The sequence below is a fragment of the Falco rusticolus genome, chromosome 19 (assembly GCF_015220075.1).
Source record: "Falco rusticolus isolate bFalRus1 chromosome 19, bFalRus1.pri, whole genome shotgun sequence".
Lineage (NCBI taxonomy): Eukaryota > Metazoa > Chordata > Aves > Falconiformes > Falconidae > Falco > Falco rusticolus.
The window spans coordinates 2,692,715-2,824,649 of record NC_051205.1 but is presented as its reverse complement, the minus strand read 5'-3'; the positions used below and the strand labels follow the sequence as shown (position 1 = coordinate 2,824,649).

The 131,935-nt window shown below is 55.1% G+C and overlaps 8 protein-coding genes and 1 non-coding gene across 44 annotated transcripts; 5 read left to right on the top strand and 4 right to left on the bottom strand.

Annotated features, from left to right (window-relative positions):
- Window positions 1–334: 334 nt before the first annotated feature.
- UBAP2L (ubiquitin associated protein 2 like) lies at window positions 335–30,858 on the bottom strand. 13 transcript variants are annotated; one of them, XM_037370874.1, is made up of 29 exons: window positions 30,773–30,858; window positions 26,788–26,917; window positions 26,129–26,206; window positions 25,620–25,754; window positions 22,957–23,125; window positions 22,547–22,642; window positions 21,758–21,803; window positions 21,379–21,491; window positions 19,662–19,736; window positions 16,073–16,125; window positions 14,481–14,566; window positions 13,848–14,019; window positions 12,767–12,968; window positions 11,268–11,545; window positions 10,836–11,008; window positions 9,930–10,119; window positions 9,272–9,326; window positions 8,650–8,824; window positions 8,340–8,412; window positions 7,446–7,641; window positions 7,251–7,339; window positions 6,534–6,587; window positions 5,834–5,915; window positions 3,981–4,198; window positions 3,788–3,893; window positions 2,533–2,600; window positions 2,024–2,221; window positions 1,515–1,565; window positions 335–975 (listed from the first exon to the last, which is right to left on the bottom strand). In XM_037370874.1, the coding sequence occupies exons 2-29, from the start codon at window positions 26,875–26,877 to the stop codon at window positions 880–882; spliced, it is 3,417 nt and encodes a 1,138-aa protein (XP_037226771.1). In that variant the 5' UTR covers window positions 26,878–26,917; window positions 30,773–30,858; the 3' UTR covers window positions 335–879. The 13 variants fall into 13 exon arrangements, with proteins under 13 accessions (XP_037226771.1, XP_037226770.1, XP_037226773.1 ...); XM_037370873.1 differs by having other exon boundaries at window positions 30,738–30,786; XM_037370876.1 differs by having other exon boundaries at window positions 1,515–1,550; window positions 30,738–30,786.
- LOC119140250 lies at window positions 6,010–6,145 on the bottom strand. Its single transcript, XR_005101571.1, has one exon. It is a non-coding gene; the product is annotated as a small nucleolar RNA SNORA58 (small nucleolar RNA).
- A 104-nt stretch (window positions 30,859–30,962) lies between the features above and the next one.
- On the top strand, window positions 30,963–34,265 carry C19H1orf43 (chromosome 19 C1orf43 homolog). Its single transcript, XM_037371091.1, has 7 exons — window positions 30,963–31,095; window positions 32,165–32,266; window positions 32,531–32,639; window positions 32,854–32,907; window positions 33,207–33,373; window positions 33,478–33,536; window positions 33,951–34,265. Exons 1-7 carry the CDS (start codon window positions 31,027–31,029, stop codon window positions 34,147–34,149), a joined length of 759 nt encoding a protein of 252 aa, XP_037226988.1. The 5' UTR covers window positions 30,963–31,026; the 3' UTR covers window positions 34,150–34,265.
- A 5,302-nt stretch (window positions 34,266–39,567) lies between these two features.
- TPM3 (tropomyosin 3) lies at window positions 39,568–62,662 on the top strand. Of its 23 annotated transcripts, none has more exons than XM_037371049.1 (11): window positions 39,907–40,082; window positions 41,064–41,189; window positions 49,664–49,797; window positions 50,616–50,733; window positions 50,980–51,050; window positions 52,389–52,464; window positions 52,945–53,007; window positions 53,173–53,242; window positions 55,066–55,144; window positions 57,076–57,139; window positions 60,715–60,792. In XM_037371049.1, the coding sequence occupies exons 1-11, from the start codon at window positions 39,969–39,971 to the stop codon at window positions 60,790–60,792; spliced, it is 993 nt and encodes a 330-aa protein (XP_037226946.1). In that variant the 5' UTR covers window positions 39,907–39,968. The 23 variants fall into 23 exon arrangements, 22 of the variants coding, with proteins under 22 accessions (XP_037226932.1, XP_037226936.1, XP_037226935.1 ...); XR_005101529.1 differs by lacking the exon at window positions 57,076–57,139 and adding an exon at window positions 61,441–62,662 and having other exon boundaries at window positions 39,968–40,082; window positions 60,715–60,834; XM_037371035.1 differs by lacking the exon at window positions 60,715–60,792 and having other exon boundaries at window positions 39,568–40,082; window positions 57,076–59,845.
- Window positions 62,663–71,949: 9,287 nt separating this feature from the next.
- Window positions 71,950–76,286, bottom strand: SSR2 (signal sequence receptor subunit 2). Its single transcript, XM_037371106.1, has 6 exons — window positions 76,172–76,286; window positions 74,415–74,569; window positions 73,748–73,846; window positions 73,250–73,358; window positions 73,002–73,079; window positions 71,950–72,710 (listed from the first exon to the last, which is right to left on the bottom strand). The coding sequence occupies exons 1-6, from the start codon at window positions 76,259–76,261 to the stop codon at window positions 72,600–72,602; spliced, it is 642 nt and encodes a 213-aa protein (XP_037227003.1). The 5' UTR covers window positions 76,262–76,286; the 3' UTR covers window positions 71,950–72,599.
- Window positions 76,287–78,421: 2,135 nt separating this feature from the next.
- On the top strand, window positions 78,422–86,848 carry CCT3 (chaperonin containing TCP1 subunit 3). Its single transcript, XM_037370955.1, has 14 exons — window positions 78,422–78,552; window positions 79,983–80,044; window positions 80,492–80,542; window positions 80,632–80,694; window positions 81,300–81,396; window positions 81,819–81,936; window positions 82,133–82,319; window positions 82,778–82,927; window positions 83,201–83,333; window positions 83,836–83,917; window positions 84,043–84,223; window positions 84,502–84,747; window positions 85,327–85,458; window positions 86,496–86,848. Exons 1-14 carry the CDS (start codon window positions 78,522–78,524, stop codon window positions 86,598–86,600), a joined length of 1,638 nt encoding a protein of 545 aa, XP_037226852.1. The 5' UTR covers window positions 78,422–78,521; the 3' UTR covers window positions 86,601–86,848.
- Window positions 86,849–86,921: 73 nt separating this feature from the next.
- LOC119140032 (glycosylated lysosomal membrane protein) lies at window positions 86,922–90,350 on the top strand. The gene is made up of 6 exons (XM_037371018.1): window positions 86,922–87,109; window positions 87,693–87,950; window positions 88,217–88,399; window positions 88,562–88,780; window positions 88,944–89,221; window positions 89,397–90,350. The coding sequence occupies exons 1-6, from the start codon at window positions 87,041–87,043 to the stop codon at window positions 89,563–89,565; spliced, it is 1,176 nt and encodes a 391-aa protein (XP_037226915.1). The 5' UTR covers window positions 86,922–87,040; the 3' UTR covers window positions 89,566–90,350.
- Window positions 90,351–91,145: 795 nt separating this feature from the next.
- TMEM79 (transmembrane protein 79) lies at window positions 91,146–95,416 on the bottom strand. The gene is made up of 4 exons (XM_037371024.1): window positions 94,530–95,416; window positions 92,193–93,014; window positions 91,756–91,969; window positions 91,146–91,481 (listed from the first exon to the last, which is right to left on the bottom strand). The coding sequence occupies exons 2-4, from the start codon at window positions 92,923–92,925 to the stop codon at window positions 91,277–91,279; spliced, it is 1,152 nt and encodes a 383-aa protein (XP_037226921.1). The 5' UTR covers window positions 92,926–93,014; window positions 94,530–95,416; the 3' UTR covers window positions 91,146–91,276.
- Window positions 95,417–95,746: 330 nt separating this feature from the next.
- Window positions 95,747–127,621, top strand: SMG5 (SMG5 nonsense mediated mRNA decay factor). Of its 2 annotated transcripts, XM_037370906.1 has the most exons (22): window positions 95,751–95,938; window positions 102,789–102,887; window positions 103,545–103,668; window positions 104,312–104,468; window positions 107,495–107,584; window positions 108,909–108,998; window positions 109,883–109,961; window positions 110,562–110,687; window positions 111,141–111,209; window positions 113,395–113,603; window positions 113,748–113,885; window positions 114,973–115,674; window positions 119,619–119,788; window positions 120,073–120,148; window positions 120,835–121,010; window positions 122,048–122,206; window positions 122,426–122,485; window positions 123,333–123,492; window positions 123,878–123,968; window positions 124,614–124,688; window positions 125,006–125,144; window positions 125,550–127,621. In XM_037370906.1, exons 1-22 carry the CDS (start codon window positions 95,862–95,864, stop codon window positions 125,631–125,633), a joined length of 3,150 nt encoding a protein of 1,049 aa, XP_037226803.1. In that variant the 5' UTR covers window positions 95,751–95,861; the 3' UTR covers window positions 125,634–127,621. The 2 variants fall into 2 exon arrangements, with proteins under 2 accessions (XP_037226804.1, XP_037226803.1); XM_037370907.1 differs by lacking the exons at window positions 123,878–123,968; window positions 124,614–124,688; window positions 125,006–125,144; window positions 125,550–127,621 and having other exon boundaries at window positions 95,747–95,938; window positions 122,409–122,485; window positions 123,333–123,436.
- The last annotated feature ends 4,314 nt before the right edge of the window (window positions 127,622–131,935 follow it).

Below are 131,935 nucleotides of genomic sequence, written 5' to 3'. Positions count from 1 at the left end.
TCACCCACACGGGGGCTTCAGTTGAAGTGACCAGTTTGAACTGAAAAATACAAGATCTGGACTGCATAGAAAAAAAAATAGACCAAAAAAAAAAAACCCAAACCCCAACCCCCAAAAACCAAAAGCAGAAGATACTTACAGCGTGCAAGGAGGGCGGGGGGGGGGGACGGGACGGGGGATGGGGGGGGCAGGACCTGCGCTAGGGGCCCATGGGGAGAGAGGGGGCACAGATGGAGAACGTAAAATAAGGGGGGGGGGCCCCCTCCGGGGCACCTCTGGGCCCATGGCAGAGAGCAGCGGAGGGTGGGCAAGGAAATGAGAGAACTACAGGACGGCGTGGGGTTTTTGTTTTTATATACAAGACACATTTATCCATTAAATTTAGAACACGGTACAAAAAAACACTTCAACTAATTCATCTTACAATGCTGTTCATATCAATTACTGTTCTTAATCCTAATAATAAGGGGGTTTGCTGTAGGCGACTCGCAGCTTCCACTCCTTTGGATCCAAGAGGTTGTGGGGCAGCAGGAGATGGGGGGAGAGGAAGGGGAAGAAAAAAAAAAAAAAAAAAAAAAGGAGTAAAAACCAAAAAAGGCCCCTACGGCAAACGGTTGAGAATCTGAATGCAGAGAGAGGAGAGAAAAAAAAAAAAGAAAAAAAGAAAAAATACAAATTCTATATTACATACAACAGGAAAGGTGGCTGAAGACAGACAATGCAGAGCCGCCTGCCGGCCCGCCCTGCCCTCCCGGGGGGCTGCGGGGCCCAGGCGCGACCCCCCGGCAGGGCGCTCTCCTCCCCGGGCTCCTTCGGCGTCAGGTTCGGTGGGATTCTCTTCTGGAAGCAAGTGGTGGTGGGCGAGGGCTGCCCCCGGCCTCAGTTGGCGCCCCAGCTGTAGCTGTTGTAGGCAGACTTGTTGGCCTGGGATTTCTGGGGGATGGAGCTGCCTTGGCTGCGCTGCCCGGAGCCGCTCTGCGGGGAGGGGGCGAGAAGGAGAAGCGGCCGGTTACCGAGGGGGGGAACCGGTGGTGCCGCCGCCGCCTGCGGGGTCCCAACCCCGTGGCTCGACCGCAGGCACCGCCGTCCCCACGGGATGGCTCCGGCTCCTCGGCTGCTCGCTGACCCGCCTCAGCGCCACCGGCACCGGGGCGCACGCTGCCTCCTGCGACCCTCGTGCCACACCGGCTGCCCCCCAGCAGCCCCAGCACCCTCCCTCCGCTCTGCGCCTTCCTCCAGACCAGCACCGTGCCCGGAGCGCAGGCAGCGAGGGCCCTGGCAGCTCTGCGGGGAGGGGGGAAAGGGGGGTGGGGGTGGGGGGGAAGGGTCCGAGCAGGGGGGTGTGTGTCTGCGCGCGCGGGTGTGTGTGTGTGCACATACTGACTGAGGGCCTCTCTCCTCGCCTCGCGGGGCCACGGGGGGGGAGAAGGAAGGGGCTACGTGAGCCTGGGGGGCCTTAGGGGCGGGGGGAGACCCCAGGGCAAGTGCAATGCATTATCAGAGAGGTTCATTACCTGGTCTTCCTGCTGGCGTTGGCAGCACAGTATCATCTGCAAATATGGAAGCTGTTGCAGTACCAGGATATGTAAAATAAAGGGACAAACTATGACAATAGAAATCCACGGTTAGACCTGCAAGCTACGGCGGGGTCATGGCTGTGGTGAGGAACCCCTTCGCTGCTGGCCTGCGGAGCCCCCGCTCCGAGGACGGGGGAGCTGAGGGCGTACCAGGCGTGTCTGCGGGAAGGGGCACGACCCCACCGTACCTGGTACGGGCCGGCACCAAGGGGGCTGTGCCGAGACCCCCCCAGCGGAGCGCACCCCGGGGCCTTCCTCACCTCATCCTCTTATCAGCCCTGTGTGTATGTGCAGGTGTGAGCGTGTGCGTGTCACCGCGTGTCCGCATGTGTCCGCCGCAGGGCGTGAAGGAGGGAGGGAGAGGGGGGCCGGGGTGGGGGGTGGGGGGGAGCAAGAGCCCTAGGAGATACCCCAGCAAGGGCCGGGGAGCCGGGGGGGTCGCTTACCTGCCCGTCCTGCTGCAGGTGGTGGTGGAGGATCTGCGAGTGGGGCTGCTGATGCGGGGTCAGGATGTGCATGAAAGGGGTGGGGGGGTACGCCGCCGCCGTCGCAGGGTTGATGGGGCCGCCACTGCCCAACGCTGAAGGCAGGTTGAAGGAGGCTGCCGGGGTTCCAGTGTGAAATCCCTGCTTCTCGAAGGATTGCTGGGGAGGAGACGCCAACGGCGGAGTAAGGGGCTGGGGGCCGGGTGGTGCTCCCCTGCCCCTGCCCAGCTCTACAGGTCACAGGCCCCAGCGTCAGCGCATGGCGGAGATTCTGCCTGTTCTCGGCGCCTGTGGCTCGCTCTGGGCTTGCAGTTGCTCTAAGCTGGGAAGGGTTAATAAATCCCTTCCCTTCTCCCTGGCTGGCTGCTCCCAGGGGGAGAGGCCTGGCTGCCGGGGAGGCTCTCTCAGAGCTGCCTTTCCGCTCCCCAGTGTGAAGCGGCGCCTTCCTGGAGCGCGCCCCAGGCACTAACCTGAGTTTTGGAGTAGACAGAGCCCGAGATGTCCGGCACTCCTGTATTACTGGATGTCACGGATACACCTGGGGAGAAGGAAAGGCAAGCGAGCATTAGGGCAGCGGCCCTGGGTTCAGCAAGAGCCAGCGTCAGGGGGTGCAGAGCTCTAGTGGGCGGCAGCCACGTGAGGTTCGGAGACGGACATCGCCCTGGGAAGCGGCGTCTTGGCAAGGCCAAGCTGCAAAGCAGCCGTACGAGCTGAAGTCGTTCCACTCTGACCACAAGCAGTTCATCTGAACGCCTCCAGAAACATATTTCGGGGCCTGCTGCCACCCAGAGAAACGCATTCTTGAAGAGCCCAGAAAATAGGAACCCTGAGAAGTAGCTGGAGGGATGCAGCAGGAAAACTTCCAGCACAACATGGTAGCAAGAACGACTTGCGAGCTCCTCCGATATAAACTGGGCAACTGCACATCAAGGTGACTCTGGCACGGTTGGTGCGACGACTGGCAATGCTGGCACACAACCTGCGTTTGGTGCTGGCTGTTTCTGAAAGGTGGTGGCACAGAGAAAAACCTCAGCAATCGTGTAAGGCCCAGAAAAAGTGCTGAAATGCAAGAGGCTTGAAGGACTCGGTACCAGGTGAGCCGGTACAGAGCTGCAATATCTTCGCCAAGAGAAAAAAAACCCAGCGTGTCAAAGGGCTGTGACATAGCGAAGAAAGGCACAACAGGATTTTTTAAAGGCTGGAAGAGGACCCAGATGCAGGCCCCAGACATTAACCAGTGAAACCCAGTACTGAGACAAGCTGCAGGTTCACAATCTTCTTGCATCTTTGAATCAAAGAGGACCCTTCTCCAGAATGCCCGTGCCCGCCAAACACAGGGGGTCAAGCAAGTTCCCAGGCTCAAATCTGGAATAATTATGGTTCTACTGATCACATACAGGCAGTAAACCACCGAACCAAACCCCAAACAATTCAGCAGCGTGAGCTCTCTGACATGAATCCGAGGCCCCAGCCACCTGACTGCTGGCCACAGAGGGGGTGAAGTGCTCCGTACTCCTTAAACCCGCTCCAGACCTGGATGCAGAACAAGCCAGGGCCTTTCCAAGGAGAATCAAATGACCTGCGAGTTGCACCGTGGCCGTTTTCCTCCCTTACTGCTGGAAACAGTAAGACAGCAGCCCCCTTGCACTGCTCAGTGAGATTGTGAACAAACCCCGCCACTGTCGGCGTCACCTGCTGAGAAGGACGCTCCGTCGGGTCCCTTACCAGTGCTGTATCCGTGAGAGCCGTAGCCACTGGGCTGCTGAAAAGGGGTGGCTGATGCGTTGACGCTGACATTCACACCATGCTGCTTGGAAGAGGTAGGAGCAACCTACAGAAAGAAGAGCAGCAGAGTGAGGAGAGGTTTGGCACATTCCCCTCCTGCCCAAATCCCAGGCCCTGCCTCTGGGAGACTCACAGGGAACACGGCGGGCCCATACTGGAAGGTGCTGGGGAGCCCTGGTACCCCTGTGTAGTAGGGCAGACTGGTGTAACTGTAGCCAGGAGGCAGCGCCGGGTTCAGGAACGTCTGCTGCGTGGTGTGGTGAGTCTGGGTCTGGCTCTGCTGAGGCTGGGCCAAAGTTGTTGCAGGAGCGGGGGAAGAGGCATCGCCTCGGCCGAATTTTGTTAAGTCACCTGGAACAGAGAGATGAAAGGAGATGATGGAGGAACAGCCCTGTCAGATCCCAGCCCATTCCAGCTCAGCCCAAAGGTGACCCAGCCTTCTGATCAATGGTGCCTTGAATCACCCCCCCTCCTACAGCTATTAAGGACCAGCCCCAAAGCTCTCAGATCCTGGCACGCTGATAAGGCTAAGCTGTTAATTGCTCTCCTTGTCCCTGAGAGGACTTCAGCAGGGCAGAGAAACCCACAGCAGCCTAAGCTACAGCGCTGCACCGCCTGCCAGTCAGCCTGCCACCTCCCTGAGCCTCCTCCTGCATCAGCAGCAGGTCTGAACTCAACCCCACTCCCTCCAGAGCCAGACCCGAGGCCAGGGCAGTGACCGGGGGGTCCTGTCCCAAGCCCCCTCCCTCCAGAGCCAGACCCGAGGCCAGGGCAGCGGCCGGGGGGTCCTGTTCCAACCCCCCTCCCTCCAGAGCCAGACCAGAGGCCAGGGCAGTGGCCAGGGGGGTCCTGTCCCAACCCCCCTCCCTCCAGAGCCAGACCCGAGGCCAGGGCAGTGGCCAGGGGGGTCCTGTCCCATGGGCAAACAGCTCCTCATTGAAGAGGAGAGTCAAGTATCTTCCAGGTGAGGATGTGTGAATGGCCCCTTTTTACAGCAGGGCTCATGCCTCCCTCTCTCTTGCTGGTGGCGCTAAATCAAAAACTGCCGCAGAGGCTCAGCAGCCCGCAAAACTGGGAAATAATATCACAAAACTGGGAAATATCGCTTCCTCCCTTCCCAGTCTGGGCACTGCACCAGGGCCTGGCTGCAGGGCTCAGGGAAGCTCCCTTTGCTGCTCTTCACGAGCACCTGCTCGGCTCTTCCATGTAAACACTCCCCCTATTCAGAGCTCTCACAGTAAGCCAGTGAAATTCTCAGTGCTGCCCCAGCTCACAAGCGAGTCCAGGATAGCCACAGACGTTAATTACCACCAGTGCCAACTTGGCAAATTATGCAGGCAGCAGTGCCTGCGCTCTGAGCTGGGATTTCAGCCTCAGCACGCCGGGCAAAAGCACTTGTGCACAAACAGGCTCCTGCTGAAGCAGGGGGGAAGCGGTGCTGGAAAAAAGAGTGATCTGCAAAGTGTGACAATTCCTAAAACATGTGAAAGTTCTGCACAACTGCTGCCCGCTGTGAATCCGCAGCGTGAATAAAGGCACCTACCAACTTCAGTGCGAGATCAGCCGCCCAGCGGGCATCACATTCGAATCTGACAGGTCCTAAATGCCCAGTTTGCTTTCTCCATGAGACAAACCCCCTCATTTCCCCAGATTGTGTTTATTTGTATTTTTACCTTAAGTGCTTGAGCAGCACTGCTTAACCCCTGCCTCACCACGACCTGAAAAGCAGTTCCCCAGTTTTACACCTCACAGATTCTTTCAGCCTGTCCTTGCTCCCTTTCCTTGTCCACCTCCTCTGGGTAACACGCCTCGACACAACCAGATGATCAACAGGAAGAATTTAGCTGCTGAGAAGCATGCTCCACACCAGGTGCAGGCACAACTCCAGCGGACGACGGCACAAGCAACTAGTTATACTAGTTACACCTTACTAGTTGTAAGCAGCAGCGCAAACACACGACGGGATACACGATGTTTTTTCCCTACCAGAGTACGGATTGCTGCTCAGGCTGCCATCTCTTCCAGTCAGTGGGGTGGTGGGCGTAGGGAATGGGATGCTGTAGTAATCCTGAGGGATAAACCCAAAAAAGTTTTATGAGCTCTGTCCAAAGATGTAAAGCAGTATCTTTCGGAAAAGAGAAATTTTGGACTGCAGCCGCTAGATATGTTGGGAGTATTGCAGTTCCATCAGCCACACGGAGGCTGATCGCAGTGTACAGCAACCCCAGGTTTTTGTAGCATGCACCATCCCCCTTGTCTGGCTATTAGAAGAACCAGATAAGGTCTACTGGTATGCAGTCCTTACGCTGCCTGGGCTTCCCCCTCCGCTCTACCACAGAATGTCCTGTTGCTAAATAAACCCCATTGTCATAAAAGTAAGTAGTCGCTGCCTCTTGCAAGGATGAGAGGCAAATATCTACAACGGCTCATCACACCAGTGCCCGGCGAAAGAGCTCTGCCTGCCGCAGCTCTCACGTTTCCCCAGCCCCACCATCGATACCGCTGTCTGAATAATTAACTCTTAACTCCAAGGAGCAGCTGATGAACTCCTGGCTGCTGCCACAGAGAGGCACATCCCCTTCGCATCCTGTTTTCCCAGCTCTTCTGGACCACTTCCCAGCCTGCCCCCTCCGTCTGCCCAAAGCCCACAGCATCAGCGAGGAGCTCGTCAGTTTTCAGTACTCACCAACGGGAATCTCGTCTGGAGCATTTGCAAGTCATCATATCCATACACCTGTGGCTAGAAAAAGAGCAGGAGATGATGTGAGGGACACAGACCAGATAAAGACACTTATAAACGTTTAGATAAGTGTGAGACAAAGGCAGAAACAATCAGTGGCTAAACAATTACCTAAGAGCAAGCAGCCATCACTCACTACCCCAAGACTGACACTGCCAAGAGTGGTTTTATGAGCTGCTCAAATGAAGCAAGCACCGATGCCTAGCACCTGCTCTGGACCACAAAGGCACTCAGTAGTTTTCCTCTAGAAATTATTCCAACACCAAACATTCGTCCTCACCTTCAGAAGAGGGCCGCGACACACCGCTAGACTCTGTGGCCATCGCCACCCTTGTTCTGACTACTCGGCCTTTGCCATACCGCGCTGCCGATACAGCTCTACGCTTTCATGAGCCCCAGAGGCTGGGGGGTGGGGGTGCCTGCAGAGAACAGGCAGAGTCTGCTCTGGGGTGCCCAGAATTACAGACATTTACTCCCACGGGCACATGGATTTTGTCTGCTGCTGTTTTATGGAAAACAGCAGGTCCAAACTCCTCCCATCCAAGGCAGTCCCACTGGGCTTATGTTGCAGGTTTTGGTTTCTCTGCTACGTGACATCCCTCCCTGCCAGCTAGGAGGGATCCCGTGGCATGATAACTGCAAAGAGCTGGTCAGCCCACTCACCGGATACGCATGTAGCAACCCTGGAGCCATGATGTACGGATTAGGCAACAACGGTGGGACTCCAGGAGGGAGATTGGGAGGGGCTTTTCCTGAAAAAAGGCAGAGAAAGGAAAAGTTCCACAGTGAAGCAAACAGCAGCACACTGCCTCTTAGCCCCTACACCCTCCTCCTATTTAGCAGGACCAGGGAAAATACCTGATGTTGTCGCAACGGAGCTGCGAGTCGAGGCCGTCACCGTGGAATTACTGCTGAGGCTGAGGCCCAGGCTGCTGACACTGCTGAGACTGGATGAAACGCTGACAACTGGCGGGGCGGCTGACACTGTGCTGGAGGAGGTGGAGAAAGTGCTAGCAGAAGAATGGAGGCTGGCTTCACTCTCCACGCTTGTGTGCTAGGGAAGGAGGAAAGGAAGAGAGTTAGGGGAGCAGGCAAACGTAACCCAGCGCAGAAAAACTGCGGGACGCTGTCTAGGCAAAATCTTGTGTGGCTCTGCCTCCACCCGGATGCTCCTGAGAGCCTGCAATGAACTCGGCTGCTGCAGGCTACAAAGAAACCTGCTTTGCATCTGGCTGAGGTCCAGAGTCCTGAGAGCAGCCAATTCCTAATGCTTCCAAGCCTCTTGCGCGGCTGTGTCCCAACATGTCTGTCTGCTGGGGGAAGCGGGGCTGAATGCCGCATTTGCGGCGGGGAGATTTATTCTGCTGCAGAAGCCAATACCCCGTGACTCCGTGCTGCAGGAGCTCCGGCAGTACACATGTTTGAAAAGTGACACTCCATCAGCTACCAGTTTGCTCCCACATCTGGTTGCAACTCAGCAAGAGCTGCTACAGGTTCGAAAGAAGCCGCTGCTAGGTCCGAAACAGGCAGGGCATCAAAAGCCTCGAGCCAGAGCTGCACGGATGGTATTCCAACATAACCCCCTGTCCTCTCTCTCCACACAACATCCGAACTCCAGCAGGACAACCTGGCAGCTCCTGTCACAGCTGCAGACCCCGCTGACCACGCACCCCAGGTCAGGCACACTGGCAGAGCTCTCCAAGCCGAGCAGGAATTGGGGCACACAGCGCGACGACGCGCACCCAGACTCACCAGAAGAGTTGAAGTTGATGTTCGCCCAGAGGATGTGGATGAGGACAGACTGTTCTGCTGGGTGGGTAACGTACTGCGGAAGGAGGAATAAAAGGTGGTTAGAGAGTCACCCCTGGTAGCATCAGGCTACCAGGAATTTCTATTATTTCTACCAGGAATTGGTACCAGGCTACCAATTCCATTCCAGATCCCATTCCCCGTCTACTCAGGTGGGATGAGTCTTCCTCACCGCCTGTGACAGGCTTTGGTGGTTACTGTAGATCCCTCCTAGCTCTGCTGCTCTAGAAACCCACCCCCCACGCTTGCTCACCTGCTGAGCTGGGCGGTGGTTGTACTGGGGAGTTCCTCGCTGTGGCTCAGGCTGCTCAGAGCTGTCGAGTGTTGGCTGGCTGTCGTCAGCAAGGACGATGCAGACACCCCGTCGTTGAGAGGCGCGATACTGGGAGCAGAGGGGGAATCTGATTTCACTGCGGGGCCTGTAGCACCTGCAAACAAAAGCTTTGGGTGAGGGGCGGCTACCACCAGCTCCTGGAGGGCAACTCAGTGGCGAGGATCAGCAAAGGCTCAGCTAGAGGAGCAGGGAGATCTGAGGCTTCCCTCACCGCTACCAACCAGTTACATGCTTGTGACACAGCGCGATTGTGTTCTGTGCCTCACTTTACCCCACCACCACCACCGGCTCTGTAAAGAGCTTTAAGACCTACAGATGAGGTGCCTTTTACAAACAAGTCACAGTAAATTAATGTCATCAGGGAGTGACTCATCAAAGATCCATCAGCAGAAAGCTGAACATTTCGAGGCAAGCAAATAATCTGAATGGCAGCAATTAGTCCAGCAGGGAAAGCACAGATAAAGCTTTTCATCCAAAGGGAAGAATATGAACAGTTACAAGAGACTCGGGACACCCACCGCACTGACAGACTCTTTCTTACCTTCAACAGCCTGCGCGGTTTGTAATGGCGTGGGTTGTACAGAACTGAAACCATTCTGAGGAAGAAATAAAAAAAGAATACTGGGCATTGCAGCTGCTCGTTTCCAGAGGCGGATCTAGCATCAGCCTCCTCCCACACTCCCTCCCGAGTTGTGAAAAAGGCCCCGTGTCACCAGACGGCACCGGGGTCAGTCTTGAGCTCAACTAGCCCAGTGCCAGCGTGACCCTCGAGCGCTTATTTGAGCAAGCGGTCCAAGAGGTTTCTCTGCTGCTGGTGGTTAGGCCGGCTCAGCATCCTCAACCCAAGCTCGTTAGCCAAAACTGATGTTACTGAACTTGTGTGCAGCAGGCCAGAACCAAATCCTTAAGACAAAACTAAATCCTTAGCCTGATCACCACCCTGCAGCAGGGTAATTATGCGTGACACAACACATGGCCCGCCGTCAACTTAACCGCTGTTAACCCCACTGGCCCGGCCCCAGGTAAGTAACGTAACTAAGGGCTCTGGTAGCAGCCGCCAGAAAGCTCTCACGAAAGCCCACGAGCCACGTGGGTGAGGCTGGAGGATCACAGAAACACTTGATCAACCACTCTGCTCCCCCCAGGACAGCGCTGCTAGGCTTACTCAGCACAAAGAGCCAACCAAGCCGTTTTCCTACCTTCGCCTGGGTCAGATCTTTCTGGGGCGAGGACGAGATTGAGTTTGGGTATCGCCTCGTCTGGGTGGATCTCTGTTCGTACAGTGGTCCCTGAGCGCTGTTCTGGGAGGTAAACGTTGCTGTCTGTATTGTGCCGCTCTGGTAACCAGACTCCTGGCTTTGATTGGACGAAATTGTGGATGAGGATTCACTACAAAGTGAAGAAATGGAGGGGAAAAGCCTTTACATTTTCCTCCGAAACAGTCCTGCTGTGAGCTGCTGACCCAGACTGTAGGCTCTACACTTCCAGAGTCCCAAGCATCAGCATCAAAGCACCACCCAAAGCAAACCAAGCAGAGAAACGTACGCAGACAAGGGCTAACCCAAGCGCAGGAGGATGCTGGCACCAAGCTGCAGCCTTCCCTCACACACTGCGGTGCTCTAGGTGACACCTCACAAACTGCCACCCACCACCCAGGTCCCAGCACTCAAGGGACCAGCCAGATGCTAAGGGTCAGCCCAAAAGATGACAGAGGCGCTTCGCTTTGGCGAGGCATCATCGCCACAGAAGTGCCTGCTCCGCTGCATCCCTGTTCGCCAAGTGAAAAGCAGAACAGAGCACATGGAATCCCATCACCAGGGACAAGGAGGAGTTGCGCTGGCAACTCCCCTCCTGTGTTTCCAGCAACACAGTTTCACGGCAGCAGGAAACATCTGTTTTCTGTGTAAGTGCCACAGGCCAGTCAGGCACGGAGCTGCCTGAACCAGTCTGCAAAACTTACGCTTTGCTGTCGCATACGTTGTCCCCCCTTTGTGACCACGGCAGAGTCAGAAAGGGTCTACTAGTATGCAGCCTAACTTCAGTCCCCGGGACCAGCTGCCTCCCAAAGCTCGTTAGCCACCCCCTTCCCAGCACCGCGTCCTCACCTAGCCGTGCTGGTGTACAGGCTGCTTTGAGGTTGGCTAACGGCAGCGCTCGTTGTGGGCGTCGATTCGTACTCAGCGAGAACAGGCTCCGAACCAAACTGTAACGCCCCGAACTGCAGGTTTAGCCCTGAGATATCCGCCGAGCCAGGCATCTCCACCGCGAGCGCAGGGATCTGCCAAGGAGGAACAACAGAAAGGGTCAGGCGCTCCCTCCATCGGGCAGAAAACTACTTCAGTATCCGCGTTGCCCAGCACGCGATGGGATTTCCAGGCTCGCATCCTCTGAATGACACTGTCCCACCCAGGCAGGCGTGTTTTCTCCGCCACCCTCAAGCCCACCCAACGCTAACTGCAGGAAGGCCAAGCCCAGCCCTTCCCTCCCCAGCCCAAATGGATTTTTCTACAGCTCTGCCACACCGACTCCTTCCGCACCTTTGATGTTAACGATGCTTTTTTCTTTTGCTGCTTCAGCTTCTGCTGTGCTGGCTGGGGACTGGAGGACTGGTTGTCCGAGGACCCTGGGGACATCTGGGGAACAGGATTGGTTTTGCTGGGCAGCGGCGAGGAAGGGGGTGCCGGCATGGTTGTGGAGGCGGTCACCACAGGCTGCTTCTCCTGCATGAACACTTCTATCATGGTCGAAGTTGACGTGAAGGCTTGACGCTTGGTGAAGGGACTATGCACCGAAGAGTCTGTTGGATTCTTGAGATCTACCGGGGGAGAAAGAGTTGAGTTAGTTTTTTAAGGAAACAAATCCTGCTAAGTCAAGTTCTGACACTTGGCAGCATCGAGAAAAAGAAAATCATTTCACACTATGACTCCTCCTGGAGCCTGTTAAAATCAGGGCGCAGAGAACATCAGCACCTCCATTCCCAGCTCCGCGTTCTCACCACTGTTACTGCCGAGCCCTTTAAGCCCTTCTCCCCTCAGCTCCTTCCAACGCCTCTAAGGGACTGAGTGAGTCTGCACAGCACCAGTCCTCCATCCTCCAAGAAAAGCTGGACTTCAGAGTCCCTTGTGTGGGGGCACTGCACGGCAGAGACACTGCTTCCCTCTTGCTCGCTGCCAACACTGCTGCACTTCACTGCCTGCTCTTCCCCCTGCAGGCACTGGGTATCCTCCAAGCAACACTGCCCACCCTCAGGTCTTTGCACAACTGCACCACCCTCCTCCTTCACCTAAGCCTTAACTGCAGCTTATTAAAAACCAGCTCCTGTTCTGACTCTCCTCTGTGGCTCCTTGTCTGAGAAGATCAGGAGCTGCCAAGGCTGACTGTCACTAGGACAGGGCTGGATTTTGTTTCAGCTTAGATTTGAACCAGAGCCATCCCCCTATAGCAAGAAATAAAATAAACAAGCCAGAAGAAAAGGCACCAGTACTCGACCGCAGCAGGGCTCAGCATCTCATCTGAAAAGCAGGAGCCTCTCAGTCACTGTTGACTCCCTCATGCCAGCCCAGAGGCAGAGTTACTCCTTGGCATTTAACAGTCACCAGAACTGCATTCTTTTAAAAGATAACACCAAGTCAGCAGCGAGATGAGACTGACAAGCGTTAGTATTTGGGAACTATTCTCCAGAGGTGCCCACTTTCAGACCCGTTACACGGGTTTACACCAGAAGTAGCCCTGCACGCTGTGAGGGCCCTCAGGAATGCCAGATCCCTGGCCCTGAAGCTGGCTGGAACCACCAAGGGGCAGATTCAACTGCTCTAAGTATAAAAGGAACAGGGAAAGACTCACACACACTGTTGCATTTTACTCTCACAAACTTGCACCCACGATTCTTTTGATTTCTCTGACACGGCTGTGAACTTGTTGTGGACTTGTGACCTGGCCCTCCACCGAATCCCCCACACCGCTGCTCGCAGTGTGTTTCTGCAGCTCTGGGAGAACGCGCTCGTCCGCTTTGGGGACCTGTGCTGCTTTTCCTTACCATACTGCACAAGAGACGAGGTCTGCGTAGTGGATCCCATGTCCCAAGACGAAGCGGTGGTGCTCCCACCAGGCTGGGTGTGCTGAGCAGCCAGCTGAGCCAGAGCCTGGGCTGTCTTGAACTGCTCCAGGAACTGGGAACCTGTGGTACTGCTGCCTTTGGCCTCCCCGACGTCTCCAAACCCTTTCCCCAGCATGCTCACCTGCAATTTCAGCAATGAAATAACAAAGTCAATATCTCCCTTGGCTTGGAACTTGGCTCAGAGGACACACACATCTCTTCACATAAGCCTGAACGCGCTGTACCCTGCTGCTGCTCACTGGGTGCCTCAGCTTAACACTCTCGAGCTCCAGATGCACACAGGCACCGCTGGCAAGGAGAGCTTGCACTTGTCTCACAACATTTATCACCTGCAAGTGCAGGCACACTTATCTATTGCCCAACCTGAGGCATTTCACAGTGTCAAGGAGGCTTACAAAGAAAGTTAATAGGATCTTTAAGAATGTACTAAATTATTCACATCGTTGCGCTGAAATAAACAAAACCACCACCAGGAGAACTTGGCTTTACAGTTAAGGTGGGCTCAAAAATCCTTCCTGAACTACATCACCATGAAGCCGCACAATCTTTATTTCTTTTGCTGAAGTTACACAAAGCAGCACCTGCCCAGCTCGGCGTACAGCCCTGGTTCAGATTCAGCGCTTCCTTCCTTCACCTGTCAGGAGACGCCAGCATTTCATCCCACACCAAACTCCCAACCAGTTCCACTTCTTAAACTGGTCAGTTTGCAAGCCCTGGACCGCAAGAGTTTTTCCTTTCCTCTGAGCAGGAAAGCAGCATGTGTTGCAAATCTGACAAGGGCAACAGGGGAGGAATTATCCCAATAATTTTTAATGAAGCAACAGACTTCAGGCCTCTGTATTTAGAGCAGACTGGCCAATGGCTGAGCAGAGGACTCCGCCACCCACAAAAAGTGAGCAGGGAACTGTGTTCCCCATGTCGCCCAAACACAGACAGAAGACGCCAGGGAAGCCAACGCCTGCCAAACCCCGCGTGCTGGCAGAGCCGAGTGCTCCCTTACCATGCTGTGGTGAGAGAAGGAGTTACCAGAGGCAGGTTGGGATATAGCACTCTGCTTGGAATTGCTGAACACCAGTGGCTGGGCCAGGGAAGGAGCCTGGGACGACTCCAGGTTTGTTGACTCATTCTCCATAGAAGAGGGAGTCTTTCCTAGCAGGACTGCAAGATCAATTCTGGGTAAAGAAAGAAAACACACTGAGGTTAACACGAGCTCTGCCACCCCCCTCACTTCTGCTACAGCAGTATTCTGCTGCCAGCCTCACAATTTATACCTTTTACTTTACAAATTGAATGAATCTACAGGACATTGACACAACTGCCAGTAGCCACCTCAAAAGGAGAGGGAACAAGCAAGATTTTGCATGGCCTCCTATTTTAAAACACATCTCCCATTAATTTAACCCAGCAAAATGCCCCCAAAATCTGAAAGAACCTGCAGCAGAGCCTAGGAAAACTCTAACCCGGGATTAGGACCTAGAAACTCCAAACTAAACTTTGCCATTTAAATCCATCTGATCTTATTCAGAGCTGCTGCATTTTAGCTAGCTAGCAAGGTTTAGGCTGAGATGGCAAATGGCTCTGGGGCTCGTGTGCCACTTTTCCCCACGTAAACAGCATTGCCATGGGCTGTCACCTCTGTCCAGCTGTGATTGTCACATTCTCGGCAGGCAGAGGCACTGAAGACACATTGGAGGCGGTGAAGATCTTTGTCTCAGACAGCTGAAAGATACAAAAATGGAAAAAAGAATCCAAAAGTGAGAATGGCGTCTCGAGTCTCCGTGTAAAGCATGCAGAAGCTTGCACAGCCACAGAAAGATTCAAGGACTTCAAGCATTTAGATCTAAACTTCTCTAACACTGGCTCTCATCAGAATCAGCTTCTGTTTAATTTGTTTCTTCTCGGGCAAGTGCACAAATCACCTGCTGATGGAAAAAAAAAACCAAACAACAAATCCTTCTACAAATCTCCTGTAGTCCACAAATCCACTAGGGCTGCTGGGGTCCGAGACAAACGCTCTGAACTGATGTTACGCAGCACCGATCTGCAAAACCCACTGCACAGGTAGGTGCAACCATTGCTAGAGAAGTCAAATAAAAAAACCAAAAAACTTCAGACCCACAGTTAAGTTTCCAACAATCCTGGCCTCACCTGGATGATCTGACTGGAGACCAACAGACCTACTTCAACTACAGAAGGGAAAATAACATCGCTCAAAAATGAATGAAGGGGAGATTTAATGACCACCTGTGGTTTAGCCCAGAACGTATCTGAATATGAACACACTGAGCAGCCGCCGGCAACTAAGCTGCAAGAGTTTAAAAACAAAATCAGGAGCCCTGGGGAGCGTATCACACCGACTGAAGGCAGGAAAGGCTGTCAAAGGCTCTCTTCAAGCAGAGCCCTGACCGAACAGACAGAGAAGCTGCTTGTGGCCCCAAACACAGCAGGAGCGCTTCCTTCAGACAGTGCTTGGGAAGCAAGAGCTCTCCCTTCGTGCCCCATCTGTAGGCTTAGCAAAAATGAGCATGCAAGACTAATGGCACTGAAGAAGCCCAACCCTGCGAGCACCTGCAAGAACAGAAGTTCACCCTTGATTCAGAGAGTGACTGAAGCCCATTTCAGAAGAAACTGATACTGAGGCATTAAAAGCAGGTGAGAAGAGCGTCCATTCTCCCCTGGAGGAAACGCTGGGTAGAGAACAAGAGGAGGAAGACATGCCATCGAGCAAGTCCGAAGGTAAAGCCAAGAGCTTCTGTTCAATCCAGATCACAAGGCCCAGCAGATGTGTGTGTGAACAGGGATGCGACACACGCACAAAACTGCTGCCACCTCCTCCACGGCGTGTGGCGTGTCCCAGAGGCAAACCTCCCCCAACTGCCACTCCACTGCGGGAGCAGAGCAAGAACCGTGTGTGGAGTCAGGAAAAAGTCTTTCAGTTTATGGTAGAATTCCGTAAGGCAGCTGTAGGAAATGAGAGGACCAGACTCGATGCCCTGGGAGATCCCTTCCTGTCCTGGGCTCCTATTGCAAGCTCTACTACACACGTAATTTAGGAGCAGTGGTTTTTACTTATTCATCATAGCTCCTGGAATTGGGAGCCTGGCTTGGGCTATACCCATAGTCTGGGAAGGATGGATGGGCTTTGTGCGCCTCTCGTAGCCACGTGGGTACAAACCGGACAGCACCAGCAGACGCAGGGAGGAGAGGGGTTTGGAGAGTACCTACATCTTCATTCCAGTCCTCCGTGCCCCATTCTTCCGTCGCTGCCCTCCACGCACCTACAAGGATAACAACAGGTAGAAAAGTTACGTGTGCATCAAAGCTCTGCCTCCAAGAGCCAGGGAAGCACTGGGGAGCTTTGCAAGCAGCCGAGAGGGTTTTTATTTGCCAACCAGACAAGTTAAAGCAGTTGACCCCAACCCACAACTCCTGGGGCAAGGTACCGTGATGGGATCGCCTCCGCCTTGCTCGGGCAGGCTAGGCTGAAAGAGAGGGAACGCTGGGCTGGCAGCTAGGGCAACGCACACACCCCGACACCAAACAGGGAAGCTGAGCTTGGCGAGGAAGCCCTGGCATCAGGCCCGACAGCCTCCTTGTGCCGTTTTCCTGATTTTCACCTCGTATTGCAGTAGCTGCACGTTTCCCGCAGTGACGAGCAGTTTGTGTTACCCCAGCAGCTCAGACAGAGCACCTCCTCCGCGGGCCTCCTGCCAGCTCGCGCGCAGGACCTCACCACCCGGTTAAACCTTACGTTTCTGTAAAACCCGGGACAACGGAACCATTCACGTGGTTTGTCTCCCCCCCACCCCCAAAATGCTGAAACCTCACGGCACCAGGACCTCCTGTGCACAGGCAAATGAGAATCAAAGGAAAACTTAAGGGACTAAGCAATTCCTGCATTTTCCGTGACCAATTTCAGAGAGGTGCTTGAAGCGAGTAGCATAAAACATGAGGGAGAAAAGCACAAGATTTCAGCTGCGGTCCAGCACAGTTTGTGAGAGCAAAGTTTACCACAAAAAAAAAAAAAAAAGTAAGAGATAAGTTTTCCCTGGCCACATCTTCAACTTGTTCCGTCCCTCACATCCATCACATTTTAACCTTGGTACTTTGAATATTACATGGCAACTTCCAAATCCATTAGACAACTTAAAATTTGGTGTGGGAGGATAGCAGGAGCATTTTACAATCCCAAAACCTCCGAGTGTAAAACCAGCCCCATTTTGCACAACTTGTTTTCAGCCCGTGCAAACCCCATCGACAAACCCGACACGGCCAACAGGGTTAATCCCGGAGACATTTATAAGGACGGAACAAGTTGGCATCAGTCCTTTTATAAGCTGAAAGCCTTTTACAGCACAAAAACAGAGCACGTGGGCAACAAGAACATTGCGAATTCTTCTGCAGGACACAATCAGGCTCACTGAGATTTCGGTGGGAAGAACACAACAGACCTTCCCATATATACTTTAAATTATGAAGCGAAAACATCCAAACAACTGCTTGGCTAGAAGTGGGGTATTTAGTGCATGAAATCAGTGTATGATCAGTGAATTATGCTTTTTGCATTGTTGTTTTGCTGGCTGTTTCGTTTTTCTTGACAATTTGAGCCAATTCAAGAAGCCTTCCTGGATTTTTTTTTTTTTTGGTTTGGTTTACTATTCCAATTATTAATACAGCACAGAATCCTTGAGTGCCAGGAGTCTCAAGGCACATTAACCCTTTCTCCCCAGCTAGAAGCATCTGGAGGAGTTCAACACATCCAATGCAAAACACATCTGGGGTTTGAAAACCCAGATTCCACCATTCCTTAGATTCTTTTTTGTGCCCTCACAGCGGTATCAGCAGCAGGAAGACTCCTTTCCAGATTTTTACGGCCCAGAAAGATCCTACCAGCTCGACCCTTAGCCAGGAGGTGAAGTGGGAACTGGAGGTACCTGGGTCAGCTGCAGTTGGCAGGGGAGAGCAGGAAGCCAGATTTGCCCCAAGAAGAGTTTGTGCATGTAGGAACATGGCACAGGGCTCTCTTAGTCTCGCTCACTTCGGAGAAGTGAGAAGAAAAGCAAACCAGCACAGAAAGCAGAAGGAAAATCCTGCAGATGAAGAGCAGCCATTGATGGAGCTTTCCCGGCAAGCCTGCTGCTTCTCAAGGACCGGACACCCATTCACAGCACGGCTTGTGCTCCTTGCACATGAAGAGACAGATGGAAAACTGAAGCCCTGCAATGTACAACTGGGCGTTCAGCAGAAATGCTCCGGAAAGCTTCCCAACCAGCACAGCTCAGTCAGTTTCTTGAAAGAAACAGAGCGTCTTGCTCTCCATCAAGCTCTTACAAAAGGGAAAGCTGGAACGGAAGCAATGCCCTGACACTTTAACACCATTTCGGAAGTGTTGTCTTCTGATCGGCAATCCCTCCGCTGCTTTAAGAAAGCCCTTCAAAGAGCTGCTGGTCTTTAAGCTTCTCTAACCAGGAAAAGGGGAAAAAATAAAATTTGAAGTCAACAGGCATTTGCAAATATGAATGTGCTGAAGTAAAAAAAAAAAAATCCCATTGTGTCTCCAAGGGCTCTCCCACCCCCAAAAATACACTATTTCTTCATTTTAAATTGGGAGACGAGCAATGAGCTTGCTCCTCCCGCAGCCCACCAGGTGGTCCTGCCACTATCTCAATGAGTGGACACATGCTCATCCCCCAGTCTGCAAGGGTGACAGAGCCAACCCCCCCCCCCGCACCTCAAAGGAATGTAAATCCAAACACGAGCAAAGTGTGGCAAAACCACAATGGCAGCGCTGCAGCAGATGGCTTTGTGCTGCCTGTAGGAGTTAAAAATTAACCCAGAGGTGGGAACCAGGAGACGCTGCAAAGCAAGAGCAGCGCTCCAAGCACGCCAGCCTCTGGGCCCCTGCAAAAGAGGCTCTAGAGTGCCAACACTCCCCCTCCTGTCCTGACTTTCCAGAGAAAAGTGGCAAATTCTTCCAGAAGGGCCCTTAACTTTGACTTCCAGACCTCAGGTTAGATGGAAGAGACATTAAATGTGATTTTGGCCTCGTTTACAGACACCGATGGGATTCGGTAGGCATAAAAAGCAAACTGGATAATCTCATGGGTGCCTTCTGGCTTCATGAGGCATCAGAGTGTAAAAACAAAAAAAATAAAGTGGCCAGGCACAGCTTTGCCATCAGGCATCCCGGTCATCTCCAAATCCATCGTCATCTTCAACTGCAGGGCAGGTCTGCTCAGGCCAAGAGGAGCAGCTAGGCAGCAAGAGCACCCCAAAGCAGCCGCCGAGCGCCTCGCTCACCCAGAGGCGGCCATCAGCAGGGGCAAAGCACTGAGATAGTTCACCCAGACCAACTCCCCTTGCAGCAGCGTTTTGACCCTAAGCAGAAACGCGGCGGGGAGGCCAGCGAAGCGGCGGCCGCAGAAGCAAAGCACCACGTCAAGGAAATGGCAGGGGGACAACGGCAAGACACAGCTTTCTGGGTGCGAGACAAGCAGAACGCGACTCAGCTGCCTCACACCTCCTCCTCCCCTTGGGTGGGATACTCTGTCATCAGTGCTGTGGACACAGAGCTGCTCCGGGTATGGAGAAGCAGCGGCTGAAGTTTAAATTTATATAATCCGCAAGAATTTGGCTTAACCTCTCCCCATCCACAAAGTGTCAGCATTAGTAAAAGCACAGTCAGAACAAACGTCAAATATTCATTACAATGAACAAATTAAAGAGAAAAGAAGAATGACATATCCACAGATATTTCAGGTTGGTTTTTTTAAAAAAAGCTATAAAGTAAAGGTATCCGGGGCAGTTAGTGCACCTGGATGAATCGTACCAGGAGCAGTGTCAAATTTTCGGGGATAATTTGACCCCTCACCCCCAATGAAATCAAGTCCTGAAACAAAAAAAAAAGAAAAGAAAGACAACCAGTGAAATTTTTGACTTAAAGAACCGAAGGTGAGTTTCATTGCCCCCATGAACACCAGTCACATTGTACCTGTGGATATTGGTAATTTAAAGAGATGCCTGCGGCTACTAAAACGGGAACAAAACGACCACGCACGACAGGTGAACAGCATAGTTGTACAATAAACTTCACAGCTGCGTTGTTGCACTAGAGCAAATCTGCGTTTTTCCATCAGAAAAATCTTCAATTTCCCCCCCAACCACGCTCTGACCCACTTTGTTCCACAATTCCACAACACAGGAGAGGAAAAAAAAAACAACCCACAGCAGCCTGTTCAGATAGACAGTTAAACTTCCAGCACACAGAGCTCATCCACTCCCATCCCTTTTTCCTCCAGAGACAAATGTACCCATTGCCCTTAACACATGCCTACACTACTCCCTCCGGTATTTAAAACTCCCGTTTCTCAGTCAGCAAGAAGATGATCACTCAATCTGCTAGTGTTTTATAAAACCATGCTTTTTTTTTTTTTTTGGCCTTTCAAAATAGCTCTCCATTTTCTGGAAAAAAAACAAAACCAAACCACCACCAAAAAACCAACCCCAAACAAACAAAAACCACCAAAACACAAACCAACAAAAAAACCCAAACCCTACACTAACAACGTGTAGTAAAAGGCATCACAGTTTACAGTGCTTTGATTCTCTTTTTCCAAAGCTATCAGTTTTCCAGCAACTACAAGAAACATGGAAGTAGCCTCAAGTGTCATTAATAGGGTTGTGAACACTTCTTATAACCAAGACATGGTATTTACTTGAATGTTCAAAAATCATGGAAAAATAGTTTGGCTTCACAGTGGTGCAAGATGGCTCCATTAAAAAAAAAAAACCACACAAAAACCTAAAAAACCCAAACAACCACTCTTTAAAAACCCACACAAATAGACTACTTACGATTAAGGACTGTCCCTTGCAACTCTGGCCAGTTAATACTGCAAAATCTGAGCTCACTTGTGTCTTACAATAGTGTGCATACTTGAAACAAAAAAAAAAAAAAAAAAAAAAGGACCATTTTTCCACTGCAAGAGAATGTGCAAGGGCAGATCGGCGTTCACAAACCACCCAGTGAAGAAAAGTTTGCTTCCAACAGGGAAGTTACAGCAGTTTGAGTATGATGACCATGAAAGAGAATGCTCCCCGTACCGAAATCAAGAGCAAGATATCTGAACTCTGAGTAATATCCTCTGAAGGATGCACCAAATATCAGGAGAACTCCTATGTGTTTGTCACACTAAGGTTGATAAAAAAAAAAAAAAAAAAAGATTTTTCCAAAGAGGCAGCATGGTTTCTATTGGAAAACAAATGGAGGCAAGTGTTCCTGTGCCTCTGTTGGGCAACGGCACGCACAAGCTCACACCAGAACAATCACCCAGCTCCCAGTTTCCAACGTGGTTACCCCAACAGATGCAAAGGCACCTCTGGGTGTAAACTGAAACCCACCTCCGAACCAACAACCTGTTCCTCCATCCCTAAAGAGCAAAACCTCCCGAGTGTAACTGGATGGACACTAAATCCACTTACCCTCTAAAAAAAAATACACCACAGCGATCGCGTGCTCCGAGCCCACTTACTTGTGCCATCATCCGGCTCAAAGCTGCCAGTGTTGTTCCATGTGTTGTTGTTGCTATTCCCATAGTTCTCATCCGCGCCGGCCGGCTCAGCGTAGTCAGCGGGGTTGAAAGTTCTGTAAGAAATACGAGGATGGAAATTTTTACTCCCTCTCCTTAAGCATTTGAAAAGCAACTGATTTTATTCAGACCATGACGCATCTCAAAGAGTCTCCAAAGCCATTGCTCTCAGCAGAGGGAAGCTTTAGCTACACCGGCAATTCCAAATTTCAGTTAGTATGATGCAGTTTTGGCTTTACTAACAAAAAAACACACGGAAAATTGGAACACAAACGACTGACGCAAACGCTACTATGCTGCAGTTTGTACCAGTGACACTTACCCCATGCCCTGGGCAGAAAATCTTCCCCCTCGCCTTCCAGAGCCACCTGTAAAATATCCACACATGCACTGCTGAGCACCTCTCTTGGCTCTGCACCACCACGAAAAGAAACATTTGAACAACATATGGAGTCCTGATGGCCAGAATATGAAAGTGGTAAGGATCTTCCCGAGCTGATAGGATTTCCAGCAGTGTCTTTACATGTATGGGAATGACCTCAGCTGGCTGGCAGTGTAATTAGCAATTATAAAAAATTCCAGGCTCAGACAAGGCTTCCCGCTGGCACAAACTACAAGTACCGGACCCCAGGTTCTGATTTCTGCAGCGTGTGTCCTCAGCAACAATTCCTGAGCAGCATGGATTTTGCGGAAGAATGAATTTCTGCTGCTAAAATAGTTAAAACCCATGGCAAACATTTACAGAGCAACAGGACTCAGATACACGTGCAAGAACGAGGAGGATCCAGACGCTGTGGCTAACAAGCAATTGGCCCACCTGCCAAATTGTTGCATTAGTTTTTTTAACTTCCCACCGCTATACAATAAAGTTTTTTGTTTTGTTTTCAACTGCACAGATGGGACAGAAGAACTAGATGCGGTTTCTAGCGTGCTTAAGATGGGGAGGCCATGTGTAAGTACTAAGCGCAAGCCTAAGGACAGAAAAACCAAGTGCTTATTTTCAGTTTGGCAATTCTTCCCGTAAGCAGCTTTCAAACCTCACGTAGGAGATAAGATACGCTAACGTAATTCTTCGCCTCCCACCCCCTCTGCCCTCCCACCCTGTGTGTACCTCGGCCTCGGCCACGTCCCCGCCTCCCTCTTTCTGTGCCTCTTCCAGAGGATCCTCCGCTCTTACCACCGTCTAGTCCATTCTCCTGGCCCCGAACTGAAAGACAGAAGGAGGCAAAGACAATTTCAAGATCCATCCTGCTTTAGGGAGGATAGACCAGACCTCAAACACCAAAGCACAGCGGCTATGCGGGAGACCACGCTGCCAAACGCTCCCGTAACTCCTTTTATTTAAGCTGATGGTATCGAGGGTGATCACCCAAGGAATCATTTCAGACAGGGGAGCCTCAAACAGATGGCCACACACAGAGGGATGGCTCTCCTCAAAGATGCATCCTGCCCAAGAAGCTTTACTGACAGCTTTTACGCGGCACCAAGTGTTATGGGTGTTATTAAAGGGCAGGTCCATACACTCTCTTCCACGGCTGGCACCTCGCCCCCGCCTCGGTGGCCCGCCACGTCGTCTGCTGAAATCCCGATCCCTCTCCCGGTTTTCTTTGCTTTCTTCACTGGGTTCTGTCTGTCCACTCTCCTTCTGTCCTGAGACACCCTTCTTCTTCCCGACCATTTCCCAGGAATGCTGAAGGTTTGCAGAGGGGAAAGAAGTTAATCATAGTTTGATCGATGCGCGACGCAAATACACATATATTTAAACATGCTACAGAGAATACAACAAAGGTCACCAGAAAAATGGTTTCCAGCCCATTATTTATTTTTTTGAAGTCTATCAGCCTACACACAGTACAGCTTCTTCCTTCAAGGAAAGCTTTCTTACAGCTGACTGGCACGCAGTTTGAGATAACAGAAGATGAGTTACTCTATTTCTGCAAAGATCTACTAAACCTCTTAAACAGAGTGGGCATAATACTCAGGTTCAAAGCATGGACAAATTTACCCTGTTTAGGGGAAAAAACCAAACCCTGCGATTTCATACAGGTCACTGTTATGCAGAGCTCTCTGAATCACCCAGGTAAACGTTCCAAAGGGCTCTGCAGTCAATATTTTAGGGCAAGTTAAGTCTCTCAGATGCAGAGTGATTTAACGAAACTCCTCACCACGCAACAGCTCACAGGGAGAGGAGCAGCACAGAATTAATTCAACAAGCAAGTTCAAGTCATCCCAAGTTCATCTGTAAGAAGTTAAGCACTCCAGCTTACTGCCATGGGGCCACACTGGTTTATTTTATGACAGACTGCAGTGGTTTCACACTCAAACTGATGCTACACACTGTTAGAACAATTAAAAATAGTCACAAGTCATTGACAAACACCTGAAAACATAACCGGCAGACAAGCAGACAGCTGGTTTTGGATGGCAACATGCAGGGACAGTGACAAAAAAAAAAAAACACCAAACAAACCACAGAGGCACAAACTGCCTTTAAACCCAAGGCTTCTGAAGTCTCTCTCCATAGGTATCTGGCTCAGAAGGAAATTCAGGAAAATATTTACTTGGAATACTGTAATTTTAAGCCAAATCTAACCTAATGCTAAGATCACACAAACTCCTTTACTGTTTGAAATACAGTATGTTCTGAGTAACGAGCTCAGCAGGTGAGCTGTCTTCATCAGCACGGGAGTATGTGAGCAATTAGCAAGTCTGTTCCTTATCAGAAAATCCCCTTTACGGGATTGCTGCACAAGCTGAATCCAGGCCAGCAGCAGCTCCAAGACCTTTGACCAATTCCAGCACAGCCACTGCCCACGCTCCGTGCTGCGGGTACCGGCCCACAGGCCCCCCAAGGCTGGAGAAGCGGCGGGCACCGAGGGCTTTGCTCTGCCAACTCCAGTTCTGCCTCTTCTGCAGTCACCGTGCCTCGCCCTGCATCTCTCACACTGCTGGGCATTTCAGCTGCTTGAATAAAGGAGGTACTGGTACATTAACACTGCCACACGCTATTCTGGATGTTATTTTCACGAGCACCGTGTTATCTAGGAAATGCAGGTGCTGTGATAGCGGGAGTTTGTTGTTTAACTGGAAGCCACCGGTTGCAGGGGAGGTGGAAGAAAATAAAGAGCTGTGGCAAAGCTTTGCCTCAGCAAGGCACATTGATATCATCCTTTTAGAAAGGATTTTTCAACAGCTATTTTGTTTAGTTGTCAATGGAAAGGGCTCTCTGAAGGCAAGGAAAAATGCTTGCGTGCACTGTGTTGAACTCGGTTGGTGCCCAAGCTAGCAAGGCACCTGACGCTGGGGAGCAGTTACACAGAATATAGTCCAAGATGTCCAGCTCCTCCATCTACACTCAAGGACTAATAGCAATAATAATAAAAGAACTCATGCATAGTAATCTGAAGTGATATTTAGAGTCTCAACTCCATGAAGAGCTGAGTCAGCTTCAGCCAAAGCAGGGCGCTGGGAGGATACGTTTGATCAGCAGCAGTTTGGAGGGCTCTGATATTTGTAGGCTTTTTACTGGGCTGTAAGAGATCTTGCACCTCTGCTGTCTTTGTCACAAAACGAACGACATCCCACACACCAGTCAGAAGGTTCCTCCTGAGCAAGCACCCGCTTGTTCTCAGAGCTGACTTTGGCTTGCCTCAGAAGGCACCCGCATGAGTGACAGCAGTTGAGCCTAACTCCACAACAAACAGCAAAAAGATTTTCCAAAAGGTGGCACGGGCAGCGGCACACAAGGCAGTCGGCGCATCGCTGGGAAGCGAACATTTAGCGCCAGAGATGCAGAACTGCTTTTCTCTAACAAGCAAGGAACCACCGCTGACACATACCTGCCTTTCAACACAGGTCACCCAGCCCTTGTGGGAAAACACAAGTTACTTCACACTCACAGCAGCGTGAAAGCTTACACAGGTGCCACTGTACTGTCGTCAAAGTGCTTGGATTCAAAAGGAATAGGAAGGAAAGGATTTATTGCGTTTTCCCCTCTATCCCTTTGGGCCTGCTGGCCACACTCGCGTTCTGTGCAAGCCTACAGAGAGCAGCGTTAAGAAGCCAGGACACAATCACACTTTACATGCTACTTGTGGAACGACTCAGTCGTTTTGGTTCTCGTTATCTAGACATTACTGTACGTCTCGTCTCCAAATACGCAGTTACACTGAACTAAGCCTCACCAGATTTACAGGACCCAATCCTACCGTGTCCGGATTGCCCTCCAGCAGCACGTTGATGGCTCTGTTAACATCCCCATTGCAGTCGTGCAGAGCAATCACACACTCATCCTGGTTCTTGCCTGTGATGTCGATCAGCTGCAAAGAAGACCACACCATGGTCAGCATGTCCCAAACCAAGAACGCACCAAAATCCCAACGGATCTCTTAGGAAGCAAGCAAGTTGAATCCCAAACCAGAAATCCTACAGAGAGATGTCAGGGTTTGGGAGTCTCCTTCTCGGCTTAATTACGCCCCCTTCAACAAGTAACTGAGAGTGGGTCACTGTTGTTTCACCCCAAGCCAACCTACAACCTCCTTTTCTCAGGATAACACCCGTTCCCTGCGTTCCCGGGACCAAGGGAATTCAGGGAGCAGCCAGCCGCATCCCTCCCACACCTCCCAGCACTCACAGTACTCTCAACATCGACCGTGGCTTCCCGTCAGGGTTCACCTTCACTTTCAACACTCACTTGTTTCACCTTCTCCTCAAAGTCAGCGTCGTTATGGTCCGAAATCATCTGTGCAAGTCGAATCTGTTCCGCAGTGGCCTAAAGAAACGGAACGTAGAGAGAGCACGTTTAGAGCAGTGCGTTTCCGACAAACCATTCTCCAAAGGCCACGCCGCTTCCCTCAGATCTCTGGAGAGATCTTCCTTTCTGGAAGGGAATCAGTATGATGAAAAGGAGGCGCAAATGAGGGTCAGAAAGAGGAAAGCTTCAGAGAGAAAGTCCGAGAGGAGTGAGTGCGGGGGGAGTATGCAAGAAAGGGAGGTACTGCTGGATGGCCCCATGGCGCCAGGTGAGCAGCAATCACCGAAACCGTCCATTCTGAGCCGACCTCAGCACCACCAGAACGCCAAGACCCACTGCAGGCTGCTCCTCAGCCACTCGCGTTCACGAGAGCAAACGGGGAACGGGCAGATGGAGGCAAACCCAAACCTCAAGCCCAGCCCCCACTCGGAGACACCAGTAGAGAAGCCCCACCATTAGCGGCCGCCCAATTAACCTGGCTCTGCGAGGAGCAGCACCCAGAAGTTCGTTAGGCCAAGCCCAAGTGCTAGCAGCGGGCCAGGCAGGAGTGCCAGCTCTCCGCCTCCCAGCTAACTGGTTTCCACGGACGCTGCCCTTACCTGCGGCCGCTGCTTGTGCTGTGTCTGGCTCTGTGTCTGTGTCTGCTCCCAGTTCCCCCGGGCTCGGTTAGTGCCCACCGATGTCATCATTTACAGTATATACAAATAACAGTATTTACAAGGTAGAACTCTGCGGTGGGTCAGGGGAGAAGAGAGAACAGACCGTTAGAAACCAAAACCAAAAGGCAGGACCAAGACTGAACCAGCATGTGGGTGAGGCAGACGGTAAAGCCGTCGTGGGCCCCCACCCTCCCCGCTGCTTCCCCAAAAAGCACGGCAGGCCAGCCTGCCACTTCCACGTGCCCCCAAGACTAAAAGGCCACTTGTACTTCCCAAGAGTTTCTCCACCGCTACGACGGTGGAGCATCCTAAATGAAACATCACCTGCGTCCAGGTGGGAGTAATCGGGACCCAGGAGCAGCAGCACTCGGGCTGAAGGGTTTAATGACTTGCTGCTGGCACGGATTTGCCGTGACCAGAGCTGTAAAGGGCTACAGCGATCACCCAGATATCAAGGAAGGCTTGGGAAAAAAGCTCTAAAGGAACTTCACTTGGAGAGCAGAACACCTCAGAGCCTCAGACACATCTACTACTTTCCCTTCTCCTTTCCTGCCTTCAAAGCAGGGCAGGGGAAGCAAAAACACTCTAGTAGTAAGTGGTGCAACAGATTTGTGGGATATTATTTCAAAAAAACACCGCCCTTGTAGAACTGCCCGGTTTTGCTTGCTTCAGTTATTCCTCAGAACTGGAAATATTAAGTTTTCTTCTACCGAGTATTAAAAAAACTACCAAAAAACCCGAACTAGATGTCAACAAGAAATAACAGCCAGTAACGTTGTTAGGTAACCGCTCGAGGCAAAACAATCCTAGTAAGAGTTCAGGCCACGGAACATCCAAAGCAAGCGGAGTTTTAACACCTCACACTGAGCTTCGGGGGAAGAGCCCAGCCCGGATGGTTAGAACGGGATCAGCACTAAGTAGTTTTACCCTGCCAATCATCTCCCAGGCACAAGGGATGCCAGACGCATCCCACAGCACTTGGCAGGACTTGCTACTTTCAAACAGCCGAAATATCAGTAATTGTGAACTTCACATTTTTGGATTTCATTAACAAGACTGCAACGCCTTCCTCCAAAGCAGCAGGGGCTGCTCCAGGTGCCAGTGCCGCAGGTAGATGCTTGGGACAGGGGAAGGAGCCACAGACAAAGCGTGAAGAGCGGGGAGGAAACCCGAGCAAGAAAATGCGACCTGCAGGATTTGATCTGAAACGCTGCTTGCGAACACCGACCATGGCAGCACAGAGCAAGACCTGGTGCACAAAGCGGGGAGAGCTGAGCAGCGGGGTTAGCAAACAGCCTGGCGAGAACCGGGGAGTCTCTTGTCAAGGTCTGCGAGCGGAGTACTCAAGTGGGCCGCGACATCTCTCCCCAAGAGCACGGAGACCCTAATGGCACCTCTATGCCGTCGCGAGCCACCGCTCCTGCTCCCATCAGCATCCAGCCTTCCTTCGCAGGCAAGTTTTCAAGCACAATTCCTCCACAAAACCTCCAAAGTTGGCGTTTTGGGGCCACCCATGCCTCGCAGCGACTTAAACCCACAGTTTTCCAGCTACACAGCACCACGGCTTCTTATCAGAGAAGAACCCAAGCTACCTGCCTGGTCACCAGGACCCCCCAAGGTGCAGGTGACACCGAGCAGATTTAAGGAAAAGCACCAAGCCCAGGCTTCACCCAAGGCAGAGCAGACAAAGCCTCCCGGGTTAAGCAGCCATCCCTCCCACGCTCCACGCAGGCTTCTTGCCCACGGTATTTATTTTCGCTCTCCACTGCTACGTCTCTCCCAGTTCTAAGTGTTTCACGCACAAACAAGTTGTCATATTAAACCAATTTGGCAGCAGAACTGCAGGCCCAGAGGGAAGCAATCCTGCGCGTTTGCAGTAACTTAATCTGCAATTTCAATAGGATACAGTTCCAGCAGTCTGCGGCCCCGAACCTTTGTGCAGTGGCTGGGCATTGTTCAACAGCTGCCACGCTCTGCTCTGCCCAGCTGCATTTCTGCCACAATTCAATCGTGACAGTTTTTTCTTTAACATGTAAAATAAAAACAAAACAAAACACACACACACACACAAGAAAAACATCCGTTATCAAAATATCAGCTGGGCCCCAGACCCTGCAGAGACTGTCGGGTAAGCGGGCATCCCCACGCAACGCCCCATGCGCTGCGTTAAGGGAAGAGGACTTGGCTGCTGCTAATTTACTCCTCAATCATAACTTTACTACAGCTCACAGGCGATGCTTCACCGCAAATCTTGGTCATCCAGACACTCGAACTGGCCCCGCAGAGAAGTAACCAGACTACAAGTTTACCAGTTCAAAGCAGTCTTCATCAAAAGTGTTTTACCTCTTTTTTTCTGGTCTTTTTTAAAGAGCAAACCCATACATATATTCACCAAGCCAGATGTCATAAAAAAGGGCGACTCCAACCAAAGCAAACCGTGGCTGAGCCACACCAGAGAAGCAGCGTTAAACCAGGCCAGCGCTTCTGTTTCAAGACAACGGGAAAGCGATGCGTCCGTACAGGATTTAGGGAAAACAAGAAGCTTCAGAGCTACAGGTTACAACATCTTTTCTTCAAAGAAAGCTGCAAGTAACCGCGACGCACTTTGCCGTTACCCCTTTTCAGACTACACCGCTACTCGCCTTCAACGTCTAGAGAGGAGAGCGTCTCAGCTACACGAAGTGCGGAGTCTCGGGAAAAAGAGGTGATACAAAAATGTAACAAACTGTTTATTTTATTAGAAATATCAGGTGAGTTACAGTTTTGGAACAAGGATCTGTCGGTCACATCCACTATCCCCGGCTGCATTAGACCTGTTGGGTGGTGCTGGGCAAGCCCCTGCACATCCCAGCCTCAGTTTCCCTTCTCTGTTAATACAGAAAAATTTGTCTTTTCATGCCCCTCTGACAAATTTCAATTAACACGTGCAAAAGGCTCCGAAGGACCACGGAGGGCAAAGCCTTGGGAAAGATTTTCCTGCAACAGATTTTCCTGCAACACTGGGCAGAAGAAGCGCAGAAGGAGCCCAGTTAATCCGGGTTATGATTTTTCCTGTGGAGCAAACGCACCGCAGCTGCAAGCCCCGCAGCTCCCGTGCGTGCAGAGCACCAGATTTTTGGGGGGCTGCCCCCAGATACGCCCCCAGAGCCCTCAGCTGGGCACCGACCTGCAGCGCTTTAGGGCAAGGCTCAGGCGGGCGATGCCGCCCCCCGCCCGGGGGGCGCGCCCCGAGGCAGCAAAGAGGATCCCGCGGGGGGCTCGGGCTTTGCGGGCCGGCATCGCCCCGGGAGCACCGCACCGGCATCGCCCAGGGGGGCCGCCCCGCACCGAGAGGCCGCCACCGGCAGGGCCCCCCCCAGGGGAAGCAGCCGGCGGCCTGGCGGCGGGCGCGGAGCCCCGGCTCCCATTGTTACTGCCGGCGGCGGGGGCCGGGCGGGCCCCGGGAGCGCGGCAGGGCCGGAGCCGCCCGGGCCCGCCGCACACAATGGAGGCGGGCGGCCAGGGGGAAGCGGAACGGGCCCGCGGGAGCCCCCGCGGCGGCGCGGCGCCAGGCCGGGCCCGCACCCGGGAGGCGGGCGAACGCGGGCCGCTTCCGCCCTCATGGCCGCGGCCGCCATTCCCCCCCTCCGCCCGCCTCCAGCCCGCCCGCCCGCCCTCACCTGCGGCGGCCGCGCGTTACGCCAGCCCCCGGCTGCGGCCGGCCCACTAGGCCGCGCGGGGCCCGGCGGCAGCGGCGGGGCGCGGCGGCCGCCTCCGGAGCGGCGGGGCCGGGCGGCCAGGCGGCGGCGGGACCGGGCGGGCCGAGGGGGGCGTACGGCGGTGGCGGGGGGGGAGGACGGGGACGGGGACAAGGAGGGGGGGCGGGATTTAAAGGGGCCGCGCGCAGTTACCGGAGCCGCCGCCGCCTCCGCGCAGCCAACTTTACCTGGGTCTCACCACACTGACAACTACCAGCGGCGCCCGCCCCCATCACGTGATGAGGGCGCGGGGGCGGGGCCAGCCCGGCTTCACCCACGTGATGCGGGGGAGGGGCGCCGGCGGAAGGGGGCGCCCTGCTGGCGTGTGACGCCGCGCGCCCCGCGTCACGTGAGGAGGAGGGGCGGTGCTCGCTGTCACGTGGGGAGGGCGCGGAGTGGCTTCGGCGGCCGCCATGTTGTGCGGCCCCGGGCCGGGCCGGGGATGGCGGGGGCCGGCAGTAACTGGCTCTCCGGGGTTAACGTGGTGCTGGTGATGGCCTACGGTAGCCTGGTGAGCCGGAAGGGCCTGGGGGTGGCCGGGGCGACGTGGTGGGGGCCCCTGGAAGCGGGCTCGGGGTGTCTGCGGGGCGGCGGTGAGGCCCATCCTGGGGGGTGCTGTGGGGCTGGGCCTGGGCTTGTGCCTGGGGTGGCCGTGGGGCCCCCGTGAGGCCGATCCTGGGGCGGCTGGGGGGCCCATCTTGGGGTGTCCGTGGGGTCCCTGTGAGACCGATCCTGGGATGGCCGTGGGGCTCCCGTGGGGATGGGGTAGCTGTGGGGATGGGCCTGGGCCTGGGGTGTCCATGGGCCCCCTGTGAGGCTGATCCTGGGGCGGCTGGGGGGCCCATCCTGGGGTGTCCGTGGGGTCCCTGCGAGGCCGATCCTGGGCGGGGGGCGGGGCGTGGGGCTCTTATGGGACTGGGACGGCGGCGAGGTTAGGCCTGGACTGTCCACGGGGCTCCTGTGAGGCGATCCTGGGGTGGCTGAGGGGCTGGGGTGGCTGAGGGGCTGGGATGGCTGTGGGGCTGGGCTTGGAGTGTCCATGGAGACTTTGTGAGGCTGATCCTGGGGTGTCCATGGAGCTCCTGTGGGGCTGGGCTGGCTGTGGGGCTGGGGCTGGAGTGTCCGTGGGGCCGCTGTGAGGCTGATCCTGGGGTGGCTGTGGGACTCCCGTGGGGCTGGGCCTGGAGTGCTGTGGGGTCCCTCTGAGGCCCATCCTGGGATGTCCACGGGGCGCTGTGAAGCCAGGCCTGAGCTGCCCACACAGCTCCACTGGGACATGTCCCAGGGTATCCATGGGGAGCCCCCGCGGAGCCAGACTCGGTGTCCTTACAGGGTTGGGCCGGAGTACCCGTGGGGTCCTGGTGTCTGTGGGGCAGGGAGAGGACATGAGTAGGAGCCTCTGTGGAGGCTGGGGTGTCCGTGGGGTTCCTGATGGGCTGAAGAGGGAATCCTGTGCTTGCCGAGTTTGGGGGGTCTGGGGGGCTGGGACCAGGGTGTCCGTGGGGCTGTGAGACCCTGGCGGGGGGGGGGGGGGGGGATTCTCAGCACACCTGATCCCGTCCCCGCTGTTGGCGCTCCAGGTCTTTGTGCTGCTGTTCATCTTTGTGAAACGCCAGATCATGCGCTTCGCCATGAAGTCCCGCCGCGGCCCCCACGTGCCTGTCGGACAGCACGCGCCCAAGGTGGGTGCGTGTGGCCCCGTGAGGAGATGTGCTCTCCTTCCCCTGCCCCCATGGATCCGTCCGTGCCCCGAAGGGCAGGCAGGGGCTGCTTCAAAACTGGGTATTTCCAGGAGCTGCCACCTTGGTGTGGCGATGAGCAGCTGGAGAGAGAGCGGGTTTATTTCGGAGGGCCCCCAGGACTTGACCGTTATCATCCTTGTGATCCCACAGGCAGAGTGAGCGCTCTGTAAATGTTTTGGGTTTTTTTCCCCCCACACTATGCAGGATTTAAAGGAAGAAATCGACATTCGCCTGTCGAGGGTACAAGACATCAAGTACGAGCCCCGGCTGTTAGCTGAGGATGATAGCAGGCTTCTGCAGCTGGAGACACAAGGTACCCCCTTCTCACGGCGCGTCAGGGCCCACCAGAGACACTGTCTGGTGCTTCTCCCACTACGTCAGCTCGTTCTCCTGTCGCCAAGTTTTGGCACTGGCCTCTCTTGTTGCCTGTCCCGTTGCAACATCGCGTTTGGCGAGCCGACAGGAGACAGCGGCGCTGCGCTCTGCTCCTCCCGCAGAGCTTTCACGGTGGCTTTTCTCTTTGCCAGGCTGCTATAACTACCTGTACAGGATGAAGGCGCTGGATGCGATCAGAACATCTGGTAAGGGGAGCTCCGGGTGGGAGTGGGGGGAGAGAGAAGGGTGGGGGGAGACCGTGTGTAGAGGGAATAAGATGTGGCGCATCGGTCAGCAGCCTCATAAGGCTCGAGGTCCTGCTTTGGGGAGAGCAGTCACTCCTCCCACCCGGGGTTGGCAGCCTGAGGGTCAGCTCTACTCACAGCATTGGGAGCAGTCGGCAAATGGAGGCAGCAGACGAGGTGGGAGGTTTAATTAGCCACCAAAAAATGAGGCGTTTTTACCTGCCCTTCAGCCGGTTGCATGGTGCCTTTTTCTGTTCCAGAAATCCCGTTTCACGCAGAGGGGCGGTACCCAAAATCTTTAATAGGGAAGAACTTCTGTGCCTACTTGCTGGAACTGCGGAATTCCAGCGCCTCCTTCAAAGGCATCCGCAAAGCCTTGATCGACACCTTGCTGGATGGGTACGAGAGTGCCCGCTACGGCACTGGGGTAAGCGCCGGTGCTGCGTCGCCCAGCCCCCTGCTCTGACGGCTGGATGAGGTTGTGCTGTCACCTCGGCTGGGTTTTCCATGGTCTTTTCTGTTTGCATCCAGGTCTTTGGGAAAACGGAATATCTGAAGTACCAGGATGCTCTGAACGAGCTGGCAAACATGTAAGTGTCAGTGCCTGGGGGTGCAGGTGGGGAGCGGTGGTGGGTTCTTGGGCTCCAGTAGCGCGTCGTGGAGGTGGGAACAGAGGTGGGCTTTGGGGCAAAACCCAGCCTCAGGCGTGGGCTGTTACGCCTGGCCGTCTTTCCAGGCTTCCTTACTCCTTGCAGCCCGTCTGTTAATGCATTTTTGGGTTTGTCACTTGGTCACAGACCACATTTCTGCTTGGGCCGGCCGCTTTGAGCCAGAGACCTCGCGTGGGCTCCGGGCCTGGCACCCCCACCCTTGGTTTTCAAAACCTCAGTGAGCGCTGTTGTCCCGAGGGCAGATCTGCCTCGTGTCGGGCAGACGGATGGGGTGGTCTTGCGGCTCCTCCGGGGTGGGCGGCAGCCGTGACGAGGCCTCTCCTCTCCCTGCAGGACCAAGGCCCGGGGAGGCAGCAGCCAGCGGCAGCACCAGTCAGCAGCGAAGGACCTCACCCTTTCCTCTGAAGTCTCCAACCCCGCCACCATCCAGGTCACCTACCTGCCTTCCAACCAGAAGAGCAAACGTGCCAAACACTTCCTGGAGCTGAAGAGCTTCAAGGACAACTACAACACACTGGAGAGCACCCTGTGAGCTGCGCAGGGAGCACTGCTCCGGGGACCTGCCGCCAGCGGAGCCCCTCGCCGGGCGCAGCTGGGGTCCTGGGTGGGTTTTGGCCGCAGTTGAGCCTTTCGGGCAGCGGCGGGAGGAAGCGGCTGCGCTCCGGGGTCTCCCTCTTGCACAGCGCCGGAGGTCGTCGCTCAGCGGAGGCTGGGCTGGCTGGCGGGGCTCGGCCCTCGCCGCGAGCGCGTTTCGGAGCGGTGTGCCTGCCTAGGGACCTGCCTATGGACCTGGAGGGCATCGGCCCGCGCGGCCTCCTCGGGACACGCTTCAGGCTTCGAGTCCAGCAACGTCTTGGAGCCCTGGCCCTGTGTATAAACTGATTAGCTTTAGCTTATTTATAAAAAGACCTCGATCCCAGCCAGCGCTCTCCTCCACCTGTCCTCTTGCCCCGTGACGGCCGGTGGGAGCTGGTGCTGTCTGTCCGTCCTGTCTGTGTGGGTCTCAGGCTCTGGAGCCACTCGTCTGTTCCTTCCAAAGGGTGAATCCTCTTTTCCCTGCGGCGCCGTCGCTGCCTGCCCGTGTGCCGGGGCCGTGCACCAGGGTGCCTGGATGGAGTGTAAATAGTTTGGTGGCCAGTTCTCAGCCGCCGTGGCTGAGGTGCCTCTTTGGGCTGCGGTTTCTACTCTTCTTTTTTTCTTTTTTTTTTTCTCCTGCACCTGGGCATTTGGGGATGTCTCGAGCAGACAAATACCAGCTTCGAACGTCCTGTCTGTCCTGCCAAGGGGGTGTTTCCTCCCACTCTCACCAGCGCCTCGGGTGCCAGTGGCTGCCAAGCCCCCGGGGGCGAAAGCTCGCGGCCCCCGACTTGACATCTGTGTCCTGCCAGGCCGACCGGCGGTGCCCGCTGCTCACCGCTCACCGCAGCGTGTACCCGCGTGGGGCGAGGACCCCTGCCCCTCACCCGGGCCTCTGCACTCTTTTTAATTGCTGTTTAATAAAATGACAGTTAACCCCGAGCGGGATGCGTGCCGTTGGCCTCTGACTGTGGGGAACCCTTCCCTGCCAGATCTGGGGCTCCGTCTGTCCCCGTGCCGCTGCCGCGGTCACCGGGGTGTCATTAACGGTCACCGGGGTGTCATTAACGGTCACTGGGGTGCCTTTAACGGTCACCGGGGTGCCTTTAACGGTCACTGGGGTGCCATTAACGGTCACTGGGGTGCCTTTAATGCTCACTGGGCTGCCATTAATGGTTACTGGGGTGCCATTAACGGTCCCTGGGGTGCCATTAACGGTCCCTGGGGTGCCTTTAATGGTCACTGGGGTGCCATTAACGGTCACTGGGGTGCCTTTAATGCTCACTGGGGTGCCATTAATGCTCACTGGGGTGCCATTAACGGTCACTGGGGTGCCATTAATGGTTACTGGGGTGCCTTTAACGGTCACTGGGGTGCCTTTAATGCTCACTGGGGTGCCATTAATGCTCACTGGGGTGCCATTAACGGTCACTGGGGTGCCATTAATGGTTACTGGGGTGCCTTTAACGGTCACTGGGGTGCCTTTAATGCTCACTGGGGTGCCATTAATGGTCACTGGGGTGCCTTTAACGGTCACTGGGGTGCCATTAATGGTCACTGGGGTGCCATTAATGGTCACTGGGGTGCCTTTAACGGTCACTGGGGTGCCATTAACGGTCACTGGGGTGTCTTTAATGCTCACTGGGGTGCCATTAATGGTCACTGGGGTGCCATTAATGCTCACTGGGGTGCCTTTAACGGTCACTGGGGTGCCATTAATGGTCACTGGGGTGCCCTTAAGGGTGTGGCTGGCACGGAGGGCAGCTGTGGCCCAGTGGCACTGGCCATGGCACTGGCAAGCAGCCAGATCCCCTCGCTGCGCTGGGAGGAGGTGGGATGGGGCAGGGGGCTGTGCTGGGGACACATGGGGACAGCGGGGCACAGCGTCCCCCCTCGTGCGGGTTAAACCGTGGACCTGCCAAGCGCGTTGCTTCGGTTGCAGTCGGGGCAAAGGGAGCCCCGGGGTGCCGGACCCCCCTGCTGCTGGGGGGCAGCAGGCGAGGGGGAGCCCTGGGGCGGGGTGGGACGGGGCTCAGCCCTGCAGGCAGGCACCGGTGTTCCCCCAGCACCCATCCTGCTCACCCCCCGTCCCCACAGCTGTGGGCCAGCGGCCCGTGGGGTGCTGTGGCAGCGCGTGGAGCGGCTGGGAGCGCCCAACCGGGTGGGCTCAGCACCCACCCGGCACTGCCCAGCTCCCTGGCTGAGAATAAAACACGGGGGGTGCGTCTGCGGCGCGCGGGGACGCAGGCCAGCCCTGGGCACAGGTGGAGGGACGGCGCAGCCCAACAGGATCCCGGCGGTGGGAATCTGGCAGCGCGGCCCGTGATCCCACCCGGAGCAGATCCTGCACACGCGGTCCCAGCCGTGGCCACGCCAGGAGATGGCAGCATGGCCGGCGTGGCTCTGCCAGCGGGTGCTCCATGCCTGATCCCGCTGGCGACACGGGTGCCCACCGCGCTGCTGGCATCGGCCACGCGTGTCTGGCACGGCGGCCACGCGGCACAGCCCTGCAGCAGCGGGATGAGGAGCCCAGCCAGGCTGGGGGGGCTCTTTTCTGGCTCCATTCCCTGCCCGGGCACCCCTGAACCCCCAACTGCTGCCCAACGAGGGGGGCTCCTGTCCCCCGCGTCCTGTCCCCGCTGCCTGTGCCCGACCTTGGTGTCTCCCAGCCCCAGGGCCCATCAGTGCCGGCCCTGGCTCCGCTTATTGACAGGGCTGGGGGCGCTGGGCCGGCAGCCCCAGCCCATGGCCCTTCATTAGTGCGGCTGTCGGACCGCATCACATCAGCCTCCCCCCGCCCGTGCCCCCCGCTCCTGCCACATGTGTCCCTGCCGTCCCCACCGCCACCCTCCCTGCATGGCTCTGCTGCCCCCGTGGGCGCTGGAGCCCCTGGTCCCCCATTCCCCGGTGGCGCTCAGAGCTCTGGCTGCCCCACTGGCCCCCCAAAGTTTGGGGCCCTGCAGAGCCCCCAACACCCTTCCCAAAGTCGGGGGGTCCCGCTGTGGCGAAGCACCGGCACGGCGCAGGGAGACACGTGCCCCCGGCACCCCCAGACACCCCACGTGCCCTCGTGGCTGGCCAGGTCCCAACAGCCACCCCAGAGAGGTCAGGGTTCCTGCTTTGTCACCCAGCTGTGCCCACACGGGGGGGGGGGGCACATCCACACAGATGGGGCAGGGTGACAGGCGGTCACCTCCTTCTGCTGCCCCACGGAGGGACCACTCCTGCGGACAGGGGGTCCCCATGGCTTCCCCAAAGCAAGGGGATGGGGACACGGGGCACAGCCCCCCAGCGCCAGCCGGGGCTCGTCCTTGGGCAGGGTCACACGCAGCCCCTCGGCAGCGCGGAGCCCACTGGGACGGGGCCGGCTCCCAGTATCGACGGCCCCACTAATGATGGCGGAGTGTGACCGGGGGCAGGAGCAGGCGGCACAGGGCCATCGACCCGTATCGACCGGCAGCGCTCGGCGGCAAGGGCACGGGGGTCTGCAGAGGGGGCAGGGGGACGTCGATGGGTGGTAATTAATGGGAACGAGGCCACGTGCACGGGGCCAGGGCGCTCGCCGGCCGTGTCCCCCCGCCGGGTGCAGCTGAGCGCGGTTATAAACGGCGGCTGGGCAGCCCCCGAGCCAGACCACCGAGGAGCCCCCCGAGCCGGCCCAGGTAAGGCAGTGGCGGACGTGGGGTCCCCTCGGTGGGCAGGGATGGGTGGGCAGCGCTGCCTGCTGTGCCGTGCTGTGCCGTGCCGTGCCAACCCATGCCATGCTGTGCCATAGTGTGCCATGGCGTGGTGTGCCATGGTGTGCCGTGCTGTGCCGTGCTGTGCCATGCCACGCTGTGCCATTGTGTGCCATGGCGTGGTGTGCCATGGTGTGCCGTGCTGTGCCGTGCCGTGCCACTGTGTGCCATGGCGTGGTGTGCCATGGTGTGCCGTGCTGTGCCGTGCTGTGCCATGCCACGCTGTGCCATTGTGTGCCATGGCGTGGTGTGCCATGGTGTGCCGTGCTGTGCCATGCCATGCCGTGCCAGCCTGTGCCATGCTGCACCATGGTGTGTCATGGTGTGCCGTGCCATGCCGTGCCATGGTGTGCCGTGGTGTGCCGTGCCATGCCAGGGGACTGTGCCAGCACTGCCCTGCTCTGGCTTTGTCCCTGCTGCAGGATGCCTCAGGGCTTGGCCACAGGACCCCAGAGCATCCCAGTGCTGGGGCCGCTGCCCCGGTGGGCTCCGGACACCCCGGTCATCGCAGTGCCACCTGCGCGGTGCCTGGGGCGTCCTGCCCGGGCAGACGGTGAGGAATGCCCCCCCCCCAGCTCTCAGCCTCTCCTTCTCTCCTTCTCTTGCAGCAACTGAGCTCCAGGTCCCGGCCGCCTCCGCCTGCCCCTGCCTCTGTCTGATATGTTTGATATTAGGTTGTTTTATTAGCAAACCAACTAAATATCAAACATATTCTTACAGCGCCAGGGATGCCCAGCAAGATGCTGCCTGCGCCCTCCTGCAAGCAGGGGGGAGCGTGGAGGGGGTGTCCTGTGCCCCTCCTGCCCCCCTGCCCCGCTGCTGCAATAAAAGCCGTCTGCCCGCACTGCATGCCCGTCTCCGTGGGGCTGGGGTGAGGGGGCTGGAGGCTGCCACCCCCGGGGGCCGGCAGAGGTTTGGGATGGCGGCAGGGTCAGCGCTCACCACCTGTCCCCCTGCTCACGCCTGGGATGATCCCAGGACAAAGGCACGTGGCCTCGTGCCCACCACCGGCCCCGCCGCCCCGCTGCGGGGGGGTTATTTATGGCTCCCAGGGCACGGGGGTGGCAGCACCATTTGGGGCCCTGCGTGGGCACCATCCCTCCTGGCCCCCAACCTGGGTGGTGGGGAGGTGCCGCTGGGCTTCGGGTCCCTCTCCTGGGTCCCTGGGTGCTGACCCCCTCAGCCCCCAAAATCTGTCCTGGGATGGGAGCGGTGGGTGGCCCTGACCTGGCTCCTGGGGCCAGCAGGACCTTGGGGACCAGCGCAAGGAGGATGCTGATCCCGGAGAATTCCTCCCCCGCGACTCCGGAATTTGCTCCTCCAGCTGCCAACAGCATCTTGTGCCTTGGTGCCAAGCACCAGCGCAGCCGGAGCCGGGCAGGGGGCTCACCTGCTGCTGGGGGGCTCATCCCCAGGTGTGGGGCTCAGCTGCTTCTGCTGCTCCCCGCTGAGCCCAACAATTTGGGCTGGGGGCTGCTGCTAAGCCCCCACTCCCAAAATAGCGCTGGGCTGAGCTCGCCCTTTTCCACGCCGCCCCCAGCTGCGGGTAAATGTCAGCCCAGGGCCACCAAAACCCCGCTGAGCCCCTGGTGGGTGCAAACTTGGGGGGGGGGTTTGCTGGGGTTTGCTGTGGTGCCACATGGACCCGGATTGATGTCCCGAGCGTGTCCCGAGGGAGCGCCGGGTGGGAGCACGGTGTCCCCGTGACGCTGGCCAGGGTGTCCCGTTGCATGGGGGGGCGGGGGGCCAGGACAATGCGGGACCCCCAGCTCGCAGACCTTTTTATAACCAGCCCAGCTGTTCTCTGGGGCCCAAATAAGGCTGCGGCCCCCCGGCCCCCCCAGGGCAGACAATGGGCCCCCAGCACAGACTTTTTGGGAAGGTGGGGAGGCGGCTCGGCCCAAGAAAGGCAAAGCCCCGGCGAGCAGGGCAGGGTTGATAAACTGGGCAGCGGGGCAGCGGGCATCATTGCTGCCCTGCCTCCCCTGCCCGCCCCGCCGCCCACCGCCCCACCGCTGGTGCCCCTGTCCCAGCCAGGATGGAGGCCATCAAGAAGAAGATGCAGATGCTGAAGCTGGACAAGGAGAACGCCCTGGACCGGGCGGAGCAGGCAGAGGCAGAGCAGAAGCAGGCGGAGGAGCGGAGCAAGCAGGTAGGGTGGGCAGCAGAAGCCCCCAGCCTGGGGATGTTTGGGGTCAGGGGGGCTTCCCCCCGTGCTGGACCGCGCTGAGCCCAGACCCAGCAGACTCTGGCAAGGGGTACAAGGGTGCGAGAGCTGCCACCGTCTCACAGCTCGGGGCTGGGGCGCAACGCCACGGGGCATCCTGAGGACTGCCCAGGGCTCAGGCCCTGCCAGCTGGTGGCCTGTGGGGCAGGGACAGACACTGTGGGGCCTGGGACAGGGCAGGAGGGATGCTGTGGGGCAGAGCTGGCACCAGGACGGGGCAGGAGGGATGCTGTGGGGCAGAGCTGGCACCAGGACGGGGCAGGAGGGATGCTGTGGGGCAGAGCTGGCACCAGGATGGGGCAGGAGGGATGCTGTGGGGCAGAGCTGGCACCAGGACGGGGCAGGAGGGATGCTGTGGGGCAGAGCTGGCACCAGGATGGGGCAGGAGGGATGCTGTGGGGCTGAGCTGGCACCAGGATGGGGTGGGAGGGATGCTGTGGGGCAGAGTTGGCACCAGGATGGGGCAGGAGGGATGCTGTGGGGCAGAGCTGGCACCAGAATGGGGTGGGAGGGATGCGGATGGGGCAGAGCTGGCACCAGGACGGGGCGGGAGGGATGCTGTGGGGCAGAGCTGGCACCAGGATGGGGCAGGAGGGATGCTGTGGGGCTGAGCTGGCACCAGGATGGGGCAGGAGGGATGCTGTGGGGCAGAGCTGGCACCAGGATGGGGCAGGAGGGATGCTGTGGGGCAGAGCTGGCCACGGGACTGGACTGTAGAGATGCTGTGGGGCAGAGCTGGCACCAGGATGGGGCAGGAGGGATGCTGTGGGGCAGAGCTGGCCCCGGGACTGGACTGTAGAGATGCTGTGGGGCAGAGCCGAGCCTGGGATGGTGCAGGCAGGGGTGTCTTGCCATGTGGGGGTCCAGAGGGGTCCCCATCTGCGGTGACTGCTGCTGCCCTTCCAGCTGGAGGATGAGCTCGCTGCCATGCAGAAGAAGCTGAAGGGGACGGAGGATGAGCTGGACAAATACTCTGAGGCCCTGAAAGATGCCCAGGAGAAGCTGGAGCTGGCAGAGAAGAAGGCAGCGGACGTACGTATGGGGGGCAGGGGGGGAGCTGCGGGAGCTGCCCTCCCTTCGTCACCCTCCTGGTGGGACCGCAGCCCTTCCCTGTGGCCTTGGGGACAGAGGAGGGTCCCTGCCAGGCTCAGCAGGCTCCTGGCAAAGCTGTGGGGGGGTCTGGGAGCAGGGAGTGCCCCCAGGAATGACACAGCCCGGGGGGGGCCACCCACGGCCACGCAGGGGACAGAGGGACGCTGGCAGGGACTGGTCCCAGCTTCTTCTTGGGCAGCGATGTCCGGGGCAGCCCGGGAGCAGGGATGGAGCAGGATGGGCTCCCCAAACCGGAGCGTGGGGACCCCCAGCTGAGGGCGGAGCAGCAGCCAGCAGCCCCTTGAGTGTGGGACACGGGGGCCACGCGTGTCCCCAGGGAACTCTGAGTCATGGTTGGCGCTGGAGGAGCCAAGCTCCAGAGGAGGAGGAGGAGGAGGAGGAGGAGGCCGCGTGGGCAGAGACAACGGCACAGCCAGCTATTGTTGGTGGCCGTTTCCAGGAAAACAATGGCGCGAGCGGTGCAGGGTTTCGCCGCCCGGCCGTGATCCCGGCCGTCCCGTGGTGCGGCGGCCAGCCAGGACCTGGCGGCCAAGGGTCGAGCAGTTGGGGCCACACTGACCTTCCCACCTGTGGGAGCCGGGAGAAAGGCTCCAGCCTCCTCTCCCTCAGCTCTGACATCCAGCCCGGAGGCAGGAGCCTTCCCCTCCCGCCGCGCCGAAGCCCCCCAAGCCCCCGCATGGCACCAAGGCTCTTCATGGCTCTTCCCAGCACGGCACGGCTCTGGCCGGGGGACCAAGGTGCCAGCGGGGGCTACCAAGCCCTCGCCGAGCCCTGGGCCGTTCGGCATCGCTGTGGCGTGGCTTGTGGCTTCATCGGGGCGAGCCCCGTCCCTCCCTCGCACCCTCCTGCTCTCCCTCTGCTCCCTGCTGCCAGCCCGCCCTCTGCAGTGGGTCCCGGTGCCCCCAGCCCCCCTGTGCAGTGGGTCCCGGTGTCCCCCCACCCCCGTGGGGCAGGTCCCGGTGTCCCCAGCCTCCCTGTGCAGTGGGTCCTGGTGTCCCCAGCCCCTCGTGGGGCAGGTCCCAGTGTCCCCCCACCTATGCAGTGGGTCCTGGTGTCCCCAGCCCCGCGTGGGGCAGGTGCCAGTGTCCCCAGCCCCCCTGTGCAGTGGGTCCTGGTGTCCCCAGCCCCGCGTGGGGCAGGTCCCAGTGTCCCCAGCCCCCCTGTGCAGTGGGTCCTGGTGTCCCCAGCCCCGCGTGGGGCAGGTCCCAGTGTCCCCCCCCCGCGGTGGACCACATTCCCAATCCCCTCACAACTCATTCATCCCTTTCCGGGCACTCAGAGCCCCCTTTTTCTGGCTCTCACCCCCCACGGTGGCTCTTGGGGCTGCCCCCGTTTCACCCCGGCTCAGGGAAGCGGGGCAGGAGGGATTTTACACCCTGGAGCCTCAGATGCAGATCCCGGCTCCTTCCAGGGTCAGGCCCGTCGGTCACCCTCATCCCTGGGGACGTGCCAGGCTGGCCGAGCGTGCCAACCCTCTGCATCCCGGCAAACGCACCGCCGGGGCACGGCTCTGCCCAGTGGCTGAGGATTTTTAAGGGGGGGGGGGGCACAGGGTGGGGGGGCAGCCCAGCGCCCTTTTCCCTTTCCGAGCGAGGGCAGTGGCAGCTCTGCTGCCGTCATGTTTTTATTGAGCTCTCGGGGTGCTCGGTGACCCCCCTGGTGCAGAGGAACGCTCTGGCGTGTGGGAATGCGACTGGGAAAGGCTGTGTGGGGAGGGGGCACAGGGGGACAGTGGCATCGGGGGGGGGGGCACAGGGGGACCATGGCACAAGGGTGGGGGGCACAGGGGGGCCATGGCATCGGGGTGGGGTGGGGGGCACAGGGGGACCATGGCACAAGGGTGGGGGGGGCACAGGGGGGCCATGGCATCGGGGTGGGGTGGGGGGCACAGGGGGGCCATGGCATCAGGGTGGGGGGCACAGGGGGGCCATGGCATCGGGGTGGGGTGGGGGGCACAGGGGGGCCATGGCATCAGGGTGGGGGGGGCACAGGGGGGCCATGGCATCAGGGTGGGGTGGGGGGCACAGGGGGACCATGGCACAAGGGTGGGGGGCACAGGGGGCCATGGCATCGGGGTGGGGTGGGGGGCACAGGGGGACCATGGCATCGGGGGGGGGGGGGCACAGGGGGACCATGGCACAAGGGTGGGGGGGCACAGGGGGACCATGGCATCGGGGGGGGGGGCACAGGGGGGCCATGGCACAAAGGGGGGGGGGGCACAGGGGGGCCATTGTAGGATGGGGCACAGGGGGGCCATGGCACAAAGGGGGGGGGGGGCACAGGGGGGCCATTGTAGGATGGGGCACAGGGGGGCCATGGCACCAGGGTGGGGGGGCACAGGGGGACCATGGCATCGAGCTGGGGGGGGGGGGTCCCAGAGGAACGTTTTCTGCCCCGAGACGGAAGAATTTCAGCGCTGGCTAAAGCCGTCGCCCGGTGGGTTTTGGCAGCCCCGTCCCCAGGCAGGAGGGTGCCCGGGGGGTCTGGGGGCTCTCCGGGGCGGGGGGGGGGGTTGGCTCAGCCCCTGGGAGCACGGTGCTGGCTGTGCCCGTGTAAGGCCCGCGGAGCTGAGGGACAGGGTGGCCTTGGAGCAGCCGCAGCCCGTGGTGCTCCCGGGGGTCCCACGGGCACCGAGGGTGGGGGGCTGGGGGTCCACATGGGGCAGGGCATGGCCACTGTGTGGGGTGGGACGTGGGAGCCTGTGTGGGGCAGGCTGCCAGGACCTGTGGGGCCAGGGACAGGCTGGCCCTTGTCCCCGTACCGTGTGGGGCAGGTCCTGGTGTCCCCACACCCACGTGGGGCAGATCTCCGTGTCCCCAGGTCCCCACGGGGCTGGCCCTGGTGTCCCCACACCCACGTGGGGCAGATCTCCGTGTCCCCAGGTCCCCACGGGGCTGGCCCTGGTGTCCCCACACCCACGTGGGGCAGATCTCCGTGTCCCCAGGTCCCCACGGGGCTGGCCCTGGTGTCCCCACACCCACGTGGGGCAGATCTCCGTGTCCCCAGGTCCCCACGGGGCTGGCCCTGGTGTCCCCACACCCACGTGGGGCAGATCTCCGTGTCCCCAGGTCCCCACGGGGCTGGCCCTGGTGTCCCCACACCCACGTGGGGCAGATCTCAGTGTCCCCAGGTCCCCACGGGGCTGGCCCTGGTGTCCCCACACCCACGTGGGGCAGATCTCAGTGTCCCCAGGTCCCCACGGGGCTGGCCCTGGTGTCCCCACACCCACGTGGGGCAGATCTCCGTGTCCCCAGGTCCCACGGGGCTGGCCCTGGTGTCCCCACACCCACGTGGGGCAGATCTCCGTGTCCCCAGGTCCCCACGGGGCTGGCCCTGGTGTCCCCACACCCACGTGGGGCAGATCTCAGTGTCCCCAGGTCCCCACGGGGCTGGCCCTGGTGTCCCCACACCCACGTGGGGCAGATCTCAGTGTCCCCAGGTCCCCACGGGGCTGGCCCTGGTGTCCCCACACCCACGTGGGGCAGATCTCCGTGTCCCCAGGTCCCCACGGGGCTGGCCCTGGTGTCCCCACACCCACGTGGGGCAGATCTCCGTGTCCCCAGGTCCCCACGGGGCTGGCCCTGGTGTCCCCACACCCACGTGGGGCAGATCTCCGTGTCCCCAGGTCCCCACGGGGCTGGCCCTGGTGTCCCCACACCCACGTGGGGCAGATCTCAGTGTCCCCAGGTCCCCACGGGGCTGGCCCTGGTGTCCCCACACCCACGTGGGGCAGATCTCCGTGTCCCCAGGTCCCCACGGGGCTGGCCCTGGTGTCCCCACACCCACGTGGGGCAGATCTCCGTGTCCCCAGGTCCCCACGGGGCTGGCCCTGGTGTCCCACACCCACGTGGGGCAGATCTCCGTGTCCCCAGGTCCCCACGGGGCTGGCCCTGGTGTCCCCCACACCCACGTGGGGCAGATCTCAGTGTCCCCAGGTCCCCACGGGGCTGGCCCTGGTGTCCCCACACCCACGTGGGGCAGATCTCCGTGTCCCCAGGTCCCCACGGGGCTGGCCCTGGTGTCCCCACACCCACGTGGGGCAGATCTCAGTGTCCCCAGGTCCCCACGGGGCTGGCCCTGGTGTCCCCACACCCACGTGGGGCAGATCTCGGTGTCCCCAGCTCCTCCTTGGGGTGGGTCCTGGTGTCCCCAGGCCCCTGTGGGTCAGATCTCCATGTCCCCCCACCTGTGTGGGGCAGATCTCAGTGTCCCCAGCCCCCCTGTGCAGTGGGTCCCGGTGTCCCCAGCCCCCGTGGGGCAGGTCCCGGTGTCCCCAGCCCCCCTGTGCAGTGGGTCCTGGTGTCCCCAGCCCCCGTGGGGCAGATCTCCGTGTCCCCAGCCCCCCTGTGCAGTGGGTCCTGGTGTCCCCAGCCCCCGTGGGGCAGGTCCCGGTGTCCCCAGCCCCCCTGTGCAGTGGGTCCCGGTGTCCCCAGCCCCCGTGGGGCAGGTCCCGGTGTCCCCAGCCCCCCTGTGCAGTGGGTCCCGGTGTCCCCAGCCCCCGTGGGGCAGGTCCCGGTGTCCCCAGCCCCCCTGTGCAGTGGGTCCCGGTGTCCCCAGCCCCCGTGGGGCAGGTCCCGGTGTCCCCAGCCCCCCTGTGCAGTGGGTCCCGGTGTCCCCAGCCCCCGTGGGGCAGGTCCCGGTGTCCCCAGCCCCCCTGTGCAGTGGGTCCCGGTGTCCCCAGCCCCCCTGTGCAGTGGGTCCCGGTGTCCCCAGCCCCCGTGGGGCAGGTCCCGGTGTCCCCAGCCCCCGTGTGCGGTGGGTCCCGGTGTCCCCCCACCGGCACAGGGCAGGCCCCGGTGCCCCCACTCCCACGCGGGCCACCCCGCCGGGCGGCTGCTCCCCGTCTCCACGGTAACGCGGGCGGAGGGGGAGGAAGTGACGTCACTTCCCGGGCGGCGGGGCCGGGGCGGCGGGTTCCGGTGTTTCGGGCGGGGCGGGCGCGGCGCGGAGCGGCGGGACGGGACGGGCCGGGAGGATGGCGGGGGCCACCACCATCGAGGCGGTGAAGCGCAAGATCCAGGTGCTGCAGCAGCAGGCGGACGATGCGGAGGAGCGGGCCGACCGCCTGCAGCGGGAGGTGGAGGCCGAGCGCCGCAACCGGGAGCAGGTACCGCCGGTGCCGCGGGCCGGGGTACGGGGCGGCCCCTCTCGCCGGTCCCCAGGGAGGGGATGCCCCGCAGCCGCCCCCCGGGGGGGGAATTTGGAGCCGGGGCGGGTGGTCCCGCGGGTGCGGCGGTGCCCGGGGGTCGCTCCCCGCCGGGTCCGCCCGCCCCCCCGGTGCTGCGTGGGCATCGGCGGGGACCCGGGCTCGGTCTCCGCGGACCGGCGCCACCTCAGCCCGCAGCCGCCTGGGCCCCGGGCCGGTCCCTCCCTTCCGGGTGTCCCCGCCGCGTGTCCCTGGGGGGGTCGCTGGGGTCCCCCTGCCCCCAAGCGGGGCGCCTGGCCCGGTGCTGTGCGGGGCCGGCGGATCCTTGTGTTATCGTTACCCGAGGCAGCCCGGAGCTGCAGGCGGCTGGTGGGGGTGGGCGCTCGGTGCCCGGGGGGGTGGTCCCGGGGTGCCGGGGGGGGAGGGGAGGCCCCCGGCCATCTTGTCTGGCCCCGCGCTGCGAGCACCGAGGTGCGAGTAGCCCCGGCGTGTGCTGGTAAAATGGCAGTGACGGCCCATCCCGCCCCGGGCTCGGCATCCCGCCCGCATCCCGGCCATCCCGGTACCGGCAGCCCCGGGAGCGAGCTGGGGGCTGCGAGCGAGGGAAGGGGCAACGGCGGCAGCGTCCGACCCGGCGAGCGGGGCCGGATGGGGCGGCCCGGGGCAGGTCCCCGCGGGTGGCGGCTCGGCCGTGACTTTGCTGCTGATTCGCTTTAAAATGGGACGCTGAGGCTGCTCCAGCCCGCTGCCCGGGGGGGCCGTGCCCCGGGGGGGGTCCCGCCCGTGGCGGAGGGAGGGGAGCTGGTGCCCGTGGGGGGGTCCTGGGTCCTGTCGCCCCGGGGCGGGGGGGGGGGGGGGGGGGCTGGTGCCCCCGGGTGGGTCCTGCATGTTGGGGGGGGGGCTGGTGCCCCAGGGTGGGTCCTGCCCGTGGGGGGGGGCTGGTGCCCGTGGGGGGCTGGTGCCCGTGGGGGGGGGGCAGGCTGGTGCCCCCGGGTGGGTCCTGCCCGTGGGGGTGTCCTGCCCCCCCGTGGGGGGGTGGGTGGTGTGGTGCCCGGGGGGGGGGGGGTGTCCTGTCTGTTGGGGCTGCCGGCCCATGGGGGGGGGTCCTGCCGGCCCGTGGGGGTCCTGCCGGTGGGGGCTGGTGGCAGAAGCTGCCGGGCAGTGGGACGAGGCCACTCCCAGACCTCAGCTGGGCTCTTCGCAGCCACATAAGGAATTCTCATGGAGTAGCGGCGTTGTCATGGGAAACGTGCGTGTTTCTCCCAGCCAACCAGTGGTCCCAGTGTGGTAACCAGTGCTCCCAGTGTGGTGGTGTCTTGCGTTCACCCTGTGGCCTGGCCCTTGGGATCTGTGGGACCTGGGGAAGCCACGGTGAGCCTGGAGGGCCGAGGGGAGCTCGGTAGCTCCCCGACTCGGGGCAGCCTTCCCGAAGGATGCACGGAGTAACGGGAACACGCTGGCTGGAAGCGTCACCCCAGCGCTCTGGGGAAGCCCGACGGCTTCAGCTGCAGCCAGAGAGGAGGAGCAGAAAGGGAGGTGTGAGGACCCTTCCGCAGAGGGGGGCAGGCAGTCCCTTAAAAGCAAGGGTTGGTTGTTGTTTTTTGGGGTGGATAAGCGCTGCCTTGCAGGATGTCCGGGCGAAACGATGCGGTTCAGAGGGTCAGGAAACAGAGGCTGCCTCCATCCTGTGGGAGGAGGCTCTCCACCTTGACAGCTCATTGCCTCTGCCAGGCCAAAGACGCCTATCGAGCCGTCTCTTTCCCAGTTCTGCTTATCGTCTGGGTTCGTTCCTCTTCCAGCAGACCACATCCTCCTCGGAGGAAGGTGCTGGTGGGGCTGGCTCCGGGGCAGCCTGCTGCAGCGCCGCCACCTTCCAGCACCGAAGCGTGGGGGCTTTCCCCGGGGAAGAGCAGGGCGTGCGGGCATGGGAGCTGCTCTTCAACTTGGGTTTTCACAACCTAGTCTTGATGCTGCGAGGGGGGAAAAACTTGGACAGCCCCTCCCGGGAGCTGAACATGATTTGTGTTGGGCTCTGCTCTAACACTGGCTTCTTTCATCACCCTGCTCCTCCCTCCTTGGGCATGGTTGCAAGCGGCGTGTCCTTGCAGGCTGCTTTGTTACGAGTCGCTGGGGTATTTCGTATATGCTTGGCATGTGCCTGCGCACGGGTCCCTGCAGAAGATGACAGTGCTGCCCTGAAATGGCTGCAGCCCTGTCCATCCTTGTGCCGGTGCGGTTATCCCGTTGGAGATGAGGATTCTGGGTTCCCCTTGGGTGGCTGGCGTTGGGGGTTGGTGCACCCAAACCGCCTGGGCTTCCCCTGGGCCGGGGTTGATGCGGACTGGGCTGGGAGCAGATGCCTGGTGGTCGATAGCAGTGCTGCTCTAACAGGCCGGGCTGTGGGGGTGTACGATGGCTTCTGATCTCTGCTGCTTCGGTAAAGCCTCGGTCACTTTTGTGGTCGCGCTTCTGGCGAATGCACGGTGCCTGCGGGCTTTCGGCGATTCGGCCGGCTCCTGGCACGGACGACTGAGCTGAGGTGGCTGGTGGCGTGTGGCTGCGGCTGGGAACAGCCTCCTCAACTCTCTCAGGACTGGGTGCTGAGGCTTTTGCTCTTTCTCTGGGTTATTAGTGAATCGCAGGGAGGAAGGAAGCTCTCCGGGGCTCGAGCCGCTGGGCTTGCGGCCACTACAGCCATCGGCTGGGGCTGGCGCCGTCGAAAGCCTGGCCTGCCAGTGCCCTGACACAGTCTGGCAAACCTCTCGAGCTGTTCATCTTCCTCACGTTGCTGATGAGAGGGCTGGTTTCAAGCAATGCCCGTGTCCAGATCACAGGAGTAAAGTGACTTTGTGCTAAACGGTAGCTGTCCCAGAGCTCTGGTGTGGTGGGTAAACAGGACTGTGATTGATGGCCTGGCAGGGTTACAGCAGCTGCAGAGAAGACCCATTAGCAGCGTAAGTCATCTACTTAATGTTTATGGCTTAAACTGTCACGTCAGCTCAAGCTGACGGGCGAGAAACCTGCAGGATGACTGCTGCACGGACAAAGCTTGTGTGAAATGTTGCGAGGCGTAACGTGCATGCGAGCAAGCATATGGGAGTGCAGCCTCTGTAAGAAAGTGGATAAAGCACCGGGGCTTTGTTTTGGCTTCCCATGTGCTGCTGGTGACCTGAAGGCAGACCTCAGCTGCCCTGCGCTAACTGCTAAACCTGCCGCAGACTGAGTTGCCCTCATCTGCTCCCTCTAGGCTGAGGCAGAAGTGGCGTCTTTGAATCGCCGTATCCAGCTGGTAGAGGAGGAGTTAGACCGAGCCCAGGAGCGCCTTGCCACAGCTCTGCAGAAGCTGGAGGAGGCAGAGAAGGCCGCAGATGAAAGCGAAAGGTGAGCAAGGGCTGCTGCTCTCACTCCGTCAAACATCTCGGACATGTTCCTCACCGAGGGCTTGGTGCCGTCAACCTCTTGGGCTTCCTGGAGGGTGGGAAGTAGATACCACATCAAGGCTGGATGTGGGAGTCGGTACCAGTTGCGGAGCAACTCAAACAATGCTGTTGGCCTTAAGTGAGTATCTTGGAACCTGAGGCTAAGGAGCACGTAGGCGCTGTGCGCTGCTGTGCCTCCCCGCCTTCAAGGGAGGAGAAGTAAGTGGGTTCTGGAACACCCTTGACTCATGAAGGTGGCTGCTGGTGGGGAAGCCTCTCTTCCCGCTGCCTCTGCCAGCATCCTTCCTTCTGGCAGCTGTCCCCTGACCCGGCGGTGTGATTCATTGGGGCGCAGTCCACTTCCAGCTGGCTGGTGTGCTTCACTGGTGCACACGCCGTAGTGAGCAGCCTGACCCAGCTGATGTCCTGCCATAAAGATGGACTTGGCTCTTCCTGCGGTCCAGCCTGGAAAATGCTTGGAAAGACAGCCTGGCTTGTTCTTCTCAGCAGCAGCGCGTTTCCCTTGTTCCAGGAGCGCAATGAGCTGCTGGAGTAACGCTCCAAGGAACAGTTAATTCTGAGCAATCGAGGTCGCTGTGTTTGCATCAGCCCAGCGGTGTCTGCCTTCCTGTGCTACCCTCTGCACTTGGAGGTGTTGTGGCTCATAAGGAAGCAGCGTGGTCCTGGGGGAGCACTGGTAATGCTCTGAAACCCATTACACCACCGGTTTGTACGGGATTGTTTTATACATCTCCCCTCCCTGTGCTTTCTTTTGGGCAGAGGCATGAAAGTCATTGAAAACAGAGCTCTGAAAGATGAGGAGAAGATGGAGCTGCAGGAGATCCAGCTCAAGGAAGCCAAACACATTGCAGAGGAGGCGGATAGGAAGTATGAGGAGGTGAGACCCTTGGATGCTCTACAGCTGATCCGGGCCAGGAGAGGCGGCTCCTCTTCCTGCTGACAGGGCTTTCCTGGGCAAAGCTGGGGGGAGAGCCTGGCTCTCAGTGGGGCTACATCAGTGCTCCCCTTAGCCAAAAGGTTCTGGCAGCTCCGGTGACTCCTGCAGGCATTGCCTTTCCTGCCTTGCACGGCCTGCAAGTACAAAATCATCTTTCGTCCTCTTAACTCAGATTCTCCTTTCCAGGTTGCTCGGAAACTGGTGATCATAGAGGGAGATCTGGAGCGTACTGAAGAGAGAGCTGAGCTTGCAGAGTCGTGAGTAATCTGCTTGCACGTAACTGGCATCTACCTTTGCATGGGAACTAACACAGCATTTCTAACCTTGTTACACAAGGCCTGGAGCACAGGGTAGGTTTAGATTCTCAGATGGAAGAGTTGGAACCACTCTCTTGCTTGGCATGGGATTGGGTCCGTCGAGGATGTGGAGTTTGCAACGAGGTGATTTGCCTTGGAGTGGAGATGTTCTGCCCCTTTGCACGGAGGGACTCCCCGGTTAGCGAGGCCGGATAATCCTTTTCCACTCGGTATTCACCAGCACTGCTTTTGTACGTACGGTCACAAGGTCCTTACACGTTGCTACGGGGCACGTGAGTGCACAACGCTTGTGCTGAAGTGGCGGAGGCCTCCTGGGCTGGGAGCTGAGTGGCATGCGGGAGGTCCGAGGGCAGAACTGTGCCTCTTAAAATATTCACAGCAACCGCTACAGACTTCTGCACTGCTGAGTCACAAGCTGGACTTCATCTGCTCTGAGCAGGCACAAATTGTGGCATTTGGGCTCCTTCCACGTGTCCGGATGCTTTAGCTGATCTTTGAGGAGCTGCTCAGGGCCTTGTCTAACAAAGTTAGCGTGTATGCAGCAGTAGCACTGTGCTTCCTGCCTGGACATGCATGTCATGACCATGACTTTTTTGTGTTTTTCCCCCTACTCCCTTTTTTTGCTCTGCGGTGTTGTGTTATTGGTGCTCCTTTTGACCCTTGCCCCCACCTGGCTTGTGCCATCGTGTGACCGTCACTAACAGTCGTTGCCGGGACCTGCAGGAGCAGATCAGAGTGATGGACCAGAACTTGAAGTGTCTGTCTGTTGCCGAAGAAAAGGTACTAACCTTTCCCTTCTCAAACCATTAAACCAGAACTCTTGTGGTGGTCTTGCTACGCTTCTTCCCTCAGCTTAACTGCGTCTTTCTCTCTCCTGGAATGTTCTGTCCTCTGCCCGTCAATATTCTGGTCTGAGTGGTGGTGGCTGTCCATCTGTCCGTCAGAACAGCTTCCCTCCTTACAGCAATCTAAACATGCATTTTCTACTTGAAGACTCCAGGTCCAGCAGAAATCTGTGTCCACATCTCAGCTGCTCAGCTCAGTGCCCTGCGCATGTGCTGGCAGAACGCTTCAAATATATGAACTTGGAGGCAGGAAGGGAACTTGCTTTCTGCACAAGTGCCTCAAAGCAGGGTCCCATCCAGTCTGATCGCAGACTGACTCCTAAAGAACTTCTGGGGCTTCCCTGCACGTGAATTCACTTCTTGTCTCTCCTGTCTTTCCCTCCCGCTTCTTCTTTTCCTTTTTCTCCCCCCCTTTCTTTACGAAACCCCACAGTAAGTGTTCCGAGCTGGAGGAAGAGCTGAAGAATGTCACCAACAATCTCAAGTCTCTTGAGGCTCAGGCTGAGAAGGTAGGGCTGCTTGTCCAAGGGCCAGAAACATTTGTTTTATGAGGAGGGTGTGTGACAGCAGAGCACCCACTGGGATGGAAATGATGCAACCACAGCCTTAAGCGAGCGAGGAGAGCTGCGTTTGCTCTCCCGGGAGAGCTAACGGATTTCAGTGCAGGGCTGATGTTGGCTGTAGGAGCTGGGAGTGCGGGAAGCCTGGCTGCCCTTCCCTGCCTTGGGGCAGGCTCAGTCACCCAAGATGTTTATGCTGCTGGGGTGAGAATTTTTCTGCGCCCAAGTCTGTGTTCCGTGCGTGATGTGGGATTTGCTGCCTGACCCAGTTCTGTTGGACTAGGGTTACGGACGTGAGCGACTCCCAGCTGGAAGTTTCTGTGGGCATGTGCGCTGCAGTGAGGAGTTTGTCTCCCTCTGTAGCTGTGGGCTCTCTGGAGTGGGAGGTACTTAGGGCTGCTGGTTGCTGACTCCTCTCATTTTCCACAGTACTCTCAAAAAGAGGATAAATATGAGGAAGAGATCAAGATCCTGACTGATAAACTCAAAGAGGTGAGCGACTATGCTGGGATAGCCCAGCTGGGTGAGCTGGCCTCAGCTTGACTGGGGAGAGACCCGGAGGGTGGGAGGCTTCGTGCCTTCGGGCTGATGATGCCTCTGTAGTCCTTCGCTGTGTCCCAGAGCTGCTGTACTAACTGGCTTGCTTCTGTCTGGCAGGCGGAGACCCGTGCTGAATTCGCTGAACGGTCTGTAGCCAAGCTGGAGAAGACTATTGATGATTTGGAAGGTACATGCTGGGGCTGGGAAGCCAAAGAATATGTGGTGAGGAGTGGGGAGCTGAGGAAGATTGTCTCCCAGATAGCTGAGGAGTGGAGGCACCGCTCTGCTCCTCAGTACTTGGAGCATGACCTAATTCAGCCTCCAAGGTGAGGCTGCCTCCCGGCTCAAGAGTTGTGCCCCGTGTATCTCCTTTGAAAACGGTTCCCTGGCTGCGCTGTGGCAGGTCTCAAGCTCTCGATCCAAACACCTTGCCGTATCTGGCTGGTAGTGCCAGATAGTGCGGCTGGTGTATCTTGGTCGTGATGTCCTCAGGAATGTAACTGGCTTCCTACGCTCCAGCTTAACCCAATTTAAGGAGCGGCATAGGAGGGAAGCAGCTGAATCCAACACAGGAATTGGTTACAACAACGTATTTCCATGCAGAATGTCACGTGTGTGGCTGGTTGCTGCAGACAGCCTTGCTGCAAGTCAGCCACAGTAGTCAGTGAGTCTTGAAACAGCCCCCATGAAGACTCAGGCTCCCCAGTATCAGTCCTGGTTCAAGATTAAATCACTAGAAACCCCATCCGTGCAGTGCGGTGGTCAGCCTGTGCCAAGGATGGGTTCCTTTCTTCTTCCAGTTCCTGGTTTCACAGTCCTTCAGGAGCACTCCTGAGGCCAGCCATTGCAGAATCCTACCTTTCCCCAAGCCACAGAAGGAGAAAGTTCCAGTTGCCTCCCTTAAATCTGGGGCTGTGGCAGGAGTGGTGGTGCTGGTACACCAGAACTCTTACAGGCCTCCTGCCTTGACCACAGCATGTGCCTTTGTGGTTTCTTAGTGCCAGGTCTTGGAGATTCAAAGCCACATCCTTCTGTCTGGAGTCACTCAGGAGGTTTTTTTATCTAGAAATAGCAATGGTGTCAGCTGAGCTGTTCCAGAACCGCAGCCAAGAAGCAATCTGAGCCATCTCATGATCCAGGGCAAGCTTTTTTTTTTGTTTGGAACTGCAAAACCTTCTCCAAATCCCTGCATGCTCCCCTTGAAACATGTTGATTGAGAGTTGGCTCTGGTCTCCAGCCTTGCTGCTGAAGTGACCTAGTTTATGACAACTGACAAAGTTCTCTGGGCTCTCTGAAGCTGTTAACAGCATAACCAGCTGTACTGTAGCCTAGGCAGCCAGAGCTGGGGGGAGTTTGTGCCAGCCCTGTGCAGTGCTGAAGGAGTGCGTCAGGATGAGTGTCAGGACGTCAGGATGAGTGTCAGGACGGCCTCCTCCCCTGAAGGTGGGTGATCTGGCTGTCTGCTCCATTATCTGATGGAGAACAGGGGTGTGCCTCGTCTGTTCGGCTCACCCTGCCTAGCTGTGTGCTACGGAACGGGAATTCCCTCTGATGCCCAGGACTATTACGGGGCTGACTTCTCCCAAGCCGGTTTTTGTATTGAGACTGAAGGTGAGAACAAAGCACCTCAATTGATCTGCGCCCGCCTTGGGCGTATTAAGCTTCTCACTAGGTGGATGGAGTTGCCCTTCCCTGCTGCTCCTCCTGTCAGTGGTTCTTGCTGACCTAGCTGGGCAGCCTGTTTTCACAAGCTGATGTGGTTCTTGGCTCTTCTCCCCGTAGAGCTGCCTTGTAATCCTGGAAGGCACTTGCTGGTCAGACTGTCCTCGGGCTGTTTGAACCCTCCCGTTCGTTGTTGGGAGCTAATACGGAGTCGTGATGGCTCCACATCTAACTTCATTTTCTTCTGTTGGTGAAGCCCATACTGCTTTTCCTGCCCCAGGGTGCTGGAAGAACTCCTCTGCCTTCCCTCATTGTTTCCCTTTTGTTCTCCTCCTAAACCTCTTCTAGATGAGCTCTATGCCCAGAAACTGAAGTACAAAGCAATTAGTGAGGAACTGGACCACGCCCTGAATGACATGACTTCCATGTAAATATGAGCTGGCTGGTGTTCGCCTCTCGCTTCAGCAGGCTAGACCGCCAGAGCTTGCTTGGTTTGCTGTGATTTTCATAGTTGGAGAATCGATGGCGCTGTGTCTAGGTTACTTCTACAGATCTCTGCCTCGAGGATTGCAGAGGCTTCCCTGCAGCATGCTGTACTCTAACTCTAGGTCCTTGTGATCCGCATGTGTAACACCAAGCGCTGTGCTGGCCTGAAAGGGTTCCGACTTGAACTCTTGAGTGCAATTCCCAGTCCCACTGGGAAAGGCTTCCTAAGGTAATGTGGCTTAGTTGCCTGCTGGAGCCACTGAGCCATGGTCTTGTGATTCCTCCTGGAAGAGGCTGTGGAGAGCGCTCGAGTGGGTGCCTTAGGAATTGCCATAACAGGCTTGAGATGGGCTGGATCATGAACCACAGATCTGTGGAAGTAGCTGAACTCGTATGTTTCTGCAACTTTGCTCCTCGGCTTTCTGTTCAGGTTTGCAGTGGGTCCGGCTAACAGCTGCTCTGCACAGTCCTTAGCACTAACCAAGGAGAGGCCAGTACTTGCACCGTAGAGGAAGAGCCTTAACGCTCGTGTCCAAAAGCTCCCTAAGCCAAGTTTGCTGTGCACAAGCACTAAGCTTCTCTAAAAATCAGTGTCTCCTTCTGTCTCACACAGATAAGCCTTGCGATTCCAAACTCCACTTTGGATTTGCCTTTCTGCTTGGTGGCTTGTTCTGCATCTGCACCCTGCATTCACGCTCTCGTCATCTCGCTCTGAATTCCAGTACCTTTTTCCAGTTACTGTGCACAGGGCATCCCTGGGAACGAGTGCTGTAAAGACACTGAAGCTTGACAGCAGCAGCAGCCCCCCAGTTATGCTGCACTTGCTCCTAAACAAAGCTCCCTCTGTTTGACCCGATGTGCCAGACACTGCTGTGCTCTGAGGGGCTGCCCTTTCAATGTCTGGGTGTAGCTGGGAGTATGTTGTTCTTATCTGCATATCTTGCGTAGAGCCATAAAGCTCCTTTTGTATTTCTCTTGCTTGAGCATGATGTCACCTTTTTTAAGGAAAACAATTCTCGTATCAATTGAATGGAACGGCTGGTGCTTTTGAGAAATGGGTTTCTAGTGACCACTGGCTGCTTTAGAGTAACTGTTTCAATGTTGCCTTCAAACCAGTGTAACCCTCATCCTCCTTGGTGGAATACACAGACTTCATTAATGTGCCGGATTTTTCTCTTTGGGTGCCTTACCGGCTGCTGGATGTGAATTGCAGCTCTGCGAGTGGTGCCTCGGCATGCAGCGTGCTCCGTAGGGTTAAACGGGAGCTGGGGGCGGGGGGGGGGGGGGCGGGGGGCGGTTGTAGCAGGAAACCCTTGAGCTGTGCCTGCTGCAGCCTGGCTGAAGTCACTCCTCACACCTGCCTGCTCTGTGGTGTTCACTGGGGTGGCTTTCCAAACGCTGGTTTGCAGTGGGAAGTCGCCACGCCTGATAGTCACTAGGTCACCAGCAGGGTGTGAAAGCTAATAAATATCAAGCGAGCTCTGGCTGGTTTCCAGTTGGACGGGACTGGTTGGGTGTGAGGTGCTGCCTGTGCCTGGGGTGGGAAGTGGGGGGCGAGGGGGGATGTGTGGCCCCTTGTTTTGGGAATGAAGCATGGCTGTGGGCGTCTGAGCCAGGGAATCCGTGTTGTGCAGAGCTTCCCTCCCTGTGCGGGGGCTGAGGGTGACGGGATCCTCCTGGGAGTGCGGCATGGAGCGTTACACCGAGCACTGCTGCGGGCTGTGAGCACTCCGTGTGTCTCCCCACTGGTCAGGGTTTGTTCCTGGTTGCTCTGGTATCATAAACACTGATCAGCCTTTTGTAACTGTGTGCTGCCTTGTGCGGTGGCTTGTCAAATACTTTTTCCTTTCTGGGTTGGTTCATCTGCCACAGTGCCCGAAGAGCCCTTCACGAACAGAATTTTGATGAAATGGGACACCTCCCGTGGTTTCCTCAGGTTTGTGTCACTCCATTCTCCCCACAAATGGCACTAGCAGCAAGGATAGTCCAGACACGCTGAACTGCCCCAGCCTGTTCTCGCTGTCTTCTGTGTCAGGGCTGTCAGCTTTCTGCTGGCTCTGGGCGGGGAAGGAAGGAGCATTCCCGAAAGGAATTTCAAAGGGTAATAGCTTGGAAAGCTCTGGCAGATGGTGGTCTGACTCTCCTGGGGTATGGGGCAATGACTGTGCCCTGTAAGCACAAAGCGAGAACCCGTAACTCCTCAGTAACCAAACCTGCAGCTGGAGCAGGGGGGGTGGATCTTGCACGAGTGGGCAGGGCTTCTGGCACAAGCATCCAGGTCTGTGGATGCTGCCAGCCCAGCATTGAGTTGTCAGCTCTAACCGGGTGGGAGGTGGCACCTTCCCCTTGTGAAATGGCTTCTCTCCTCCTGGGGAGGTCCTGTCAGCTGTGGGTTTATTACTGACCTCCAGGAGCTGGTGGCTCTGCTGTTGCACAGTGATGTTGCAAGTGATGTTATCGATGGCTGGGCTGTGGCAGGCCCTTTCCCCGCTTATCCTGATGGAACTCCGTGCTGGGTGGTAGATGGAAGGGTGGGTGGGTGATGCAACTTCTGCCCTGGGAGGTTTGGAGAGGTTTCTGGTCTGACTGGATTGCTAGGCTTGTGCAGGCTGGTTACCGTGAGCCGGGCTGTTGGCTCAGGAGCACTGCAAGTGCTGATGAGTTGACCAGGAGGCATGGGTCCTGGAGCTCCCCGGGTTGCGAGGACAGCTGGTAAGGCTGCCCTGTGGGCTGGGTGGAGAAGTGAGCAGGCCAAACACTGGAGCTAGCCCTAGCATACCCGGGCAAGCATTCCATGTTGAGGAGCTGTTCCTGAGGTCTGTGAAGGGTCACGCTAATTATTACCGTCAGTCTGCTCCCTCACGTGGCTGGGTCCATCAGATCCCTGTCCACAAGCAGTAAAACGCTTGCTTGAAGGCTGTGAGCCGCTGCACCAGCCTACAGTCACTGGTACTTCTGACTGCAGTTCACTCCCATCCTGTGCTGCTCTGGAGACCCAGGACCAGCCCTGATCACCTGGTTGGGGCTGGAGACTGGCATCGAGGTGCCTAGCCCACCTGCTCAGAGCCAGCACGGAGGCCAGAGCAGCAGCAGCAGTAGCTGATGTGCAAGGTCGGCTCTGGTGTAGGTCAGGATGGGGCGTACCCGTCCCCTGTCCCACAGCCTCCCTCAGCCTTTGGTTAGATTGCAGTGGGTCAGAAATTGTTGGCTGTTGCTTGGTCCCTTGGTGACATTGAAGAAGGGACAATGAAGCAGTGTTACTACCCTTTGTCCTGCAGTGTGAGGTGCAGCTTGAGCAGGTGTCGAGGGCTGAGAGGAGCTGAGGATGGCTGGTAAAGGTGAGCTCCCCTCCTTGTGCGGCCATCACGCTGGTGGGACCGGGCTGAAGCTCTGGAGAGGGCGACGTGCTTTGGCTGCTCCATGTGAACAGCTTGACCTGGTGTCCTGAATCTTTACCTGGCCAGGTCCTGTTGAAAGGCAGAATATTCCGATGTTAAAAGCAATGAGGATGGTGTAGAGACCCTTCAGAGGGTGAGATTCCTAGGGACCTTGTAGTAGAAGGATTTGAGAAGAAGCCCAAGGCCAGCAAGAATTGCTGAGCTTTGTGCTTGCTCTTCAGGCAGAGGCAGCACACTGTGCATATTGCTACAGTTTGTGATTAGTTCTGCCAGGCTGGGAGCTGTCATATAAGCATTTTTTGCTGCCTGGAATTCCCCCAAAATGCAGGAATTGGAGTTGTCAGACCAGAAGGACCCTGCCCGTGTAGATGGGCAGAGATAGATGATGAACTGGCTCTCTGAGGTGGCTGGTTGTGGCTGACAGGTGGCCCTACAGCCCTGAGAGGTGACCCGTCCTGGGAGAAGATCAGACTGGTTCTCCCTTTCACTGGAGGTGCTGAGGAGCACGTGGTTGGTACCATCCCTGGGGACAAGCGTGGTCACTAGAGCCCTGTGAGGCTGTAAGGACAGGGACCAGATGGGAGGCGGAGGCTGGCGGATGCGGGTAGTTGCTGTGGGGCAGATGTAAAAGAGCAGCTGTGCTTCAGAACTTCTGTCCTGAACCTGAAGCAGATCCTGCCTTCAGTTCTGGTCTAGATGTGGTGGGTTGTTAGTGTGGCACAAAGGCATGTCCTTGCAGGAGTGTCCTCTGGGTCAGGTATGAGGTGCTGTCATTCCCAGTTCTGGTAACCATGGCCTACTGTTAAAAATCCCATCAATCGCACCGCTGCGTGGTGTGGCTCGTGCTGGAAGGCGCTTCTGGTTCAGCTGTGCTAGGACCACTTCTTTCTACAAAGTGCTCCACAGGCTTAAAGCACATCCCGTGTCTCTCTCCTTGCCTGGGGACAGCCCAGCCTCCAGGCTCCTCTTCTGGTGTTCTCTTCCTTTCTTTGCCTTTGCAAGTCCTTGGCAGTGCTTCCATTTCTGCCCATACTTGGTTTCCTCTGTCATCTTCCTGAGCTGAAATGCAAGTTGTAAGACAAACTTTTGTTCTCCTCACCTTCATCCGTGTAATAGCCTAGACTCGATCCTCAGAGGCACGCATTACGGAGACAGCTTATTTGATGTGCTCGTCTGGGTACTCTACTAACCTTCCCTTTCTCTCTTTTTCTCTCTTCCTCTTGTTTCCCCTAATCCTGTTGCTGCTGCAGAGCGCCTGTACAGCCAGCTTGAGAAAAACCGCCTGCTCTCTAACGAGCTGAAGTTAACGCTGCATGATCTGTGTGACTGAGAAGGGGGCCCACTAATTAACGAGCTTATTGCGACCACCAGTGCTGTGGACCACAGTGAAATCTGATCATTCTTAAGACTGGCAGACTTGCAAATTTTATGCAATTGCTGCTATTTAATGGGGCATTTGAATTTATCCTCTAATTTATTTAAGAGTTTTTTGTTGGGTTATTTTTTTTTTTATAAAGGTAACCTCTATTCTTGGTGAAGTAACCCTCAGACTTGGCTGTTTTTTGAGCAGTCTTGTTCACTTATCCAGGGGGTCCCACCTGGCTCCTCCATGGGACCAGAATGGCTGCACCCACCGAGAGAGGGGCGGGCTGAAATTAGGCTTGTGTCTGCTAAAAGATGCCTGTCAAGTGCTATGACTTAATTTACTGTTAGCTGAATGACTGTAGGATTTCCTGCTGCATGGAATGATGGCTTCTAACAATAAATGACTGACCTCGTGGTCTCTAAGACACTGCACACCTGTAGTACTTTCCTATGTAGTTGAGTCCTAACCTCTAGAAGGTTTCGGGAAAGCGCTTGTTCCTGGGATCTGACTCCAGTGCAGCTGCAGAGCCCCAGAACAGGTTGGGAAAGCACACGGACATCTGGAAAGCAAGTCCCGAAATCCACAGCATGAAGCTGTGTCTTGAGTGCCTGCAGGGAATCTTTCGAACACTGCTGTTGCTAGTGCTCTAGGAAGGCTGCTTCTCTCTCTGTGGGCAGTTTCTGACGCTGGGGAGGTTGGGGAGCGGCTTTGACAAACTACCTGTACCTAAAGGACATCTTTCTACAGCCTGTCTGGCCGGTGTCCCAGCGTGTGGATCTCTTCAGTGATAAGGGTGGGCTCACCTTTGGAGTGAAGCCTACCTAGAGCGCTAGTTGCTGATCTGAGCTCTCCTGCCTTAAGGAACATGTGAGAATCAACTGTGCAGCTGCCTGTAGTCTTGGGCAGAATTGCAGCACCCTCGCTCCTACTCGCTCCTTGTCTGCCCCTCACTTGAAAACAGCCTTTTCCCTGCTGTCCTTGAGGCATGGTTGTCTGCTCCCTGCTGCTAGGTAGTTGGTGACCGGCTTGGCGTCTCTGTCCTGTGCTGGGGGGAAGGGGGGTGGGGGTGGGGGGCACAACCAGCTGTAATCGCAGGGGGTGATTTCTCAGCGTGTTTCCCCTCCGCGTTGCTCTTGGGTGCCTTGCTGGGCCACGGGGGTCTGCTGTCTAGAAGTGTTGAAGCCCTGAGGAAAGCTAGCTGCAGTCGGAGGTGCCTGCATGCACAACACTGCCTAGAGCACTGGCTAAAAGTACATCGTGACGGTGCCGCCGGGGAGCACTGGCAATGCGAGAGGGCTACAAACGAGCCAGGTAACTTCAGAGCTTCTAGCTGCACCCAGCCAGGTACCCCCGGTCTGAGGACTCGCTGCGGCAGCGTGCTGGGAAAGGGGGGCTAGCGCGAGCTTTCTTTGGCCAAGGTTTCTCGGTTGTCTCGAAGCTGCCTTGTAACTCTTGCCTCTTGCTTCCTGCCAGATAAACTGAAATCCACCAAAGAGGAGCATCTCTGCACGCAAAGAATGCTGGACCAGACCCTGCTAGACCTGAACGAGATGTAATGGATCCCTGCCACTGCCTCTGCCACACGATGCCCGGGGGGGCGGCCCAGCCGCTGCTGACCTCTAACCCTTGGGGACCAGAGTTTACTTTCTGTTGCCAACTTGACCAAACACAAATCTCCTTTGCCTCAGGGTTAAAGGCCATCAGGTTGGGCAGAGCTTCAAACAGCATTATTAAGGGAAGCAAACAATGCAATAATGTTTGGGGAGCATGTTTGAGATGTATACATTTTGTAACTACCTTTTTTTTTTATTTTTTTTTTTTTTTGTAGCAACCATTGTAAACATTCCAAATAACTCGTGAGGCTGGTGAGCTACACTTCAAAGCTCTTGGCTTTAAAATTCGGTATTAACCTTCTGTTAATCAGCTCTGGGCCACCCTGCTTTGGCAGGAGAGGAAAAGAGGGTGTGATGGTTCTGGCTGTGGGCCACTGAATCAGAGTAGCCAGGCTAGGGACGGAAGCCCATTGGGAAAACTTCCCTTCCAGGAGCCGTTTGCCAAAAGAGCAGTTCAGTTTCTCAGCTTTAAGGTAACTCTGTGTTGTGGAGAAGCCACTTGGGTGAAAGGTGACTGTTTTCGTTCGTGGGGTTTTTTTATTGTTTTCTTTTTTTTTAAAAGCCAAGCCTGTCATCTGAACAATTAGACCTTCACAGGGCTTGTTTCCCTTCCCCCCTGCACTGTTGGCCACTTCATTTCCTTAATGGGCTTAGAGAAGCCGCAGCCCCTCTAACCCATTGCTACCCAGGGGCTGAATTTGCCTTCGAAGTGCTGAGGCACCAAGCTTTATTGCTCATCGTTGGGTTACACTTAACAGCTTAAGTACAACAGCCTTGTTTTTCTTGGAGTTTTTTCTGCCTACAGTGAGGGAGGGAACAGAGGCCTTCCCTCCTGGCCAGGAGTGCTCTTAGTGTCTTAAATAAGGTACAAGCCATCTTGCTGTGCATTGCTGATGTGTAGTTGTTGTGAAGCCTGAGTGTGGAGATGTGTCAAGCTCGCGGCGTGTAGCTTGTGGTTTGAGCATGCTGCTTGGTTGTAGCAGTTTTAGGGGCCGATCCGGAGAAAAGAACCCTATCAAGTGTTTTGATACTAAATTGAAAAATTGTCCTGTTGTCTTTTGAAATAAAAACCAATCCCTCCACGCTGCTTGTCTGGCTGCAGAGCTTTACTGTGTGCGATCTGGACCTGCAGGGGACGAGGGTGGCTCTGGAGACTGGGGCCTGGGGCTGTCCCCTCGGGGGCAGGGGGAGACTGGGGATTTGGGGGTAAGGCCAGGCTGGCCTGCCTCTTCCTGGGCCTGGGCCTGGGCCTGTCCCTCGAGGTAGGGGACCTGGGGGTAAGGCCAGGCTGGCCTGCTTCTTCCCAGTCTGTGCCCATCCCTCAGGGAGGGGACAGGGGGATAAATCCAGTCTGGCTTGCTTCTTCCCAGGCCTGTCCCTCAGGGGGGAGATCGGGGGCAGGGGGGTAGGTCCGGGCTGGCCTGCTTCTTCCCAGGCCTGTCCTTGCCCCTCAGAGGGGAGATGGGGACGGTAAGGCCAGGCTGTCTTGCTTCTTCCTAGGCCTGTGCCTGTCCCTCAGAGGGGGGATCGGAGGATGATAAGGGCAGGCCGGTCAGCTTCTACCCAGGATGAGGGCACGAAAGCGGGTCAGGGTGGCTCAGCTTCCCCCCCTGCCACCCTGCCCTTCCCCTCAGCCCCTCGGGGGAGCGGCAGGCGGCGCATGCGCGGGAGGCGGGAAGCACGCGGGAGGCGGGAAACGCGCGCGCCGGAGCTTGGCGCCGTCGTGGTTGTGGTGTGAGGGGCTGAGGGGGGCTCGGGCGGCTGCCGCCCTCCTCCTCGTCTGCCTCCTCCTCCTCCTTCTTATTCTCCTCCTGCTCTTGGTGGTGCCCCTCCTCGCCTTTACGTTAGATGTGCCCCGAGCGCTGCTGCCCTGTGTTTGGGAGGCGCGGGTTCCCTTAGAGCCGGCGGCTGGCAGGGCTGTTAGCCCTGGTGAGCGGGCAGTGGTGGGGAAGCTGTTGCTTCTCGGGGAAACGGGGGGTGTTGAGGGGAGGAAAAAAAGGCTGTGGGGAGTGGTGGAGGTGGGAACCCTCTGGGAAGAAGGCTAGAGAAAAAAGGGACTAAGGGAGGGTGTATGGAGGAGGGGTCAGTGGCTTCTTTTCCTGGGCTAGGGAAAGGTTTGGAGAGCACTAGGGTCTGTCCTGAAAAAAGAAGCAAAACCCTGAGCTCAGGATCTGCTGTGGGGTGGTGGGCATGGCCGTGCTGTGTGCTGGCGGGACGGGAAGGTGCCCACCTCGTTTAGCGGCCCTGTGGCGTGCGGGGCCTGTGCGATCTGACAGGGAGCGGGGGACGGAGGCCATGTCACCCCAGCTGTGCCTGGCTGTGGCTGCCAGCTGGTGCGGGCCCAGCCTGGGTTGTTAGTTTTTTTGGGCTCTAATTGTTGGCCGGTGTCAACATCAAAACTTGTTCCCCAAGGGGCCATCAGCCTGTGCACCTTTGGGACTCAATAGGTGACCTGTGGTGAGCGAGCTCCACCCAGCACTGAAAATGCATTGAAGTGGGTTATTACAGGACTAAATACCAAAAAGAAGGGAGTGCTTTAATGACAAACCTGCATTTATTTAAGCACTTCCTGCTTTTAAGCCCATTTAAAGATATACCTGTGAGTGGAGGGGGTTGGAAAACATCATCCAGTCTTTTTTTCAGCCCTTCCTCGTGTTACGATACAGCCTCTGCTGAGCCCGTTGATGAGAACAGTGTCCTTTGTTCCCGGACAGCTTTGGTGTCTGCTCAGTCTTTGCAAGCCAGAAAGCTAAGCTGTGTTGTGATGGCTGAGGAACGTGGTAGGTAGAAAAGTAAAAATTCATAGAGCACAGGACTGTACACATAGATGTAAATTTTTAGAAAGACGGACAATTTCTTCTGTTGAAAAACCTATGGTTTGTGGTACCATTATTCAGGCTCTGTAGGGCAGGAAGCCACCTATTTGTTCTTTATTATTTTCACTAGTACTAGTTTTTCATGAGTTTTGAAGCCACTATGAGCTTGTAGGTGCTGAATTAAGGTTTATTTGTTCTCGTAGTGACCAGCCATTTGCTCTGTCATGATGCCATTGTTGATATGATAGGCAATATTGAAATTTTCTCCCCAACTCAGGATGATTCTCCCCTGGAGCTGGGTGTGAGAGCTCTGGACATCACAGGTATTGCTTGTGAGATAAGGTTTCCTATAATTCCAAAGCTGTAACTTTTCCTTCTGAGAAAGGAATGCTTCTTGTTGTCTTCATGTTTAAAAGGAATAGAGGTTTGGTTTTACTATGTCAGCTAGCAAGAATTCATGAGTTTTAGTCTCTGTGTGAATTCGCCTTGCTGTAGAGGATTATCAGATTCCCCTAATTTGTAAAGTGACCTTTTTGCAGAATTAGAACTTGCCCTTGAACATCATGAACTTGAACTTCACAACCAAGTTATTGTGTCTAGTGGGTCTGACCTTCTTCCAGTAGCCTGGAGGTGAAGACAGCCACAGTGAGAGCAGCTGGGACAGAGCAGCCTTGGCTCTGTTCATAAGAGTATCTTTCTAAAGAGAGTTCCAGCTAAATCTTATGTCTGGATATGTGGCCATCTTTCCTGAGTGTGACCAGCCTGATTTGTAGTAAAAGAGACTGTAAAGGCAAACAGAAAATTTTGGGCTCTAATTCTGAGTTTCTCTGAATGCTTTAAATTCTCAGAGTAGTTACTTGGTCTCTCTGAGGATGTCTATATTCTCTTTTAATAAAATGAAAATCATGAAAGAATTCCTGTAGGAAAACAAAGATGTTCACATACAAGCTGCATCTGGTCTTCCTAATTGCACTTTCCATGTGTGTGGAACCTGAATTTGTAGGTAATAAGAGAATGAATTGTAAAACTCACCCCCTTTTTTTTTTTTTTAATCAGGAACATATTTCTTTAAAATATAACTGCATCCATTATGTTGGCAGTAGGCATCTAAATCTTAAGGCAAAAGCAGACTGCATCTTTTCAAGTGCACTGATTTGAAAATTGAAGTTGGCTTTTCTCAGTTTGGTGGGCTGCTCTCTAAATCAGCGTAATTAACTAAACTAAAGATTAACAACAGAGAATGGGCCTCGGAGCTTGGAAAGCCTGTGTCATGACTGCCTTCGTGCCACTTTTGTGCTGCTTGCTGAACTATTTTTGTTGGAGAGTGTTTGTTTGGATTCAAGAATTAGTTTTTACATGTTACTGGATACTTCAGAGGATGCATAATGAGAGCTTTTCTGCTTCAGTCACTAATTCCTATCCAGAAAAGCTTCACAGTGACCATAAGTGCAGGCTGCCTCACGGCTGTCCTTCTCCATTCTGTGCTGAAATCTGTTTACTGGCAGCAGGAAGATGTTTCTGTTAGAGAAACTGGCATCACTGGCACTTTGATTGCCTGCCCTGGGACAAAGCATAACACAAACTTCAGATTTCCAAGCCAGTTGAGGCATGCAGATTAATAATTTTTGATAATACATTGTGTTTCTTAATGAAAAATGAATTACTACCATTAGTTGCTGTTGGTGGTTGTCAGGAGCAAACCACAGGTTTTATTTCAGGTTTCACCGTCTACGCAGGAGACAGGTGGATACTGGAAGTGGAGTGAGAGTATGTGATCACTGAGGAAGTTTATGACGCAGCCAGTACTAAACTGTATTTATCTGATGTGAGTATGTGTTTAGTTAACAACCAGCAGCTGCCAAAGGGAGTGCCATGATTAATTGTGTTACAGATATTTAGCACTAATAAGGAAATGAGAGGGAGAAGGAGCTTAACCCTTGCTGTGTTGTTATCTCAGTCTCTCCCTCACACACATTTCTATTCACATTTCATCCATACCAATCTTCTTACGGCATTACAAACCTCTGCAGAAATGCACAATTCTGCGTTTGTGGAAAGTGCACTGGGTTTTCCTTGGGGGGGGACACAGTTTTCACTAATCTCTATCAATTTGCAGAACCTGAGAGTAACTCACCATTTCTCTAAGGAGCATTTTAAAGAGCTCCTGTCTTCTCATGAGGGGTCTTACCATATAGTTCAGGTCCTGGAAGATGGCAATGCAGGGATAAAAGCTGAACTGGTTTCTGATCTTCTACAGTTAAGAGGCAAAGGTGGTAATTTTCTTCAGAATTTTTTCTCTCTAGTCCCTCAGTTCATATAATAATACTCTTGTTCACACCTATGTGAAAGGAACTGCTCTGTGGTTCAAGCTGCGCTCTATTTCTCTTGCAAGAGCAAGTTACTTTCTACAAGGTGTTTGGAGACCAAGATAGGCCTTGGAATTAAGGATGCAGAGCAGGACACGGATACAGAGCCCTCAAGGAAGAATGTGTGAAGCACTCTGGTCCTTTCTGCTCTCCCCTTCTCTCTCTAATTAGCTTGAGATTGGCAAGTCTCTCATTGTTACTGTTCAAATCCTGAGTTTTCACTGAATTCCTTTGCAGAGGAAAAACTTCAGGTATATGAAGCTGAAGCTGCAAGCAGCGTCTCCTATTATTATACTTGTGTGAGTACTACAGTTGGTAGGTTGCAGTACTAACTGGTAATGTTCACCTTCTATTGAAAAAAAACCCGGAACTGATAATTACAGAAGAAACACCATTTACAAACCACTTGTTATTTTCTACTGTGCAAACGTTGGTAGAGTGCACGAAAGGTGTCAGGACTGTAATTGCCAGCTTTAGCAATGACTTCTCAGGAGAACCTCCACTTACCCTTCTGTAAAATGCTAATGAATTTCTAGATAACTTTTTTTGGCAGGCTGTGGCAATTGACTTTTATTTGTAAAGCTCCCTGAGATTCCTAGTTGCAGGATTAAGATGTTTTTTCATCTCCCACTGCCGATGTTTCTGTGTTATATAAACCACATCTGAAACAGCGATACGCCTCTGCGTTAACTCTGAGCTGGTAGCTTAGTCCATACATTTTCTTCTGGCAGAGGAACTGATTCCTTCACACTCACTGTATTTATTAGGTGGTATTTTGCCACTTGGAGCTCCGTGCATCCTCTGTCTAGGACTATGGATATCCCAAAAGCCAAGCCTCAATATAGAGTAGTCACAACTTGCCTAGTAGATAGTTCCTGCCTCAGTTCTTTCTTAGTTATCGTGAAGGAAATGAACGGTGAAGCCATGGCAAGGTGTATTCACAGGCAAATGGAAGAAGTGGGAAAATACTCTGAACTGTACGTACTTCAGAGCTGTTGCTGTCGGCCAGACAACTGATAGCTATGGCCTGGGACAAGGTGGGAAGAAGATTCACTTCTGCTCCTTGGAAAGTCAAGCTAAGAGTGTGCAGCTTTTAAATCTGCTTTACCTTTGAGTGTTTCTGACCCATTGTGGAATCCTTTTTCCAAAGTTCTTTAAGAAAAAATAAAAATATTCCCACTTACGATGATATTCTGAAGCCGGGATGTTTTATATGTCTTTACATTCATATAAAAAAGGATCTTATAAATATTTGCTGTCAGGGACCATTGATACCATTTCTGTATTTTGGTAAAGTATCCGTTGTTTTCTCCTAGTCCTTTCATTCAGAAGGCAGAATCACTTCCCTCGCTAGAAATCCCTGTACTCTGTAATAAATCTGTGCCAAAATCTTCTTAGACAGGCTCATGTGATTCAACACTAACAGTCCTAGTATTCTGTCTACTGATGTTTCAAAAAAGAGAAATGTGTATAACGTTTTACAGCAGAATATTTCCCCTTTTACTGGGTCTTTCCTCCGTTTAAGCTGATTCCAAAGAAAATCACTCGTATTCCTCACAGTATGATGCAGGCGAGCATTTCTTCTGAACAAATCAGAATTTTTGACAGCTTCCTTTCCCCCTCAGTATATTGCGGAAGAGGTGTGCAACAGGCAACTGGAGACATTAATTCCCTAAACCCCAGGGTTTGTTTTCCTCAGTGAACAGCTTTGTGTTTTATTTAAATATACTTCAGGTGATGTCAGAAGGTGGCCCCAGCCACAGTCCATCATCCACTTGTCTGTCACTAACTGCTCCATTCCTGAGGTTAACCAGCTTGGACAAGTAACGGTAAGGATGTTGTACAGGGTGTTATCCAGGTCGTTAGTGAAGACAGAGGAAAAACTGTTTTTTCACAATTATCTTTCCATATTATTCTTTTCCATCTCATCCTTTCCCTTCTGCTTGGACAGAATGTTAATCATTTATCTTGGTTGCCTTGACCTTGAAAAGCTGGCCTCGGAAAAAACTTCCATGAGTGGCGGATTTCATATCATGTTGTAGTGGGAGAGCTGAGGCGATGGGGTAAACGTAAAAGCACTGCTTCAGTTGAACTTGTTTCCTCCTGTAAACACGAGATGACGCCATTACAAGTTGGGTGGGAAGCTGCTCTTGCTGCACGTGGTGTTGGTTTTTCTGGCTTTCTGGCGCCCTCAGGGGGGATATTGTTAAAGGCACTATTCAATCCACGAGAGAAGTCAACAAGGCTCAAAAGAGCTTTCAAAGAAATGCCAGTGTGTTAGTTTTGTCAGCAGTTACAGTCATTGTAGAGGTGACAGATTGGAAATGGTAAGCCAGCGGGGCAATATAACCATCTACTCGGCGGCTCGGGGAAACATGGTAGCTAAACCTTCCCTGCTTGGCCAAAAACAGCTGAGCCCTTAACATGGATGTGAAGGGTTTATTTGGGAAGTAGAGCTATAGACCACTTCAGGCTGTTTAGTTTACTCAGATGTCTGAAAGCTTAGTTGTTTTGGTTTTATGGGATCAACTGGAATTAGAAGTGATTTGGTTAAAAGCAGGAAGAATTCACGTACCTGCCACAAAACTTGTAACAGCCGCTGAGGTCGGTATTGTAGCCGATACTGAAAACTTGTGTTGGCCAGAAGGAGGATTCTTACCCTCGTGGGCTTCTGCAATGAGTAACTTAATGCAGGTTTAAACCCTGAGGTGGGTGTTTACTTGAGTGATGAGATCAGTAAAAAGAACTGCTTCAGCTCTCTAATTCACTAATTCTAGCATGCTAAAGTGAGTATTACTACTAGTAGTACTTTATGTAGCTTATGAAACAGAAGCAACAGCTGTTTGGGCTGGCTGCTTTACTCCTGTTTACCTAATGTGAGGAATTCAGGTGTAACGGGCTAGAGCTCTGTGCTCCGCTGTCTGGGAAATGCCTGTGTGTGAGTTTGCAGGGAAGGGCAGCAGGGAAGTACCACCATGGTAGTGAGGAGGAGCCTAGAATTGCCAAAACACAAGTGCCTGGAGTAGCGGTACTGACCTCGGTTGTGTTTTAGCTCACAAATGCACAGCACTCTCTGAAATTCCTGCACAGAAATTTGGAGAGCTTTGGGAATTGATTCATGGTGGGAAGAAGATGGGATCATTTCACAGAAGTTAGAATTTTAATGGAGGGAGAGGAGGGTTTGGTTTGTTTTTTAAAGGACCACAGAGAATATATGACTGGTAAGAAGTTTACGATGCATGTATCATCATTCCCCTTCCACTCACAGTTTCTAAGCATTCACTTTCAATTTTTAACGGCATATAATGTGACCTCATTTGGGACCGGATGGGATCCGCCCGAGGGAGCTGGTGGAAGCACTCACTGAGCCACTTTCCATGCCTCATCAGCAGCCCTGGCTCACTGGGGAGGACCCAGCAGACCGGAGGTCAGCAAGTGGGACACCCACCTAAAGAAGGGCTGGAAGGAGGGTCTGGGGGGCTACGTGCTGTCAGCCTGACCTCTGTGCCGGGGAAGGGCATGGAGCTGATCGCCCTGGGTGCAGATCACGCGGCATGTGCAGGACAATGGGGGGATCAGACCCAGCCAGCGTGGATGGGCCTTTGATGTGGATGGTGTCTACCTAGCCTTGAGGAAAGCCTTTGACGCTCTCTCCCACAGCATTCTCCTGGAGAAACTGGCTGCTCACGGCTTTGACAGGCGCACACTTCACTGTGTAAAAACTGTGCGGGCGGACGAGCCCAAAGTGGTGGTGGATGGAGTTAGATCCCACTGGCGCCATGCACACAGGGTGTTCCCCAGGGCTCAGTGCTGGGGCCAGTCCTGTTTAATATCATTTAATTATCAATGATCTGGACAAGGGGATTGAGTGCACTGAGTTCACAGCCAACACCAAGTTGATCTGCTCTGCAGAGGGAGCTGGGCCGATGGGCCAAGGCCAAGTGCACGAGGTTCAACAAGGCTCTGTGACGGGTCCTGCCCATGGGTCACACCAGCTCCAGGCAGCGCTGCAGCCTGGTGGGAAAGGACCTGGGGGTGCTGGTTGACAGCTAGCTGGGCATGAGCCAGCCGTGTGCCCAGGAGGCCATCAACAGCATCCCGGCTTGTATCAGAAATGGTGTGGCCAGCAGGATGAGGGCAGTGATTGTCCCCCTGTAATGGTGATGCCACACCTTGAATCCTGTGGTCAGTTTTGGGCTCCTTGCCATAGGAAAGACATGGAGGTGCTGGAGCGTGTCCAGAGCAGGGCAGCAAAGCTGGCGCCAAGGGTCTAGAGAACAATCCCAGAATGGTTTGGGTTGGAAGGGACCTTAAAGATCATCTAGTTCTGACCCTGCCATGGGCAGGGACACCTTCTGCTAGAATGGATTGTTCCGAGCCCCATCCAGCCTGGCCTTGAACACTGCCAGAGATGGGGCACACACAGCCTGTGCCAGCGCCTCACCACTTCCACAGTGAAGAATTTCTTCCAATATCTAATCTCAGTCTCCCCTCTTTCAGCTTAAAACCATTATCCCTTGTCCTGTCACTACAGGCCCTACTAAAAAGACTGGCCCCATCTTTCTTATAAGCACCCTTTAGGCACTGGAAGCTGTTCTAAGGTCTCCCCAGAGCCTGCTCTTCTCCAGGCTGAGCAACCCCAGCTCTCTCAGCCTGTCCGTATTCTGAAATTCCGACTTGGAAACATTGGTCTGGTAACAAAGGCACAGCGTTCGCTCTGGCATGGCCCAGGACTTCTCAGTTGGTACCACCATGCTGTTGAGTGAGGTCCAACAGCTGGGCAGACCAAGCCATACAGTGCCACAGGAGCACGGCACAGCCACGGTCTCTGAACAGCCCCGGGCTCCCTGCCCAGAGCTCAAGGCAGAAACCAGCCACCTCTCACCACTTGTCAGCCCTTGTTATGCCACTACCTCCCCCACAGGAAAAGCACGAATTGCTGCCCAAGGCACAGTCACAGCTACATTATGTATGGCTGTGAAGAAAAATCTCGTATTGGGGCTTGGAGCTGGAGGAAAATCTCGTATTGGGGCTTGGAGCTGGAGAAAAAGCTGGTGCAAAGTACCAGGCCTTCTGGACCCTTCCTTCCCTCTTCTATTTATTTTATTTATAGTGATTTATTTTACTGACTGTATACCTATTAGCAGCCAGGTGCTTCCAGGACTTCCTGGCAAAAGAAAGGCAAACTTCTTTCATGGTGTTTCTTTTATTAAAAAAAATCCTCAGTACCTCAACACAGCTCAACCCTTAACAGAGCAACCAGAAAGAACAGAAACACAGCAACGAAGCGCTCACCGAAACACAGCGGGGCTTCCGAGAGAACAAGCATCAACAGGGACCTCCTGCACCCCACCTGAAAAAACAGCAGCTCTGAGAAGCCTCTAGCAAAAGGAGCTCTGGTTTTGTCACTAGAGCTCCTTCCCGCAGATGTTTCAGCGAGGCAGGCAGCACGTGGGAGAAGGGGGCCCTGAGATTTAATTCAGTTGTGAAGACTGCAGCGGGCAAAGAGCCACTGGGCCAAATGGAGGCTGGAAGGCAGCGCAGGCCTCAGAGACACTGCAGAGCTGTGCCCCTCGGTCACAGCACAGAGGCACCAGCACTGTCTGCAATGAAGCGAGGGGCCTCTGCTCCGAACACACAGACAAGGCAGTTTGGGATTTCCAGTTGGGTTCTTTTTCATTTGTTTCTTTCTTAAAATGTAGAAGACAACACATCGCTGCTGTTGAAGTGCTGGATTCCCTCTTGCCGACAGGGCGGTGCTTGGCAGGGTGACTGTTACTGATCCCTGCTGTTCTGGGTGGCTTCTTTCCCGAGCTCTGGGGTGCTGGTGGCTTTGCTCAGTTCTTTTTGGTCTTGGGGGTGTCATACTTCCTCTTGCTCGAGTACCACAGCAGCAGTGGGATCCCGATGGAGGGCAGGGTCATCACACCAAAAGCTGCCCAGTCCAGCTAGAAGGAGAAATGGTGACAAAGAAGTCAAAACAAATCATGTACATGTGAGTTTGCAGCCATCAGATCTTCTTCCAGCTCAAATCCCACCATGCCAGCTCCTCCACAGAGGCAGCCAGGATGAGATTTCCTTGCTTTTTCTGCCATACTCTTCTGGACAACCAATATGGATTAACTGCAATCCATGTTGGAATTTTCCAGGTGACCGTAGCACGAACCAAACGCACCACAAGCTGGCCAAAAGCCACCGCGCTGGGTTGCACTTTCCGTTCCCGATTGAAAGGTACTTACAAAGTGAGGGGAGAACCTCCTGTCAAACTCACGCTGAGCCAAGATGCCTCCCTGCCCTGGAGCACTAGTGAAACCAACCTGAAAGAGGGGGAAAAACATAGTATTTGCCACCTTTCCTTCTTGCAACAGAGCCTGTGCAGCGTAGGAGAGCAGGGACACGCACCAACCCCCAACAAGCAGCTCAAGGAGCGCAGCCAGGTGTATCTGCTCTCTGATTTGGGCAAGGATCCTACAAATAGTCAACTCACCACAACCTGTCCGCCCTCCTGCACCAGGTATGTGATGGTAGCAGAGGTGAAGTTGAAGTAACCAGCTTTGAGAGGCCGCAGAACCACAGTGTGGGACACGTTACTCGCTCTGAGAGCCGTTAAGTTAAGGAAAACCATTGCATTTCATCAAAGAAAAGCAAGGAGATGGGTAAAGAGCAGCCTCAAACCAGGTGGAAAAGTCAGTGCGGCTGACAGATGCGAGCCCCCTGTGGCTACAGACATCCAGACCCATCCAAGGCTGATCCAGCTGCTCCTCCATCCCAGGCAGAGGAATTGCGCAGGGACCTGGCCCTCTCTGCAAGGAACTTTTTTTTTTTTTTTAACACAGCACCTTCAAGAAGAGAGATTTGCATCCAGTACCCTGCCCAGGGTCTGGCACGCTGGAATTTCAGCGAAAATGGATGAAGACGGGAGAGCTACAGGATGCTTGGGGGTGAGAATGAGTGCTGAGAGAGATTTCACAACATGAAAAGATACGGAGCAATCCTGTCCCACTTGACATTGAGCATCCCAGAGACAATGCCAAAATCTTCGGGGGGGAAAGAATCATCCGACAGCTCCACATCTAAAGCAGCACTAAATGCAACAAAAAAAGGGATGAGAAAAGAATCTTAGAGTTGGCATTCTCCTCACAGGGTACTGCAGCAAAGGGGGGTGACGGCTCCATACTGACAGTTCAGCAGCTGGAAAAACTGACTTTTGAAACATGAAAAGTCACTGGTAGAAGATGGGGAGGAGAGTCAAGCTGCATTACAGGGAGACTGCAGAAAGAGGAAGGTGAAGCTGAGAGAAACTGAAAGAAAAAAAACCCCAAAAATGGGAAGCTAGAGGCGAAAGAGCTCACAAATCCAAGAGTGAGAGGCTGCGTGCATGGGGAGCAGAGCATCACAATACTTTTGTATTTGTATACTACACCACATTGGAACAACAGCTAGAGCAGCCGTGGGGTGAAAGCAGGAAACGGTGAAAGGAAGGACAACGAAAGAGGAAGAAAAAGGCAAATTGCAGGGTCAAATCTTCAAGCACTGCTGGTAAGCTCAGAGTTAGGGGGAGCAAAGCTAACAGCACATCATGGAGTACAGGAATAGTAATACACACGTAACGTTTGCCCTGGGTCAGTACTAGGATGCTGGATGAGGCTTACCTAGAGCCAACATTGTAGATGTTGTACTGCAACGTCAAGTCCTTGCCCTCCACTGCGTATCTGTTTAACAGAGATTTGGAGGCCAGGAGCCTGGCACCTTCCTCACAGCGCACCACGTAAAACAGGGCAAACACGGCGAGAATCAGGAGCTTCATCTAGGAAAAAAAAAAGAAAATGAAACGTCATTGATGATTTAATTGCAAAAAGAATGATGAAAACAAGACGATTCAGGCATTCATGTGTAGTGGGAGAACAGCTGTACACTTCACAGCAATATTGATAAAGGGTTATCACAAGCTGGCAGAGCGCTACCCTCGCTCCACGCAAGTCTGCAACTGCCCCTGAAATACCTGTGCACTTTTGTGCAAGGACGTAGGAACTGGCACAGCAGTGACCCAGACCAGCAGGCACAGAAGAAAAATGACCGTTTTCTCCCTTTTCAAAGCCTGGGCAAGTATCGCTCCCCTTTATCACATCTTAGTAATTAGCAAAGGTCTCCGATCACAAAGCCTGTTCTAACTAGCTTCCACAGCAAAAGCTCCGGCAATTCGTTTCACCAGTTTTAGCAACTAATTGCCACTGCGAAGCACGGCAGCTTCTCAGCAGTGTCTTATACAACAGAGTCAGCTCTTCTCCCCACCAAATTGTCTGTTCTTAGAAACTCCTAGCTCCTCATTTCCAACATTTCTTATCCTTTCCTATTTCCAGCCACAGAGGTACCACCAACTCCCTCCAGTGGCCTTTCGGTCAATCCCTGCCTCAGGCCACGTGTCCCACTTTCCTGAAGCATCTCTGGAGCTGCCCTGCTGAGAGGACAAGGAGCCCACACACCCCTTAGACACGCAACCCATCAGGAGACTTGTCAGTGCTTTGAAGCGCACAAACCGCTGGCGTGTCAGAGCCTCCACGCCGGAGGACCCTTCCTTCCCCTCTCCTCCCCTGCCACAGTCTCCACACTCCCGTTCCCACCCTTGGCTGCTCCTACACACCCACGGCTGCTCCTACACACCCACGCAGGGCAGGCAGCTCAGGGATACGGCTCCACGCAAACCCAAGAACATCCCCAGCCGGCAGCGCTTCTCAAACGTGAGCCCGTTCCTGCCGTGCAAGAACCCAGTTTGACACCCCGAGATGAGATCTTGGTTTACGACAGAGCTGTGCAAACCTGGGTGCAAGCGACCAAAGCCAGCCATAGTTACAAACATTATACACCAAAATTATCACACTTTCCATGCCCGGTGGGCAGGTCTGTACAGATAACTGACTACGCTTTGGCACATCCATTATACTCCTTATGCTACTGCACACGCTCTCTGAGGAAGGGTCTTTTAGTGTTTTTTATTTCCTCAGGGGGTGTGATTTTTAGTGTTATAACGAGGCCAGGGCAAGGCTGAGGGCCGCAGGAGCTGACTCCTCAGGGTTTAACACCACGATGGTCTAAGTGTGCCGGCCTACACGGCAAAACCGGGATGTTCTTTGGTTCACCTCTCCCAAGGCCGACTCCCTGGATCAGAAGCTCCTTAAATCACCGTTCCGGGCAGCTCGAGGGCCAGCCTGACCTACGCTCTGCGCACATATATCTTTAACGTATAGTTAAACGCTACCGCTGGGTTCAGCGCTCAAGAAATGGGGAGCGCAGCCATCACCAGCAGCAAGGCCCGGCTGGGCCCTCCCGTCCCCCCAAAACCCCCACCGCAGCCACCGCCAGGCCCCGACCAGCCCCCCCGCCGGAGACCGGGACCCCCCCCAGCCCTCACCGTCTCTGCCCCTCGGCGCTCAGGGCAAGGCCGAGTCAGCGTAGCAGCAGCGGAAGTGACGCGATGCAACATGGCGGCCGCCCGCGGCATGCTGGGAAATGTAGTCCTCCCCGCCCAGGAGGATGCAGCTTTCCTAAAACCCGAAACCACCAGGTTTTCGTTCAAAAATAGCACTTATCGCCCCTCCTCGCAGAGTGCCGGCCCCTGCCCTACCCAGCCTCCAGCCCCACGGGTGCCGGGGCAGCGGGGGGTGCGGCAGACCAGGCTCCCACCAGCAATTCCTGAGGGAACAGGCCTCGGTCTGGAGCTGCGACTGGGGTTTGCTGGAGGCCCCTTGCAAGTCGGTGCGTTGGGAGAGGCGACAGCAAAGCTGCCGAGCAGGGACGTACCGTAGGAAGGCAGAAGGTGGCCATACCTCCCTCTTCCCTTGGCTACTGCTCACGTTCCTCCCCATCTGGTCTCGAGGTCGGCACAATTCTCTTCTTACCGCCTTCTCCAAGGGAAAAAAAGAGGCACCCTCTCCACCTGGCCGGCCTTCAGTTTGTGACAAGCACATAGAGCAGCAGCCCAATCACCACCATGGCTCGCAAGAGCAGTTCCACGCAGAGCAGCAGGATGCCCGTGAGGAAGATGGCTAGCAGCTCTGCCCAGCTCGCCAGCACTGCCAACCGCATCGAGGCTTTGGAAAGCAACGAGGGAGAAGATGAGAGCAGGGTTAAATTCCTCAAACAGAAGGTGGGATGCCTGTCCTAGTGCACAAGCCCCAAAACTGTATCTTGATATATTAGGGATACTCTGCTTAACTAACCCCACAGCAGAGATGCTCCACCCTTCTGTTTCCAACAGATTAGGAAATGTCCGGACCTCCTTGTTGCAAAACCAGTAGCAACACAAAGCCATGAGGCCTGGTTTTCAGTGCTGGAGGAAGCTTTGAGAGGTTGCCTATACCAGTGTCTCTCAGGCAGCTGCCTGCAGACCTCTGATGGTAGAGGGGCCAAAAAAACACCCCTCTGTACATGCATCTTCCTCACACACCAAACAGCCCATGAATCCACCTCTCCAGGGCTCCAGCTGCCAGATCACCACCTCATCCTCTTTCTTTTATCAAAGTTCCCGACTTTCAATCTTTAGCAGTGGCTCCCCATACACCCGATTTCTTCTCTCCCTGCCGAGCCACACAGGGTTTATCCAAGCTGCTGACTACAGAAAGCACCACAGAGCTTAAACCAGGGCTGGCCCTGGCCCGCACCTCAGCAGGGTTTGCTGCAGCGTCATGATAGGATGAGGGCCCCATCACACAAATACTGAGAAAATACCTGTCCTTGGCCTGAGAAGTGTAGAGCTTTTTACAAAGAGGCTCGAATTTCTCAGCAAAGCCCCTTCCTCAGGCAGCTGACTAGCAGACGCTAAGGCAGCCAACCTACTTCTGTCTGCGTTTCTTCCTGGCTAACAGTGTGAGCTGGAAATGAGAGAGGGAAAACAAAGCCTTGTTATTGAGCAAACAGTTTGAGGGGGGCAAACAAATAATCAGAAACGCTGGACACTTTTCCAGGCACACAGGGTGCGGGAGGGCGGAGGGAGCTGGTGGTGTGGCCTCTGTCCCTGCCATTACCGCTGGGCAACCGGAGGGGCCTGGCAAAGCGCCCTGTGACAAAAATGGCTGCTGCCAGGCTACCTCGCAGCTGCTGTGCTGTGAGGGGGCATCTGAGCCCCCGGGAGGGCCCCCGGTTCCACCGGGCAGCCCCGCTTCAGCCGCTGTGACGGGGACGGGCCCGGGGTGGCGGGATGGGCCGAGACAGGCCCGGCTGCCTCAGGAACTACGGTTACCAGCATGCACCGCGGCGAGCCCGCGCCCGCGGCGTGAGGTGGGCGAGACCACAGCGCTGACGGCGGGGAGGACACTTTGAGGACTTCCCTCCCACACACGGTTCTCAGAGGTCTCGACCGCCTCACAGCTCTCCCGGAGATCCGGCGGGTAGCGGCTGCGGTGCCTCCGCCATGCAAGGGGGAGCGGGCAGGGGAGAGGCCCGCCTGCACCCCCTTGCTGCTCGTCCCCCCGCCCCTTTGCTCATGTGGCACTGGCCTCCCGCACATGCGTAGTCCCGCGCGGCCCCTCCCAGCACGCCGCGGCTCCATGCGCTGAGGCGCCACCTCTCAACCGAACTTGCTGTGGCTGCGGGGAGGAGGGGCACCGCCTCCTTATTGGGCGCCGGGCCAGCGGCGCGGGCCGGGATTGGTCGGCGCGGGCGGGAGGCGGGGTAGGGTGCCGCGGCACGGTGAGGCGGCAGCTCTCGGGGCGCGCTGTCTCCAGAAGGTTCCGCGCCGCGCTGCAGCCGCCGCCGCCGCCACGATGATGGGCCCGCGGCCTGTTCTCGTCCTCAGTGAGTGTCGCCGCCCGCCGGCCCGGCCTCCCGGCGGGCTCCCGAGGCTGGGGGGCGAGCAGGGGGCTCCCCCTCTCCCCTCCCCGCCGCCATGTTGGGTCCCCCTCGCGGCCGGGCCCGGCGCTCCCCTCCCGCCGGCTGCCCCCGGGCCCCGCGGGGGCTGCACAGCCGCTGCCTGGGCCCCTCCGCCCCCTGCGCTGGAGCGCTGCTCGTTAAGGCCTTCCTGGCGGATCTCTGTTTCCCCCAGCCCTGTTTCCCCCCGCAGCCGTGTTTCCCCTCGTTGGGGTCGGTTTGTGCCTGGGCTGCTCGCCTTAGCCAAGAGGCAGCGCTTGTAGCCCTTTCCTTAGGCCTCCTTACTTTGTTCTTGGTGTTGCTTTTGCCGTTGCTTTATCGTAGAATCGTTTAGGTTAGAAAAAAGTCTTTAAGGCCACCAGGTCAGCCTGCTCCCCCGGCACTGCTGAACCGTGTGCCTCATCACCACACCCATGCGCTTTTTAAGCGCCTCCAAGGGATGATGGCTCCATCACCTCCTTGGGCAGCCAGTGCCGATGCTTGACCAGCCTTTTGGTGTAGAAATTTTTCCTCTTATTCAATCTAACCCTCCCCTAGCACAACTTGGGGCTGTTTCCTCTGTCCTGTTGCTAGTTATCTGGGAGAAGAGACTGACCCCCACGTGTCTACAACCTTCCAGGCAGCTGTAGAGAGGGATAAGGTCCCTCCTGAGGCCCCCTCCTCTCCAGGCTAAACGCCCTCATCTCCCTCAGCAGCTCCTCATGAGGCTTCTGCTCCAGACCCTTCCCCAGCTTCATTGCCTTGCTCTGGATGCTTGCTTTTGTTGTGTTTTAAAAATGTATATGCACAAACATCCACTCCTAAAGTAAATCTGTGCTCATCCAGCCTAGGCCTGTAACAAAAGACAAGCGGCACCAAACCTCAAGGTGCTTTAGGGTCCTTTAGGGCAGACCCTTGTGACAACGAGTCCCCAGGTACATCTGTGAGCCTGTGGCACGGCAGTGGCAGCTCACCCTAATGTGCCAAAGGCCGAGCGACACTGATATATAAATCTTAAACCAATGTTCTGTTTACTCTGTGTGATCTGGCAGATTTCTTCGGAGTCACTGCTCTTTGATTTTTCATGGGGGAACAGGTTGTATTCCAGGGTTGCAAAATTTTGTCTCAGTTGAACTATGATGCTAATCGGGAATTCTGTTACAATAAGGAATGTCGTTTTTCACTGGCGCTTATGTCTTAGAGTGGCTGTGGTATTTATATTGTAAACTTAATTTAGAACTGGTCATATATCAAGTGCGTGTGATTGAGATGGTGTCTTTGATGCGTTGTCTGAATCACCGTTTCAGTCTTGGACTTACTTGGTAAGATCATATTAATGTACTTTTCTTTTTTTTTTTTTTTTTAATTAAAAACTTCAGGTCAGAATATGAAACGCGAGTCTGGAAGAAAAGTCCAGACTGGAAACATCACTGCTGCCAAGGTACCGTATTCTCGTGTCAGGCTGTTTTGATTCTTTTTGGTTTTTAATATATGTGTGTGTATATTTATATACTTATATATTTAAGAGGGTAAACTAGATCTGAAGCATGTTTTCTCTGTATGAATCCAGAGCAGAAGCGGCATAGAAAATGAATTTTCAGTGTTAAATAAGTGCAGTGTAACTGAACATGGAGGAGTTTAACCCACCGAACCCTCTTTCTCTGCAAAATCTGAGTGTGTCTAAATTTTGAAATCTCTTTTCAATAATAATTCGGTGTGGTGCCGCTTACGATCCCGCTGGCCTTGTTCCCACACAGTTCTTAACTTCTGCTGCATCTAAGCAGCTGCAGAGTGATCGGGTCACGTAAGCTTTGCACTGGCTGCTTGTTTCATATAGACTGTGGGGTTTTTAGACTTTTTGATGCCTCATTTCTTTTATTCCTCCTAGACTATTGCTGACATTATCCGAACATGTTTAGGACCAAGAGCTATGATGAAGGTAAGGACTGTCGCTGAAGTACCTGTGCTGTGTACTGAAACACTACACGTTACCAGTCAGTGTAAAAATTGCTTCTCTTTCGGTTTCAGATGCTTTTGGACCCCATGGGTGGGATTGTGATGACCAATGATGGCAATGCTATTCTTAGAGAAGTAAGTTTCTCCTAAAGGATTGTTTTTACTTAACATGTGAGTCAGAATCTTCGAGGATACAGTTACATAGCTGGCAGTGGAACTGTGTTATTTCATCGTCTGTCTTGAGAGCCAGGAGGTAGTAAACAGCAGTACCAAGAAGGGTGCTGACTGGGGAGGAGTTAAATATTTCCAGTGAATGCTCTTCCTCCTCAGAAAAGTCGGTTTGACCCCAGGGTGCTAAGTTTTCACAGAGATTTTACAAGAGCGATGTAAGTGCTATGGTAATTGTAGCTATAATCACTTGCATCAAAAAACTTAGGAGTAGATGTTTGCTTTTACAGCACCAAATAATTAGAACAAGAAATCACTGTCATCTTTCTGGTGCAAGTGCTGTTAAAATAACATTACAAAAATCGTAATGTCTGAAAAACTGTGAGAGACGCAGTCCTGTGAAATAAAAGGCCTTATTTTGGGTCTCAAAAAGGAAAAAAAAAATCTTTGCTATGGTTGGGCAGAATGCCTTTGATTGTTTAAAAGGTTTGGTATTTGTGCCATGGAGTGATGGCAAGATGTTTTAGCTTTAGTGTTCTGGAACACAAAACATACCCCTTGCTCCCCTGCAGATTCAAGTCCAGCATCCAGCTGCAAAATCAATGATCGAGATCAGCCGTACTCAGGATGAAGAAGTCGGAGATGGGACCACATCTGTAATTATCCTTGGTAAGGAGAGTGGATAAGACATAACTTTTTATAAAAGGCTTAAGGTTGAAGTTTGCCCTTTTTGCTCATCAGAGCCCAGTAAGTATGCCTTAACGAGACAGATGCTCGTTATTTACCAACTCTAAAATTGAGTCGCTTGTGGCAGAGGATGTTCATTAGACCCTTAGGTTACCAGCTCCATGCTTTGTGAGGTTATATTCTTTCCATGAGATAAGGACAGGTATATATAAGTACATCTATACATCTATTTATATTATATATAAGTATATATGTAAGTATAAGGAAAAGTATAGATGATGTTAGAGCTCTCTACATGGATAGCAGATACTTTTTGTCTGGTGTGCTGTTCTCCTGTCTTGACTGTTGATTGTTCTACAAACTTACCTGGGGAATTTGAGGATTTTTATTACTATTTTTTTTAGCTGGAGAGATGCTCTCTGTGGCCGAACACTTCCTTGAACAGCAGATGCATCCAACTGTGATCATTGGGGCTTACCGTAAAGCTCTGGATGACATGATCAGTATTTTAAAGAAAATTGGGTAAGTGTGGGCTGGTGGGAGTTAGAGAGAAGGGATGTGGTGTTTCCGTGCTGCTTAGAGATGGTTCTTGAGGGAATCATGCTCGTAAAATAGAATTTAATATAGTTGGAGAGGGATTCAATGGGATTATGAAGAGGTTGTAGCTTGGAGTAATACTCAGTTTACTGTGTTGTGTTTTTTTTTTCCTTGGTGTCAGCACTCCAGTGGACGTGAACAACAAAGAGATGATGCTTAAAATCATAAAGAGTGCTATAAATACCAAGGCAATAAACCGCTGGTCTGACTTGGCCTGCAGCATTGCTCTTGATGCTGTTAAGACCGTGGAGTTTGAAGAAAATGGCAGAAAGGAAATTGATATTAAAAAATATGCAAAAGTAGAAAAGGTGAGTATGTCCTGAAATGTTTCTTACCTGTGTGCCCCTTTCCCCTTCTGAGCTGGCTGTTCCAAAGATGCAGTGGGAAGAGTTTTGTCTACTGATCTGCAGGCAAAACCCTGGAATTTCCATCGGTGCTGGCAGCCTTGCTGGTTTACAGTGAAAGTGGAGTCAGTTATTTCAACTCTTCTAGAAAATTTGTCAAAAAGACCATTTAAGTTTCAGTTTCTGCCTTCCTGTTGCCAGGCAAGGGGGGTGTGAGCAGTTTCTCAAGTTCTTCCATGGATTTCACTTACCCGAAGTCAGCGTGCTCTTAAAATTAATTTGGATTGTGACCTGGATGCATCGTGGTTACTTGGGAGGGTTTTTCCTTTTTCAGTACATGGGATGGATAGTTTGAGGAGCACGGATACCCAGGTTTGCCTAGACTGACTTGCCTCATTTTCCCCCTTTCTTTTGTCTCTCAGATTCCAGGTGGTTTTAGTGAAGACTCGTGCGTTTTGCGTGGAATCATGGTGAATAAAGATGTAACTCATCCCAGAATGCGTCGTGTTATTAAGAATCCCCGCATTGTCCTTCTGGATTGTTCACTAGAGTACAAGAAAGGAGAGAGCCAGGTAAAGCAACTCTTGGTAGAGATGTCCGCAGCTTTTGATTGAAAAGTAGTAAGGAGAACAAATCCAGCTAGCTAGCTAAAAGCGTGAGTGGCAGAAGGATTTCTTCACGTTCTGCCTTTCCAGACACCTTTTGCTTGTATGGGCTAATTCCGCTGCGGGGTCAGTACCCTGGAGAAAAAGGGAGTTAAGATCACTCAAGCCAGGGGATCTGGGTCTGACTCAGGGGAGGATTGGAAGGAATACGGTGAGATATTGACACCTCTTTCTGTGCAGACTGATATTGAAATAACGCGGGAGGAAGACTTTGCCCGCATCCTGCAGATGGAGGAAGAGTACATTCAGCAGATCTGTGAGGATCTGATGAGAGTCAAGCCAGATCTGGTCATCACAGAGAAAGGAATTTCTGGTAATAACACACATGATCTTCCTTCATGTTGAATTAATCTCAGGGTTCACACTGTGTTAAATGCACTGTTCTGTAACTTTTTTAAAAAAGAAAAAAAAACACCCAAGCCACACACACACACACACCCCGAGCCTGATTTTGAGCGTGACCCTGGTTTGGTTTTGTTTTTTACCTTTCTAGCGATTGTTCTACATGGCAGGCATTGAAGTTGGTTCTCGAGGTTGCCTTGTGAATGTGGATGCTTAAAATAGTATTGTGCTTTGTGCTTTTCCAGCATTTGGAAACGCTATCAAAATATCAATATATTGATATCATAATATCAAAATACAGGGCTGAGCCTAGCAAACTGTGCAAAGCTGCGCTGTAATTTTGCCTTGCAGCTTGGTTTAAGAAGCTACATTTAGGTTTTTTCTTCCCATTAACCTTTTTTATTTTAATGATAACGTAAAGTTTGTCACAATAGCGCTGAGTCATCAATAAAATGTCACGATCCTGATTTCAGACTTGGCCCAGCACTACCTGATGAGAGCCAACATCACCGCCATCCGCAGAGTGAGAAAGACGGACAACAACAGGATCGCCAGGTAAACGCCGTCTCCTCGCTGGGGCCCGTTCTCGCCGCCTGTGGCGCGCGGTTGTTCTTACCTCACCCCTTTTCTCCCAGCTCTTTACTTGTGAGCATCTAACCTGAGCGGTGTTCGCGTGCTAGGGCCTGCGGAGCTCGCATCGTGAGCCGCACCGATGAGCTGCGGGAGGAAGATGTGGGGACAGGCGCCAGGCTTTTCGAAGTTAAAAAAATAGGAGATGAATATTTTGCCTTCGTCACCGATTGCAAAGACCCCAAGGCCTGCACTATCATTCTGCGTGGAGCCAGCAAGGAAATCCTAGCAGTAAGTTATTACACGTGCCGCTTCCCCGCCGCGTCCTGGCCACCTTCTTGGTGTCATTGCTTCCTTTCGAGCAGCTTTGGCGTGCGGATGAAGCAAACTCAAATTTCCGCCGGGTTCTGCCGCGACACAAGGATTCCCGTCTGGCGGGCTGTGCTGCCCAGTGAAGGCAAAGCTTTTCCATCCGTCCAAGGAGCCAGCCCCGCTGGCCGCCTTCCCAGCTGCTGGTGTGCCACGGTTCCCTGCCACCGATGATCCTCTGCTTTTTATACCTGTTGCAGGAGGTAGAACGAAACCTTCAGGATGCCATGCAGGTGTGTCGCAACGTCCTCATGGATCCGCAGCTGGTGCCGGGAGGGGGAGCGACTGAAATGGCCGTTTCCCACGCGCTGACGGAGAAATCCAAAGGGATGACGGGTGTGGAGCAGTGGCCTTACCGTGCCGTAGCCCAGGCTCTGGAAGTCATTCCCCGAACGCTCATCCAGAACTGTGGTGCTAGTACCATCCGTGTGCTGACCTCGCTCAGGGTAAGGCGTGGGGCTTGGGGGTCTTCTGAGGAGCTTCAGCCCCTTCCCGCTGCCTCCTGCTCCCCGGATCGGTCCTTCCCTGGCGTTGCTCTTGCGCGAGCAGCTTGTTGAGGGAGCGGCTTTAGTGGCAGTAAGCTTTTACATCAAAGGAAACTGGTGTTGAAGTAACCCGTCCGTTAAAGGGGATTGAGATTGTGGGGGTGTTTTGGCATTAGCTGAGCTGCAGACGTTTTTCCTGAAGGTTTGGGCCAAATTTGAAAGGGTGCAGGTGGGATTAAATAGCTTGTTGGAGGTACCAGCGTTAAAAAAGAAAACAACAAAACCCTGGGGGTGAACAAACCCAGAATCTTCCTTGGGAGATTAGATGGGATGGCACGAGAGAGAATATCTCTGAGTGCAAGTTCAGTATAATTGTTTCAGGTGGTGCTCAGTAACACGCTCATGGATCAGCTCCAGAATTGAAAACATTCTAATGACCTTTTACCATTTTCCTGAGCCCCTGTGGGTCACTTTTCATTTCCAGAAGGTGACTTTGCTGCCTTACGCTGTCGGTGGTGACCTGTCCCTCTCCGCTTGCAGGCGAAACACACTCAAGAAGGCAGCCAGACGTGGGGAGTGAACGGCGAGACCGGAGCTTTAGTCGATATGAAGGATTTGGGGATCTGGGAGCCTTTAGCAGTCAAACTGCAGACCTACAAGACGGCGGTAGAGGTAAGGAGGGAGGCGGGAGAAGTTCCGAGCCTCCGTGGCACGTCTTTTGGGAGAGGGGAGCGTTAATGCTGAGTGCTGGGGTGCTGAGCGTGGTGCCTGCGGGTGTTTCGGCTCGCTGACGTGGGAGGGGTGGCGATGCGATGCAGCACCTGTGGGAGCCCGTACTCGGGCGCTCAGAGTGGTTGGGTTTTGATCCTGTGGCTAAAACTTGTCGTGTTCCATATTCCCCCCCTTTTTTTTCTGCAAGTCCCACCAGGACAGGCTGGGGACGGACTTTTTATCAGGGCCTGTAGCGATAGGACAAGGGGGAATGGATTGAAACTTAAGAGGGGAGATTTAAATTGGATATGGGGAAGGGGGGGAATGATTTTACACTAAGAGAGGGGGGATTTAAATTAGATATGGGGAAGGGGGAATGGATTTAAGCTGGAAGAGGGGAGATGAAGATATTGGGAAGAAATTCTCCCCCGTGGGGGCGGCAAGGCGCTGGCACAGGCTGCCCAGAGCCCTGGACATGCGCAAGGCCAGGCTGGATGGGGCTGGGAGCGCCCCGGGCTGGTGGGATGGGTGTCCCCCTGCCCGTGGGGAGGTGTCCCTCTGCCTGTGGCAGTGGGCTGGAATTCGATGATCTTGAAGGGTCCCTTCACCCCCCAAAGCGTTGTGTGATTCGGTGAAGGACGGGCTGAGCCGGGGGTGGGCGGCTGGGTGCCAGCCATGTGCTGGAACCCTGGCGGTGGCCGGGGCAGCTGCTGCCCCTCGCATCGTCCTGGCCCGAGCCGCCCTCCCCTCAGCGAAAGCTCCCAGTTTGAGCCCTCGCTGGTGGGGCTGGGTCGAAGGCAAGGAAGCAAGGAAGAACTGGTGTCCCCCTTTTCTGTCCCTGCCCGTGGGTGACGGGCACGGTGTCCTTCCCGTAGTGCTGCGCTCGGAGGGTCGTTTTAACGCCAGGCTGGTGGTTTTGGGGTGTGAGGGAGGGGTCGGTTGGGGTTTATTTTTTCTGACCAGCTCCTGACGGGGCGGGGTATGGCACCTTTCCGCAGACGGCAGTTCTCCTCCTCCGCATCGATGACATTGTGTCGGGACACAAAAAGAAGGGGGACGATCAAAGCAAGCAGCCAGCCGCCCCCGAGTCTGCCCAGGAATAAGAGGGGGGGATCCCACCTCTGGGAAGAACCGGGCACCGGGGACTCGACGGTGGGAAGAGCTGGAGCGACCCCCCCCGGCCGGAGCTGAGCGGGGGGGAAAGTTTGTCTCAAGCCTGTGGGAGGGACGGGGAAATAAACCCGGGAGGGTGGGGAAGGGCTGGGGGGTCCCCAGGGGAGCCCAGGCCTCGCCCCGGGTCCGGGCAGGCACCGCTGACGGTTTGTCTCGTAAATAAAAACGTGTCAATGCAGCCTGTGCTGATGGGGGAGGGGGAGCGGGGGAGGAGCCGCCCCCGCTGGGGCTGCCAAGGGGCGATGGGCAGGTGAATGCGGCCCCTTAAAATCCGTCTTGAGGGGCGGGGCGGCTCCTTTAAGAAAATGGTGCGCGGCGCCTTTAAGGGGGTGTGTCACGTGCGCGGTCATGTGAGCGGGTGGGTTCCAAGATGGCGGCGGGCGCGCGGCTGCCGCTGCTGCTGCTGCTGGTTGGGGTGGGGGCCGGGGCCGGGCGGCGGGTGAGTCCGGCGGGGGAGGGGGGGGGGGCGGCGGCGGCACCGGGGCTTGGATCAGGGCCTGAGGGGTGGGGGCGGCGGCGGCACCGCGGCTCGGACCGGCGCCGGGTGGGAGGGGGCGGCGGTGATACCGGGGCTGGGGGGAGGGGGCGGCGGTGATATCGGGGCTCGGACAGGCGCCGGGGGGGGAGGGGGCGGCCGCCTCATTCTCCAGCCCCTGGTGCCTGTGGGGCCGCGCCAGGCGCCCAGGGGAAGTTCTGGGGGTCTGATCCCGCTCGGAGCGGGGGGCTGGAGCCCTGTGGCCCGGCGGTGCCGGTACCGTAGCCCAGACACACCGGGTGTGGGGAGCAGAGCGGCACCCACCGGCGCTGCACCGGGCAAATCCCACCGGGGGGCTGGAGGGGCTGCCCTGGGGGGGCACGGCGGGGGTCTTGCGCTGCCAGCCCGTGCCGAAAGCTGTTCTGAACCCATCGGCCGTGCGACGCTGGCTGAGCACCACTTGGGCCACCGCACCGACCACCTCGCCTTCGGCCTCACCCAGCGCTGGGTAGGACCGAGCCCCCTGAGCCCCCTCGTTGCTCCGCAGGTGTCGATGCAGTACAACCCCGGCTGGAACGGCTCCTCCGTCAACCTGCTCCACGTGCGGGCGGTGGGGCGGGGGGACACCCTGCACTACGTCTGGAGCAGCATCGGGGCCCCCGCCGCGCTGCTGGTGGCTACGGCGAGCGGGAGCAGCGCCCTGCGCCTCAACTGGACCCGGCTGCTCTCTCCCGATCCCACCGGCGCCGTCTGGATTGAGCCCCCCAGCAGCGTGGTCTACTCCACCGCCGTTGTCTTCACCAAGGTACCGCTGGGGAGAGCTGCCCCACGGCCGGGGGTGCGGGGGGGCTGCGCTGTCGGCCGGCAGCGTTCCCAGCTGCAGCGAAACGGCCCCTTGTGCCTCCTCCCCTGGTTGGCTCTGGCTTGGGTTGGTGCCTTGAGTTGGCCAAGGCAGCTCCTTTTTGGAGTCCCTCCTCTCCCCGGTGGCAGCCCCTGGTTCGCCGTGTGATGCGGTGGTGTCCCCAGCACCTGCCGGTGGCTCCCGGCCCCTCTCCCCTTCCTTGTCCCTAGGTGTTTGAGTACAGCCAGACCAAAATGTTGGAAGAGCTCTTCTACCCCACCTACGACCTGTCGGACTTTTCCTGGGACAGCGTCAATGGCACCCTGAACCACACGGCCCTGACGGCCGAGTTCAAGGGCGTCCCGGCCACCGACCCGGGTGGCAGCTTCTCCAACGGCAGCCTGGCCTTTCGGGTAAGTCCAGGGGGGCAAAGGTGGGGCGTACGTGCCACACTGCGACACTGTAGGGAGCACACGGTACCGTGTCGCCTCCAAAGAACCTTCTGGAGAGGGCACGCAGCTCCTTGGTGTCCCAGCCGGTGATGGCGCTGTCCCTCTGGGCTGTGTCCCCTGCAGGTGACAGCCTACGAGGTGGGTGGCCGTGACGGGCCCCTGCCCAGCCTCCTGCACACGGCGAACAGCTCCAAAGTGGAGTTTGTCCTGGCCGGGGTGGCTCCACGGGGCAACAGCTCCCGCTTCGCGCTGGAGGTGGCCATGGTGGAAGAGCCAGGGGTGGCGCAGAAGCTGCGCTCGGCGCGTTCCATCGACGATGAGTACACTCCCACCATCTTCGAGGCGAGTGTGGGGTGACGGCTGGGCTTGGGGACATCCCCTGCTGCAGGGGGAGGGGGATCTGGGGCCAGCGGGCTGGGCAACCTGCCTCCCCGCTGTGGCTTGACCTGCCGCAAAGGCTCCCCCCGTCCTGCCCTCGCTTCACCCGTTGCTCTCTCTCCACCAGATGCTCTCCCTGGTCGCCGAATCCCAAAATGACAGCTCCCCGCTCAGCTTCCTGCAGTGGAAGGCGACAGCCTACGGCTCCCAGACCCCGCGGCGTGAGGACAACATCCAGTGCCGGTCCCACAGCCTGCAGGCGGCCAACTGGAGCCTGCCCGTGTCCAGCCTTGTCCGCGCCTACTTCGGGGAGGGTGTGGGCAGCACCTACACCATCAGCGCCATCAACATTTCTTTTGGGGGAGAGGATGGGCAGGTTTACCAGGAGAAACGCTACCTGAGCTGGTGAGAAGGAGTTTTGCCTCCCCTGGCTCTGGGAAACCCTCTCCAACCCCGTGTGGGATCCTGCTGTGAAATAATCGATCTGATCCTATAGGGGGTCAAAAGCCCCGGATATCCCACCCCTGGGACGCAGCTGATCCCCGTCTCCATGGCTGATTTGTCTCATCCCCTCTGGCAGGTCGGTGCTGCTGGGCTTCGGGCAGCCCCCCAAGGACACCTTCTCCCCACTTGTCATCTCCATCATGGCCGTGGCGCTGGGCACCCCCATGGTGATGCTCCTGGTGGGCAGCTGCGTGGTTTTCTTTGCCCAGAGGAAACGCTACTCCGAGTACGAACCCATCAACTGAGCGGGACGGTCTCTGGAGAGACCTTCAGGATCCTTCTTGGCACCAGGAAACGACCGCGGCCGCTGCAGCCTCCTCTCTGCCCTCCCTGCGGTCCAGGCTCGGAGGGGACCGGGGCACCGTTTGCAGCAGCTCCCACATCACGTATCCCCCTGTCCCGTTCCCTCCTCCTGCCCAGATCCTGCACCCGCTTACACTTCTTCCTCTGCTTTTTCCTGATCCATCCAGCGAAGTGACCGGGGATGGCTGCTCAGGGTTGCTCTGAGCCGCGGAAAAATCCCCCTTCTCCCAAGGGATAAAACCACTGTCGTGTCTGCGGCCACGCAGCAGCTGGGCCTGGCTGGGCCGTGTCCCGGGCTGCCTGGGGGGCTCCAACCTGGAGGAGAGGGCTGGGGACTGGTACTGCCCCTGCCAGCACACAGAGTGCCTTCATCTTGCTGTGCAGGGGGCATCCCAGAACTGCCCGCTCGCCCCAGCTGGGGCTCACAAGACCCCTCGATCCCCACCAGGCACCGGCTGCTGGTACAAAAGGGAAACCCAGTGCCGCTTTGCCGCAGCTGCTTGAGCTGGGATAAATCCTGTCAGCCCAAAAGGTGCTGAGCTGGCCTCGCTGGTGGTTAACCGTGGCCGGCTCGGAGGTGCTATCCAGCTGCTTGAAGCCACGAGGCCAGCGTGGTCTGCGGCTGCTGGGTGCTGGCGGAAGGTCCCACATCAGTTGGGGCTGCGCCAGGATTTCACGTTCTCCATCGCTGACTTTGGCTTCAACCAAATAAAGCGGATTTCCAGAAGTTCCCTGTGGAAACGCTGCGCTCTGGGAGGGCAGTTCCTTCTCGGGACAAAATCAGCCTCGGAGAGGAGGGAGGGTCCCCGCAGCAGCGTGTGGTGCTCCGGGCTGGTTTTCCCTGAGCCGCGGGCCGTCTCCATCCCGAGAAGCGTGTTTGGAAGAGTCGGACCGTGTTCCCTTCTCTGACCCGGCTGGGCTGCAGCAGGGGAGCTGCCTCCGTGGGACGCAAGGATGGGAGGCGGGAGGAGCCAAACTCTCGGCAGATGTAGGGATGGAAAGGTGTTCCCTTTATTCGGTGGATTTTTAACGCGTTTGGGTTATGCCCAAGAACCGTGACAGGCAGACTGGCGCGGGGGTGCACTGCCAGGGGTCCCTTGGTGCCTGCAGAGCGCTGGGGTGCCGGCTGGGTGCCCCTCCTGGGGGGGACCAGCCCTCCCCAGCCCTGGTGGCAGCAAGCCCGGTGCCATCTCAGCCATCCCAGTTCCTCCTGGCAGGGCTCCCTCCCTCCGACCCGGCCAACTGGTTTGGGAAGCAGGTGCTAAACCTCTCCCAGGAGGAAGAGGAGGAGGAAGGACGAGCTGGGTGGGACTGGCCACACGCCCCGCAGGAGCAGGGTGCAGGGTGGGTGCTGTTGCGGTGCTGGGAGATGGATGGTTTGGGGAAAGGTCTGTTTTTTCCCCTTTTCGGAAACGACGTTTGGGGACTGGGCGATGGCATCCCGTGGGTGAAGCTCCAAGTCCTGGCAGCGGCGATTCCGCTGGGAATTTAACCCGCCCTCCCCACCAAACCAGCCACGGAACCACGTGGTGAAGGGTTTTATTGGGCAAAGCCGGCTCCGGCAGGAGGTTGGCACATCCCACCAACCCATCCCCATGAAAGAGGGCTCTGCTGGCTTGGCACCCCTGCACCCACATCTCCCCGGAGCCCCTCTCACCCCCAGTACCGGAGCTTGGCTCCACCGTCCTTGGAGCGGCCCTCGGGCTGCGGCATGGCCACAGCCAGGAGGTTTTCGGGCTCCAGGATGAACATGCTGTAGAGGTTCCAGAGCAGCATGGCCAGGAGGGGCAGGAAGGTCATGCTGAAGCCGAAAGCGCGGAAGGAGCGCCCGATGGCGTACGACAGCCAGTAAATCAGCCTGCAGAGAGTGGAGAGGCGCGGGCTGAGCGATCGGGGCTGGCACCCAGCTTCGCTCTGGCGGGCTGGCCCCGGCAAGGCCCTGCCAGGCAAGGCCAGCGCGGGAAGCGGGATGAGGGATGGAGCAGCCCTTCCCCTGTGCCGCTTTTCCTGGCTGTTGTTGGCCAGGGGAGGCACTGCCGGAGCGGGAGTTTGCAGCTGGGCACGGGGTTTGCCAGCACTGCCAGGCTCCGTTTGCACCCCAAGCATCCGGGTGGGGTAACGGAGCTGCTTACCGGGAGATGGCGAAAAGCCCGGTGAGCAGCGGGATGAGCTTGAGGGCCTCCTGCGGGAGGTAGGTGGCCAGCACTGCCATGTTGAAGAAGTAGAGGATGAAGAGGTGGATGGACTGGGAGACGTAGGTGCGGTGGATCTCCACCTCCCGCTGCAGCTCCCCGAAGGGCTCCAGCGCGGATGAGCAGAGGCGGGAGATGCCGCTGATGATCATCCCTGGGGGGGCAGAGAGAGGGGCTGAGCGGGCGGCCAGGGGGCGGAGGGCTGGGGGGGGACCAGAGAGATGCAACGGGGCAGGGGACCAGTGTAGGAAACCCCTCCTGCTCCATTTGGGAGCAAAGGAGCTGCAAAGAGCTCAACCCCGCTCTGCTCCCGGCTCCCCCGGGGGTAACGCTGCCCCGTTCATGGGGGGCAAAGGGCTCAGGACCCCGCAGCTCACCCAGGACGATGGGGAACGTGGCGAAGGCGGCGCAGCGCAGCGTGTAGACCAGGCGGGCGCTGACGGTGGGCATCAGTGGGGCATCGAAAGGCAGGAAGACGTAGGCTCCGTAGACAAGGCAGGGGCAGAGGAGCAGGGCCGCCGCCACTGAAGCCACGGCCTTGAAGTTGCCGGCCCTGCAGTCCCTGACGCATGGGCACGGTGGCTCCTGGGTCGGTGCCTTGGCCACCCGCCCCTCAAAGCCCAGCGGGTCCCTGTAGCGTGAGGGGCCCGTGGGGAGGAAGACCTGCTTCTGGCGGAGGATGTCGGGTCTGTCGCTGTGGGGCACGTAGCCCCCCTTGCCCTCCTGCTGGGGCCGCGGGGTGGCTTGTTTCTTCTGTTTGCTGGGGGTCCGCTCGATGCACTGGGGGTCGATGGGCACAAAGACATGGGCTGCCATCATGGGTGGCCCGGGGGCTTCCTCGGCTTCGGCCTCGGCTGGGGGGCAGGTGACAGCAGCCTCCCTGGGGGCTTCATGGCCCCCCTCAGGGCTTGAACGCCTCTTGGTCTCGGCGGGCTCTGGCTGGCAGTGGGCACCATGCTGGCACCGGTCCCATGGCAGGGTGCTGTCAGGGTCCCCCAGGTGCTCATCTGGGGCTGGTGGCACCTTGTCTGGGGGGGTGGCCAGGGCCACCTTCCCCAGCTCCAGCAAAGCCACCTCCTCAGGGGGCAGGACGGGGTCAGCAGCAGCCATGGGAGAAGCTGGTTCGGTGCAGGCAAGATGCTCTTCTGCGTTTCGGGGTGTCGAGAGGGGGCGAGGTCACTGCCCCTGCTGCTTTCACCCTGCGCCGAGAGACAGAAAAACCAGCAGAAATGAGAGGTCGGGTCACACGCACGGCCCCGGTGACAACGTGGGGTACTAACTGGCAGCTGCCACCCCGGAGCCCCCCCCCACCGCCCCCCTGCCCCCTAATAGCAGGGGGAAGCAGAGCCCAGCATCCCCGAGCCCCCACACCGGCAGTGGGCTCAGGGCATGCGGTACCGTGCGTGTGGGCACCGTCAGGCTTGGGGCACGTGGTACCACGTGTGTCGGCACCGTCAGGCTCAGGGCATGTCATACCGTGCGCATGGGCACCATCGGACTCGGGGGATGCGGTACAATGCGCATGGGCACTGTCAGGCTCAGGGCACATGGTACCACATGTGTGGGCACCATCGGGCTCAGGGCACGCAGTACTGTGCACATGGGCACCGTCAGGCTCGGGGCACATTGTACCACACGTGTGGGCACCATCGGACTCGGGGGACGCGGTACTGCACACATGGGCACTGCCAGGCTCGGGGAACGTGGTACCACGTGTGTTGGCACCATCTGGCTTAGGGCACTCAGTACCACGCGTGTGGGCACCATCGAGCTTGGGGCACACAGTACCATGTGCGTGGGCACCGTCAGGCTCAGGGAACGTGGTACCATGTGTGTCAGCACCATCCGGCTCGGGGCACGCGGTACCACGTGTGTGGGCACCGTCAGGCTCAGGGAACGTGGTACCGCGCATGTTGGCACCATCCGGCTCGGGGCACGCGGTACCGTGTGTGTGGGCACCATCGGGCTCAGGGGACATGGTACCATGTGTGTCAGCACCATCCGGCTCAGGGCACGCAGTACCACGCGCGTGGGCACCATCGGGCTCGGGGCACGCGGTACCACACATGTGGGCACCATCGCCCAGAGCTGGGCGCCTGGTGAGCCCCGGGTGCGTGGATCTGGCTGCAAAACCAGCACAGCTTGGGAATTCCTGCCCCATCTGGCCCAGCGTCCCGGGGGGTCTGGCTGGGCACCAGGGCGGGGGTTGCTGCCGGCTCCATCCGCGGTGCCAGCCCTGGTACTGGGGGGGGCCAGCCCTGCCGCATCGAGGAGCCGCGGTTAGAGCCAAGCTGAGCCGCGCCGAGCCAGATCTGCTGCCTGTTGTGGTTGGGGTGGATTCGGGGTGGGCACAGGGGGCTGCCAAGCGCTACCCGCCGTGGGGGAGCAGGAGATCCCGGCGGAGAGCTCGTGGGTTTCCCCCTTAGCAGGGGCTCCCCATCCCCAGGCGTTGCTGGCTCCGTGGGAGCCTCCTGCAAGGAGAAACGGCTCCTGCTGGGCACATGCACCCCCAGAAAGAGCCCCGGCCTGGCTGCGGGTGTGGGGAAACTGAGGCACGGTGCCGAACGGGGCCCCATCCGCGGCCCACGCGAGGGAACATGGCTAAAGCAGCATCTCGCAGGCCTCCCCCTCCCCGCTCCCAGCCCCCCCCGGCTCGTCACCCCGTGGGACACGGAGGGAAGGTGGCACCGGGCTCCCCGGGCTGCCAGACTCACCTGGAGAGAGGCGGGGGGCCATGGGGCCGGGGGGTGGCGGGAGCCGGGCTGGGGCCTTGGGACGCGGCCACTGCCGGGGCCCTGTGGACTTCAAACCTGCTCAACCGGGTGAGGTGGGGCTGGGCGGAACGGGCAGGCGCGGCCGCCTCACCCCACACAGAGCCTGCGGCACCCACACCCGCCCCCGGGGGGGTTCTGCGAGCCCACCCGGAGCTGGGGGACCTGGTGAGCCCACCCTGAGCTGGAGACGGATCCCCAGGGGGTCCCTGCGAGCCCACCCTGTGCTGGGGATGGGTCCCCAGGGGGTCCCTGTAAGCCCACCCTGAGCTGGGCGATGGGTCCCTCCATGTCCGGGGACGGGTCCCCTGGGGGTCCCTGGGAGCCCACCCTGAGCTGGGGACAGGTCCCCACGGGGTCCCTGCAAGCCCACCCTGTGTTGAGGGACATGTCCCCAGGGGGGCCACCTGAGCCCCGTGTGCTGGGGGACGTGTCCCCAGCGGGTCCCTGCGTGGCACAGCACAGCCGCCAGGCCGGGGCAGGCACGGGGCAGCCCCCCCCCCCCCCAACAGGGGGTCCCTGCCCGGGAGGCCGGCGGCAGGACCCGGGGCGGGGGGGGGCCAGGAGGAGCCCCCCGTGCCTGCCCTGGCAGACAGGGCCGGCCTGGCGCTGCTCCTGCCAGGGCCGCGGCCGCGCTGAGGAGGGGGAGCACCGAGGGGGACCCCGGGGAGCCCCCCCCGCTTCCAGCAGCACCAGCCTATGGCGCTACACGGCGGCACGAAGCGATTCCCTGGGGCAGGACCCCTCCTCACGGACCCCCATGATGGAGGGGCCGCTCTTTGAGCAGCCGGGGGTGCTCTGTGGCGGGGAAGGCCCACTAGGCCCCCAGTGGGAACCGGCAGCTGCCCTCAAGCCCGGTCCCGCCTCCCGGCGCCCATGAAAACCCCTTGACTGAAGCCGCCGCGGCCGCCATCTTTGCCAGTACTAAGTACTGGCGGCGGGGGGGGGGGGAGGGGACGGCGACCGCGTGCGCGCGTTGGGGCGCGTGCGCAATCTCGCGAGATGACGCCGCGCAGCCGCCATGTTGCCAGCACTAGGTACGGGTGAGGCGAGAAGGGCAACTCCCGCGAGGTGAGGCCGGCCCCGCCGCCGCCATGTTTGCCCGCCGCCCTCCGCTCTCGCGGCAAGTCTCGCGAGAGCTGCTCGGGGCAGGGGGCAGCCGCGCAGCCATGGCGGCCGAGCGGGGCCGGGGGCGGCGGCGGCGGCGGCGCGGCCGGTGCTGAGGGGGCGGTGGGCTGTGCCCGGCCGGGCCGGGCCTTGCCCTCTCCGGGCGCCATGAGCCAGGGCGGTGGGGCCACCGGCGAGAGCGGCGAGCCGGAGGCCAAGGTGCTGCACACCAAGCGGCTGTACCGGTGAGGAGAGGGGGGCATCGGGGGAGGGGAAGGCCGGGGCAGGGGGATGTCCCGGGGGGGGCTCGGAGGGCTGAGGGACGGAGGTGAGGGCGGGCTTGGGGGGTCTGAAGGGACTGGGGGGAAGGAAGGCGATGGGGCGGGTTCCAGTGGAGGTCGGAGCGTGAAGGGGGCTGGGGGCGATCGGGGGGGGGGCAGGGATGGGGAGGGGGACCCGGGGGACAGGGAGGGGGGAAAGGGGATGGGGAGGATCCAGAGGGGGACAAGGGCGAAGGGGATTGGGGTGGGGGGGAGGAGGGAGGCAGCGGGGAGGACCGAGGTGAAGGGGACTGAGGGGGGGTGCTCAGGGGGGGTCATGGGGGCTGGGGAAGGAGGTGGCGGAATCGGGGGAGGGCCGGGGGTGAACGGGGGAGGGGAGGGGGCGATCCAGGGGAGAGCTGGGGCAGAGGTATTCGGGAAAGGTGGGGGAAGGAGAGCGCAGGCTTTAGGGAAGATGGGGAGAAGCAGGGGAAGGGGATGGTGGAATACAGGTGAGGGAGATCGGGGGGAATCCAGGGGGAGTGGGCAGCGCTAAGGGGGGGCCATAGGGGGGCCTGTGGGAAGGGAGCAGCAGGAAGAGGGTTGTGTGGGATCCGGAGGAGACGGGCAGTACACGGGGTGAGGGGCGGCACTGGTGAAAAAGTGATATGGGCGATCCAGGGGGGATGAGTGAAGACAAAGGGCACTGGGAGAAGGAGCTGGGGGGGGGGGGGTGGGGTGTCGGCAAGGTGGGAGAACGGTGGAGAGATGGGGGGAAGAAGGCAGGTGGGAGGGTGAGAAGGGGATCAGGGGGTGTGGGGCACCCAGGGAGATGTGGGAGCTGGAGGATGGGGTTATGCAGGTTTCAGGGAGGTCGCGGCTGAGGGGGAAGGAGGTATGGGAAAAGTGGGATAAGGGCAAGATGTGGAGGGCATCCGGGGAGAGGTTGGGCTGGAGACGTGGTCCCTGGCATCGGCAGTAGACAGGGATTGCGTGGAAGGTGCTGGAGAACAGGGTGTGATGAGCAGGAGCCTGCGCCAGGACACTGTCCTGCTGTGTGGAGGGCAAGACTGCTCTAGCTGCAGATCTTCCCAATAAAACAGTTGCTGGGACTCCGCTCGCGCTGACATCTCTGCACTGTGCGTTGGAAACGGCATCAGAAGGCGAGAGTCAGGAAATGATGGTGGCCTTGGTCAGCTCGGCCCAGCAGGGTTGAGGTGCCACGCTGTCAGCACTGAGGTGCCTGGCCTCTGCTCTGCTGATGACTTGTTCTGTGAGTGTGGCCCAGAAATTGTCCCTTTCTGTCTCAGTTTCTCCATCAGTAAAGCAGATTCGTAGCGGAGGTTCAGCAGCGACAGCGTGGTTTCGGAGATGAGCAGAATGATGAGGGCAAGAGACGGGTTTGATGTCAGGGTCCGTTTTCTTTTCATCTTGGTGACATTGGGCATGTCCTTTCATTTTGTGGAAAACCTCACTGCCCTCCTCTAAAACAGGACAAGGCATGCCTCCCTCTGAGAAACCTGGCCAGATCCTTGCCCAAAAGTCCAAAGCACTAATAGCAGGTTTGAGTGGTAGTTACTAGAATTTGTTTCCTTCCATGATGCGCTTCATACGAGCACGTTCCCTGCACTTTGAAGTTATATTAGGTGCCTTTCTTTTTCTTATTGCGAAGTCAGTGGTAAAACACAATGGCTTGGATGACTGGAGGTGTGGGCTGCGTTGTCATGCTGGAAGCGCCTCTGGGGCTGTGGAGCTCTGTATCTGCTGTCACGCTGAGATACCCCGTTTGATTTTAGGGGTGGCTTCCCACATCTGCTAGCAGTTGAGCTAGCGCGGCGTAACACCTTGCCCGCTGCCACCTGAGGTGTGGTGGGCAGGATTGGAGAGCAAGTATGTGCTCCTGCTTGCAAAATGGAATGTGTTTTGTGTAAACTGCCTCCATCATGATTTAAGATGTGTTTTACTTTGTGGTCACAGTGGATCAGGAATGTGTGTGCTGCATAGCTCACCTGGCAAGCGGTACCTTGCTATGCCGCTGGAGCTCTCAAGCGAACATCTCTTGACCAAACGTGGGACTGGTCATCAAGGCAAGGAAGTGGTTGTTTTCTGTTTAGATTTGTATGGCAGAACGAGGTGTGTGGTTGCTTTAAAGCATTTTTACAACAGAAAAAAAGAAAACCATGCGCCTGTAGAGATGCCTTTTCTTTCAGCTGGAAGTAAGTATTGTGGTTTTAGAGCAGGATTTATAATATCTGCAGTGGCCACAAATTTTCATGCTACGTAGCTGAGAGCTCTCTTAGCAAGCTTTCTACCTTAACTTGTCTCTTGTCAATTCTTCTCTATTTCAGCCCGAAGTTCAGTTAGATGAAGCAGTAACTCCCTGTCCTCTTAAGAAGCACGTTGTACTTGGTGTGATGGCTGACTTGTCTCTGGAAACTTTTGGCCACTGGATTAAACAGTGCCTTTGAATCACAGATGTTTGAATGTCACAGTGCCAGCTAGAAACTGTGCTCGCGTGGGATCAGCTTTGTGTCTGCTCGGGAGAGCAGTGGGAGTTGAGCTCAGGTCTCCACGGACCTTGGCAAGTACGCTGGCCGTTGGAGTGGCCTCTTGGAGATGAGGTTGCCCATCGCTCTTTGTAGGATGGTCTTTGCTCTTTTCCATTCCAGTCTTCCTGGGTCAGTAATCCCCGAGTTTCACCTCGAAACGTGGCAGCTGGATTATCCTGGGTGGTGCTGGTTTACCATCTATGTTTTAGCGTAGGGTGACCAGATTTATTTTGCAGATTTCTTTTCGGGATTCTGGGTAACCATTAGCTCGTTGGCTTTGCGTTACTATTCTTGTCCGCCAGCCTTGTTCTGGGCAGTAGTATTTGTGTACTGACACATGCCAGGATACAAATGAATGGCTGCGGTTCCCTGAGAAATGTCTCACTCTTGAGAGGCTGTGGCCCTTAGTGATGTATTAAGTAAATAATAAAAAAAAATAGAGGACAAACAATTCTCCCTGCTGTCTTACCCCATCCCAGAATGTTAATGGCAGGGAAGGAAAGTGATAGAGGTGTCTGTGTGGCTGAAGAGGACTTTGCGTTGGACCCTTTCCACCCTGCTTGGCATGATGGGCTGTACTTGCTTCTTTTAATAGACTGGCATCTGATTTGCCTCCTCTGTGGTTCTGATGTGCTGTCTGAAAGCAACGTTTAAACCCAGCAGGTGTAAAAATGGGTATTAGGACAAAATCTGGCCTTCGAACTGCTGAGTAAAATTCAGCCCGTGGTTTGAAGCCACCCAAGGCACGAATGCTAAATAGCGTTTTAGTCAGTGCATGGTGTATAGCGCCTGTGTTGATGTTTCCTAATGCTTTTGAAGTGAGGCTGGCTCCTGTGCGTTTTGTCCTCACCGTGTCCCCTTTCCTCACCACTACGGACACAGGATCCTTGCAGGTCATCACTGGCTGTCACAGATTCTTCTTTTCCTCCTGCCTCCGCCTCTTCCAGCGTGGAGCTCGTGCGAATAAGATGACGTTTTAGCATGGGGTCTGCCTTCTGCCTTACAGCTCAGGGACCTGCATCCTAAAAGATAAACCTTGCTGCCTGCAAGTCACCAACTGTGTTTCTTTCTGAATCCATAAAAAGTAGCAGAAGCAACCGGTGTCTTCATGTGCCCATCCCTGACCATTGTAGGAAAGGAGGTTGTATGAGAGGCGTGCCCCGGGATGCCTCCCGCCCTCTGCTCGAGGGGAAGGTGAAATCCCCTCCCGATATCCCTCCTCCGATAGTCCCTGGAAGGAAATTACTTCACATTTGGCCGGCATTTGAGTCCCGGTGCATGTGAGGAGGCTTTCCTGAACTGCTCGATCACATTTCTTACCCACTGATACTGTTGGCAGCCAAAGAGCTGTCTTGTCTGCGTGCAGTTTGGGAAGGGGCTTCTGGCAGCTGCCTGTTGAGTAATTCCTCTCCTTTCACGGGTATTGTGCTGCACAGTATCAAGATGTCTGTCTGTCACTGCTGAACTCGGGAGGGTTCTTCGATGAGGTTTTGTGACCCTTTTTGTGAGAGGTTAGAAAAACAGAGGCTTGTTTGGCGGGTAAGTTACTGAGCAGTGAGAGAACCTGGACCATGTGCCCCCAAGGAATCTGGATTGAGTAAGTGGCAGAAGAAGGAGTCAGTGTTGAGTCTTTGCGGGCAGTTAACTGGCACATGAGGATTTGGATAGGTGGGTTCACACCTCCACATGTGACATCGCTCGCTAAGGGCTGACCCTGTCCTTGATGCTGGTGTCGACTGCTTGTAGTCACCGTGCAGTCATTTCCCACCTTGCGGTGTCGGTGACATGTGAGCTGGTATCAGACAGCAGCTGCCGATGCAGTGCGCGGCGAACGCGTTTGTACAGCTGTTTCGAAGACGTAGAGGCTGCCTATTCTGGGAATTAGAAGATCATAGTTTTCCTGTGCTGCACTCTGGGAATCAAATGATTCAGCAGTTCCCCTTTCTTCTGGTCACCCTTCTGCATAGGAAACAAATCGGTTCCCTGTGAGGCGCGCTGGTCGTTTCCTGCTGCAGCACTGGCTGCAGAGGGTCTTGAGGGTCATTTGAGTGACAGGACATTAATTGCAGGTTGCAGCGAGGGTATGTTTATTACCTTCTGCTTTTGTGACGATCTATTTTGGGGAACCGAAATGGGAGTGTGTGTATTTGGTGGTTGTTTTTTTTTAAAAAATTCCCCCTCCTGCCAATATGCTGTGAGCATGGATGAATGCTTCATGCTTACTGCCTTTTACCTGTAAACCAAAAAAGCATTTTACTTGCTTGCCTTCCTTGTTGTTGAGGACATTAGGGTGTTAGAGCTTGCAGAGGACTGTCAGGCTGTGTGAGAAAGATGCTAGTGAGCGGAAGTGGCTGAAGATAGCAAGGTTAGTAGCTGACTTTCATACGTGATTCTCACTCTGTTGTTGGTTTTCTTCTGATTGTTTAGGAAGAAGTTGGTTCAACTCTGGTGTTTTGGTCCCCCGAGCCATTGTGTAAGACAGTCCTGTTCCCTATGCTTCTCTTTTTCTGTGATGTTCTGTGATTTACTGAATGCAGATGAGAGTTCCAGTTATCCTGGCATGAAAGTCTTCACGTGCCCTAAAATGAGATGAGACATTTTCTCTTTGAGCTCTTGAATGTTCTGGTTGTTGGTTTGGGTTTTTTTTTGTTTTGTTTTTTTTTGTTGTTTTTTTGGGGGGATTCCTTTTAGTGTGGTGGGTTTGTGAAAGGAGATTTGCCTTGCTGGTAAGGGGCTGGTATATGAAACAGTGAGTTGCTTTACAGTAATATCTGTAGTTTTCAAGGAAGTGGTGGCGATTTCAGCCTCCCTCCTTAGCGTATGGCTTTGCATGCTCTCCCTTGCAAGTGCCCCGTATTTAATCCAGCAACCATTTGTGCATGTGCGCCAAAAAAAGGTTCAGTCGCTGCGTTGTGCTGCGAGTGTGATGAGGGAGTTTGCATTCTGCAGGCGATGGAGATTTCGGGCAGGGGGGAGCAGGCTGCTAGCAGCACCCAGCTGTTCTGCTTTGCAGAAGTTTGTTCGGATCGGGTCTGTCTCGTTCTGTATTTACGACGCGTCTCGGTTGTCTTCAGCTTCTTGTTCAAACAGCTCTCCGTGCGCAGCAGGCTCAGCAGCAGGAGCGGTAAAGGTGTTAGAACAAATGAGGAGTGACGGGTAGATGGATGTGAAGTTGAGGGGGAGAACAAGTACCTGTGGCCTTTGGTAGCTAATGGCTGGGGGTGGCTTGGAGAACGTATTTCTTAAGAGTCAACAGCTGGGAAAAGTTAATTTCAGGAGTCAGTTTATTGACCTCAAACACAGACTTGACAAAGGCAGAGATTTAGAGATGACCTCTCTGGGTAGGAAGGGTTTAACGTGGCTGGTCGATTTTTGCTTTATCAAACTGTCCGTGAGATATTGATGAGGGTGCTTGCCATCGGCGCTAACGCTTCTGTAAGTCCCTGGTTTTATTTCACTGCAACCTTCTGGAATTGTAGTCTGGTTTTTTTGCAGCTACAAACGTTCGAGTGCTTGAGATTTTACACACGGTGTGGTGTTCCTCCTCCAGGAGGAGAGTCTTGGGCAGGCAGTGATTCACTGAAGTATTTTTTTGCATGACTCAGAGGTTTGGAGGTTGCTTGGTCTGTCTTCTAGCTGGCTTTCGGAGGAAAATTCTCGTAATAGTTTTCACATTTTAGGCTGGTTCTCAATATCTGTTACCTATCACTGAGGGATCTTTAAGGGCTTTAGTCAATGAATCACCGTAACGAAGATCAGGAAGTTTTGGCAAATGAGAATGACGTGAGTTGCCTTCTTTCCTAGACAAGTTGGTAAGGAAACAGAAATCGGTGGAGGTTTGACTCTTACCCGATCAAATCAGTAATTGTTAGAAATCAATCCATTTTTTATTCATAGAGTTTAAGATGTTTAAATTAATCTGAGTGTGTGTATAGCGTGATTTAATTGCTGAGGTTTAAAGTTGCTAACGTGTCCAAAGACATTTGTGACTACTATTGTAGAAATAATTGGCATTTTTGACCAGACAGGCAGTGGTAACTGGTGATTAAACAGCTGATTTGCAGCCAAATCATTACAGCGCCTGTAACCCTGCTCTTTTTTTTCTTTCCATAAGCTTTTTAAAAGAGGGCAGAAAGGAAATCAATTAATATGGTGTGGTGATATAACGCGGCTTGCTAATAATGGAATTAACTAGGCTAGTATGGTTCTGCGTGGACACGCCAGATCTCATTAAATAATTCCAGATAGCCTGCTATTCTGAAACTTCTTTCTGTGTTACCTTGCAGGGCAGTGGTAGAGGCCGTTCACCGCTTGGATCTCATCCTTGGGAATAAGGCAGCCTATCAGGAAGTGTTCAAGCCGGAGAACATCAGCTTGAGGAACAAGTAAGTTGGGCAGAGCGCTCACGTTGGTTTTTGGTTTTGTATGTGTTTGGCTGGGGAAAATCCATGTGAAGCGACACAGGGAGGTTTTGAAGCTGCAGGTTCACTGTGCATTTGATTTGTAGCGCACCTGTAGGCTGGGGTGCCCTCCAGGTTTTTGAAGCTGAGGCTAGATTTCCGATCTGTAATTGAACAGCACCTAACCCTCCAGCCATGGACTGAAAGCTTTCCTGGGTGTCGTAATATAAATACGTTGTCTTCATGTTGGCCAATGCCTTCCTTGTAATTATCTTTAAAAAAAAAACAACAAACAAACCACCTGTGTGGTGAAGAAACTTCTTATATGTGTGAAAACTTTTATCAGGTTCAGAGGGTGCCTAGCAGGGATGATTTTTCTTACCAATTTTTTAAGCTGTCAAGACAATTCTTGACATTACTGCAATTTAGGAAGTTACTGATGGCCAGCTGAGCAAGGTAACGAGGTTAGGTGTGTGGCTTTTCCAGATGCTCTTGTGTGGGAGTGATCTAAGCTGTACCATCACCAGATGGCCTAGCTCATCCATCCTAATGAATTCAGATTTTCCTCTTCCGTGCTTCGGTAGTGGCAGCTGTGTTTAAAGCCGCTGTAGCTAAATGTGAATTTTCTGCTGGCTGTCTCAGGCTGCGGGAGCTGTGCGTGAAGCTGATGTTCTTGCATCCAGTGGATTATGGAAGAAAAGCAGAAGAGCTGCTCTGGAGAAAAGTTTACTATGAAGTTATCCAGCTCATTAAAACAAATAAAAAGGCAGGTATCTATGGCTTTGGCAGGAGAGAGTCTCTGGCTGTGCAGTGGGTAAGGCCAAGTTAAAAGCTTCATTTCCTTGGAGAAGCTGTGGTCTGAAGCTGTGGCAGGAAGCCAGGCACTCCTGAATTGTAATCGTGGAGCTGACATACGCTTTTTGTCTAGCTGTGGGCAGGTAAGCTTTAATAATTGCTGAGAGCACTGCCATTGCTGAGGATATTTCAACATAATTTGCTTCATTTTTGTCTCCCCGCTTTCAGAAGACATAGATCTTCGTAGGGAACGATGATCTTAAGAGGCTTTGTCAGCGCTGATTGTCTTTACTCCAGTTGCTCACTGGAGAACACTCATGCTTGTATTTCCGAATGCCGTGAACTCTCTCCTGGTGATTTGGTTGCCTGAATGTGTTTCAGGTTCTCTCGCTAGACACCTTGATTTTATTTATTTGTTGTTGCAGCAAGTATATAGGACCCTTAGTAAATACCATGAGGTGCAACATTGTTGAGCCAGAGGAGGTACAGAACTGTGCAAAACCGATTACAGCTGAGCTACCTGCTGTCTTGCTTCATCCTTGGTGTAACTTGGGTGGTCAGCCTAAAATGTTACCTAGGCTGCATTAACATATTCTCATTTTTCTTCCCTTCAGCACATTCACAGCCGTAGCACCCTGGAGTGTGCGTACCGGACTCACTTGGTGGCTGGCATAGGGTTTTACCAGCACCTTCTTCTCTACATTCAGTCTCACTATCAGCTGGAACTGCAGTGCTGCATTGACTGGACGCATGTGACAGACCCACTCATAGGTTAGTGCTCCGGCTCTTGGACTCGTGGGCAAGGCCTGAATCCCAGACAGGTGGCTTCCCCATCTTTGTTGCGGCATTCAAGGGATTATCTCCTTTTTTTTTTTTCCTCTCATTAGCCAGTTATCTGTTTAGAACAGACTGTCTGTCCTGCTCTCTTTTCTCCGACACTGTTTTGGTGGGGTTTTTAATGCTGAACTAGGGAAGAAAGAAGAGTTTCTAACAGGAAGAAAACGCTGTTTAGAAAATTCTTTAGCAAGTGTTTCGTGGTGGCAGATTTTTGTGGAAAATTGAAGAGCACTTCTGGCTGTACAGAACGTTTTAAAAAGCTTATTTAAAGCAGACAAACGGGCCATTGGGGGAAGAGGTTCTGGAAATCAACACATTTCTGTCAGGACATCCTATTCACTAGATAGAAGATACTGTTCCTCCTCTTGGTGCCCCTTCTGTCAGCGCTCCCTTCACGTGCTTCCTAGTTGTACTGTGTGTAGCTTTGAAACTGCTGTTGAATCTTGGACTGAGAACGTGAGGAAGCTCCCAGAACAGAGTAAGGTATGATAGGTGTCTCGGGTAACCGCCTCTGTGCATGCCCTTAGATGCAAGGTAATTTGAGGTATCTTAACTGTTAGGGGAGGAGGAAGAATAAGAGTGTTTACAGTCCTGAAACAGCTCAGGGCTGTGTATGCACTCGCATCCTCGATTTACCTTGTAATAGTTTGTTCCCATTTGCTCCTGGGCTGTGCTCCGTGGCTCCAGGGCGCGTGTTTCTGTTCGTGTGGCTCCAGCTCAGAAGTGGAGCCTCCAGATGTTTTGTGAACCGTATTAGCAAGGGTTTAATTGGTGTTCTTAAAGCTGGCAGGGGGGAGGGCGGCAGGAACTGGCACAAGAGAAGTTAGTATGTCTTTAGCAATAGAACGTTTTAGCTGCTGGTGTCCTATTCTTAGCTCTGAGAGATGATTGTATCATGATCAGCTTTGAAATGTCGGTTTAAAAGGCAGATGTCCCTGGCAACTGTTGCTTTGAGAAATGTATCTCGGTGCTGTAGAATTAATAAATTCTCGAAATGCACATTCCAGATAAGTTTGTACCCTGTGGTGCGTGTTTGCTTTTGAAAGGCTCCCCTTATTCAGGTTTCTTAATGTGTTTGGGCTCGTTTAATTAAAATGATGCAGCAGAGGGGTATGTAACCGAACAAGGGAGGTTGTAACCCTGCATCTGTGCAGAGAAGATGCATGTGTAAGAATCCCATCAGGGTGGGCACAGCCTAATGGCTGTATAAATGGGAGCAAGAGGATTCAAAGCAAAAAAAGAAAGGGATGATGGGTCCAATAGCGTATGTGGACACGGATTTGAAGGGTGTGTGTTTGTGTAATGCAGCTCGTACAGTGCCTGTAGTAAGTGGGAATCGTTCCTCACTGGTCACTTAAGCCTCCTGATTCCAGTTCCACCGTTTGAATCTAAGCCAAGAGGGAAGCAACTCGCTACGGGCTGGACTGGTCTTAAAAAAATCTTCCTTTGGGATTCCTGCTTGAGGGAATTTTCTCCTCCGGGAGGTGGAAGTCCTTGGCAACAGCAAGATTGAACCTGGACTGAATCTGTGCTCCTGGTCTGCCCGGTGGGCTCGCCGGAGAGGAAGCACAAGCGCAGTGGCCTTTGCTCCCTGATCTCTGGCTGAACCGTGATCCTGCGGGCTGGGGAGAAGGTGCTGGTGGGGAGATGGGAAGCACGGTCTCGCCAGCAGCGGACCCTCCCAGGAACTGAGTCACCTTGATGGTTTAAGTTAGTACAGATCAGCTGGCTGCAGCCTTCCCCTGTTGGTTTTGACACTTTCCACTGCCTGAAATTTTTTTTTTTTTTGTAAGTTCAGTACAGAACAGAGTATTTCAGTTGGAAGGGGCCTCTAATACGATCATCTAGTCCAGCTGCCTGACCTGTTCAGGGCTGACCAGAAGTTAAAGCATGTTATTAAGGGCATTGTCCAAATGCCTCTTAAACACTGACAGGCTGGGGGCATTGACCACCTCTCTGGGAAGCCTGTTCCAGTGCCTGACCGCCCTTTCGGTGAAGAAACGTTTCCTAATGTCCGGTCTAAATCTCCCTTGATGCAGCTTCGAACCGTTCCCATGCATCTTCCAGGGAGATCCCCACCTCCCTCTCCACTTCTCCTCTTCAGGATGCTCCTCAGCCTCCTTTTCTCCAAACTAGATGAGCCCAGAATCCTCCACCGCTCCTCACAGGACATGCCTTCCAGTCCTTTCACCAGCTGCTTTGCCCTCCTCTGGACACAAAGGCGGTTTTGTCTGGAGGCAATTCTTCCTAACCGACTGCAGCTGCCCTGTCCACAATGCAGATTTGCTGTCCTGATTTTTCCTTATTTTAATTCTCTTCCTCCCTTTTTTGGCTGGCCAATCCTAAATCTAGATCTCAGTCTTGAGGGTTTGTTTCCATCTTCGCTCTAAGGCGAGGTACGTTCGTGTTGTGGGCTACTGCCAGGTGCAAGTGCGCTCAGACTTTGTTCTGGCTTCCAGGGATTTGCGCCCTCATTAGCCATGCTAACGAAATCAGCCTCTTGACAGGCCTTATTAGCTTGTGCTCAACGTTAACGTGATCACATGGCTTGTAGACAGGAATTGGCCTTTGTCCTCTCATCTGAGTGCGAGTGGAGCCAGCTCTTCGAGTGCCACTCCGGGGCATACCTCGCAGGCAAAGTCTGTGTGGCAGTCATTGCAGTGACTTAGTGATGCAGTGACACAAACTGCCCCAGCCAGCAGGGAACTGGAGACACTGATGCTCACCCACTCCCCCTTGGTGTATTTTCTACATTGATTTGCCACATTTTGGCAAGGAGAGTGAACCAGTGCTGGTCTGTAAGGTGCCACAGGTGGCAACCAACAGTGTGACCTGACCATGCGGTCTTTGTTTTCATCTGGTGAAATGTTGGGTGTCTCGGGCAGAGGTGTGGGCTGCTCGTGTGTCTTTCCAGCAGCTTTTACTTAAATGGTGTTTGTGACTTCGTATTTCTCCTGTAGGCTGCAAGAAACCTGTGTCTGCATCGGAGAAGGAGATGGAGTGGGCGCAGATGGCGTGTCACAGATGTCTGGTTTATCTGGGGGATCTAGGTAAGAACAGCGTTGTCTTTCAGGGCAACGTTTAAATCATTAAAAAGATGGTGCCTGTACAGTGCTGAGTCCGTCATCGTTAGTCACCAGCCGTAGTTACTGGCAGACACTGGTTTCCTTCTGACACGTTTGTCACTAATTGGTTTAAGCTGAAATCCTCACGGCTAACCCAGCTGCGACAAACTGAAGCTTTGTTTTTGGGCAAGTGGATGAGGAGTTTGCTATAAGCAGCTGCATCCACAGCAATGCAGGAACGGAAGCCTTTGCTTTTATTTCTGTTGTTTGGATGGTGCGAAGGAAACTTGGTGGGCTGGCTTCTCCGTTCAGACTCGCTGTGAGGTCGGTCGCCTTACGGAGCCGCCGTCATCAGCACGAGTGTGACTGAAAATCAGGTTTGTTAATGAATAACGTCAATAGGCCACTGCAGAGCCCCAGGTTCTTTGTTATTGTGTCTGGCTGCGTGTCATCCTTTTTATAGCAGGGGCATGTCTACCCCGCAGTCACGACCTCCTGGGAGCATGCGGTAAGTGTGTCAACTTCTCGCTCGCTTGTGAACACGTGGGAGTGAAGGCAGCGAGAAAACATGTAACTGTGTGAAAAACAGCTATGGGAAGTGTGGCACGGGTAAATGTGTTTGACACGCAGCAGCCTTCGAGCTCTTGAAAACTGTTTGGCATTATTGTTGCCCATGAGTCAGCCTAAAAATGGCATCGCAAATAGATGTCTCATGGGGGTAGTAAGAATGACTTACCTGACTGGTGGGAGAGAAACGTGCTCACCTCTTCACAATGCTTTCACCTAAGGTTTCCAAAATGCCATCTGTTGTCCAGAAAAAGGTAAAATAAATAAATTAGGTCCAGTCTATCCACAGCCAGAGATTTTATTAGGTCAACTGACTTGATTTAGATTTCACACTCCGCTGTAGTAGAATATAGTTGGTTTGAGGTACTGGAAAATGAAGCACAACTCTTGAGTTATTTCAAGGATAAATGAATCAGCACTTAACGCATGGAACAGAAGAATGTCTTCCTCTTGCTTACATGCTGCCACAAGCATTGAGGGATATTCCCTTTGCTTGAAGTGGCAGGGATTGTGATGTGCAGAATAATGCAGTTAAAATAGAAGGGCTTCAAATGGGCCTGGCAAACTCTGTACATTTCTGTGTTTTGCCAGGAGCAGTTCTTCTTTGATGGGTTTGTCGACTTGGCCAGTATTTCTAGTTTTGTGGTGGTTTTAATCTGTAGGGAAACTGTACTTCTCTGCAGACGGGGAGAGAAGACACTGCCTTCTGGTTTCTGATGTGTGGTATGTGGTTTTCTTTCAGCTCGCTATCAGAACGAGCTGGCAGGTGTGGACACGGAGTTGCTGGCTGAGCGGTTTTACTATCAAGCCCTTTCTGTTGCACCACAAATTGGTAAGTGAGTTACCGTGAATTTTTACTTGTTAATCGTGTTGCTGCAGCCTAAAAACAATACTTTGTGATACTGCGCTGGTCAAGTTTCTATCCTGCTGCTGGGGGAGGAGTAGTTTTATCTTCTGGTTAAAATTCCTTCCTCCTTTGAGTATCGCTTTTGCTGGCAAGCCAAAGAGAGGAGTTAAAGCAAAGGTGCTCTTTGCCAATGACCTCAACTTACTCACCTGATAACCTTGGAGAAGCTCAGACATCGGTGAAAGTTGTGCTTGTCTAGCTAAGGGAAGATCCAGCTGTCGTCTGGTTGTCTCCCTCTTTTTACCCCTGCAAAATAACCTCGCGTGCTGCTTTCTCCTTCAGAAGTGACTACCTTGTGAGAACACGTGGCAAGAGTTGAGGGCCTGGCTTATCTTAAAATGTGCAGTTCCAGAGAAATGTTTTCTCTGTGCTGTCTCTGCAGAGTTTTCACAGAGTTGTTTGACAGGCTGGTCCCAAATATCAATAAGTGACAAAAATTTATGTGCCACAGTGAGCTGGATCAGAACTCTTAGATCCTGATAAGACGATGTCTGTGTCGAGAGGAATACAGGGTCAAGGCCATAGCATTATTAATACAGAAGAAGGGGCAGCAACGTTGTTTGCTCTGCTTTCTTGTGTAGATAACTGGCAGGAAGCTGGGGAGGATCGAAAAGCACTATAAAAGAGGGAAAAATTCCTGGGTGGCAAAAAGATTGAGTAGTCAAGACCTTTGTACTGCAGCTTTGCTACTGTTTTTGTCTCCTGACTTCCCTCCTGTGTGAAACGTAGTGAGAGGGAAAGGATCTGCTTTCTAGCAGGGACATTGGAGAATTGTAAGTTAATTCCACTGCCCCTCTCTTTCATGACAGGCATGCCTTTTAACCAGCTGGGGACATTAGCAGGGAGCAAATACTACAATGTGGAGGCTACCTATTGCTATTTACGTTGGTGAGTGTTTTTGAGGATCTCTGCTTCCTGGACAGAGAATCAATGCGCTGTGGTTGCCGGTGCCAGATTCTTTTCTCCTTTGATTTGGACTTGCGATTGTTTTCAGTGGATGAGTTTCAGGGGAGGGGGAGGAGAGATGGGTTTATTTCACCCTCGAGCAGGACTGGTAATAAGAAGGAGCCTTGGTCAAATCAAACGATCGTGCTGGTTGCTAAAATAATACGTGCAAGGCTGCACTGGGAAGGCAGGGTTTCATCTGAGCCCTCTGCCTGTGCTAGAGAGCCAGGTTTGAAGGGGGGGTGGAGGTGGTGAGTGAGGCACCTCGAGGAGTGAAGTGGGTGAAATTCAGTTATTTGAACACGGCCTTGAGGCCCAGATTTGAAAAGGCGTGTAAACGTTGCAGCTGGAGCTGTGGTGCGGCTTGAAGTGGGGTTTGCAGACATCAGTGGGAGCGAAGTAGCCCAGCATGCTCAAACAAAAGCACCAAGTAACTGTCTTCATGCTCAGATGCCTGAATAACTTGCTGGTGAATTCAAGCCATAAAACGTGAGCAACCTTGTGGCAAAGTAACTTTCGATGTGTTCTCTTTTGGACTCTCAGCATCCAGTCTGAAGTGTCCTTTGAAGGTGCCTATGGGAACCTGAAGCGGCTGTATGACAAAGCAGCCAAAATGTATCAGCAGTTGAAGAAATGTGAAACCAGGAAGTTGTCTCCAAGCAAGAAACGGTAAGAGGGAAAAGGAAAGGAGAGGGATGCAGGCTGAGGGCTTGCAGTCCCGCCAGTGTCATCCTCTGGGTTGAGAGTATTGTCTTTCTGGGGAGGGGGAACTGGTAGATGGCCCATTTGAGGCGGTGACTGTTTCTGGAATTTTGAGACCCCCAGTCTACATCTCATTCTTGATCTCTCAGCTCGTAATTTCAGGAGAAAAGCTAAATGCTGCCTAGGTGTAGACCTGGGGGTGAGAGACTTTCTCACTCTCCCCTGGAGCTGGTGACTGTTCATGGTGAGGGCTGAGGCATACGGGTGCACGTTGGCAGTGTGTAAGCTGTTGCCTTTTCTCCAGTTTCATCAAAATGTCATTTTTCAACTGTGACCTGATTTACCTACTAATAGAGCTCTGTTAGTCTGGTCCCTCTCGGTGACACCTCCTTTACAGTTTTCTTCTCTCAATCTTTTTAGAGGCAAAGACATTAAGAGGTTGCTGGTGAGCTTTATGTACCTGCAGAGTCTTTTGCAGCCAAAGAGCAGGTAAGGTTACGGCAGATTGTATCTTCTGTTGGTAACTCCCAGCAGCAGGCATTCAGAATCGGAAGAGACTGTTCCCTGTAGGGTAACAGTGCCTGTGCTGAGGCTTTCTGCCATTAGGTCCAAGACTTTATAGCCTTCTAATCTTGTTGGGAGAGCAAAGAAGATTGCCTTCCAAGGGAGGCTGAAATACCGAAGGGTTAAATACTTCGCGCCTCTGGCTAAATCAAGCCAGGAGCTGAGTGAATGTCGAACTCCTGAGCCTCGCAGCTCGCCTCTGTGCTGTACTGTGCCTTTGGTGTTTTCTTGCTTTGTTCAGTCATCAGATGCTTTTTCCTGGCAAGCGCTGGGTTCAGGCTGACAGGACAGCAAAGAGGTATCGTCGGTACGCGTGCAGGGCTGTTCATTGCATTTGGAAATGTGTAACCAAATACCTCGTTCAAAGAAACAAATAGCATAACCTGTTCATGTTAGAATAAGTGGAAAGCTTTGTACAGCTGTGTGGTTCCCCACCCCCCCCCCCTTGGATTCCCTCTGTCTCGTTTTCAGCTGATTGTAAATTAATCTACTGCTTGAAGTAGAGCAGGTGTTTTAAAGGGCTTTATACACAGGATACAGTTAAACTCACTGTGGGGTAGTTTTAAGTTGGAAGGAACCTTCCAGGGGTCCAGTCCTCCCCCAGAGCAGGGTCCGCTGTGAGGGTAGATACAAATGTGGAGTTGGACGAGGTTGCTCAGAGTCTTATCCAGCTGAGTTTTGAATGGATCTCAGGACAGGGATTCCACACCTCTCTGGTCTCCCAGTGTTTGACCACCTTTACTGTGGAATTTTTTTTTTTTTCCCTTGCATCTAGTTTCTATTTCCTTTTCTGCTGTTTGTACCCATCGCTTCCCTTCCTTTTGTTGTGCACCATTGAGAAGCGTCTTACTCAGTCCTCTATAACCACCTATTTGGCATCTTCTCCCAGGTAACAAGTGGTAGGACAAGAGGAAGTGGCCTCAGGTTGCACCCAGGGGAGGTTTAAATTGGATATTAGGAAAAACTTCTTCACCAAAAGGGCTGTCAGGCGTTGGAATGGGCTGCCCAGGGAAGTGGTTGAGTCACCATCCCTGGTGGTATTTAAGAGCTGTAGATACGGCACCTAAGGGCACGGTTTAGTGGTGGGCTTGGCAGTGCGGTGTTAATGGTTGGACTTGATCTTAAAGGTCTCTTCCTACCTAAACGATTCTATGGAAAGAGAAGATGATACCCCCTGAGCCTTCTGTCTTTCAGGCTGAGCAAACTCGATTCTCTTTGCCTTGTCTCATAAATCATGTTCTCTATTCTCCTTGACAGTCCTCTGCTGGACTAAGTCCAGTTTATTGGTGGGGGTTTTTTTTGTTTGGTCGGGGTTTTTTTGTGCTGGGGACCCCAGGTACTGAACGCAGTACTCCAGATGCCGTTTCCTGAGTGCCAAATAGGGATAATAATTTTCCTCAACCTGCTGGCTGTGCCCCTGCTAATGCAGCCCAGTATGGGAATAGCTTTCAAATATTGACTTATACCAGAGTGGAACTTTCAAGGCTCATTTAATATCTGCTTAACACACATTTAGCGCATAAGAAAATTGGAAACTACTTCAGTTTCCTCAGCGTGTTAACCTCTGAAAAGTATTTGCTAGATGATTTGCACATGGGTTTACTTTGTAACTAGGAGACTCCCATACCGAATAGCATGGGTGCTTCCTTTGGAGTAGCTGATAGCTACAGAGGATTTTGGAATATTCTTACAGGGCTGCAAATGAGAGACGTGGGAGGAGGAAAAGTTGAGTCCCCAGTTTGTGCGCTGCAATATAAATCCTTGAACTGAGCAGTGGATCTGAACCTTTCGCTGCCTTTAGCATTGAAGTGCCCTCTGTGTCCTAATGGCTACTGCTTTAGTTCCAGGGAAAAAGTCATCTGTTTGCTGGTGACCCATCTCTTTGCAGGGATGTGCTCTGGTTATTGTTTGTTGAGCAGCTTTGGGGAGGAAAACATAATCTGATCAATCTCGCTTGTTTCCCATAGCCGTTGTTGCCTGCAGTATATTCCCTGGTGCTTCATCCTGCCTAGTGCCTCACTGCCAGTTTTGCCTCCGTTTCCATGCAGACATTGCCAGGAGCTCGAGCCTTGAAGAATAATTCTTGTTTGGTTTTTTTCCTCTTGTTAAGCTCTCTGGATTCTGAGCTGACATCTCTCTGCCAGTCTGTGCTGGAGGATTTCAACCTGTGCTTGTTCTACCTGCCCTCTCCTCCTAATCTGAGCTCAACTAGTGAAGATGAAGAAGAGTATGAGAGCGGCTACTCCTTCCTTCCGGATCTCCTGATCTTTCGCATGGTGATCATCTGCCTTATGAGCGTTCACAGCCTCAAGAGGGCAGGTAATCAGTGCTTAATTCAGCCTTTCAGAAAAGTAGTGATTGACATTCAGCAGTCCTGTTTGGTTGAAGGTGGTGTCTTAATTGGCATTCATCTTTTGGACTGGTGGTCACGCTCCTCCGCCTCACTGTGCTGTCTTGTTGCAGGTTCAAAGCAGTACAGTGCAGCCATTGCTTTCACCCTGGCCCTCTTCTCTCACCTGATAAATCACGTCAATATTCGCCTGCAGGCAGAGCTAGAAGAAGGGGAAAACCCAGTTCCAGCCTTTCAGAGTGATGGCACAGGTAAGAAAACGGAGACAGTATAAGCTGGCTCTCCCCAGCTGCCTGCCTGTAGGGCTGGCTGTTACTTTTCTTTCCTAAATCTCCCCGGCATGGGTTTTGTAGTGTAGTGCCTGAGTGGCGTTAGAGACTTCCTGATCTTTGACTGCTGGGCTGAAATCCCCAAAGTGGATAATCTGCTGAGACAGCCTCCACTTAGACACTGTCTGTGAGTATCAGAATCATCACAGGATGAAAAATGTTGCTTTCCTTGTTGTAAGGAGTTATCTCTCTGTATCTCTTGGCATCTCATTCATCATGTGTTTACTCCAAACTGTGCTCCTTATTTTCTGTCTCTCTATTTGCTGTTATTTACTGGATTCGCTTCTCCTCCGCTGAGGAGAGGATCTCAGGTGAAACATCTTGGCAGAACAGTGTCTCAGGGAGGCAGGCCCTGCTCAGCACACCTCACCTCCGCTCGGACAAAACCAGGGCTTTAGTTTCCAGGGGATCCTGTGGAGCGGAGAATAAAACTGCTGAATCTTTCCCTTGCAAACAGTCAATTTGTAATATTTCACAGAAAGCCAGACTGGAGTTTTCCTGCTGAAAAGCAACAATGAATGACTCCTCCCTTGCATGGGTTTTGAAGCTGTCAAGGTGACACAGGGCTGCTGGAGAGGCTGTTAGTCGAGGAGAGGATCAGGTCAACTCAGTCTGGTTACAGGGTGGAGTGGCTGGTTTTATTGAGCTGACTGGCACATGCCCTTGCCCTGCCTGGTGGGTCGCTTGGCTTTCAGCCTGTAGAAAGCTGGGGAAAAGATGGAAAATTCAGTCGTGGATTTTGTGCTGGTCAGGCAGCGCTCGGCACTGCCTGATAACGGAGCAGCACAGCTTGGGCAGTAGGAATCCAGGCTTCCCACGTCTTTCTGGGCACCTTTTAGAAAGTGAGTCATTCTCCTAGGGTTGCCATTACTTCTTCTCTGGTTAAAGTCACTAATAGAAGTGATGGCTGAAGTTTGCACGGCTGGTTGCTCAGGTTCAGGGCTGGCAGGCAGCCTGTGTGACACACCGGGACTTTCTTAACTTGTGGTCTCATTTTAAATGCTTGCAGATGACCAGGAACTACGGGAGCCATTGAACTCGATCGAGAAGGAAGCTGAAGCTGACTTGGCCAATCATCAGCCCAGCGAGGAGCAACGGAAGAATGAGTGCAAGAAAAGCAAGAAATACTCCCGCCTCTCCTGTTTGCGTCGCCGCCGTCACCCCCAGAAGATGGATGAGAGCGACCTGAGTGAGGGCTTTGACTCTGACTCCAGCCAGGGCTCCATAAAGGGCAGTGATGGCTCAGAAAGTGGCTCAGAGAAGAGCGATGAGGAAGCAGAAGCTGCTTTTGATGTGGAGACGGACTCTGACATGAACAGCCAAGAATCTCGGTCCGACTTGGAGGACATGGAGGATGAGCCGGGGGAGGAGGGAAGTGGCCGAGGCAAAAGTGGGCCTAAAGAGGCCTTAAAAAACTGTGTGGATGGCAGCGGGCTGGGGGACTCCAGGAGCCCAAGCATCTCTAAAATTGAGGCTCCAGATTCAGCAGTCAATGGGCCAGCTTCCCTGAGCACTAACGATGCCAGCATAGCCAGTAATCTCCAGGCCATGTCCACCCAGCTGTTTCAGACCAAACGCTGCTTTCGCTTGGCTCCCACTTTCAGCAACATCCTTCTGAAACCGAACAGCGAACCACCCGTCTTGAAGGATGGAATAGAAAGCAAACCGTGTGTCAATGGAGATCTGGAGAAGCCCAGCTTGGCAGAGCAAGGTAAGGATCAGCAGCTTCGTTCAAAGTGTTTGGTGTTGCAGTTCTGTGTAGAAAACTGCAAGCTGTAGCAGTCTGCTTGTAAAATCCACTCCGTCTCGTGGTGCAAGTTCTCCTTTGGGCAGGTTTGGAGGAGCAGGTTGCCCAAGTCCTGGGCAAGTCTTGGGTGTTTCTTGAAGGAGGAGCTCTGCTCGTACTGCCTGACATCCAGGAATGTGTGCACCAAGGGGAAACACCTGCAGCAGCCAGGGTTACCTGTTGTTCTGCTCAACAGGCTAAGTGCTGAGCAGCTCTGGTAATACAGAGGATAATTCCAGCAGGTATTAAAAATTTGGATTGCCTTCCTTTTCCCATGTGAAATCTCTGGAATCAGACACTTCATAGCACTTCTGGCGGTGGACAGTGCAGGTGCAGTCTGGGAAGGTCTCTGTGAGATGTCAGATTCTCAACCTGCAAAGCTTTTATAGGAGCTTGTCTAACTTTGGCCTCTTCAGGGACCTTCTCAGAGGAATCCCGTGGGTTAGGACTGCAGGAGGTAAGGGGGTCCAGGAGAGCTGGTTAATATTCAAGCGTCGCTTCTCCGAGCTCAAGTTGGGTGCATCCCTATGAGTAAGAAGTCAAGCAAAGGGGGTAGGAGAGCTGCGTAGACGACCAAGGAGCTTCTGGCAAAACTCAGGTGGAAGGAGGAAGTTTACAGAATGTGGAAAAAGGGGCAGAATGGGAGGAATCTAGGAATGCCGTCAGAGTGTGCAGGGATGCGATGGGGAAGGCTGAGGTCCGTTCGCTGCGGGATGTCAAGGACAACAAGAAGGGCTTCTTCAAGTACATCGGTAGCAAGAGGAAGACTAGGGAAAACGTGGGCCCGCTGCTGGGTGAAGTGGGTGCCCTGGTGCCAAATGTGACAGAGAAGGCAGAGTTCCTGCACGCTGCCTTTGCTTCAGTCTTTACTGCTAAGGCCAGCCCTCAGGAATCCCGGGCTCCGGAGGCACGAGGGGAAGTCTGGAGAAAGGAAGATCTTCCCTTGGTCGAGGAGGATGGGTTAGAGATCGTGCAGGCAGACTTGACACCCACAACGGCCCTGATGGGATGTGCCCCTGCGTGCTGAGGGAGCTGGCAGATGTTACTGCTAAGCCACTCTCCATCCTCTTTGAAAGGTCACGGAGAACAGGAGAGGTGCCTGAGGACTGGAGGAAAGCCAGTGTCACTCCAGTCTTCAAACAGGGCAAGAAGGAAGACCCAGGGAACCAGAGGCCGGTCAGCCTCGCCTCCATCCCTGGAAAGGTGATGGAACAGCTCAGCCTGGAGGTCATCTCTAAGCATGTGGAGGAAAAAGAAGGCTACCAGGAGTAGGCAGCGTGGCTTCACCAAGGGGAAGCCTTGCCTGGCCAACCGGATAGGCTAGGTGGAGTGGCTGGCTGGGTCGGTGAGAGCAGTGGACGTTGGCTACCTTGACCTCAGCAAGGCTTCTGACACTGTCTCCCATAACCTCCTCCTAGGTTAGCCCGGGGGGGTGGGTTAGAGGAGCGAACAGTGAGGTGGGTTGGGAACTGGCCGAAGGGCAGAGCTCAGAGGGCTGTGACCGGCGGCGCGGAGTCGAGCTGGAGGCCTGCGGGTTGCGGTGTTCCCCTGGGATCAGTCCTGGGTCCCGTCCTCTTCAACTTGCTCATCGCTGACGTGGCTGCAGGGACCGAGTGTGCTCAGTTTGCTGGTGATACGAGACTGGGAGGAGCGGCTGGAGGCTGCGCTGCCGTTCAGCAAGACCTGGGCAGGCGGGAGAGTCCGGCAGAGAGGAACCTCAGGAAGTTCAACCAAAGCAAGCGTAAGATCCCACGCCCAGGGAGGAACAGCCCCACTCACCAGCACAGCTTGGGGTGACCTGCTGGGGGGCAGAGAAGGCCCAGGGAGTGCTGGTGGGCAGCAAGTTGCCCGTGAGCCAGCAGTTGTCTGCTGGCCAAGGGGCCAGTGGGATCTGGGAGGGCATGAGGAGGAGCGTGGCCAGCAGGTCAAGGGAGGGGATCCTCCCCCTCTGCTCTGCCCTGGGGAGGCCGCACCTGGAGCGCTGTGTCCAGTGCTGGGCTCCCCAGTTCCAGAGAGACAGGGAACCGGTGGAGAGGGGCCAGCAGAGGCTACGAAGATGATGAGGGGCTGATGCATCTCCCTGATGAGACAAGGCTGGGGAAGCTGGGGCTGTTCAGCCTGGGGAGGAGAAGGCAGAGGGGATCTTACCGATGTCTACAAATACCTTCAGGGTGAGTGCCGGCAGGATGGGGCCAGGCTTTCCGTTCAGTGGTGCCCAGCGCCAGGGCAAGGGGCAACGGGCACAAACTGCCACACGGGAAGTTCCATCTGAATATGAGGAGAAATTTCTTTCCCGTGAGGGTGGCAGAGCCCTGGCACAGGCTGCCCAGAGAGGCTGCGGCGTCTCCTTCTCTGGAGATGTCCAGAATCTGCCTGGACGTGGTCCTGTGCAGCCTGCTTTAGCAGGGGGTTGGGCTCGATGATCTCCAGAGGTCCCTTCCCACCCTGACCAGTCTGGAATTTTGTGTAAGGCGTGACCCAGGTCTGTGCAAGAGGTGTTGGGGGCCTCATTCTGTGACCCGCTGAGCGCTCGGGGCTGAAGCAGGCTGCAGATGCACGGCAGGTGGAGCTGCAATGACTCTTCTTATCGTGCAACTTACACAACCGAGTAATGTTCTGGGGAAAAAAAAACCCAAAAAAAACCAACCAACCAGCTTGAAAGGGAGATCTGATGCACTACAGGGAGTTGTTTATATTTCAGATACAACCACATGGGCCTGTTGGGTCTTGTTTGTCATTCCTCCTGGCTTCCCTGGAGCAAGGAAACTTTTTTTTTTTTTTTTTTTTTTTGCATCGTGTTGCCAACTTCACTGGGCCTGCAGCACTGGCAAGGTTCAGGATTTGGAAGGGGGAGTGTTAGATCATGTTAATGTTTACTGACTCCCGGCATTGCTTCCCAGCCACGTGAAAGAGACGGGGGTAAAGGAAGAAAGAAATGATTTCTTTTTTTTTTTTTTTTTCTGGTCTTGTTTCACATTTTTCTTTCAATGGCTTACCCAGATGTTGCAGCTCCGGGACGGTGTTTGAATGCTGCGGCCACGATACCTTTACAGATGTAACAAATGAGGGGTTGAACGAGCCGGGCTGAGCGAACTAACCCCTGTGCTTTTTAGCTTTGAGCTTTCCTTGCCTCAGCTGCGTTGTTTGAAAACTCAAGCTATTTAATGGTCTTCACACCCTATCAGGGATGGCTCCGGAATAAATTACTTCCTCCCTTTTTTTGTTTCTGGGGCTTTATTGAATGATAATTGCCGTGCTAATAGGCAGAAGCGGCGCAATTAAACCAAGGGACTGTAGCAAAATGCCTCATTGATTCCCAGCTTGCTTCCACCTTGACCTCGGGTCACTCGTGTAGCTGGCGTGCGTTTCATCAGCGGTGGCTTTGAGATCCTCGGGTCTGTAGAATGACAAGATCGCGAAGCATATTCAATATTTAAAATCACCCAGGCCCTGGCTCGTAAAATAGCCTTACTGTTTTCTTTCACGTAGCCTGAAGATTGGCGCCTGCTGACCTGAAGGGTGATGGCTGGCTCTGTTCTCTGCGGTAAATGATACGGTCCTTGGGTCAGCGTGGGCTGCTTCCTCCTGCTCCGTTCCTGAGCCCCTTGGAGGCTGCTGCAGGGGTTGAGGTGCCTGTCAGACTTTCACAGGGAGATTTTAGCGGTCTTCTCCCAACGAAGAAGAAAATGCAACAGTGATACGCTCTTAGCAGCAGCATAGGGGACAGGGAACTGGTTTTGTGAGGACGTGTGGAGGCACCGAGAAGTTCAACTCAACTCTTGCCAACCCAGCGCTGTTCTCGTACCAGTAGGGCTTGGCTTCTCAAAGGGTTTAATGCCTGCCATCCTACTTCTCCCTTCACTTTCCAGATGATGTGTCTGACTCTGAGGAAAGCATTTCAAGTAACAAATCCTGCAGGAACGAGCGATCTCTTCAGGAGAAGCTAGAAATAGTGACCAATGAAGGGCTGCTGCTCACGGTCAAGGTGTTCCTGGACTGGCTGAGGACAAACACGGACCTCATCATCATGTGTGCTCAGGTGGGAACTGTGCTTGGTGTTCAGTCCAAGGCTGCGTCTGTTCAGTCCCCCCAGGCTGGGATGCTCGGGGTTTATTGGAGCCGCTGTCCCAGTCCTGGACAGAAGGTGATGTTAAATACCCCACCCGGTGAATTAGGATAATCTGGACCCAGGAAGCGTAGTCAAGTTTACTCTTCATAAAGCATTTGGACGTCTGTGAAAGAGGCTGGAAAGCCCAGGCAGCCAGGTTCTTGCATACATCTGTCTTGATGTTTTCTGTGGCCTTTTGTGTTTTGTTCCTGCAGAGTTCTCAGAGCCTGTGGAACAGGCTGTCTGTGCTCCTGAACCTTCTGCCTTCTGCCGCAGACCTGCAGGAATCAGGTACTGGAGAAGGGAGTGACAATGTAATGGCTCGGCAAGCCTAGTCACCAGTGATTTCCGTGGTGTGTGGTAGATCCTGGGGTGAGAGATTTGCCAGTAGCAGTTTGCTTGTAAGCACGATGGGAAGTGACATCGTGCATGTGTTGGTTTTTTTTGTTTAAACATCATTCCAGTTAAATACCGCCCCGTAGATTTTAGTCCTATTAACGCATTATATATGGTTGACAATACACTGAAACACTCACACCTGTGTGTCTGAACTCCCTGGGTGGCCAACACCGTTGGAATTAACTGTCAAGGCCATAAGTAAAGGTGTGATTTTTGTCATGGCAGTCGTGGAAACCGGTGTTGAAGCTCCAAATGCTGACGATGCGCCCTGTACCTCAAGCCTAAAGATCCCTGTGGGTCATGAGAAGCTTGATTTAAACAGGGATGCTTCTCTGCTGGGGGAAATGGGAAAGCTGATCCGAAAAACTGTAGTTTGGAGGAACTGGTGCACCTCAGTGGGTTGGCTGGGACAAGTACTGTGGGTGGCCTTGTTCATCCTTCAGCACAGTACATGTGTGACTTAAATCCTTTGCCCTTGATCGTGACAGACTGTGCCTTCAAGCAGTTTTCCTCTTTGTCCCCACATCGGTTGGTTCAAGCCATCGTTTATTGCTCTATTTCCCCTCCATCCTCTCCAGGGCTGGCCCTGTGTCATGAAGTCAAGGACATTCTGAGTGGTGCTGAGCTCCCAGACCTGAAAGCCAACTTGCTGCTCCCAGAAGACGTGGCCCTGCGAAATCTTCCCCCTTTGAAAAATGCACACAAGAGGTTTAACTTCGAGCAGGACCGGCCCATTTTCTCAGCAGTTGAGGAGGTGAGTCCGGGTAAAGCCTGAATCTTGGCACAAGCTGCATTTCCCTGCATTTCTGGAGGTGCAGCCTGGCTCAGCTGTGCAGATGAAGATCTGGTTCGTTCTCGCCAAAAAAGACCCCAAACTGATTCCAACTTGTGAATCCGAGATGGGTTCGCGGTGGTGGTGGCTGCAGTCACCTGTCTACCCAAAAATCAGTGTTCAGAAAACTGCCTCGCCTTCCCTTCCCTGTTGGAGTCATGATGAAAGGAAGCGGAGCCGCATGTTGACGGCTTTGCTGCGTGAAGTCCTCCCTGTCGGGGCAGAGGAGTTGTCTCCACCCTGCCTTGGATGAAGGGAATTTGGTTGGAGCCGCAGGATCTCTAGTAAACGTGAAAATTGGTGAAATCTCACTTTGTGGGGCACTCTGTGCCCTCGCAGAGCGCTCCTCTCTGTTCTCCCAGGCACAGAGGGCCAAGGCGAGCATTTCTGGGCAGTTCTCCTCCCTGGAGTGGGGAATACATGACCATCTTATCTTCTGCCTTGACCTGAGGGCACCGCTCTAACGCGTGATGTGGGACCCGCGTTCGGTCATCTTGAATGTCATCTCAAGTCGTGGGGGCAGCTGGAGCGAAGTGCGGTGGTCTCGCATCCCACCGGAGCTCACCTTTGGCTGCCTTTGCTCGGCAACCCGGCCAAGGCTCATGCCTGCCCCAAAATCAGATGTAGATTGTTGGTTTATTTGATTCCTTTTCCCAGCGCTGAGGGCTTGAGGAGAGGTTTATAGTGAGGAAGGTAGGAGCCTGGTGATGTTTTCTTGAGTTGGGGAAGCCGGGCCTGCAAGCACTTCTAAGCTTTCTGTCCAACTGTAGGCTTTCCTGCAGTCTGTGTCTTCAGAAGCACATTTCCATCAGAAATACTGCCTTTGGATTATTACTAATTTTTTTGTTAATAACAGTTTCTGCCTTTTCCAAATGCGTGAGCTGCAGGGTCGGAGCTGGTTCAGGCTCCAAGCCCCGTGGGGAGACCTAACTGGTGATGGCCTCTCTGCTTCTTTGTAGTCTGTCGTTCGGATTTGCTGCATTCGGAGCTTTGGCCACTTCATTACCCACTTGCAAGGCAGCATCCTGCAGTTCAACTCGGAGCTTGGGATCTTCATCAGCATAGCACAGTCCGAGCAGGACAATTTGCTGCACCAGGCTCAAGCCCAGTTTCACATGGTGAGTTGGCAGAGGTGGGCTCTTTCTCCGTACTCGGCACGATTTCCTGGGCATCCCTGTTAGAGCGTGACTGTAAGCACAGATCTTGGGTGGGAGGTGAAAGTTTTGCTCCTTAAAGCCGCTCAGGCGTCCCCTTTTCCCCCTGTTTGTGGAAGCGCGTGCTGGTGTCAGCTTGCGTCTTTCCTGCTAACTGATCTGGAAGTTTGTTTTTGTAACTAGGCTGCCGAGGAAGCTCGTCGGAACAGGCTAATGAGAGATATGGCTCAGCTTCGACTGCAGGTAGGAGCTGCTGGTTCCAGCCTGAAAACTGGCAGGGTAGTGGCTGAAATGTCTGAAACTGGGGAGGGAAGGGGGGAGCCCTGCTCCCCTCCCACACAGAGGCACGAAATCTGTTCTGCAAAGAGTCGCAGAATGGAGGGGACCCACAAGGGATCATCGAGTTCAACTCCCTGCTCCTCCCAGGCCTGCCTAAACCAAACCATATGCCAAAGACCGGTGTCCAGATGCTCCTTGAACTCTGACAGCTGTGGCGCTGAGATCACTTCCCTGCGCAGCCTGTTCCAGTGGCCCACCACCCTCTCGGCGAAGAACCTTTTCCTAATGTCCGATCTGACCTTCCCCTGAGGCAGCTTCATTCCGTTCCCCCTTGTCCTGTCACTGGTCACCAGATCAGCACCTCCTTCTCCGCTGTCCCCCGTGAGGAAGTTGTAGGCAGTGATGGGGGCACCCCTGGGTGATGGGGGCACCCCTGGGTGATGGGGGCACCCCTCAGCCTTGCTCTCCTCCAAGCTTGAACAAGCCAGGTGACCTCAGCCACTCCTCCTAAGTCTTGCCCTTGAGACCTTTCACCATTTGCTCACCCTCCTCTGGACACGTTCTGATACTTTGACGTCCTCCTTACACTGAAGTGCCCCGAGGCGCAGCGTGGAGCGGGACGGTCGCTTCCCCCCGACCCACTGGCTGCATCCAGCCCTCTGCTGCGTGTGCTGAGAGGTTGGAAGGGCCTGATGGAGCTTTGCAGGGCGAGCCTCACCGCGTTCGATTGTTTGTTTCAACGTAAATGTGAAGCGAGCGTCTCTCCCTCTGTGTGTGTGGTTTTTTTTTTTTTGTTTGTTTGTTTTTGCAGCTGGAGGTTTCGCAGCTAGAGGGAAGTCTGCAGCAGCCCAAAGCGCAGTCAGCCATGTCTCCTTATCTCGTCCCGGACACCCAGGCCCTCTGCCAGCACCTGGCTGTTGTCAAGCAGCTGGCCACCAGCGGGAGGTTCATCATCATCATCCCTCGCACAGGTATGAGGACTCGGCGTCACGCAGCTGAGCCTGCCTTCCCCTCATTCCCTCCCCGCTAGGAAACGAGCCCTGCGGGCAAGGGGGTGGCTCTCTCTCCCGCTGCTTTTGTCCTTTGCTTCGGCTGGAGCAGCTGAAACACCGTTTCCACGTCTCATTTTTGGAGCCTTTTTTATGTGTGGCCCATGCTCGGAATCTAACGATAGCGTGTTGAAGAACAGCTGGAAAAAGAGCTCACCCTCCGCTTCGTCTGCCTCCTGCGGCAGCCGTGCCTCGGAGACGGTTCGGTGGGAGGAGGAATTCTTGACCCATCTGGATTCGTTTGCAAAAGTATAGCTGTTAGCCAGATGGGTTTGCTCCTTTTTTTTTTTCTTTCTTTCTCTGTTAGTGATCGATGGCTTGGACTTCCTGAAAAAAGAGAACGCAGGTGCTCGGGACAGCATCCGCTATCTGGAGGCAGAATTTAAAAAGGGAAACAGGTGAGAGGGGGAGAGCGAGATGCGGTTTGCCCTTGGGTTTGAGCTGGGTGTACTTGGGGGGTGGAAGAAGATGCCAGTGGTGGGAGCAGGCTGCGCATCCCTCGGAGCCGAGCGAGGGAGCGGGCCAAGGGAAAAGCCAGGCCTCAGGAATGCTCTTGGCGAGGGGGGAGGGGGTGAAGTAACGGATTTGGCAGCTGGTTCTCCAGATGTGCTTGTAGTTGCTGCTCGGCTTTGAAATGTTGCTGCTTCCGAGTAACAGAGGGAGTTGCATCTGTATTGGTGTAGGAAGCCGAGCAGCACCTTTTACCGATGCGCCGGGAGCGGTGGGAGCGCTGTCACTGCCCGGGTTAGCTGCAGAGGGACAAACCGCGGCGTTCCTCTGCAGACAAACTGCACCTGCACGGCCTGTGTCAGGGCTGGTGGCTTTGAAACGCTTGTGGGGCACGGAGCGGCGCTGAGTGCTGGGGGGGGGGTGACCCCAGGGATTTCCCAGGGGATTCCACGGGCAGACCTTTGGGTGCTCCTTTGCTTGCTAAAAGCCAGCGCGGCGCAAGGGTCCTGCAGCACCGGGTGGAGCTGCTGCGGAGCATTTCCAGTCTGTGTGACGGTCGCTGTCTGAGCTCGGTGACTCTCGTCTTTCCTTAGGTACATTCGGTGCCAGAAAGATGTTGGGAAGAGCTTCGAGAGGCATAAATTGAAGAGACAAGACTTAGATGCCTGGTAAGACTTTGAGCGCCTGGAGATGTCCGAGCCTTATTCCCAGCAGGCGGGTGGCTCTGGGGGGAGGTGTTAGCAGAGCAAGGTGCAGCTTGCTCCATTTGGTGCTCTGTGTGAGTGAGTAATTATCAAATTCCCTAACGAGAGCGTGAGGGCACCCATCAGTGTGTCTGGCACGGCACCCAACGCTTGGTGCTAAGAAGGGTCTCAGAAAAGCCCTCAACGGGCAGCGTGTCCTCCTGAGCGTGCACGAAAGCGTTTGCACCGACGAGGGGTCTTCCTGCTGACTTTTCCCCTCTCGCCTTGCGTCTGTTTGGCAGGAATCTCTATAAAATACTGGACAGCTGCAAACAACTGACAGTGTCCCAAGGAAGCGGGGAGGACGACACCACGGGGATGGTTACCATCATCACGGGCTTTCAGCTGGAGGACCCCAGCACGTTCTCAGCGCCCATGCAGGTCAGTCGCTCTTCGGCTGAGCCGGACCTTTCTGCTTCTTAGCAAGATGAAAATCCGATTGATTGGCAGGGAATTTTTTTCTTAAAAACCCCCCACATTTTCTGCCTTAGGTAATAAGTGTCCTGGGTTTCCCAAATTCACTTTACAAGTCGTGATTCCCGTTTCTTTGAAGGCCCCTTGTTTGCTTGTGCTTTTGCGGTGCCAAGTACCCCTGGGGGAGGTGGGAGAAGTCATTCTCGTGCCAGGGCAATTTTAGCCCAAAGACTTGGACGTTTTAGCTCTGGAAAACTCTGCCAGAGAATCTCCAAGTCGTGATGGGCAGCCTTCTCGACAGGGCAAGGGGAAAAAAAAACCAAAAAAACAAACCACCAAAACCCACTTTCTTTTGTCTCTGTTTGCTTGCAGTCTGCCATCCAGGCAGCCGCCAATGCCAGTGTAGAAATAAAAAATGTTCTGGAGTTCTACAAGCAGTGGAAAGAGATGGGCTGATGTTCAGAAAGGCATCGGGTTGGTGTACCTTTCTCTCCCCCTCTCGGAACGTGCAGCGTCTGAACGAAGGAAACAAAAATCCAGGCGACACTTAGACACGAAGAAGCAGCAGCAGCCAGCAGCAACAATAACAAAAATATCTACCCAGAAAATAATAATAATAATAATAATAATAATAAAAAAAAATTAAAAAAAAAAAAAAATCCCATTTGGGCACGCACACAGACAACCCTCCACCTGTATCCTGACCAGACGGCTGTACATCTCCGACGGCGCCAAGTGCTCTGAGAAGAGAGAGGCACCTCGGCACGGCCGAGGCAGAGCTCTGCCCTTCTCCCAGTCGGCAGAGGTGGGCGAGAGACGGGCAGTCCTTCATCCCCCCCCCCCATTCCTCCCGAAGCTTGTTGCTTGGTCATCTCAAATGGGCAGGCGGCCTCTGGAGCAAGTGGACTGGACTGACGTGAAACCAAACCAGCGCAGCAGAAACGGAGCCCTCCTAGCTTGGGAAAGAAGATCCAAAGAGTGTTTAGCTCTTGTTTGGCAATCTGTTGACAGGAAAGCAGATTTTTTTTTTTTTATTTTTTTTTTCTTCCTTTGAATTAATTATTTTTCAAGGGTTAGGGTTTTGGTTTTTTTTTTTTTTTTTTCCTTTCAATCCTTAGGTTTTTTATATATAAATAATACTCAAAAAGAAAAAAAAGCGGAGTTCTTTGGGGTTCTGGATACTCTTCCAGTGTCAAGAGAGAAAAGGAAACAATTATGCTATTTAACAAGGGGGGGGAAAGCTCTTAATATAATTTTTTTTTTTCTTTGAACAAGCATATTTATTTCCTTTCCCAGTCCCCCGTGGAACGGGCTCAGTGCAAAGGGCTCTTGGCCAGTCCGACGCGCCCCGGTGGGCTCGGTGCACCCCCTTGTTCTCCTTCCAAGCTGCTTCACGAGCAACGGGAGCTTGGCCGGGCTGCTTGCGAGAGGTGACAAGGATCTGGGATCTGTTCCTCCTTCCCCAGCCCTCCCGCTTCGTCCCTTCCTGCGTTAGACCTTGGAGAACAGGGGTGGAATCCCGCGGAGCTGCTGGAAGAGAGAGAAGAGCCGTGTGGGGTTGAAACAACCTCCGAAGGACCCAAATGTCTCCTCTTTTTTTTTTTTTTTTTTTTTTTAAATATATTTTTATTTTTTTGTTTCTCCCCCACCCCCCCCCCACCCCCCCCCCCCTTCTTAATCTTGCAACGAGGTGTGGAGGAGGAAGGAGGATCTCAAAGCCATTCTCTCTTCTGGCTTTTCCAACGCGCCCCTGCTGCTATGCCATGCTGTAGAGAGGGTGACGGAACTTGATCGCATCCCCCCTCCTCACATCCCTCCGGGGCAGCCAGAAGGTGACTGCCGCTACCCGGGAGGACCGAGCTCACAAAACCGTTCAGCGCTTTTTGCATCCCTGCCCCAAAAAAAAAAGAAAAAAAAAAAAAGAGAAGGGATGATGCTACCTGGACAGCTACTGGAAAAGCTTCATTCCCCGTGTGACCTGTGAGGGACCTTTCAAACCTCGATCCCGACGGCACCCCGATCCCGACGGCACCTCCCAACCCATGGCTGCCCCCCCTGTCCCACGCTGATGTTTGGAATTGAAGCATCGGGTCGCTCCGGGACGGCAGAGCGATGGGAGATGGGCTGAACGGCCTCTTCCCAGTTCATCTGTGTCAACGGACTCCAGCTGTCTCCATCCACATGGACTAACAGCAGCTATGCAAGTAAAAAACCAAAAAAACAAAAAAAAAAAAACCCCAAAAAACCAAACCCCACTGCTAGTCTTCTACATTTAAGGTGGTTTTTTTTCACATGGGCCAGCCAGAAGCTGCTACAAAAGGGTCGTAAATACGGCGAGACAAGTAACGTACGATCTGTGCAGACTTCCTAGCGCGGTGCATTGTACTGGAGTGGCAGGACGTTCCTTGTTTGCAGGTAAAAACTACAAAAACCACCAAAAAAAACCCGAAGAAAAGCCCAGCACAAGTCGCGGAGGATTCATTTCTATCCCGCTTTCGGTTCCTTTGCAGCACGCAGCCTGGTAGCGCAGCGGAACGGCCGAGCTCCCAGTTCCAGCCGGAGCGGGAGGAGAGGGATAGCGGCAGCTTTTCCCGACAGCCTTTTTCCTTTTTTGCAGCTTCTCCCAAAACTTGTGGTGCTTTTCTAGGCTAAGCCAAGGGAACGACGCAAGCGGAGCAGCAGGGCAAAGACTCGGACTCGTAGCTGAGGGGGTCTCGGAGACCTTGGGTGGGCTGCGGGGCTTGTCAGTCGCTCTTTCCTCCAGTGTTTTTAGCGGAAGCCATTTGTTTGTCGAGCTCGTTATTTTTGCTGGATGGGGTGCGAGAAGAAAACAGAAAGAAAAAAAAAAAAAAAAAGAGAGAATCACCTTGTGGGACTTGGCCAGAAGGATGTGGTGAAGTGGAGAGCAGCCCCCTCCCCTTCTGCCCCTGGCTGGGGGGGTGCTGCCCGCTTACGGCGCAGCTCACCCCCTGTTTGGTGGAAGCCTGGCTCGGTGGGATGGGAGACAGCTGGTGGATTGTGCTTTTTTTTTTTTTTTTTTTTTTTTTAATTTTTATTTTTAATTTTTATTTTCCCCCTTCTGCTGCTTAAGAAAAGCATCCCCCTCCCTCCTGCAAAGCACAGGGGAAGGGGCTGCAGCCTGCTGGAGGGCTGCCCCACACCCCCCCCCACAAAGCCTGGCTGTGTTTGCGGTCCCGGGAGGCGTCGGCGTCGTTCCCTTGGTGCTTTCGGGGTGGTTAAAGGGAATCGCAGCGCTTGGCTGAAATCAAAAAAGCGAGGAGCTGGAGGAGGAATTCCTCAGCTTTGCTCTGGGCCACTGTCTTCCCTTGCTGGATCTCGAGGGGAGGGAAAAAAAAAAAAAAAAAAAAGCGCGGTGTAAATAACGGCTCACGCGTGGCTCGATCCGTACAGCTCCGCGGGCTCAGCGCCGGGTGCTGCGGGCTCAGCATCAGTGCTGTCGCCGTCCGGGGAGGGGGCACAGGGACACGGAGGGTGGGCTACTGCGTCAGACAGGCTTGTTGGGGCTGGAGACAGAAGGCAGTTTAGGAACGAAAGTAAAATGAACTTGCCCTTTCTGTACCCAGACGGTGCTGAGCTGCAGTGAGCCCGCTTGGGGTTGCAGGGTGAAATCAGGGGGGTGCTTCCTAAAAAGCAGCGACGCTGTTGCCTTATTTCCCTCGTAACCATCCCATAGTAACAGCCTTGGGCTCCTGAGGGGTGGTTTGAACGTTGCCCTGAGGTTTGGCACACCTGGAGAGGAGGAAGAGGCCTTGGCCCTTCAACTGAGGGTCTCGGCTGCCCGGTGGCATCTTCCAGGACTGTTGCACCTCTGAGCCAGGTGGGACAGTTGCTGTCCCTCCTGGGCTGGAGGGATTGTAACCTCTTAAAAAAAAAAAAAAAAAAAAAAAAAAATCCCTGGCAGATCCCTGTGCCATCCTGCTTCCTCTCCACAACACGCAACTGTAGCTGAGGACCTGATTTTTATTTTTATTTTATTTTTAATTTTATTTTTTGGATGCACATCCCCAGTCAGACATCCGTGAAGCTGAAAAAGTGGGAGACTTCACAGCTTCCCCCCCCCTCCCCCGCCCTCCCCAGAGTGGCCTCAGGGCAGGCGGCGACTTGACGTCTTTAAGGTTGGGGGGAAGGAAAATGCTTCTTGGCCCCAGTCTCGGCGCTTGCCAGGAGTTGGAGTCTCCTCCCTGGGTATAAATTGAGACGGAACCGCGATGTCCAAAGGCTGGTGCCCGTTTGCCCCACAGGGAACTCGGTGCGTCGCTTCCCCGTCCCACCCGAGCAGATTTCCCAGCCAGACGGGGTTTCCCTGGCTCGTCGCGTCGGTTGGGGATGCTGAGCAGCCCTCGGGGGCTACGGACAGCTTGGAGGGCCGTGGGGAGGCTCCGTGGGTCCTGGCCCGCCGCTCTGCCCGTGGCTCCCGGGGCTGGAGGTTCCCCAGAGCTCACCCCGCTGCTCGCTCCGGTGCCATTCCCGTACCGGCTCCCAGCACGGCCCGCTGCGCCGGGAAGGAGAGCAAGGAGCAAAGCGAGCCCGTGGGCCAGAAGCGTTGCGGGGAACGGGGGTCGCGTGGTCCTTGGGGTCCTGTGGTCCTTGGGGCTTCGTGTGGTCCTTGGGGCTTCGTGTGGTCCTTGGGGGTCGCGTGGTCCTTGGGCTTCGTGTGGTCCTTGGGGGTCGCGTGGTCCTTGGGGCTTCGCGTGGTCCTTGGGCTTTGTGTGGTCCTTGGGGTCCGCGCGGTCCTTGGGGTTGATTTTTTTCTTTCGGTTGCTGCCCCGTTGCGCTCTCGGGGGGCGGTGGGGTGGGCTCCGTGGTTGAGGCTCGCTGGGGTTCCCGCGGGGGCTGGGGGCTGTCCCCTGCCGGGGCTGGTGGGCACGGGCACCCCGGGGCTTGGTGGCCTCGGTGGTTTCTCGGGCTGTGCCAAGCGATTTCCTTCTGTTCCCATCCCTGCTCGGCTCGCTGCCGCCTGCAACGCCTTGGATTTCCGCATGCATCTGGGGTTTCTTTTTATTTTTATTTCCTTGACGTCCAGCGGAGCTAGCCAGTCTGGCCAGGGCAGAAAATAGGATTTTTTTTTGGGGGGGGGGGGATGGGGAAACAGGGCGGCTGCGAGAAGGGCAGGAGGGTTGGCACAGGACCCCGGTGTCGCCAGCCCTGCCTCTGTCTGCTGGCAGGGAGAGGACGGTCGCTTGGGTCGAGGCGAGGGACAATCATCTCTCCCTCCGTCCTCCTGTTGGAGCACAAAAAAAAAAAATATTAAAAAAAAAAATAGCCCAGCCTGGGGACTTTTTGGGGATTTTGGGGATTTTGTGCTTGGATAGCTCTGGCTGGGGGGGCCGGGGGGGCGGCTCTTGGAGCCCAGCTGGGGTGAGGAGGAGCTCGGGGGGGCTCTCACGGCATGTGTCTTGACTGTGATCTGAACACATTGATTAGCTTAATAAAATACGAGATGTTTTTATCTCTCGGGTTCGTGGTGATTCCCAGCCCAGCCCGCGTTTCTCTTACGCAGGCTCCGCAGACGGGCGCTTGGGCTTGACGATCCGAAAGGTCTTTGCCAGCCTCAGTTATTCTGTGATTTTTTTGACAGTCTGCTCCCAAATGTGCACTTTGACTAAATTTTGCTTTTCAGAAAAAAAAAAAAAAAACCAACCCGAAAAAAAACCAAAACCAAACCCCAAAACTTTGCCATTCCCAATCGCTTTGGCTGTTGACGGGAGTGGAGGAAGGCATAACCTTGGTTCGGTTTTGATTTGATAAGGTGGGTCCGTATCCCGGTAACGGGAATAACGTTTCCTTGGTTCCTTTCCCCTCTGCTGGCTGCCTTCGCGCCTCGGGATGAGTTCAAGTTCATCCCCTCGCCGGGACTCCTGGCGTCGCTGCCCGCAGGAGCATCCCCAACCCCAGCATCAGCCCGAATAACCGCGGCGGTTTCTCGGGGAAAATCATCGAAGGGGGAAATCGGGAAGCAGACGTTATGAGAGATGTGTTAATTTGAAATGGTGATCCAGGGTGCCTTTCAGAGGCTTGGTTCGGGGGTCAGGGCGCTGCGGGGGGGTCCACGCCGGGCACTGGTGATGAGAAAAAGGGGGGGGCGGGGGGGCGGGGGGGTGGGGAGTCTTCCGTCCCCATCAACGCTCCTTGATTTGCTTTGCTGGTGGAAAGCACGGAGCCAGCACCGATGGGATTGACTCTTCCCCCAGTTCTTCGGAGGCTGCCGGCACTGGGAAGGTCTCATCCTGCTTAGACCCCCGCCCCCACCCCTGGAGAGCGGGCTTTGCTGGTGGCGTCCCTGGAAAAAGGTGGGGAAAAGGCAAATCCGGCTTTCGGTCCCGAGTGGGAGAAACAAGCCGTGGGGCGACTTCTTCCCGTGGGGCGAGACGTGCCCAGCGTCCCAACGCAGCCGTGGCACAAAGGGGACCTGTCCCTGCCGCCTCTGTCCCCTCAGAGGGGCTGGCAGCGCCTCTGCCCGCTCCAGGGGGCTGTGCCAAACCTTCCCGGCCGTGGCGGGGGCTGGGGGGGCGTCCTGCCTGCCCCCCCCCCCCCCCTCAAACTCCCCGTCTTGCTGCCCCTCGGTGCGGGGGTTGCTCCCACAAAATGGAAATAGGATAAAACCGTGGAACTGACGGGGAGCTGGGGCTCCTGGTCCTGCTGCTTGGGGGGCTGCCCCAGGAGCCCCCTCCCTCCAGCCCCACTCAGCGACCATTCCCCCTCCGCTTCCCACTTCTCCCCGCTTGGAGATGGGATTT

What these genes read in the sequence shown, in the direction of transcription:
- TPM3 (XM_037371049.1), top strand. Translation starts at nt 39,969, where the DNA reads ATGGAGGCCATCAAGAAGAAGATGCAGATGCTGAAGCTGGACAAGGAG. An exon ending in GCCGCAGATGAAAGCGAAAG is followed by an intron (nt 49,798 to 50,615) that starts GTGAGCAAGGGC and finishes TCTTTTGGGCAG; the next exon opens with AGGCATGAAAGTCATTGAAA. An exon ending in GACTATTGATGATTTGGAAG is followed by an intron (nt 53,243 to 55,065) that starts GTACATGCTGGG and finishes AACCTCTTCTAG; the next exon opens with ATGAGCTCTATGCCCAGAAA.
- SMG5 (XM_037370906.1), top strand. Translation starts at nt 95,862, where the DNA reads ATGAGCCAGGGCGGTGGGGCCACCGGCGAGAGCGGCGAGCCGGAGGCC. An exon ending in TTGTCTCCAAGCAAGAAACG is followed by an intron (nt 110,688 to 111,140) that starts GTAAGAGGGAAA and finishes CAATCTTTTTAG; the next exon opens with AGGCAAAGACATTAAGAGGT. An exon ending in AGACAAGACTTAGATGCCTG is followed by an intron (nt 124,689 to 125,005) that starts GTAAGACTTTGA and finishes TCTGTTTGGCAG; the next exon opens with GAATCTCTATAAAATACTGG.
- LOC119140032 (XM_037371018.1), top strand. Translation starts at nt 87,041, where the DNA reads ATGGCGGCGGGCGCGCGGCTGCCGCTGCTGCTGCTGCTGGTTGGGGTG. An exon ending in GGGCCGGGGCCGGGCGGCGG is followed by an intron (nt 87,110 to 87,692) that starts GTGAGTCCGGCG and finishes GTTGCTCCGCAG; the next exon opens with GTGTCGATGCAGTACAACCC. An exon ending in ACGGCAGCCTGGCCTTTCGG is followed by an intron (nt 88,400 to 88,561) that starts GTAAGTCCAGGG and finishes TGTCCCCTGCAG; the next exon opens with GTGACAGCCTACGAGGTGGG.
- C19H1orf43 (XM_037371091.1), top strand. Translation starts at nt 31,027, where the DNA reads ATGGCGGGGGCCGGCAGTAACTGGCTCTCCGGGGTTAACGTGGTGCTG. An exon ending in TCGGACAGCACGCGCCCAAG is followed by an intron (nt 32,267 to 32,530) that starts GTGGGTGCGTGT and finishes CACACTATGCAG; the next exon opens with GATTTAAAGGAAGAAATCGA. An exon ending in CTGAACGAGCTGGCAAACAT is followed by an intron (nt 33,537 to 33,950) that starts GTAAGTGTCAGT and finishes CTCTCCCTGCAG; the next exon opens with GACCAAGGCCCGGGGAGGCA.
- TMEM79 (XM_037371024.1), bottom strand. Translation starts at nt 92,925, where the DNA reads ATGGCTGCTGCTGACCCCGTCCTGCCCCCTGAGGAGGTGGCTTTGCTG. An exon ending in CACGTTCCCCATCGTCCTGG is followed by an intron (nt 91,970 to 92,192) that starts GTGAGCTGCGGG and finishes CTGCCCCCCCAG; the next exon opens with GGATGATCATCAGCGGCATC. An exon ending in GGGCTTTTCGCCATCTCCCG is followed by an intron (nt 91,482 to 91,755) that starts GTAAGCAGCTCC and finishes CACTCTCTGCAG; the next exon opens with GCTGATTTACTGGCTGTCGT.
- CCT3 (XM_037370955.1), top strand. Translation starts at nt 78,522, where the DNA reads ATGATGGGCCCGCGGCCTGTTCTCGTCCTCA. An exon ending in GCGGCCTGTTCTCGTCCTCA is followed by an intron (nt 78,553 to 79,982) that starts GTGAGTGTCGCC and finishes TAAAAACTTCAG; the next exon opens with GTCAGAATATGAAACGCGAG. An exon ending in GAAACATCACTGCTGCCAAG is followed by an intron (nt 80,045 to 80,491) that starts GTACCGTATTCT and finishes TATTCCTCCTAG; the next exon opens with ACTATTGCTGACATTATCCG.
- SSR2 (XM_037371106.1), bottom strand. Translation starts at nt 76,261, where the DNA reads ATGCCGCGGGCGGCCGCCATGTTGCATCGCGTCACTTCCGCTGCTGCT. An exon ending in AGGAGGGCGGACAGGTTGTG is followed by an intron (nt 73,080 to 73,249) that starts GTGAGTTGACTA and finishes CCCCTCTTTCAG; the next exon opens with GTTGGTTTCACTAGTGCTCC. An exon ending in GGAGGTTCTCCCCTCACTTT is followed by an intron (nt 72,711 to 73,001) that starts GTAAGTACCTTT and finishes TTCTCCTTCTAG; the next exon opens with CTGGACTGGGCAGCTTTTGG.
- UBAP2L (XM_037370874.1), bottom strand. Translation starts at nt 26,877, where the DNA reads ATGATGACATCGGTGGGCACTAACCGAGCCCGGGGGAACTGGGAGCAG. An exon ending in AAGCATCGTTAACATCAAAG is followed by an intron (nt 11,009 to 11,267) that starts GTGCGGAAGGAG and finishes CCTCCTTGGCAG; the next exon opens with ATCCCTGCGCTCGCGGTGGA. An exon ending in ACCTGCAGCAGGACGGGCAG is followed by an intron (nt 1,566 to 2,023) that starts GTAAGCGACCCC and finishes GTACTGCAACAG; the next exon opens with CTTCCATATTTGCAGATGAT.